The sequence below is a fragment of the Cornus florida genome, unplaced genomic scaffold (genome assembly GCF_030987335.1).
Source record: "Cornus florida cultivar Cherokee Brave unplaced genomic scaffold, ASM3098733v1 CherokeeBrave_3.0.0_Hap2_Chr04, whole genome shotgun sequence".
NCBI lineage: Eukaryota > Viridiplantae > Streptophyta > Magnoliopsida > Cornales > Cornaceae > Cornus > Cornus florida.
Window position 1 is genome coordinate 96,093,628 of NW_026775574.1, and position 118,012 is coordinate 96,211,639.

Below are 118,012 nucleotides of genomic sequence, written 5' to 3' on the forward strand. Positions count from 1 at the left end.
AATTAGTAACCTTTAATTGGGGTATATTAAATGGGAGTTAGCAATTATATGTTTTGGTAGTGAAATTATATCCAAAGTGTATACTTAAATTCCTAATTAATTTAAGTAAACTAGTTTTATATATTATTGAACTTGAACAAACCCCACCCTAGTCGCTTTGGGCTTTAATTGTTGTGCCGAAAGTGAAAACATTTTTTTGTGATATGTGTTAGGGATGTGATGAAGAAGCTTAAGTGTTAACCTAAAAGGTCATTCAAAGTCCATCTAATGATTTTGATGATTACAAATCATTAAAAGTGTTCTCGGACTAATGTTTACACTAAGTATGCAGATTAGAAAGATTATATATGCAGAGTAATTACATATAAACATGCATAGACAAACAAATTAACAGCATCATTTTAGAAGAAATCAAGATTACCTCAAGCTCAAAGAGATCATGATCAAGGCTCGAAGAAAAGGGATAGATAGATTGGTGAGTTGTTAAGATTCTTGTCAAAGTAATTTATGAATCCATTTGAAGCTCGTATCTACATGTTTATGCACTCACTTCTAAAAACATTCTCACAATTATCAAGATCTTGCACTTAAAAGAAAACAAAAATTAAGTTTTCAGATCTTGTAACCGGTTAGGAAGAAATCTCTAACCGAGTAGCTGAATTGACATAATGCACATCCAGAGAAACACACCTTGTAACTGATTGGGAGAATCATTAGATGAATGGACAGAAAGCTTATCCTGAGAAACACACCTTGTAACCGGTTAGGAGAATCATTCTAACTTAGTAGATGAATGGACAGAAAGCTTATCCTGAAAAACACACTTTGTAACTGGTTAGGAGAGTAGATGAATGGGCAGAATGAACCATCCGGAAATATAACTACTTGTAACTGGTTAGGAAACTCTTTATAACCGAGTAGTTCCACTAAGACAGAAAGAAGTCATTTCAAGATACATCTTTTGTAACCAGTTAGGAACTTCTTTGTAACCGAGTAGTTGTATCAAGACAGAATGAGTGCTCACTTCACATATAGCTGATGTAACCGTTTAGGAAAGAACTAGTAACCGAATATTAGCTTAGAGTAAACGGTTAGATCTCTCTAAGTAACCGATCAGTTGATCTAGCTAAAAGAATGTACTTAAATCTCCTCCATTCAAGTAACCGGTTAGAAAGAACCTGGTAACCGGTTAGATGAGATCCAAATCTCATCCTCTCGTGTACTTCAAAGTTTAAGTCAGATCCGTTGCCTTCCTATAATTAGCTCCAACGGTTGTACACACATTAAATGTTGATCAACCAACTCCAACAGTCATATTTGAGCAATTAATGCCTCTTATCTACATTGACACTTTATAAAAGAGCATGCATTGAAGAAGATATGTGTATTATTGAGAGAACATTTGAAATATCATTCAAGAGCATTTTGTAATACCCTAATATTTTAAAGGATTTATTAATTGGAATTAATTATTATTATTTTATTTTTAATTAATTTGTTTGATTTGATTGTGATTGATTGGTTTTTATTATTTTTAAATGAGGTGTTCTATTTAATTAAGTGTATAAATTAATTGTCTTGTTTTAATTAAATTATAGTTCGTAATTATGTTGGTTGAATTGATATGTTATTTGATTTGTGAATTGTTTAGTTGATTTGCGTGCATTGAAGCTTGTGTGTATTATTTGTTAAATTATTTTATTTATTTAAATTAATTGAATTGGGTTTGAGCTTGGGCTTGAATGAAACCTTGTTGGGTCAATTATTAAAGGCCCATGGTTGTGAGGATATTTAATAATTATCTTTGCATAATTATACTTATATAATTACATGTTATAAATTTAATTAATTAAAAATCATTTGGAGGGGTATTATAATACCCCCGAATTTCCGAATGCGGGTTGGCCAGGCCCACGCCCGAATACCCGAGGATATCAAAACAAATTGATAATAAACAAACACAGAGTACAAAAGAATAAAGAAGAATAAATAAAATGCTGACAAAAAACTAAAATGATAATCTAATAATAAACCTCATAATATATTTCCATTAATTAATAAACTCTTCTGATACAACTGATCCTCCAAAAACAACTCGAGAATCCATACTGTGTGGACCCCTAGAAAATCCAAACTAAACAAATGACAGTAATCTAAAACAGGAAACTGAATCATAAAGGAACTCCTATGTAGCATCGGAAGAATGAAGTAGACTGATCCCCGCTCAGCACGAACAACCTCTACTCGTGACGAACACCTGAAAAATAATGGTGGGTCAGGCCCACAAACAAGTTCTACTCTACTACAGTCCAAGCAGAGATCCGATATACGTATACATCCTAGTCAATCCAACAGTAACTAATAGTCCGTATATATATATATACACACTAAAGGAACCTCACTAGACTATAGGGTTGTCTCAACCTGAATAGTAGGCAACATGCAAAACGCACATATAGTGGGCATGAGTACCTAGACCTACCAGGGTACACAACTACACTATATCTAGCTACACATCCCTGGCGATATACGCGCCCTAACCATTGATCCTGAGACTCAAGCTCATATCATGGCACCATATTTATATATATATAATCTAGTAACCATCCTATCCAGCATAAATTAATCCTCCTTAAGTCATTCAACATGTGTTCAGCTGACCTGACTTGAATATAAGTAGGACTTAACATTTTAGTTAATCCATTCCCTTATATAATAAATTAATCCTCCATAAGTCATTCAACTTGTTCAGCTGACCTGACTTAAATATAAGTAGGACTTAACATTTTAGTTAATCCATTCCCTTATATAAAATAGGTAGGACTTAACTGATAAGTTAATCCGTCCCTAGAATGCCACCGTCCCATACCGGTGCATTAAACCACACAATCCAACAATTGATGTAATAATTAAAGAAATACATCAAACATTCCAGAAATAACTATGATAATATGATATCAAGTTATCACAGAATATGAATGACTTATTATTTATTTAAGCTCATATATCATATGTCCTACACAAACTGAATCTTATACATGATGATATTTTATTATATCGTCAAATAAGCATACTCCATATCCAATTCATCCTACACATTTATTCTCAATTGCTAAAGCATTTTAAAAGATTAAATCCATTCGTTTGTGTAAACATTTAAATAGCAAGCATCGTTATGATTGAGTGTATTTAAATTTATTTAAACCCAAACCTAGTCCCTATTTAATGTTCAGGAATCCTAGGCATGTTTCTACGTTCCATCATTCCACATATATGAAAAATACATAATTCAAACATATAAAAATTCACACCAGAAATCAAATCAAAATCATGCATTTTTTAATTTATAACACAAGAACAGATATGACCCAATTTCACAAAAACCTATACTTTAATCCAATTAAACATGCATAATTATTTAATTTTATGTGTTTAGTAAATCCTGGAATTTCCTAGGCATGTACAGAAACACGAATCAAAGGGAAAGAGATAAAAGAAGAACTTGCCTTAAACTTTCGGATTGAAAGTTAAACTTCTTCTTCCTTGATCTTCTCTCTAAAGGGTTTTCTCCTCCTTCCTCCCTCTTTCTCCTTCTCTCTCTAACTCTCTCTCTAGAATATATTACGTGATATATTTTCACTCCTTTTTCAACCTATAGTTGTGTATTTATAGGCTAAATAATAATCCTATTCCTTTTCCCAATCCAAGTCAACTTAATAAAAAAAAATAAAAATGAAAATATTAAAAAGGTAACTTAAAATATGTTACGTATATAATCTATGTATATCCTTATTAATTAAATAAAATATATACATTAGATTATTTAGTAATACTAAAGTTACCATAATATTAAAAGGTAACTTAAAACATGTTAAGTATATAATCTATCTGTATTCTCATTAAATAAATAAAATATATACATCAGATTATTTATTTATACTAAAGTTACCATAATATTAAAAAGGTAACTTAAAACATGTTACGTATAAAATATATGTATATCTTTATTATATAAATATATAAAATATATACATCAGATTATTTATTAATACTAAAGTTACTATAATATTAATAAATTACTTTCCTTTTTATATATATGTATATACATATATATCTATATATATACATATACAACTATCCATGGATAATTATCCATACCCATCCAACCTCCTATCCAAGCAGTCCATGGGATCCAATTGGTTGGCCAATTACCACTAACCATAACCATAAAAGAAAAATAAAATAAAATAATAAAAGAAATGAAAACATTTAATTTACAATTAATTAACATTAATCAAATACATCATTTAAGCACACAATCTAATTAAACAAATAATACAAATAACACCTAGACAAAATACAAATAACACATAGATAAGTAACCAATTAATCAAGTAACACTTAATTCAATTAAACACATAAACAATTAGTCAAATAATCAATTAAACAATTAAAAAAAATATAATAAAAATAAATAAATAAATACCGAGACTATCCTTTTAAAATTAGGGGTATTACAGGTATATATGTCAATATAAATATATATTGATATATATAGGTATATATAATTTATTTAACTAATGGTTATATAGGGAAGGTAATATATATATTTGTATTAAAATATATGTATGTATATATATATTAATTAAAAGATAAATATGATTTCTTTTATATGGTAATCATAATAGGAAAATAATTTAGATTTATAATGGGTATAAATAGACACAGAAGATTGTAGGGTTAGGAGTTTTTTTTCATGTTAGAAAAATAAAAAAGAGCGAGAAAAAGAAGGGCTAACGAAGAGAAGGCCGGATCAGAGAGAGAGGAGATTGGATTTAGAAGAAACAGGCGAGTTTTCTCTACTTCTCCTCTTATGACTCATAAGCCTATCATCTGGATTATCAAAATTATGGCTTTTATTTTATTTTGTTGAATTAAAATAATTTATTGATCGGATAATTGGGATCACATTTATTGGTTGCATATATGTAGATTTAATCATTTATACATATGTATGTGTTCTTAGGATTTTCTAATTTTGATTTATGAAAATTTTAAAGGTTGATTTAATTATGTGTAGCAAGAGTAATTATATTATATGGAGGTTAAATTATTATATATGTTAATGTTGGCCTTAAAATATTAAATATAGTATTTGGGTTCTTCTGAAATTTTCTGGATATTTTTATATATATGATTCGAATTATTTTTAGAATTTTGTTCTATAAATTGTCGGTAAAATATATACCTTGTTTTATAAAATTTTTGGTTATAAATACATATACATATATACTGGGGAAACATATAAATCGGCGCATGCACAAAAGGGGTTCGATTTGGTGCGGCGCAGCACACAGCCCTTCTTGTGTGCCCAAATCAGGACCATTTTATGGTCCTGATAACAATCGAATAATCCAATGTGGACGCATACATGGGAAGTGGTTGCACTCACTAATCTTGGCCGTTGGATGAAGTTGATGGGTGTAGTATGATTCAGTGTGTTGCGGTTCCATGGAATTTATGTGCGCATTAGATCTGGACCATATATGTGGTCCAGACAACGGAAAAAGCATCTGGTGCGAGCAAGTGCACCAGAATACAAAAAAAGCAACCAATAGGAACAAGCCACACACGCGCCGAGAGTGCAACAGGCGCGTGAGGGCGCGTGCAGGCCCGTGGACACTCCTACCAGTGAACCTTGCGCGTGGAGACGCGTGCAACAAGTGGAGGAGTGTGTGGTGGCGCGTGAGGGCGCGTGGGGATGCGTGTGATGCTCCGGAAGGTTCCAGTGGGGTCCAATAATGTTCCAGAATTGTTTTTGAGTTTGTTGGGGTTGAAATCAGTCACTAGAGGAGTTGTTCCTAGGGTTTTAAAGAGCCGTAAAATGTTACTAATATATTTAGTAGCATTTATTTGCACAAAACAATAAAATAATAAATTTATTATGGAAGAGGATATGTGTATATATATCGTTACAGTTGTTTATATATATATATATATATATATATATATATATAGGGATATGATTTAATAAATTTATGATACGTATGGAAAGTGGTATATATATATATAGGGATATGATTTAATAAATTTATGATACGTATGGAAAGTGGTATATATGTATATACGTGATATAAATAATCAACGATTATTAGGGACTGTATTATACGCCTATATATATATATTATTAAATATATGTGTATATATATACCATTTATGATTGTTAAATATTACAAATCCTATTTGGTGTATCTTGGTTTATAGATGTATGGTTGATTTAAAATCGCAATAGGTTAGCTGTTAAGTTAAGGACATGCTTATAATATGCATGTGAAGTCTATGTATGATTAAGCTTATAGTTAAGTTTAAAATAATGGCATGGTTGAATTGAAGGCATGGATGAGTTGCCAAAGGCTGTAATATATTGCCTTATTATTTATGAATAAATTTCATATATGGGAAGTATGGTTGAATTGCTAATAAATGATATAAATAATTATACTTAAGGAGGCATGGTTGAATTGCTAATAAATAAATAAGTATATTTATAATGGCATGGTTGAATTTCCAGCACCTAACTAAATCGCTATGTGTTAGATGATTTAAAATTCATCTATGGATATTGTACGTATAAGTTGGTTAGGATTGGATATTCTTATTAGAATAGTTTGGTACCTAAATGTTAGTTATTATTTTATTATATTAGTAGAATAATAATGGTAAAGACATGGACTAATTGTCAAAGCATAGACATTAGTTATGTGATAAAGATAATTAAAATTATTATTTGTTCTGGATTAAATGCGGTGTTCTCTTATTTTAAAATTGATTGTTTAATTGAGTTATTGTCTAGGGTAGCGTTAAGATTGGAGGAGTTTCTTTTTAAAAGAAATATGTATTGGTGAATTGGTTTTTGGTAGGATTAGTTATTAATCATTGATTAATGATTTACAATTTAATGAATCTATTAATGGATAAGATTATTTTATATATACAAGTATTTATATATATGTGTATCATCGTACATTAAAGTTTAAACTTTATTATGATTGGTTTTTGGTATAGATGATTTGTTTATTGGTTTTTAAAGGCTTGGCAGAGAGAACTTGCTCGTAGGGTTTAACCCGCGATTATTAGAAGTTCAAGTCTAAAGGTTGAGGATCCGCAGCTGGAGGACTTATCCACTCTCTCGGTTTATTTAAAAGTAGGATATTATTATTATTTCATTTAAGATTAGTACTTAATAATGAACTTCTGGATAATGAATTTTATTTAAGGGTCCTTGAGTTACAGGATTCCCGAGTTTTAATTTTTGGTAAATTATTAATGGATTTTTTTTATTTAATAGATTTTCTTTCAGCGAATTATTTATTCTTTTTATTTCATTTTGTACTCTATGCTTGTTAAATACTTTAATTGTTTTGATATCCCCTGATTTTATGCGCGGACTTGATCAACCCGTGTTCCGAAATTTGGGGGTATCACACATTTACTCTTTCATTTGTTTATTCAATCATCATCTTTGACTTGAACTTCATTTGATTCATTTATTACTCTAGTTTTGTGAGCTTATATTTGTACATCTATCTTTGAGAGATCTCTTATACATCACTTCTCTTATTAGAAAATAATTTTAAAGGGTTGATTTGACCCATCGGGTTGGTGTGACCCAATGAAAGACTAAGGGAAGGTTGTTCTCTTAGCAAGTTAAAGTAAGGAGTTGCTTCATGTAAATGTTTGTTCTACACTGGTAAAGAGGAGCCGTAGTGGATTGGGAAGTCTCAAGAAGGGTCTTGAGCCGAAGAGTAGGAGTTTTCAAACCTCGTTAAAATCATTTTGTCAATGTTTGCAATCTCTCTAAACTCTACTCTCTACATTTTAGTTTGCACTTCAGTTTTCTGATATGTCAACGATAGACCTCCCTTGTTCGATGGTAATGACTTTAACTATTGGAAAAATCGAATAAGAGTTTTTCTAAAAAATGTTGACATAGAAGTGTTGGATGTTGTTGAATTTGGAAGCAATGTTCCAACCAAAACAGTAGAATGAGAGGAAGTTCCAAAACCAAAATCTGAATGCGATGCCAAAGACCGTAAGCTTATTAAATGTAATTCCAAGGCTAAAAACAATCTCTATTGTGCATTAAGCAAATATGAGTACAATGAAATTAGTGAGTGTGATACAGCCAAAGAAATTTGGAACAAACTCATAGTCGCTTATGAAGGAACTAGCCAAGTCAAGAATACGAAAATTCATAGACTTGCGCATCAATATGAACTTTTTAGCATTAATGAAAATGAATCAAAGTGAAATGTTTTCTCATTTTACTAACATCATTAACCCCTTGAAGAATCTTGGTAGGGTCTATCCCTCTTCCGATCATGTTAGAAAAATCTTGTGGGCACTTCCAAAGAGCTGGAACTCAAAGGTAACTACTATTCAAGAAGCTAAAGATATTGAGAAATTGCTTCTAGATGAGCTTCTTAGTTCTCTCCTTTCAAATGAGATAACTATGAAGGACCAATCCACTAAGGAAGCTCTTCAATCCAAGACCACTGCTATTTAAGCATCCACAATTGAAGAAGTGCCTAAAGATACCATCGAAAATGACAAAGAAATTGCACTTGCCACTCTCTCATTCAAAAGATATCTTCAAAGGAAGAAATACAACAAAAAGGGCAATTTCAGAAGAAGCTCGTCTTCATCATCTGACTTATCTCAAAAGAAACAGTCCACATGCTTTCATTGTGGAAAACCGGGGCACTTTAAAGCTGACTGCATTCTTTACAAAAGGAAAAGGAAGAAAGATCCAAGAAGAAATCAATGAAAGCCTCATACGAAGATGATGACTCTCTCACCTCCGGAAGTGATGAGGATCTTGATGTGAACAATCTAGCAAACCTTTATCTTATGGCAAATGACGATAAGGTAAGTTCTTCCTCCGACACTTCCATTGGCGAAGATATTTCATTCAATGATTTACTTGATGAATATAATGGTTTAAAAGATGTTTTTCATGAAATCCATAAAGAACTAGGAGAAGTGGTTTTGAAATGTGCATCATTCAGAAGAGAAAATTTCATTCTAAAATCTTGAAAAAGCTAAAACTGAAACTGAGTTTTTGAAAAAGGAAATGGAGCAACTCCCCTTCAAAGAACCTAGCGATCTTATTTCAGAACATGAGTCACTAAAACTGATTATTGAGGATCAATTGGATATCATTGCTAAATTTACTCAAGGTAAAAAAAAATTTGAAGATGATGCTTGGAAAACAGCAAAGTGTATTTTTTTTAAATGGCTTAGGTTACATTCCACACTCCAAATATGCATGCCTGCTAAAAAGAAGAAACCCTTATATAAGCATTTTGTCAAAAGTGATACTCAACCCCCTCCAAACAATCGCCGCGAAAACAACATAGCATCAATAAAGAAATGGAAGTCCTTTAAAACCACATCAATTTGGGTCCCCAAAAGATCTTATGTTTTTCAAACTAACCCACATGGACCCAAGAACATTTGGGTACCAAAGGAAGATTATACCAATCTATTTTGCACGATTACATGAAATCAAAATAAGTTAGGAAGTGCTTTAGGGTTAAGATATTTATCTTCAGCACACCCATATACATACCAAATGTCCATGCTCTCTCTCTTCCAATATAAATGTTGAAAGAGAGAGAATATATATATAAAAACGTATATATTATATAGAGTGAGTCATACACAATAATATAATGGTGTTTATACAAAAAAAAAAAATACAAAAAAAATGAGAATAGGTAAGTGGAGAGCAAATAAATTTCTATTCAATTTAAAGTTTATTTGACTACTATAAAACTCACCAAGAAGACTATTATAAGATATCCAACTAAATTCTTTTTTACTTGTATAAACCATCCACATTACTTTATAGATATTAATTTAATCAATTGTCATTAGTTGAAATAAATTAACTAAATATTTGAAAATATACTAAACCGTCCACATTACTATGTAAATATTAATTCAACCAATTGTCATTACTTGTAATAAATTGACTAAAGATTAAATATAGATTTGAAAATTTCAAATAAGTTTAATTTTCAATACGGGAAAAGGGAAAGGCCAAAATGGTTCATCACATCTGTGAGGAGGATCAGACTACGCAGACCTAAAGGGCTATCCCTCCAGGCTAATCTTTTTGCAGGAAGGTGTGCGTGTACATTTTTGTCTTTGTGAATAGTTATCTGTGTTTATTAAATTTTTTAATTTGGTTTTTATTATCAGTAAAATTAACCTCAAGTCTGAAGAAATTTGGAACTTATAATTTTTACTGCAGTCAAAGTAATTATTTAAGTAAAAATTTATATTTACTACTTCCACTTTCTGGTGTACTTGAACATAGCACATAGCACCAACTTAGCAGTAATGGAACTCTTAACGGGAGCATTTCTACAAACAAGTGTTGTGCAATATCAATGAATAAAATCAAAGGCTCCAGGAGCATTTCTACAAACAAGTGTTGTGCAATATGAATGAACAAAATCAAAGGCTCCATAAACTACTTAAAATAAGACCCCAAATTCAAATTAATACTTAACAAGGCCTTTCTTCATCATATCGACTGGAAGAGTAAGCCAGAGGGCTCCATAACTCAACTCGGCCTTGAACTCATCCACCTCGCACATCTTGCCAATCATTGGGCGGAGTGGAATGACGCTATGGTAGGAGCCTCCCTCATACTCATACTTGGGCTCGCTCTTGATCTTCCCCTCGAACCCTATATCTCTGTTCTCGTCCACCCACAGTTTCAGACCCTCTGAGATCATACTGTTGGGAAACGTGCAAGTTTTAAAAACTTTTCGAGGGATTTTGATTCATAGATCTTGATTCATCACATAGAGACAAGTTTTATGCAAAAATAAAATATGATGTATCATTTAATTAAAAGATTGAATACTTACATCAAGGTTTGAGTAAACCTTAGATCTCTCCTCTAAAGTGAATGTTCTCACTTATTGTAGATCCCTTTTGCTAGACATCTTTTCCATGGATCTCCATCTTCTTGGTAATGGTCTTGCCTTTAGGAATCACTCATAAGCCTCCATAAATGACCTTGGATAACTAGGCTTGTGGGAGTCTCCATTAGATAAGAACATAAACCCTAATTTTCTAGAGAGAGAAAATAAATTCCTTTTTCCTTCTCATTAAAAATCACCCCCTAAAATATACATAGACCATGTATATTTATAGGCAACATAAAAATAAAGAAAATGAAACAACAAATCATTCTCCATCTCTAATTCATATGTCTCAAATCTAATATGATTCCAATATCAAGTTGGGTTATGAGTGAGAATCCATTGGGTCTATTATTTTATTAGCTACAATGAATTAATAATTGGCCCGGTCCATGGACCCAATTCAATTAATTCATAAATTAATTTCTACTCCACTAAAAGAAATTAATTGAACTCCAATTAAATAATAAATAACCTCTAAGTCAATATTGCACTTTGACCCCTCTATGCATAATTAGTTATCGGATAAATAAAGCCATCAATCCGACTACTTAATTAATATATCTATTTTGGTACCTCTGATTATTTCTGGCTCGATCACAATAAAACATTTGTTTGACAAAAATAATAATTTAAATAAATAAATATATAATAAATAATTTTGTCTAAAAACACACGAAGGCCTTCGAATTTACTTTGTGATCAACTATAATCAATACAAAATAAATACAAGGAGCAATGATGCAAATATTGAAAATATAACCCTCTAATTATTAATTACATAACTACCAAAAGTGTCGGTTTAAGGATCCCGAAGAATCCGCCGAACAAATCAAAGTAATTATTAATTAATAAAAGAGTCTATACTTTTCTCATGCTTAAGAGTCAAATGCCATGACGGTGATAGGGAGTAATTGCATACGACGACTCTCGCAATATATCTCAACCTAACGCGGATCCAGTTCAAGTCTTAATTAATTATGAGTCCATCCATAATTACCGACTATGAATAATTTATAATTACTATTTATATATCATGCATTGATTGCCATCACATACATATATATAAATATTTCTTGTAATTACATGGACACTATCAATTTCATAGTGAATCGAAACATAATACATTGAATTCACCAATTATATAAATCATAAATATTTCAGATATGTCAGGAACATATGTCACTATAATCCAGATAGGAATTTGCTATGCCAGGGCATATAAATCCCAACAGCTCCCACTTGCCCTCATAGCCAATTCAAATTGCACCTAACTCCAATGTTATCCAGATGATGATCAAAATTATTGATCAATGACACCTTTGATAATGGATCAACAAAGCTGTGATCCAATGCAATGTTCTAACTATAAGTGCATTTTCTTGCCGGACAATATTATGTTGAACATGATACTTCCTCTCAGTATATCTTGTTCCTCTATGGAACCTTGGGTCATTGGTTTGGACTACTTCTGCACTATTGTCACAACATAGCTCAATAGGCAGGCTAGTATACTCCACAACCTCTAAATCAGTGAGATCAAACTAATAGACTTCCTTTGCCGCCTTTAAGGCTGCAATATATTCCACCTACAGGTTTGAGTCAGCAGTTGAAATCTACTTAACAATCTACCAACTGATCTCCCTTCCATTAAGTGAATATATACTAAGTCATGAACCTCATAGTATCTACTTTTGATTGAAAATCAGAACTAACATACCTGACTAGGACCATATCATCCATCCATAAATGAATATGATATCATTGGTTCTCCTTAGGTACTTAATGATATTTTTTTTCATAATAAACCAGTTGTCAAGTCCAGTATTGGACTGATCTCTACTGACTATCCCTACTATGTAGCGGATGTCCTGTTTGGTATAGACCATGGCATATATGAGACTCTCATATGCCGAAACATATTGTTCCAGTCTCATTTGCTCAATCTCCTTTGATAGTCTTGAAAAACTACTTACTAGAGAGAGCCATCCATATCAATAAAGTAAGAACTCATTCTTTGAGTTATGCATACCAAACCTGGTCAAAACTTTATCAATGTAGGATTATTAAGATAAGTCTATTTTCCTTTTAACCTGATCTTGCAAAAGTTTGATCCTAGGAATCTAGCTTACATCCTGAAAATCCTTTATTTAAAAGTAATTGAACAACTACCTCTTTATTGATGACAAAACTTCCACATCATTCTAAATGAGTAGGATGTCATCAATATATATAGAATTAGAAAAATAATGACATTCCCTTGTACACTCATGATTTATTCACTAAGAAATCTTCTGGTATCTTTTTGTAGATTAACTTGCCTTCCATAGGAATCACCCTACTAGAAAGTTCTACAAGATCCCAGAATTTATTAGAATACATAGATTCCAACTCTGATTTCATAGTAACTCACCAAAACGATCTGTATCCACATCGGTTCACGCTTCCGTGTAGCTTACTGGGTCCAACTCATGTTTAACAGGGATGTCCATAATGGTCTCACCTAAAAACATGATTCTGTCGAATTGGATGATAATCCTCCCACTACATCAATGTACCGATGCAAGAATCTGTATAGTAGATGATGCTAACGCATCAATAGGGAATTCATATATTATTCTCAATCTCTATAATAAGTGTGTTCACATGTGGTACATCTGGTACTCATACCAAATTCTCTAACATTATGCCACTAGGTATGTGATTCATAATATGATTCTCTTATAGATAAACAGTGAGTGAAAACAATCAACTTTTATCTTTGAGATCATAAAATAATCCATCCTAGTGACATTTAGAGTAGCTATCAAATCTAGCATGCCTATGATCTGCTTCCAACTTACTTGTCCATATCAAGCGCACATGTGCAAGACTACCCCATATGTGCATATGATTCAAACTAATATTTAGTAAAAAACACAGCTCAATGGTATCCTTGAGACAGACTAAGATGGAATGCAGTTCATAATGCGCATCGATGTCATTAACGCTAACCTCTTAAATGAAAGAGATAATGTAGCATAGCTGATCATAGATCTAACCATGTTAAGTGGAATTCTGTTATTCCTATTTGACACCTAAATACATTTAGCGTCAATTGCGGAAAACTGGTACATAATATCCTCATTGACCATATAGTCTTTGCACTATCCCAAGAAATACTCATATCCTCGATCAGATCGAAGTGTCTTGACAAGTTTACCTAATATGTGTTCCACATCAGTCTTAACCTTCTCAGAAAATACCAAGAGTTTAAGACTTGTGTTGCATCAGATAAACTTATCCAAAACGTGAGTAATCTTGCTTGGATGTTCATAAGACCACACGTGTCAGTGTGTACCGGCTCCAATTGTCCTTTATGTCTATTTCATCTGGCTGATTAAGCCCTAAGAGTTATCTATCCTTCAAAACAGGGTTCACAAGTTTGGTTTAAGCTTCCCTGCCTCACTAGGTAATTAACCTTCTTTGACCAATCTTTGAATCTTATTTTGATTGATAACAACCCAAAAATAGACATTAAAAATACAATGAGTCAGGAATAACAATTTTTCTCTTAACATTCAATCTAGAAGATGCAACATTAGTTTCTACATCCTACAAATCTTAAGAGTTTGTGATTATAGTATATTAACTATCTTTCAATGCACCAGAAGCAATCGCATATCTATTCAATTTTATAAAACCAGTTTTACAAAATAACAACACAGTTTTTATAAACCAAAAGTGAAATAAGAATGAGATTGCGCTTCACTTCTGTGCATAAAGATAGTTCTCTAATACTAATATCCTCATACTCTCTAATTTTAGATGTAATACTCCCACTGACTTAACTACAACCTTAACATCAGGTCAAAAGATAAATATATATCCATATCATCAAGGCTTCTGGATTCCTGAAATCCTTACAATAAATTGCAAACATGTTTAGTGGCTCCAGAATCTATCCATCAGGAATTAATAGACGCAACCACATAACATGGCTCAATGATTAAATATATATTTTCCTATGCCACGTCATTGCTTAAACAGTTCGTCCTTTAGTGTTTTAGTTAGCGACAAAAGAAACAGTTTTCTTCGCCCTCAACATACACTGTCTTATTCCCTTTAACCTTTTTGAATACCTATGTTTTATGCTAGTCTAGTCCTATTATCATCCTTCTTCTTTGCTTTGCCCGTCCACTTGGGCCTAGAAGAAGATGGTATAGACTAGGTTAGATTGATAGGAACGCCCATACTCTTGATTATCCCTTCATCTGTTACCAATTCTATAAGAATATCAGCGAGTGTGAACTCAAACTGATTCCTTAATTAGTTCACTCTAACAGAGTCGAACGAGTTTGGTAACAAGGCAATAATCATGTCAACTTGAAACTTACCACCCAAATCAGCCCTATTGATCTCCAGCTAATTTTAAATAATAAACAATCATTTTCCAAAATTTGATTTCATACTGGAGTTCCTTAGGCTATCTTAATGCTATTCAAGTCTGTCATCGTACTTTGGCATACTCTCTATCTAATCTCACCAAAACATCTTATTGACATTTAACATGATGCTTGAAGAAAATAAAATAATGTAAATGTTAGCTTTGGAGCGTATTCGAGGTAAACTGTAGAATATTGCACCAATTCATCTCATTTGCCTTATTTCACTTATTCAAAGCATTAATGTTCTCTTGGGTATCTTAAAGTAAAAGGATTAGGTTTTAGGAGTAGTAAATACATTTGTACCACCACGTTGTGAATAAAATATCTAAATTCCTTTTCTAGTCATTATAAATGAAGTCCACATACATTGAAATTAGCAAGCAGATAAAATGGATTAGACATAATTAGTCTGAATATATATGCATTCATACAATATGCAAGGTGAATTATTAATACTGTCATGCATATTTAAAATTAAAATGAATTTGTTTACCACATAATATAATAAATCTCAATCGAACAAGAGATCATTATCATTATTGGTGAACAATCCCTTTTAATTAATGTGGGTCCCTCAACTCTGTAGCATAATAAATCAACCAATCAATATGTCAATAACTTATCTTGTTGGAGGAGTTTATTATTACTATTGTAGAGATTCATTTGCTATTAGGTGAGAACTTCCATTAAAATAATATGTGGGTCCCTTAACCACTGCATGAAAAATCGGATAACCAATACACCAATAACTTATTCGGTTGGCGAAGTTCATTATTATTATTGGCGGGCAAATCCCATCATCTCCATATTTCTTAAGACAATGTCTTGTCTATCTATATGAAATAATTCCCGATTATGTTTAGCCTTTCTAAAATCACCTAATATAGACCACTCCGTTAGGGAGCTAACACTATTGATTTTAGATTGAGTGTATAACGTTATTAAAACTCTAATGAAAAATAAAACATTAAATATCTTGTCATTATAATCTAGACTCTTTAAATCATGCGTAGGGCCTTATTTTTAAAGATCTAATTACAATGAACATTTAATATTTTAATTTTCATGAGACAACCATTCTTGTAATATTAAGACTCTTCAAATCATGCGTGGGGCCTTATTTTTGAAGATCTAATTACAATGGTGTTAATAACGAAGGCCATGGGGCAATGTATAAAAATCCCCGCTCCCACTCAATTTTTTTTTAATCATTCATAATTAGGGTTTTCATTTTATTCAAATACATGATATGATGCATGCTAAACGTCTTGATTTTAATCCTTGATTTTAATCCAATTAAATTTAGAAAATATTTGGACTTTAAATGATTCACTAATATTTAATTTGAAGCACACTTTAAAAATAATTTACAAAAAAAATAATTTTTCGTTTCCCAATAAGTGCTCTCAAATTAATTAGTAATCAAAATCCAATTAATTTTCATAATTTAATTAATATAAATCAAGTCATTTAATTAAATATCATAGATCCAATGCATAAATAATAATAATAAACAATTAATTATTCCATGCATCAGTTAAATAAATAAATAACAGACAGAAACAATTTAAATGACCAATGGATTCAGCTTTTAACATTTAAATACTCTAAGTATTGCGGGAAGATCATCCATCGGCTTGCAAACACCCACATAAGGCTGGAACGCACCGGGAGAAGCAAAACACCGCTTGGAACGCGCCTGGAGGGCCCCACACGCGCTCACACGTGCCTGGGGCATGCTGCAGGTGAAGGCACGCGCCCCCACGCGCTGGCACGCGCCTGGGGCGCTTGGGATGCGCCTGCACGCGCCTGCACGCGCGTGGAGGTCATACACCTTGGATGGCGTGTGCAATGCACGCGCCAGCATATGTCACCCACCACATCTGATTCCAGCCTCCTCCGACGCCTCTTTTCGCCGCCGGCGATGCTCCGGCCACCGGAAAAACGCCGAAAAATTCCAGAAAATCAGAAAGATTCCCAAAAAATTAAATTAAGCCTCAAAAAATTCCAGAAAAATTCCAAAAAATTCAAAAAAATTCCTGAAAATTACTGAAGCATAATTTAACCCTTTTGGACCTTCTTGAAGCTTCATAGCATCCTTTGATGAATATTACATGGCTTTAAAAATATTTACAACTTGAAATACAATGGGAAAAATAAATTACATCATTGAACTTTCAAACGGCTAAATCAAAGCCTTAATTACATTCATCCAAAGATAAAATTACATTAATTTAACCTATAAGCTTCATCCATGGCCCAACCATACATCATCATTCATTCACAATTATTCATACATCATCATATATCAATATATATCAACATATTAAATCATACATCAACATACATCAATAAATAAATATATATGCATATTAAAATTGGATCCATGAATGATGAATTTTGATAAAAACATGATCTCTAGTAATGAATCAAACCATGCTCTGATACCACTGTTGGGAAACGTGCAAGTTTTAAAAACTTTTCGAGGGATTTTGATTCATAGATCTTGATTCATCACATAGAGACAAGTTTTATGCAAAAATAAAATATGATGTATCATTCAATTAAAAGATTGAATACTTACATCAAGGTTTGAGTAAACCTTAGATCTCTCCTCTAAAGTGAATGTTCTCACTTATTGTAGATTCCTTTTGCTAGACATCTTTTCCATGGATCTCCATCTTCTTGGTAATGGTCTTGCCTTTAGGAATCACTCATAAGCCTCCATGAATGACCTTGGATAACTAGGCTTGTGGGAGCCTCCATTAGATGAGAACATAAACCCTAATTTTCTAGAGAGAGAAAATAAATTCCTTTTTCCTTCTCATTAAAAATCACCCCCTAAAATATACATAGACCATGTATATTTATAGGCAACATAAAAATAAAGAAAAGGAAACAACAAATCCTTTTCCATCTCTAATTCATATGTCTCAAATCTAATATGATTCCAATATCAAGTTGGACTATGAGTGAGAATCCATTGGGCCTATTATTTTATTGGTTACAATGAATTAATAATTGGCCCGGTCCATGGATCCAATTCAATTAATTCATAAATTAATTTCTAATCCACTAAAAGAAATTAATTGAACTCCAATTAAATAATAAATAACCTCTAAGTCAATATTGCACTTTGACCCCTCTATGCATAATTAGTTATCGGATAAATAAAGCCATCAATCCGACTACTTAATTAATATATCTATTTTGGTACCTCTGATTATTTCTGGCTCGATCACAATAAAATATTTGTTTGACAAAAATAATAATTTAAATAAATAAATATATAATAAATCATTTTGTCTAAAAACACACGAAGGCCTTCGAATTTACTTTGTGATCAACCATAATCAATACAAAATAAATACAAGTAGCAATGATGCAAATATTGAAAATATAACCCTCTAACTATTAATTACATAACTACCCAAAGTGTCGGTATAAGGATCCCGAAGAATTCGCCGAACAAATCAAAGTAATTATTAATTAATAAAAGAGTCTATACTTTTCTCATGCTTAAGAGTCAAATGCCATGACGGTGATAGGGAGTAATTGCATACGACGACTCTCGCAATATATCTCAACCTAACGCGGATCCAGTTCAAGTCTTAATTAATTATGAGTCCATCCATAATTATCGACTATGAACAATTTATAATTACTATTTATATATCATGCATTGATTGCCATCACATACATATATATAAATATTTCTTGTAATTATATGGACATTATCAATTTCATAGTGAATCGAAACATAATACATTGAATTCATCAATTATATAAATCATAAATATTTCAGATATGTCAGGAACATATGTCACTATAATTCAGATAGAAATTTGCTATACCAACATATATAAATCCCAACACATATCTGGTAGGTCAACGACGCTGTCACCCCCACATTCTAAACCAAAATACCTTTCTCGGCACCCTGGGCCCATCAATATTATCCATAGCCACTCCTATCATCAATTAATCAACACGCCATGCTTCATATATATGTATGTATAAATATAGATATAGATTGTAAAGGAAGCACTAGTATACAAGAAGATGAGTACCGAAGGGGTTTTTGGTGTATCCATCCATGGTGGGACAGTGCCTGGTGCTGAACGACTTAGCGGCGTGGGGAGAAAACCCAGACGGGTGGTACTGCTGGTGGAGGGACGTCGAGAACAACCTTGACGCGGTGGTCAGAGGCCTTGCAGACGCCATTGATAAACGGATACTCATTGCGTGTGACTGTGTGTGAGAGATTGTACAGTGGGTTTCTACCATTTTTCCGTTCTATATAGGCCGGAGGAGACGTTGTGTCACGTGACCACAGATAGAGCCATTTATTAACTGGCAAGAGAAAAATACTTTGATGCATCGCATCGCATCATTATTAAACCAGCGGACCTCCTACCCGTTGGATCTTTTTCTTATGGATGAATATGGGAACAGTGATATCCATTGATTTACATTGTTTTGAGTCTTTTGATCAAACTATGACTCAATGCTTATACAGAAGGTAATATATGTTTTGCCATTTGAGTCACAATCTTGTAACATTATCTTAAATTTAGCATTTATTAATTTTTGTTGATTAAGGGTTGAATTTAAAACATAACACCCCCGTGTGACACAAATTTTCCATAACTAAATAGACTCGAAAATAACACACATAGCACCAAATGTGTGTGACAATTGATGGGCCAACTCTGTTATAGAGGAATACAGGGAGAACAATATCCAATCCACAAGAAAATCTTCAAACCAAACCCACTCGTGATTGGAGCATTTCTACAAACAGCTTGAATACACCCAAAAAGACAGACACATGAACTGATTAGTGGACATAAATTAATTAAAACCCAAATGAAATTAATTAAAACAAACCAACAATGTGCAATGAACCCTAAAAAAAAAAAAACAAAAAACAAAAAACAAAAAAAAACCAAAAAACAAACCAAATCAATACTAATATTTAACAAGGCCTTTCTTCATCAAAAAGAGTTGAATCTGTCTGGCATCCTCGTTGAGCGGAATAGTAATCCAGAGGACACCATGTTTCACCTCAGCCTTGAACTGCTCCACATCGCACATCCCTGGCCTGCCTGACATGAGGCCACGGTAGTCTTCTCCGTCGTCCTCACAGCCGGGTTGGCTTTTGATTTTTCCCTCGAAAACTATTTCTTCACGCTCATTCACCCACACTTTCAGACCCTCTGGGGTTAGACCTGGAAGATCATACCTCGTCACTAAAAAGCCCTCACCCAACACTCTCCGCCAGAATGCCTTTCTCGGCTCACCATTCGCATCATTAGCCACTCCTATATATATATATATATATCAATTAATCAACACAAGACTCAATCACATGATTCATATGTATGTATGAATATAGATATAGAAAAACTTGACTCAGAAAAAGAAGACGAGTACCGAAGGGGTTTTTGGTAAGGTCATCCAAGTTGAGATAGTGGAGGGTACGGAAATACCGTGCGGCGGAGGGAGAAAAACCAGTGAGGCGGTGCTGCTGGTGGAGGCGGCGGAGGGACATGGCAAACAGCCTTGACGCGGAGGTGAGAGATCTTGAAGACGCCATTGTTGGATCTTCTGCGATATTCACTGTGTGACTCTGTGTGAGAGGTTTTGAGGGAAAGGTAATAAGGAGAGAGACTCAAAGACGGGATGCCCGGACTTCAAAATGGTTTTCAATTAAGTTTTGGAATCATAGGTACGTGGTATTGTTATATACTTGGGAGTGTACAGAAACTGTGTGAAACCTTAATAGGGTTAAATTGCTTTCTTTCGTGTAATTTACTTGCGGCTTTTTGGGTTACTTCATGTTAATTAGTAACCTTTAATTGGGGGTATTTTAAGTGGGAGTCAGCGATTATATGTTTTGGGCCTTTTGGCAGTGAAATTATATTCAGAGTGTATGCTTAAATACCTAATTAATTTAAGTAAATTATTCCCACCGTCCTTAATTAGTAGTTCATTTTTCTTTTTTTACATGTTTCAAATTAGTTGTCCTCTTTAAAAAGTCAAAGTATCTTTTTATTATATTTCTATCATTTTTTTTTATCTTTTTAAAAAATTTCAAACTTTGTAACTATATATATTGTCAATTTGATAATTTTAAAAGGAGACAATGCATTAATTACATGTCCCGCTAATACTTTCTAAACATGGACTTCTATATAGTTTTTTATATTATTGAGCACAAACCCACCCTAGTCGCTTTGGGCTTCAATTGTTGTGCCGAAAGTGAAAACATTTGTTCGTGATGTGTGTTAGGGATGTGAGGGAGAAGCTCAAGCACACCTTAGTCTCTTGCCCATTTGATTTGTAGATGCGCAAGGGCTGCTCTATGAAAACTTTCTTCTTTTCGATTAGAGAGGTTCTAATTAAGTCGATTAAGAATCCAAGTTCTTCTTCCTCAAATATCTCTACAGTCGTGGAAGATACTCAGTTATGGAGCAATTATCATCAATTCGGTTTTCTGTTTGTCCCAAGAGCAGGAAAGTGTTGCTCATGAACTGGGCTCAATGGCTTTACGTTGCAGAACTCATAATATGTCTATGGAGAAGTTCTCCAAATAGGTTTATTTCTGTTGTCCATAAGGATGTTCGGAAGAACAGTTTTCTATTCAAACTCTACAAAAAAAACTCTTCTTGATTCAGTTTCTTGAAAAAAGTCTTCCTACTTAAATAACTATTTTCAGAGTTACAAATTAAACAAACCCTAATATTCTATATTTTCTTGCCTTCGTAAAAAATAATAAAAATAATTAATAATTAATTAAATTGGAATAGAAAGTCATGGATTCTTACTAGAAGTTTAAAAGACACAAGCTTTTTTATAGAAAAAAATGTAAGTAGTATTTTGTATATGCCAAAGCATCATCGGTCTCTCTATACGTGGATCATTACATTATATCGGTCAATGAGAGAAAAAATAAAAACACTGACCAACACAAAGTCCATATTCATCAAATATTTTGTGATCTCTCCCATTCACTCCCTTCAAAACTCATGCTTTATCTTGTTATTGGGGTCGCGTAGAAACATATCAGTGAGAACTGGACGGATGGCGTCGATGTCGAAGGAAAGCTGCCAATATAAAACAAGAACAAAAAAACAGTAATTACAATCATATAGTAATACATATATATATACACACACTCAAAATTCACAGATTTACTTATAACCGTGCTAGCAGATTTTCAGAAATAAAAAAATGTATGAATTTTCTCTTTGTAATGGAGATAAGGTGTATCTTCTCCATTAACCCCGAAACGAATAATAGGGTAAAAATGTCACTTATCAATGTGTTAATTATTAATTAAGCACGAACAGTTATTAATGGGTGCATTAAAAATTACACAGGAAAAAGAAAATTAATAATAATAATATTAAATCAAGAGCACCATCAAATTAACCTTTCTGATTGCAAGATCAGTTTAAACATTTATGCATTCAATATAGTGTATATATATATATATATGAACCAATTAAATCAAAGAATGAATGGATCAAACCTCCTTTTTCACCAACAAATCGCGTTGCCACTTGAAGGCCCTCCTGGCATCTTCAGTGAGTGGAAGAGTAATCCAGAGGACACCATCTATCATCTCCGTCTCCAACTGGTCCATTTTGCAGAGCAATGGACAGCCTGGGATTCTGCCATTGTAGACGCTTCCCCCATACCCATACTTGGCTTCACTCTTGCACTTACCCTCCAACACTATGTCTTTCTTCTCGTCCACCATAATTTTCAGATCATCTGAGGTCACACCGGGCAGGTTAAGCCTGATCAGGTAGAACCTGTCATGCACCAGTTTCTTCTCAAATGCTTTGCTACACCCTTTCCGATCACCCACTCCTATATATACAACAATTACCACAATCAATCATATATATATATATATATATACACTAATCCAACACAAATCATATATACATATTTGGAGAGAGAAATTATATGATAAGAGCATTATGCAACCTATGAGAATAAAGCCCTGATTGGAGCTCAAGTTGAAACAAGTAAGAGAATTAACAAATTCAACACAAATCATACAGATTCGAAGAGAAATCATATGAGAATATTTATGCTACCTTCGAGATCAATAGAGCCGAGGTCGGCGTCGGACTCCGAATCGACGATTTTCCGAACAGGGACGGTGCAAAGTGAGCGAGCGGCGAAGGGAGTGACCGTCGGAGGTGAGCGGAGGAGCTTCGTGAGGCCAATGGTGGTGGGGAGAGAGTCGGATTTCGCTCTTCCGACGGTGTGAAATGAACGAGCGGCGAAACGAGTGACGGACATCTGAGGAGAGAGACGTGAGCGGAGGGGATTCGTGGGATCAACGGCGGCGGTGAGACCGGAGTTGGCTTCTGAACCGGCGCTTGTCGGAAGAGCGACGCTGAAAAGTGAACGGGTAGGTAAGGGACTGGCCGTCTGAGGTGAGAGCTGTGAGGGGAGGATTTTCATGAGAGCAGTGGCGGTGTTGAGAGATCGTGAGGAGGCCATTGATATTTACTGTGTGACTGTGTGTGAGAGAGACGAGTAAAAGGGGTTTCTATAGGGGTAGTGGGATGGATGCAGATGATGGACACGTGTCACTGTACTGTTGGAAAGTATGTTGCCAGCTGGCTAAAAGAAAATATTTGATGTATAGTATTCAAACCAGACCTCTCTTCTTAGCGGTTGGATTTTTTTCTTGATTGATGAAAATATGGGAAAATGCTGGTTTAAATTGAAAAGGGCATGACTTTTTGAAGGTAGATGGGTTGTACTGTGAATCGTTTATTTTGAATTCACAAAGTTTAAAAAATATATATATTTGCAAATAATTTTAAAATATTAAGTGATGATTTGATTTGCATATATACTATATTTATAAATAAAAATTCTGAATAAAAAATTAAAAATATAAGGAAACTAAGAAAATTGTTCAAAATCAATCTTTCTCTAACAATTATGTAAAAATAGAATAAGAAATCTAATTGCTAAAAACTACTAAAAAAAAAAGAATTCAAACTTCCTCTTATCAACTATGTAAAAATAGGGTAAAAACCTAACTGTCAAAATTACTAAATACGTCAACTAATTTGAATTAGTTTAGGCTTGTAACAAATATTCTGACATATTCAAAAATGAAAAATCACAATTTTCAAGTCCTAAACAATTGAATTCGATTGAAAATTTTCAAACCCTAAGCAATTGAATTCGATTGAAAGGCTTCCGACCCCATAAACGAAGCCAAATCAGTTTTCGATCCCGTTTGACCTTTTGACGGTCCAAACAAATTCCAAAATTATCAACAAATGTGTCCTACATCACTTACTAAGCTTAATTATCAAAATTTGGCTAAGAAAATGAAACATCTTTATTTGAAAATACCAAATCAATGTATAAAGTTTCAAAATTTAAAGAATATTAGATGTATTGTTTTAATATTGATAAGATATCTTACGATTGTACAAACAAACAAACTGCAAACTTTATTTTCCAGCCCTAATGCGATCCATTTCTTTTTATTTCATCCATTTAGGGATCTAAATTTGGACTTCTATAAACTCACCAAAGACTAATATAAGATAACTAATATATATATATTTTTTTCTAATATAAACCATAAACATTACTTTGTAAATATTAATTAAACTAATTGTCATTACTTGAAACCAATAGACTTAAAGAGTGGTAGTTTTCAACCTTCCAAATAGGTAATGGGAAAGGGCAAAAGTGATATCTTATTAACACATAGGAGGAGGATCGAGATTGTCTCCCATAAAAATGGTTTCTATCACCCACTCTACACAGACCCAAAGGCTGACTCTCTTCAGGCTAATCTTTTTGCAGGTAAGGTGAGTTGACCAAATTATGACATACTGATGTGGCTAACAAAAAATTATACATAGCACGAATCCAACATGTGTAACAACCTTAAGTCCTATAAAACGAGAGTCGGAGCCGGAGCAAATTCAAGAGCGAGAATGTGAGAACCACCAAATTAAGTCATAAGCTGTGAGAATTTGAGCGAGAGCGCGTGAAGCTTGAAAGCGGGAGCGCGTTCTGAGAACAACACCTATTAAAAAGAATTGTGTAACTTAAATAGCAACATAGCACCAAATGTGTGACACAAATTTTACATAACTAACAAAAATGAGTACAACACAAGTTTTTCAGAGTCGATGGAGTAAAGAGACTAGAACATAACACACAGCCCATATCACCAAACGTGTGTAACAACAATTGATGGATCGACTCTGGAATGCAAAAAGAACAATATCCAATTCACACGAAAAAATCTTCAAACTAATGGAACTCAAACTGGATAGGAGCATTTCTACAAACACCTAATGTGCAATGAACCCTAATATTTAACAAGCCCTTTCTTCATCAAATCGAGTTGAACCTTTCTGACGGCCTTGGCTTCTTCGGTGAGTGGGAGACTAACCCAGAGGACTCCGTGAGTCAACTCGAACTTGAACTTCTCCACATGGCACAACAATGGGATGACTGGAATGACGCCATGGTAAGAGCCTCCCTCGTAGTCATACTTTGGCTCGCTCTTTATCTTCCCCTCGAACGCTATATTTCTCTCCTCGTCCACCCACAGTTTCAGGCCTTCTGAGACCATACCGGGCAGGTCAACCTTCAACACTACCAAGCTCTCACCACATATTTTAATCAAATATACCTTTCTGGGCCATCTCGGCCCACCAATATATTCATCAGCCACTCCTATCATCAATTAATCAACACACTAGTACTCAATCAAATGATTGATTCATATATATGTATGAATATAGAGATAGATACAGACCGTGCAGGAAACACTAGTATAAAAGAAGAAGATGAGTACCGAAGGGGTTTTTGGTATACGCATCCATGGAGGGGCAATGCCTGGTACTGTACAGGCGGTGTTGCTGGTGGAGGCGGCGGAAGGACGTCGAGAACAACTTCGACACCATGGTGAGAGGTCTTGCAGACGCCATTGATAGGTGGAGCATTTCTAGTCTCTGGAGTCTGGATGGATGGAAATCACTGTTGTGAGATTGTAAAGCGGGTTTTCTATTCTTTATTGGGGCTAGGAGGAGACGTCCGTCACTTGACTACAGTCAGAGCATTTACTAACCGGCAAAAGAAAAATACTTTGTCTCCTACCCCCATTTACATAATCTTTCTCGATAGATATTGTTTTAATATTTTGAAGGAACTTTCATTTTCATGCTTCGGTATCTTACTTACATTTTTATTATATATGATATAATTTTTCTATTCTCACACTCTCAGTTTATGTAACTTCATTCGCACTAGTAGCCGTTGGATGTTTTTACTCATGGATAAATTTGTAAAGATTAGGTGATCAAGAAAAATTAGTAAATGGTCCGATGCCACAGCGTCATTTGTTATCCCAATTAGGTGACACCTAATAATCCTTTCGTTTTATAATAAGTGTTATATATTGGGAAACGAGTCACTGTTCAATACATGACACTCGTTATTAAATGGAGGGAATAATATACTAATATACTACTAGCATCAATTTGTATCATATGCCAAAATCTAGTTAATTTCTGTGTCAGATTGTATACTGTGTGTTTGTGTGAAATTTGGGGAGGTTTTTTTTTTTTTTTTTTGAAAATTTAAGCAATTGATATAAATATTAAAATAATTACACAGGTGGGCCATTTGGCCCAAACAGCCCGAAAGGGATACAACCCAAAGAGGGAAATAAAGTCCAAAAGCGGCCCAAAGTAGAGGAAAGCCCAGTCATGAAAACAGAAATTTGGGGAGGTTGAAACCAAAGAAAAGAAAGACTGGCCACGGTGGATGAGGCCCTGAGGGTAATTAGAGCATGTCTAAAAACATGCGCCTTGTGCGGAGGATTAATTGCCCCGTAAAAGTTAGGTACATATAAATGAACAGATAAAACTAGTTCACATATTTGCCCCCTTGTAAACTTTTTGTTATACGGTTTTCACATATTAATTTTCATAAATTAATCACAGTCAAAACTAGTTCAATAAATTTGTTAAAATTATTATTGTTGTATGCATAAAAAATGCCAAAACATAATTTAATACGCACATTCAAATCTATGTATGCATATATGATATTGGTAATGTCCGGTATGAATGAACTAGTAGCTCAAGGATTATAATTAATCTGTATTATAAATTACATAATTAAAAATGAATAATCATAAAATAGAAATTTTTTTGCTATGTATCTCAATATAAAAAGCAGATTGCTATATAGTGCATTGTATATATTTATCCTCTATTTTTCATATATACTCAATCTCATTCAGGGTTCAAATCTTCAAATGAACAAAGTGGGTGAATAATTGACGTAGTGTGTCTGAGTTTTTTGTCAATAATAATAAAATAAATAAACTAAAAAAAAAAAAAACCATCCAGATGTGGTACAAGACCATCCAACATCTCACAAAAATTCTCTCTTACGGTTAAATAAACAAAATTTCATTAAATTGGATTAAGCTTTTCACTCTTTCAGTTTAATAAAAACAAAGACAAAAAAAAAAAAAATCATTAAATTAGAATGAGCGTCAATCTCTCGGTTAGATAAAATAAAAAATTTCATTAAATTGAAACAAGAGTGTAAAAAGGGTAAATTGATAATTTGGCACTACGCATATATATATATATATATATATATATATATATAATCGGAATTTCGCACCACATACGAGTGCAATTCCTTAGCATTTTTCAATTGTCTTTTGCTGTTGTCGTGTGGTGGGGAATGTTTAATACACCTCTTTTCGGCGGCAAAATCTCGGATATCCGTACGGACGCAGCATTAACTTTGGACTCTTTATTACGTGCGTGTACATGTGTATATATATATACACACACACACATGTATATCCAAAAGAACAATATAATCGTTGATGTAGAAATATGGCATTGACGTTTTTGGATATTACCTCGTACAAGTCCTCAATTATGATGTGACATACATGCACCTTAGAAGTTACAGAAAACTGTGTGCAACCTTATTTTGTTTTTTAGGTTACTTTTCTTGGAAAATTGTGTCCTGATCAGTCTTTTATTAACTTGGGTAATACCAGTGGAATCATCCATGATGCAGTGAAATATATGCACGTTTTTACCCCGCACAATTTATAGATTTTTTACCTACAATAAATAGTTTTTAAGTTTCGAAAATTTTATATTTTACCTAACTAAAGATTACAAGTTGAAGTTATTTATATATAATAGTTGGATTATTGACGTACCCATAGGACAGTTATATTTATTGCAATGGTAAGAGTAATAAGATTACTTTATTGTCATCTAAACAAGTAAAAAAATGTTACTCTTAACGAAATTAAAATCGTGTACATCTAACTTTATACAGTTATTGTATTACACTTTTAATACCAATTTAAGAAATACGAAACTACTAATGCATTTTACAATCCTTAAAATGAATAGTGAAAGCTATAAAGTCGAAAGATGACCCAAATTTAGACATCTATAAACTCACACCATACAAGAAGACTAGTGTACGATATCTACCTAAATATATATATATATATATTCATTATGTAAACCTTCCACATTCCTTCTATTAATTCTCGCAATGCACAAATGTTGGAACAATTCAAAATGAAATGGAACTTAACAGTTTACACTTCTCTCACCCATGAAATTGGTCTATGCTTTGGAACTGTATTAAGATTTAAAAGCATTAACCTATTTCGAGCATAGCCCGTGCCTTGACATACTAGCACGGATTTCAGCAAACAGAAATCGAAAGGAAACAAATTAAATCAGAGGATAAATTCATAGAAATCGAAAAGGATCCAATTGTTTTTATGACCATGTAAATTATATGAAATTTTTGGGCACTCTATAATTGTAGTAGTACCCTAATCTAATAAACACTTATGCTAAAAATAAAAAAAAAATAAAAAAAAAATACACTTTGTCATTTTCTCTATTAATAAGAAAGGAAAATAGTGGCCCATTTTTAAATGAGATACTACATTATTGAATACCTAGTAATTTTTCCTAATCTCATGGATATTACCTATACTCGATCTATGTTCACTCCCAACTTCATCTTTAGGTCAGACTCTATATCAGAGTTTGATTCCAATTCAGGGAGATTTTTTAATTTTTTTTATTCATTATTTATTTATTTTTTTGTGACTGATGAGTTTGTGAAAATGGAGATTTCAATTGAAAAGAAAATACGAGTAGTTTATGAAAGTAGATGACGACAAAAGTTGAATTATGAAAATTTTGGTAGGAGATTACTAAAATACATTTAATTTGATAATAACAAGTCAATTTATAAAGTTTCTAAATTTAAGGAATATTAAATGAAAACTTTGTATTGAATATTGATAGTATATATAACAATTGAACAAACAAAATGTTATATTGTTAATTTCAATCCCTAATAAGGTTAACTTCTTGTAAAAAAGTAGCAATAAATTTTTTTGTCCAATCTAAATTTGCCTATTATAAACTCACCATATATACAAGAAGACTAATATAAGATATCCAAGTAAATACCATATAAACCTTTCACATTACTTTGTAAATTATTAATTCAACCAATTATCATTACTTGAAATAAATTGGCTAAAGAATTTACTAAAGATTTAAAAATTCAATATAAGAAATCTTTATGCAGGTAAATTTTTTTTTTTTTTTTTTTGGGGAAGGTTTTTTTTTTGCAGGTAAGCTGGGTTGAAACAACGTTCAAGTTCAAAATTCTAAAGCTTACCAATTTTGTCTTTTTGAATGGTTATCCATTTTTGTGAAATTTTTTATTTTGATATTATGTTATAATTAGTCAAATTGACATCAAATTTGAAGAAATTTGAAATTTATTTATTTTTGCTGCTGTCAGAGCAATTATTCAAATCTGCTGCTTTTGAGTGTACAATATGACAACCAGTGTACATTGCTTTGACCAGACCATGACTCTATGCTTATCCTATTTTATTAATTTTTGTTAATCAAGTGTCCAAAAATGTGTGACACAAAATTTTCATAACTAAAGTTTTTTTTTTTTTTTTTTAGAGTTAATTGAATAAAGAGACTTGACATAGCACATGGCACCAAACGTGTGTAAACAATTGATGGATCGACTCTGTTGGGGTTCTCTGACTCTTCAAACTAATGGAACTCGACAGGAGCATTTCTACAAACACCTAATGTGCAATGAACCCCAAATCAAAAGATTGGGACTTAAATAGAGAGACTTGACATAACACATAGTAAAACTCTTGATAGGAGCATTTCTACAAACACCTAATGTGCAATGAACCCTAAATCAAAAGGACATGGCTGAACTAAAATAAAAACCCCCAAATGAAATTAATACTAATATTTAACGAGGCCTTTCTTCATCAAATCAAGTTGAACCTTTCTGACGGCCTTGCCGTCTTCGTTGAGAGGGAGACTAACCCAGAGAGCTCCGTGAGTCAACTCGAACTTGAAATTCTCCACCTCGCAGAACCCGGACATCGTTGAGACGACTGGAATGACGCCATGGTAGGAGCCTCCCTCATACTCATATTTGGGCTCGCTGTTTATCTTCCCCTCGAATGCTATATCTCTCTTCTCATCCACCCACAGTTTCAGACCCTCTGAGATCAGACCTGGCATGTCAACCCTCATCTTTACAAAGCTGTCACCCCATATTCTTCGCCAAAGTACCTTTCTCGGCCATCTCGTTCCATTAATATCTTCTTCAGCCAAACCTATATATATATACGTATAGATCAATTAATCAGCACAGTACTAGTAAAGGAAACAGTAGCATAGAAGAAGATGAGTACCGAAGGCGTTTTTGGTATACGAATCCATGGAGGGACAATGCCTGGTACTGTACAGGCGGTGCTGCTGGTGGAGGCGGCGGAGGGACATCGAGAACACCTTTGACGCCATGGTGATAGGTCTTGCAGACGCCATTGATGGATGGAGCTTTTCCAGTGTCTCTGGAGTCTGGAGTCTGGATATTGTGCGACTGCGTGTGAGAGACTGTGTGACTGTGTGTGAGACACTGCGTGTGAGTACAGAGGTCTCTCTGTATATCTTAGTCGATCAATTCTAACAGCTCGCGAGAGGAAGAGACTTGGTGTATCGCGAGAGTATTAAACCAGACCTTTCCTAGCTGTTCGATTCAGTTTTTGAAATGGTGGACTTCACTCTTATGTTTTGTTTGTTTTTTTTTTTGTTCCTGAGACTTCAGTACACCATAAGTTTAATTATCAATTTTTTTTAGGATTTTAATGAAAGACATTTTGTTTTAAAATATCAAGTCCATATATAAAGAAAGTTTCCAAGTTTAAAGAGAATAATACATGAAAATATTACACATTTAGAATATTTTAAGTTGTTTTTTTATCAATGTAAATTGGATCATATTTTTGCTATCTTTAAGATGAATAGTGGGCGGATACAAACTCAAATAAGATGATCTAAATTATAACTCAAATAAACTCATTATGTAAGTGATGGGTTGTTAATGTATCGGGTTGCTCCCAATTTATATGAGTTTGTATTTAAGTTATTTTTTCCTCTCTTCTAACTACTGACCCTTAATATTCTTATCATGATAAAAATAAAAAAAAAAAAAAAAATCACAATATACAAAAAGACTAGTATAAGATATTTAACCAAGAAAAATATTAGAGATTTGAAATTTTCAACTAAGTATAATTTTCAATAACAGTTTACTAAATAAAATCATGAAAAATGAAAAAGACAAAAGATGAAGTGCTATGGTACAAAAATGGAGTTTAAATAGAAAGTTAATTTCGGCACTCCACAATAATATTCTCGCGCTTCACTTTCGGTCTCTCTCTAAATGAATTTGTAAATTAACACTTACACCGCACAAGGTTGATTATTATTATTTTTAATATCATAATTGCCCTTTCATATTAAGGTGAGACTTTTCCTATTCTTTTTAACTTTTTTTTCAATTCATTCACATTTTTATCTCACTCATTTTTTATCCTTTCTCAGGACTGTCTTATAAATATATCACATAAGAGCATTTCCAACGGTTATGTATATATATATATTTTTTGTAAATCTATTGTGTTAGAGTAGATTTACAAAAAAAAAAAAAAAAAAAAAAAAAAAAAATTCTTAAATACTGGTTGTCAAGTTCATTGTTGTCTTAACATGTTTAATAACTTCTTCTAACTCAAACACTGTATCATTAGTGAGATCTTTCGAGAGAGGATTGCCCCCCGCAGGGGCCCGAGGGGGGGGGGTGGGGTGTTGAGTTGAAGAAATTTACGTGCAAGAATTCTAACTTTTGGCGCCAAGAGTCTAACCTTAAAGGAAAGGGCAATTATGAAATTTAAATTATAAAAATAAATCCGGTGTGATCCGAGGGTTACATTGTAATTTCAATTTAGGGGAAAGAGAAAGTAGAGAGCCTTAAGATCATAATGGAATGCCAATATTTTTCTTTAAATATTGCCCATATTACTTAATAACTAAAGAATACTAAAAAGACGACTTCTCGAATTTGCAACACCTTCGTTATGGTCAAGCCACCCTACCTATCCTGGGTGGTCACCAGACCTCTTCCGGGCAGGGTGCTTGACTTGACACCGGATCAAGAATTGGGTCTGATTTTGATACTTACTGTAACGGGTGGACGCCTGCTCATTTATCTAGAAGTTCAAGCTGTTGTGTAGTACTGCATACCTACTCATTTATACCCAAATACTTTTTTATCCTAATTCGACATGAGACAAATCTCCCTTTATAACACTGAGCCCCACAATTCCTTATACTAACCAATGCGGAAGCAATTGTTCAGATAAGAAGTTGTACTTACTACTTATGTGACTTGTGCGTATGATACATCAGTTCATCTATGCTCTGCTCGGATGTAGAACATAGAACCACATGTGAGACACAAATTTTATATATCCAAGGAAAATAGTAAATAAACCGAATTTTCGAGTAAATTAAATAAACAAACTTGAATTAGCAAATAGATTACGTTTTTATCTATGCAATTTCTTTATCGAATTACTCGTATTTAGTTATAGAACCTTTTCAACACGGCCCAAATTATGGTATAATGAAAAATTAGAAATACATCCAACGGCTAGGAGGTTCAGCAGCTTAATACTGGTGCGATACATCAGAGGAATTACCTGCCAGCTAGTAATAGAAAAGCAGAAATGCTCTAACCGTGGTCACGTGACACACGTCTCCATCCCGGCCTATATAGAATAGAAACCACAGTACTCCACCTTCAGTGTCAGTCGCAATCTCTCTTTCTCACACACACAAGCACACAGTGAATATCCAGAAACCCTAGAAAAGCTCCATCAATGGCGTCCTCAACAACCCTTCTGACCACCCACTTCATCAAACCCTTCCCCTTGGCGACTTCGCTCGCTTGCTTACCCATTCCGAGTGAGGAAGGGTCCTCCCTCATCTTATGAAGGAGAGAGACGACTCCATTCTGGCAAAGTTGGATTTGCCTGGAATCTCCAGTAAGGATCTGAGGGTTTGGGTGGAAAACCACTGTATCACGATCAAGGCAGAAGAAGAAGAAGATGAGGATGAAGCTTTTTCTGATGATGAGGAAGATGACCACAAATACAAAGGTCTGAGGAAATACTCTGGGTACATCCCTCTTCCTGAAGGGCAATATGAGGAAGACGAGATTGAGGCCAAGGTGAGTAACGGTGATCTCAAGCTGGTCATTCCCAAATGGACAGACATCATCACCATTAAAGTCAGCAACTGAGCTTCTATGGCTTCCATCGAAGCTCATCATCGACGGTGATGAGTGTAGTTAATTATTTAGTTACTGTTCTATTATGTTCATCTCCTTTGCTTCTTTTTAGGTTTGTTCTTTGACTGGACTGATCTCTTCTGGCTTTTGAAGCTTAATTTGGAAATTGTTGATGCTCTGAGTAGTTGATGGACCTTTTGATTTAGGACCTTAACTTGTTTTTGGTGGTAATTAATTATAGATTTGGCACATGTAATGAATTCCAAGTGAAGTTTCTATTAATTCCTTTAGCTGCTTTAATTTTTCTGTTGTTTTATGTTTGTGTGTGCGTGTGTTTGTGTGTGAAATTTAGAGAGTTAATTGAAACGATACGCACTGGTGATGGCAGTGATAGGGCGGTGATGACTAACATACGCCTTGTGCGGAGGATTTGTTGACCACTAAAGTTTGATTTGATACAAGGGAAATACAGGAGTTTCTCAAAATAGGGATTATACGGTTTTCACGTATTAAATTGAATAAATTAATCGTAGGCAAAACTAGTTCAATAAATTTGCTAAAACTAATCACAGACAATTAGTTCACTAAATTTGCTAAAATTAATGTTGTTGGTTGTGTGAGAATTTCAAACTTAATTTAATACGGACAATTCAAATCTAAATATATATGCATGAGATAGGTTACTAGTATGAATGAACTGGCTTAGGATTATAATTAATCTGTGTTATGGACCACATAATTAAAAATAAGTAAATATAAAATAGAAATTTTTTTTGCTATATATCTCAATGGAAAAAGCAGATTGCCTGTATCCTATTAATGCACTTCTGTTTGTAATTGACAGATCCAAGTGAAACCTATTGACACGATCAGGGTAGCTTCATTCAAATAAATATTAATGATCATGCATCTTAACGTTGGTTTGAGCGTGAAATAGATAGAAAAGAAATGAAACAGAAAAGAAAATTAATTTTTGAAAATTTGGTTACCAAGGAAAAAATTTTGGGAAAGTGAGATTCCAAACTTTCTCAAAATATTTTCTGCATAAAACACAAGAAAGTTTACTTTCTCGCACAAAACTGTTATTTTATTTTCAAATTTCCTATTATGCCCAGTTTTTTCTCCATTTTTTTTTTTTTTTTTTTTTTTTTTTTTTTTTTTTCACATACTAGCGTAGTTATTAAATTCAGACTTAGAAAATATTCCAAAAACTATCACATATTGTGACACATAATTTGATTATATCCAATAGGTTGTTACTTAAAATTTTTGGAAATAAATTTAGAGTTGAATGATAGAATATTAAATAATATAATTTTTAATTTTTATCAATATCTCAATAGAAATATGAGAAGGGATTAATTTGAATTATCATATTATTTATATGACATAACAATTTCACATGAATGAAAATCAATATAATATATATATTTTTTGTTATTTATACAGCTTTGAACTGAATAGAGTTTTATACTGTGTGATTTTTGCAAAGAAAAATTTGCATCGAAGCGGTTTATATTTATAAAAAATATGAAAGGGGACTGATAAATTATGCATGAACCATAAAATTATTATACATGAATTATAAAATGTTACTTTTGCATGACAATTTTTATCCTAGAGTTGCCATTTAATGTTTCCTTGAGGGGGCTTAAAAAATGATATATTTAATAATTCAATAAAATATGAGTATGTTATCATCAATGAACTATATTCTACATATAAATATAAATAATTATTATTGAAAACACAAAATAAAAAAATCTGGCAACTAAAATACAGTTCTCCTTAGTTTTTCTAATTTAAATATGAATATAAATAATAATAATTATTATTATTAATAATCCATTATTTTATAATATGATAAATGAATTATATTCTACATATAAATATAAATAATTATTATTGAAAACAAAAAATAAAAAGAATCTGACAACTAAAATGCAGTCCTCCTTAGTTTGTCTAATTTAAATAATAATAATAATTATTATTATTATTATTATTTTACTATTTAATTGCTAAAAATTAATATAAATTATTGGGTATAAAGATGATTCATCCAACACAAAATTAATTTATTTTTAATATTTGAAATCATGAGGGTAGTTTTGGTAAGTAAATCATTTTCTTTTCACTTTCATGCTATCTAAACTAATAAAATAATATTTTTCCCTAACTTTCTTGAAAATTTTTCTTACTAACCAAATGCATGCAGGAAATTTGATTTTCCTTTTATTCACTTCACTTTCTTTCACTTTCACTTTCCATCATAAATTTCTGTCTAACCAAACAGATCCTAAGTGAATTAAGAAGTTACATTCCCAATTTAAAATGTCACAACTCTACTTACTTGGCTTTGACTCAGACATCTTTTGGGTGGGCACGTAACACGAATGATCGAATCAATGACGAAGTAACTTAAAACAAAATTAAGGATCGTTTTTGACTCTAGTATCAATTATAACGACTTGGATAATTCGCCATCTAATCCAAAATAAAATATTAAGATATTGTGTAATGCTAACAGTGAACATTTTTTCGTTCAAATCTGATGCAAAACAACCCTAACATCTGGTGAGATCAAATGTAATGTGGATGCCTCATTCTCTTCGGATTCCTTTCAGGGCGGTGGTGAAGCTGTGTTTCGTGATGAACATGGGTCCATTCTGTATGCAGTTTGTGTTTTGTTATTTCAAAGCTTAGAATGCTTCTTTGGCTGAAGCTGTGTGCCTTCGTAAAGCTCTGCTGTGGGCTCATCATTTTTCGTTTCATCGATGTTGGTTTGAGACAGACTCCTTGATTGTTTGTAAGGCTGTTTTGGATGTTGATATTTGTTCAGTGAAAATGGCGGCTGTTGTTCATGATATTCAGTGTGTTCTTCAAAGAGTTCCCTCGTTTCGGCTTAGCCATGTATGTTGACATGGTAACGAGGTGGCTCATATGATTGCTAAACTCTCTCGAAGTCATCTTAATAAGGACATTCTTCATTCCATTGGATATACTCCATCGTGCTCAGCTTAATTTACAGTGATTTTAGAGACTTTTGGTGTTTGTATTGTTTGCCAGGAAAAGAAAAAAAAAAAAAAAAAAAAAAAAAAAAAAATCCCCTAACATCTAGCCCATTTTTACTTCATTTCAAACAAAAAAAAAAATACTCTCATGGTTAAACAAAACAAAATTTCACTGAATTGGATTAAGCCTCTCACTCTTTCCGTCACTCAAATAAAACAAAATTTCAATAAATTGGATTACGCTTCTCTCTCGCTTGAATAAATGCAATACATATATATGTATTCATTAAATTGGAATAAGCGTGCAAAAGGGTAAATTGGCGATTTGGCACTATCCATTCGTTTAGCATTTTCAACGGTCTATTCCTGCAGGACAGAGTACCGATCAGTTCCGTGAAACGTTTTATCCACTGGCACCTCTTTTCGGAGGCAAGATCTCTGATATCTGTACGGACGCAGCACCAATTTTGGACTCTTTAGTCTTGAGTATGTATACAATTTTGGACAAAATCTCTGATATCTGTCACGTGACCACATACATGGACCTTACTACACAAAATTGTGTACCACCTTATTATATATATATATTTCTCAATTAACCTTATCATATTTGAAATGATTTTTTTCTGGTCAAGTTTGCTTGTTTATTCAAATAATTAGAAATGTATCTCTGTTTCCTCTACTTTGTGAATGCGAGGCCCAATTTTTAAAATACTCAATTATTTTAAAATAAAGAGAATAATTAAGAGTAGTTAGAGACTATTTTGGTTTAGCCTAGATTACTAATTTTAAAAAATTGTTTTTGATCTTTAGCCTTTATCTACCTTAGTACATTTCACTAAATCCTCGGACGATGCAGTGAAATATATAAATTAAAATTTCTTTATTATATTTAGTACATTTTTTCTCGAATAATTTAATACATTCTTTATCAATAATAAATAGTTATTGTGCTTCTAAAATTTGATAGAGTAATGATAGGGGAATCGGAAAGAATCATTGAATTAGTATCGAATTTGACGTGGTTGGTCATTCTAAAATTTTATAGAGTAATGACAGGAGAACCGATAAATATCACCGAATTAGTATCGAATTTGACGTGACTAGTCATTCGTGTTAAACAATTATTTTTAAAAATTATTTAAATAAATAAAGTGAATAAAAACACGTCAAATTAATTCATCGGTCCTATCATTATTCAATTTTATATTTAAGTTCGTATTACCTAACTAAATAATATAAGACAAGTCCATATTTGGATTCCACAACCCCATAAATGACAGTTACATTAAATATTGTAAAAGTAACTCTACTTCGATAACAGAGAGTGCAATGGTAAGAATAGTTAAATTTACTACTTTCTCCATTGTACATTTCTCTAATCACAATGACTCTATATAGTAACAACAATTCTTTTAGGTAATGTTTCATTTGAGCGAATATTGATCCCATAACATTATTTTAAATTATACATATGTTAATATATTATATATGATGATTTTGAGCAATTTTATGATTTTACCATTAATATATTTTATTGTCAATTGCATATTTCTTTTTTAAATAGGGTGATAAAGTTAAATATTCTTCTTTATTTTCTATCAAATGGACAACTAACCACTAGTGGGTAAGATGTAATTCTATTTATAGATGTGGGAGCTTATGTACCACAAAAACAATAATACGAGGAATTAAGTGCAACTAAGCCTTAATTAATAATTAAAATAGAGTAAAGAACAGTAAAATAAATTATGCCAATTCTCCAAAATAGGGCATTACTAGGAATTGGAGCTCCAAGTAGCTCAAAATTGTGTGGGTTTACTATAAATGTATTAAATACGTAAGAACCTCATTTTTATAATTAAAACACAAAAATGTATTAAGGAACATCGGACTGCATGGTAAAGATAATTTATTAATTTTATATTATTTTTGTGCTACTAATAAAAAATAATTGATATTGATGCAACTTATTCTTTCAACTCTGCATTTGTTATATATATATATAAAGCGTAATGCTATTTTATCCAACTTGAAAGCACCGACAAAATACCGACATAACTACATAGTTACCTTGTCCAATTAAACAAAAATATATTAGTCTGGCATGAACGCCAAATACTGCCCGTCCAAACGGAAAAATTATTGTATGGACTAAGTCCATACACCTCAGCACAGCAGGTTGAGTTGGTGGATTATATCAATTAATTCTAAATATATGTAATAAAAAATTATTTTTATATTTAATTTGCCACGTTAATTTTGCAACACCTCTCTCCCCTTTCAGCGTCCCTAATAGGCTGGAGGCTCCTTCTATCTCTGTTATCGTTCTCACTTTGAACTTGCCCATGCTGGAGAAATTATTGCATGATCCACTAATTCAACCTGCTGAGGTGTAGAATTAATCGGTGTTGTCCACCAACTCAACTTGCTGAGGTGTATGGACTTAATTCCATACAATAATTTCTTTAAAAGGAAAGAGAGAGGTGTTGCAAAGCTGACGTGGCAAATTAAATATAAAAATAATTTTTTTATTATACGTGTCTAGAATTAATTAGTGTAGTGCACCCTCAACCTGTGTATGGACTTGGCCCATACAATAATTTCTCCATGTAAAGACCCCCTCCTTCTGTACTCTCTCACAGCAGAGAAAAGCTTGCGGGTGTTCAACAATGCCAATGGCGTTCAAAACGATGCTCGCTACCCGCTTCATAAAACCCTACCCCTCAAGCCGCTCCTCCACAACTCTGTTTGCTCGATTCGCCTCTTATCGTCATCCACCATCTCTCATCGTTGCTCGGTCGATTACATCTTCAGATTCCGATTCCGATTCCGACGATTCTGAAACCCCAATCCCCAAAGGTAATTAACCAGACATATATATATATATATATATATATATATATATATATATAACTTATTGTAGGTATATAATTTTGAATTTAATTGGGTACAGGTTGTCCATTGATGAACCCATTTCTTGCAAGAGGAAGGGTATTCCCTTATGTGATGAAAGACACAGAGCACTCGTTTGTGGCGAAGGTGGATTTGCCTGGTGTTTCCAAAGAAGATTTGAGGGTTTGGGTTGAAAACCACCATCTCCACATTAAAGCAGAGGAAGAGGAAGATGGTGATAACGAAGAAGCTGTTTCTGATGAAGACATCGACGATGAAGACGACGGTCAGAGGAAGTACATTGGGTCCATTCCAATCCCCAAAGGCGGCTATAAGATGGACCGACTCAAGGCTCAGATGAGGAACGGTGTTCTCAAGCTCGTCATTCCCAAGCTCAAGCTCGAGGAAAGGAAAGACATCACCATCGTCCCAGTCAACAACTGAGAGCTTCAATTGGCTTTCAAGTTAGCTCGATCATCAACATCAATGGTGATACTAGTATATTAGTAGTTTCTCTGTTGTGTTAATGTCTTGTGTTCTGTTTTTATTTTTTATTTTTATTTTTTTGAACTTTTGTAAATTGTGGATGGTCTGAGTAAATTGATGGGGCTTGACTTGTTTTTGGTAGTGATGGGTTAAATATTTGGTATATACTATATATTTGTGTGGAATTTGAGAGTAGATTTGAAACAATGGAGAGGTTGGTTAGGGCAAGAAAGTGTGGTCACTGGTGATAGTCATAGAGATCAATAGACAACAATGATGGCTAAAATGTGCCTATTATGTTGTAGAGGTTCTTTAGGGCAAGAAAGTGTGGTCACTGGTGATAGTCATAGAGATCAATAGACAACAATGATGGCTAAACCAATGCAGATGGGATTCGACTTGATAATGCAGACGGAGTTATTCATGAAATTGTCTCACACTTTCAGAATCTGTTTGGTACAAGCCCTCCAACTATCCACACTCAAGCTGAACTCTCAAGAGTCATCACCAAGGCAGTACCCTCACATTTTCACCAGATATTGGATTTTATCCCATTTCCACATGAGATACAATCTTGCATGTTATCTCTAAATAAGGACAAAGCTCCAGGCCCTGATGACTACAATGCCATGTTCTTCCACCAAGCATGGAGCATTGTAGGTAATTTAACAATTAAGGCCATCTCTGAGTTTTTCAGGAATGGTAAGCTGCTAGGTGAAGCTAACTCTACATACATTTCCCTTGTCCCAAAGTGTCAAAACCCCTCCACCATTAATGATTACAGACCTATCTCATGCTGCAACACCATCTACAAATGTATCTCAAAGCTTTTAGCTAATAAGTTACAACTGGTTCTCCCTCACATCATTGATCACACCCAAACAGCCTTTGTTCAAGGCAGGAAGATTACTGACTCAGTATTACTCACTCATGAGCTATTGAGAGGTTATCACAGAGACATTCCCCCCCCCAAGGTGTGCTATTAAGATTGATCTTAAGAAGGCTTTCGACTCAGTTAAATGGGAGTTTACACTGGACTGTCTTTCCCATCTCAACTTCCCTCCAAGATTCATCAAGCTAATCCAAGCATGCATCACATCCCCATCCTTCACTGTTGCTATTAATGGAGAATTCAAGGGGTTTTTCACAGGGAAAAGAGGCTTAAGACAAGGTGATCCTATTTCCCCATTCCTATTCGTCATTATCATGGATATTTTTACTTCAACTGTTAAGAATATTATCTCCAGAACCCCTAGATTCAGATACCATTGGAGGTGCAAAGAGCTGGGTATCACCCATCTCTCATTTGCAGATGATCTTTTTCTCTTTTGCCATGGTGACATTACATCTGTATCCATCCTAAAATCAGCCTTGGACCACTTCTGCACCATGTCAGGACTCTCCATCAACTTGTCCAAAAGCTCAATATTCCTCTCAGGGGTAGACCCCTCTACTGAAGCAACTATTTCAAACCTACTAGGAATTAATAAAGGTTATCTCCCTATTAGACACTTGGGGGTTCCTCTAATCTCAACTTGTTTAAGGGCAGCTGACTGTAGGCCTCTAATTGAAAGGATCACCCACATGATAACTCATTGGACCTCAAGGTCACTATCCTATGCATGTAGGCTACAATTGATTAAATCTGTCCTAGTCTCCACCCAAGTCTACTGGTCAAGTATATTCATCCTTCCTAAAGGGGTTTTTGATGAGATCAATAGAATACTCATGGCATTCCTTTGGTCTGGCATTGAAATGAAGTCCACAAATGCCAAGATTGCTTGGATGGATATTTGTAAACCTAAGGAGGCAGGAGGTTTGGGTATCCCTAACTTGGTTATTTCAAACCAAGCTGCAATTATTAGATATATATGGGATCTAACAGACAATTCAGATAGAGTTTGGATTAAATGGTGTAAGACTTACCTCATCAAAGGCAAGAACTTGTGGGCTTTAGAAATTCCTCAATCCTGTTCCTGGAGTTGGAGGAAACTCCTTCAACAGAGGCACTATGCAAGAAACTTCATTAAACACCAAGTTGGAAATGGCATGTCTACTTGTTTCTGGTACGATAATTGGCTTCTTGCTGGACCATTGAGCACTCGATTCCCTTCCCAAATCCTCACTGCAGCAGGTCTAGACCTTTCAACCACAGTAAGCCACTTCATTTCTGGTGGAACTTGGAATTTCCCTGCATCAATCTCTTCGGCAATCCCAGAACTCCTTGTACTTGGAGCTCCAAATAATTCAGGGAATGACAAATTGATTTGGGCAGCCTCACCATCTGGAAGTTTCAGCCACAAGCATACTGCAGCTCTCTTATCACCTTCTTCTCCATCGGTTTCATGGTTCAACTTGGTTTGGAGATCTCCAGCAATCCCACGAATGAAATTCATTATGTGGCTAGCTATTCAAGGTCGCCTCCCTACTTTGGATAGAAGATCAATGGCCAGATTTGACAATGTATGTGCTCTGTGTAATGTCAACCCAGAATCTCATTCTCATTTGTTCTTCTCATGCGAGTATACTTCCCCAATTTGGACTTTCTTCAAGGCGAAATGCAAGATTTCTATTACAGCTTTGACATGACCGGAAATTGCTTCAGTCTTCAGCATCCAGTGGTCTTCTCCATCACCATGGAACCTACTTAGAAAGCTCTGCCTCGCGGCTTTGGTATATCACATTTGGGAGGAGAGAAATGCCCGTATCTTCCTTGGATCAAAGCTATCACAGAATTCAATTCGGGCAAGGATTTCCCACACCATCACCTCTATCATGAAATTAGGGATCTTCAGGGATTCCATTGCTGCGCATCACATTCTCAAGGACTAGGATCTTTCACCGTTTTGTTGCCGGCCGCCGCCGCGTCCACCTGATTGAAGACTTGAAGCCATTGAGCTTCAATCGCTGCAAAAGCCAGTCACCGGATTTGTATCAGATCCACCATTAACGGCTAATTAGCCGTTATTTGATGGTCTGTTGTTGATTTCTTTGGGCCTAGGCCTTGTATCTGTTGAGCTTTTGGGCTTTGGTTTCCATCATGTATGGGTTGTTTGGGCCAAAGGCCTCACATGTATAGCTCCTTTAATTATTATATATTAGCTTCATTTTCCGAAAAAAAAAAAACAATGATGGCTAAAATGTGCCTATTATGTTGTATGGACGCAAATCACCTGCTGTGTAATTCCCATATTTCTTACAGTGAGTGATAAGTGGTCTTGATTTGGTCACGTTTTACTCCATTTAATAGGTATCAAAACTATGTTTGGCAATTGCACCACTTTTTGTAAGTAACATTTCACCACCATTTATAAGTACCATTTATAAGTAATATCATAAAAGTCTAAAAGTAATATCACATAATCTAAAAAGTAACATCACCACCATTTATAAGTAACATTACAGAAGTCTAAAATTAATTTTTAGACTATGTGATATTAATTTTAGACTTCTGTGATATTATTTATAAATAGTTATAAATGGTGGTGATGTTACTTTTTAGACTATGTGATATTATTTTTAGACTTCTGTGGTGTTACTTATAAATTGTGGTGAAATGTAAAAATATATATATCTAAATATGTAACACCCAATTCAGCAAATTCAAGTTTTGGCCTAAATTTTAGACACCCAATTGAAAAAATCGATCTAATTGTGCAATTTTAACACTGGACATTATTTTGAGCACTCAACTAAGAAAATTCACCTCCATTTATAAGTAACATCACAGAAATTTAAAAGTAATATCACATAGTCTAAAAAGTAATATCACCACATTTTGAGGGTGAAGATACTTATAACTGGTGGTGATGTTACTTTTTAGATTATGTGATATTATTTTTAGATTTTTGTGATGTTACTTATAAATGATGGTGAAATGTTACTTATAAATAGTAGTGTAATTGCCAAACACATTCTTACTGTCTATTAAGTGGAGTAAAATGTGGTCAAACCAAGACCACTTACTGCTCACTGCAAGAAACAATATGGGAATCGCACAGCAGATGATTTGCGCCGTGTATTGTATATGTGTGTGTGATTTGGAGAGTTTGAAACAAAGAAAATGAAAGGTGGTCACTGGTGATGACGGTGACAGACCAACAATGATTGCTAACATGGGCTTTGTGCTAAGGGTTAATTGCCCTATAAAGTCACCCACATATATATATATATATATATATATATATATATATATATATATATATATAAAACACCATACAAAGTTAAGAACCAAACTTAGAACCACCCAAATACAAAGATTGAAAAAAATAAAAAAAAATAAAAAATAAAACCCAATAGCCTCGTAGGTTAGATTTAGAATATATAATCAAACCTGTGACACAAATTCTATATAATTCACTAAGAAAAAGGATAATTAGACTAAGTTTCAAATAATTTATATAAACAATTCTAAAATAGATGTTATAGGGGCAAAGTACACACATAACCTCTTAGGTTTTTAATTTGTACACGTGGATAAAAGATGGCCAAAATATAACAGAGAGACCCAAATTAAGCCAAAATATAACAGAGACCCAAATTAACTGTGGTTAGTGGATTAATATGAATTTACATTTTTGTTCTTAGAGTTAAACTATTTATTTAATGATAAATTTTAATTTTTTTTTGGTATATTATTAAAGTTACGATTTTGCCCTGGGTTGAGTGAATCAGTCGCGTTTAAGGGCAACGACTTCTTCACGGCCGAGTCAACTAAGCTCTCCACTAGCGTCCTCACTACCTCTCTCACCGGCAAGATCGCCGGATCTGTCTCACCGGTGCACAGCCACAGTTCATCCACAACCACCGGTCAAGCTCGCCATCGCTCTCATCTGAGCCGCTGCTAGTCATCCACGGCCAAACCAGCTCATCGCCCAGATCTGATGCCGGACAACCTCCTCGTCGACGACAAAAGCGATTTGAAGGTTGCGAATTTCTGACTCAGTGATGGGGTGGTGGCTGGTTCATTTGGGGGTGATTGTTGACGGTGGTGGTGACTGGTGGGTTGAAATTGGTTGTAGGGGTGGTTGTGGATGGTGGTGGTGGGTTGAATTTGGTTATAGGTGTGATGGGTATGTGTATAAGAAAGGGGATAAAGCCTAATTTGGGGGTGGTTGGGCTCCTGGCAATTAGGGTTTGGTTGGGTGAGGACAACGATGATGGGATTGTAGGCATCGCCGGGAGAGAGGATGAAGACGCCGCCGCTGTTCTTCCTCCAGACGAGAGAGATGAGTTGAGATGGGCAAAAATGAAACTTTTTAATTTACAGTATTTTTTATTTTTTTCATTAAAAAAAAATATTTTAATTTTAAGATCAGAATTGTAAACTTATATTATTTTTTGTCATTAAATGATCAATATAAACCTTCTTATAATATTGCTATAACTTCTGTCATGCGGAATATAAAAATCACGTGGTTAGTTTGTGTAATTTGTCCATGTTATATTTAAATTTTTCTGTGTCAAATGTTTTGACTGGGAAGGCTGGTCACTTATCGAGGTCTATGCATGAAGATGCAAGAAATTCGTTCCCCTCTTTCTCTCTCTAGAATTCTTACACCTCAACCCAAAAAGATCCCCTTCCTTTCCATTCCTTATCCTATTTATAGATATTTACAAGATATTTACAAGATATTTACTGATTGCTGGATCTGGGCCTATTCCTCCATAAGCCCTGGTCACCTTTGATGGGCTTACTCGCGTTCGGCCCATATGGCAGTGTCTTTATATGGGCCGACCCAGCTGTACGAACTGAATGTAGTGTTTGCGAGTCGGATCCGGCCCATGTCGTCCGGGGCCTCCTCAACTGCCCCCATAATTGCCCCTTATTTAATAAGGGGTAATTATTGATGGCGTCTCATCATGATGTTGACGGCTCGAGATAACCACGTGGGGGAGCGGACGGTCAGATCCAGAATCAATGCTCCGGGGCTCGAGGAATTTCTCGCCTTCCCGACGCTTCGGCCCTCGGGCCCCCTCGCCTTTATAATGCTCTAGAATTCCACTTCACTTCCCTTTACCGTCTCCATCATCAGTCAAGTCTCTCTCTTTCTAGAACAGTGCTAAGCTTTTTCTGGTGAAATCCTTCAAGAGTCATTCTTCCAGCGATCTTGCAGTCCTCCGAGGTTAGTTTCGTTCTTTTTTACTTTCGGCAGGCTTCCATTTACCCCCTTTTAGATTCTTCTAGCACTTCCACCATGGTTGTAGATCTGGATGTTCTTCGTATGAGACTTAGACTTCCTGACAACATCGAAGTTAGGGTTTGCCCCCAAGACGTTAACATTATGACCGGCGCCGGCCTCCTGCCCGGCGAAGTCTTATTCACGAACCTTCAATTGAATGTTGTTAGGTTCCCTCTGCACCCTTTCTTTAGTTATGTCTTCAATAGATTGGGGATATCCCCTCTGCAGGTCAACCCCAACTTCTTTAGAATCATATCTGTTATGCTCTTGTTGATGCGTGACAGAAATCTGGACCTCGACCTCATAGACCTCCTTCTGTGCTATAAGGTCAGTAAGATCCGTACTAACGAACCCTTCTACCACCTCTACCCGTTCGAGAAGATGTCCATATGTACGGACACAATAAAATCTGAGAAGGGTTGGAGGGATAGCATCGTGGGCATTAGTGGGGCTTGGTCTTCGCCGGCTGCAGAGGATTACCCAATCCCGAGCGCCTTTGGTGTCTGTTCTGTCTCCTCCTATAAGAAATTCAAATCTCATAAACATGACTGCCCCTGCGAAACATGCGTTCCTCGTTTTTGCACTTTCTTATGCCGTTCCTTGGGAATACCTTGTGATGACTTGAGCTATAGTGTTTGCAGGGATAGGAGTAACTACTTGAAGAAATACGTTCTGAACGATATTCCTTCCTGCTCAGATCTCCTCACTTCAGACAACCTCTTAGCGCTCTCTTCACTCGGCTACAACATGAGCAGACTTCAGATTCCTTCTTTTGGCAGGAAGAAAAATACTCCCCCAGCCACTCCTGCTGCTGGGGCGACCTCCTCTCCAGCGTCAGCTTCTTCCTCAGCCACCATATCTGACACTGTCCCGAGCGCAGTGGCTATTAACCCTATTGCCAGCGCCCCTGCTGCCAACCAGAACGCGTCCCCCCCAGCTACCATAGCTCCTGCTGCTGCGGGGGGCGGTCGGGACAAAGAACGAGGCAAAAGGCCTCATCTTGACAGTGAAGTCGATCCTGAGGAGGAGCCTCTCATTAGAAGGACCCGGGTCTCCGGGCCGGGTGCTCTCTTGCACCGAGCGATCAGAGCTCCTGCTCCCTCTGGGCCTGCTGCAGCTGGTGGCTCTGCTTCTGCTTCAGGCCCCCCTTCTATCCCCACCTTACCGCCATGGGCCCCTCGGTACACCCGAACGGATGGGACGTTCGTGAAACCGAACGAGACCATGCTGAAGGATGGCCAGACCGCTATGGCCTACTACAGGAGCATGTGGACTCCGAAGGACCTTGAGGCGGCAAAGGGCCTTTCCCAGAAGGATGTGTTCAGCCGCTTTCCCCAATCTGCTATGGAGGTGACTTTTTATTTTCTAACTCATGAATTCTCTCATATTATTTGGTCTTGCCTTCGCCCGACCTGACTATTGGCTTAACCGTTTTTAGTGTGCACCTATGCAGACATTGTTCGGAATGATGGCCATGCAGAAGCAGGTGGAGATGGGAACGCCAGGGCCCGTAAGTTTTCTGACAGCCTGGAGGTGGCTAATAAAGAAAACGACCTCCTCGCCATGAAGAATACCGAGGTACTGGTTCGGCTTGACAAAACTGAGCAAGAGAGAGATGTCCTGAAGAAGGAGAATGATTCCCTTCAGGATGAGAAGGACGCCCTCCAGCTTGAGAAGAGCGTCTGGCAGACTGAGCGGGAATCAATTAGAGAAGAGAAGGCAGAACTCCAGCGCCTTCTAGCTGATGAACAGTCTGCTCGGATGGCTTTTGAAAAAAGAGCTCTGGACGAGCGTACCGCTCTGATCGACGCGATCAGCAGAGTGGGTGGTGGGATGCTGGCCCTTCACGCTCGGTTCTCAAGGGTCGGTGCTCTTAGGTATGCTCAAGGATTCCGGGAAGGTTTCGCCGACCGGGTTCCGGATGAGGGACAGACCAGCTCCACTCCGGATGAGGTAGACAAGGATCTGGGGATCGAACCTCTGGGGGTCTATGTCGACCCAGAACCCACCGAAGCGGAGCGCATATTCGATGAGTGCCAGGACATTGCTTCCTCAAGGATCATCACAGCTCCTCCTACCGCTCTGCCACTGACCGCTCCTCAATCGTCAACCGTGGTTCCTTCCATAGCCACTGCTGACGCTGAACCCCAGCCGAACGATTCAGTCATTCACCTTGATTCCCCACCTCATGAAGGTGAGACGGCTGATGGGGCCGAGGAGGCGAGTCGGCACGACCAGGATGCTGTTGGTACTGAGGCGTCTAGCTAGGGCTCCTTTGAATTCTTCCATTCCATATCTTTTTGTAATGATGGACATCTCTCTTTTGTAAACTCAATGCTCAATATTAATGAAACGACAGAACTCTTTTTTCCCTATGTGTTGTGCTCTATTCAACTTATCTTCAATACATACATATCTTTTCTCTCTTTTTCTTTTATATTAGCTTTGCCGTGTGTTTGTTTATGGCAAGTGCCTGGCGCTCGGCTAGAATGCCACTTGCCACTTGGCTTTAAATTTTTAGCAAGTGTCTGGCGTTCGGCTCATGGTGCCAGCTGCCACTTATCTTGCTTAAGTGCCTGGCGCTCGGCTAGAATGCCACTTGCCACTTGGCTTTAAGTTTTTAGCAAGTGTCTGGCGTTCGGCTTATAGTGCCAGCTGCCACTTATCTTGTTTAAGTGCCTGGCGCTCGGCTAGAATGCCACTTGCCACTTGGCTTTAAGTTTTTAGCAAGTGTCTGGCGTTCGGCTTATAGTGCCAGCTGCCACTTATCTTGCTTAAGTGCCTGGCGCTCGGCTAGAATGCCACTTGCCACTTGGCTTTAAATTTTTAGCAAGTGTCTGGCGTTTGGCTTATAGTGTCAGCTGCCACTTATCTTGCTTAAGTGCCTGGCGCTCGGCTAGAATGCCACTTGCCACTTGGCTTTAAGTTTTTAGCAAGTGTCTGACGTTCGGCTTATAGTGCCAGCTGCCACTTATCTTGCTTAAGTGCCTGGCGCTCGGCTAGAATGCCACTTGCCACTTGGCTTTAAATTTTTAGCAAGTGTCTGGCGTTCGGCTTATAGTGCCAGCTGCCACTTATCTTGCTTAAGTGCCTGGCGCTCGGCTAGAATGCCACTTGCCACTTGGCTTTAAGTTTTTATAGTAGACCGTTGGAAAAGAAAGTTCTTTTTTGTAAATTTCAGTAACTTGCTCATTCATACGTATTTGATTGACAACAAACAACATCCAACTAAAGCCGGAACTTAGCTTTTATTGGTAGTACCTCTTCAGAGACGTGGCATTCCAGGGCTTGCTGACCAACCTTCCCGCCATGGTTTCCAACGTATATGCCCCCTTGCCAATGACTTCTGCAATTCTGTATGGGCCTTCCCAGGGTGGCATCATTTTTTTGACCATCCCCACCTTTCTTTTCAGAGCCAGATCGCCAAGGGCAAAATCCCTGTGTTTTACTCTCTTGTTGTGACTATTCGCCAGCACTTGCTGATACGATGCTAGCCTTATAGCCGCTGCGTCCCTCCTTTCGTCTATCATATCGAGGTTCAATCTTAACATCTTGTCGTTCTGATCTCGACTCCATGCTAAGCTTCTGATAGTGGGGACTAAATGCTCAACCGGTATAACTGCCTCGGTACCATACGCCATTACGAACGGGCTCTCCCCAGTCGGCCGCCTTGGGGTGGTTCTGTAAGCCCATAAAACGTTCGGGAGTTCGTCCAACCACTTCCCCTTATGATCTTCCAGCTTCTTCTTAATGCAGGCGAAAATGGTTCTGTTTGTGATTTCTGCTTGTCCGTTGGCCTGAGGATGACTTACTGCAGCCAACTTCTGGTTGATTCCATACTCCTCCAGCAGCTTTCTTACTTGCCTGCTGTCGAGGTTTGTGCCATTGTCCATGACTATTGATCTGGGAACACCGAAACGGCAGATAATATTGTTCCAAATAAATCGTCTCACATGAGTCTGAGTCACGCTAGGATATGGTTCTGCTTCCACCCATTTAGTGAAGTAATCCGTGGCCAGTAACACATACTTGTTCTGAGCTCTTGCAGTTGGCAGAGGACCGACCACATCCATCCCCCATTGCGCGAAAGGCCATGGCGAGGCCATTACGTGCAATTCCTCAGGTGGTTGGTGGATCAATGGTCCATATCGTTGGCATTTATCGCACCTTCGAGAGAACGCCTCCGCATCTCTTGACATGTTTGGCCAGAAATACCCTTGTGTCATTGCTTTATGCGCTAACGATCGCCCCCCAGAATGATTGCCACACACACCCTCATGAATAGCTCGCAATACCTGCAGCGACTCCGCGGGGGTGACACATTTCAAGTATGGGCCAGAGTAGGACCTTCTGTACAGCTGGTTCCGCACGATGGCGTACTTTGCAGCACTCTTTTTGAGTCTCCTAGCTTCATCCCTTTGCATAGGCAAAACGCCATCTCGAATATAGGTAATGATGGGGTCAATCCAACTCGGTTCATACGGTATGACGTTGACTTGCCAAGGGTCAGAGTCCAACGGTTCTTCGAAAATAGATGGCTGGGTCACTATTCCTACTAGAATCACCCTCGCCAATGTTTCACCGCAACTCGAAGCACTGCATGCTAAACGGTCTGCATCTGCATTCTGTTCCCTCGGCAGCTGTATGAATTCAATCTTTGCAAAGTCCTTGGCTTTATGCAGAACGGCAGAACGATATGCCCCCATCGTGTCATCCTTGGTCGCGTACTCACCATTTACCTGCCGAACAATCAGCTGCGAGTCACTATACACTGTCAAACTTTTGATCTGTAGCTCTCTGGCCAACTTTAATCCATTTAGCAACGCCTCGTATTCCGCTTCATTATTGGTGGCTCGGAACTCAAGTCTGAGTGCTTGGCTCAAGGAAGTACCCTCTGGGGTTTGCAGTTTAATCCCAATCCCAGCCCCCATCTGGTTAGAGGAGCCATCCACAAAAAGTTTCCAAGAGCCGCATCTAAGGTCTTCTTCCGTATCTTCGGCGTCACATTCTAGTAGGAAATCGGCTACCGCTTGCCCCTTAACAGCTGTTCTCGGCTCATACGTTATGTCAAATGAACTCAACTCTATGGCCCACTTTGTCATTCTGCCCGAGAGCTCTGGCTTGTGCATAAGCGTTCTGATTGGGAAAGTTGTTAGAACAGCTATGGGGTGGGATTCGAAATAATGCCTCAACTTTCTTTTTACATTTACAAGTGCAAGTACCACCCGTTCGGCCTTTGAGTATCTTTTTTCTACCTCCGTCAGTGTTTTGCTTACATAAAATACCGGGTATTGCACCCCTTCCTTGCAACGAATCAGAACGGCACTCGTCGCGACACCAGATACTCCAAGATATAGAAATAACTTTTCTTCCGAATCTGGGGCTGACAGGACTGGTGGATTCTGCATATATTCCTTCAAATGAGTCAATGCTTGTCATTGCTCATCCCCCCAGACCTGCCTTCCATGGCTCCGAATCGTGTCAAAGAATGGTTTGCAGTGATCTGACAATTTTGAAATAAATCGACTTAATGCAGCTATTCGTCCTGTGAGGGCTTGCACCTCTCTGATCGTCTTTGGCTCGGCATTCTTAATCAAAGCCTCTGCTTGAGCGGGGCTAACTTCGATGCCTCTGCGGTTGACCACGTGTCCCAGGAACTGTCCGGAACTCACACCGAACGAGCACTTGGTTGGATTGAACCTCATCCCATATCGCTTTAGTACATCAAATACATCTTGCAGATGTTTCAGATGATCATCCTTCTTCCTACTCTTTACCACCATATCATCAATATAGGCTTCCACAATCTTACCCATTTGATTCTTAAAAACTTTGCTAACAAGTCTTTGATAAGTTGCTCCCGCATTCTTTAGTCCGAAAGGCATAACTTTGTAGCAGTATGTTCCTCGCTCGGTGACAAAAGAAGTTTTTTCTTCATCTGCGGGGTCCATAGGAATCTGATTATAACCTGAATAAGCGTCCAGAAAGGTTAAACGCTCATACCCAGTGGTGGCATCCACCATTTGATCAATCTTAGGCAACGGGAAGCTGTCCTTCGGACAGGCTTTGTTCAAATTGGTGAAATCAATGCATACTCGCCATTTCCCATTCTTCTTCTGCACAACAACGACGTTGGACAACCACTCAGGGTAGTGCACCTCTCTGATAAATCCCGCATCAAGCAGCCTATCGACTTCTTCCGCTATGATCTGATTACGTTCTGGAGCAAATCTTCGCTGCTTCTGTTTCACTGGTTTGAAATTGGGATTGACATTCAGGGAATGACAGGATACGGAGGGGCTAATTCCAGGCATGTCTAGGTGACTCCATGCAAATACGTCGGCATTGTGGGACAAGAAATCCACTAGCTCTTGCTGCTCTTCTCTGGTCAGTCTTATACCTACTCTGGTAGTTCGTTCTGGCCTGGACTGATCGATCTGCACATCCAGAAGGGGCTCCTCGGTCAAGTCGACTGACTCCTCCACCCTATTCTGCTCGAGCGGAGGTTCCTGTAATTGCTATCTGGGGCTTACCGAACGGACGGGCGCCTTTCCTTTCCCAGCATGCTTTAGTGTGACGGAATAACACTCTTTGGCTGCGACCTGATCCCCCCGAATGTCTATCACTTTATCTCCATCGGGTCCGAGGCACCTCATGACCTGATGCAGAGTTGAGGGTACACCTCGGATTCTGTGAATCCATCCTCTTCCCATCAGGAGATTATACGAGGGGTGAATTTCCACAACTACAAAAGTTTCCATAAGAGCTCGTTATGCAGCTTGAACTTCCACTTCCACCATCCCGACGGGCTCCACCCTCTTCCCATCGAACCCTAACAAGGGATTTCCAGTGGGCTTGAGCCTCTCTGGTTTAATCTCGAGCCTGTCAAATGTGTCCCTCGGCATGACATTCGCACTGCTCCCAGGATCGATCAGAACTCTGCGCACCAAGCAATCTGCCACTGTCAAACTGACTAGCAACGGGTCGTTATGAGGCAGTTGAACACGCTGCAGGTCTGTCCAGTCGAACTTTATCTGCATCGACGGGCTCTGCTGGTGTAGAGTATTCACACTGCCGACCCTTTTCTTCATCTGCGCCTGCCGCAGGCACACTCGGAGCAGCTCATCTGACTCTTCACTAGGCTCGGGTCGACCATGGATAGCATTGATTATACGAACTGGTTGTGAATTGTGGGTGCTTTGTTTATGACTCCTTTTTATTTGTTCCACCGGTCAATTCTGCTCCATCGCCGAACCTTGAACATAACTCGCGAACTCCCCTCTAGCTATCAACATCTCCACTTGCCTCCTCAGGTTCCTGCATTCGTTAGTCTGATGACCGAAATCAGAATGAAAAGCACAATGTTTAGTTTGATCCCTCTGTTCGAGGGGTTGCCTAATTGGCAGTGGTGGATGAAACTTATCTTTGTTCTCCTGATACAGCCTCGCCAGAGTGACCTTCAGCGGAGTAATCAGCTCTTCCTCCCTGGACCTTTTTTCTGCCTTCCAAGAGGTCTGACGTTGCGGCTGAGCCTGCTTCTGCCTGATCTTTGCCTTGGACTTTTCCTCGGTCGACACAAGCGACGTTGTCCGAGCATTAGCTGCCTCCTCTTTTTCTAGGCGCACAAAGCCATCGGCTCTTTCATTGAGTTCATCCATAGTAGTCGGCGTGTTCACTACCAGACTGGTGTGAAACGGAGTTCCGCGTGTCATGGCTAACTTGAAGGCTTGAACTGCCGTAGAACGGTGGCATTCGATCACCATACTCTTAGTGAGATTGAACCTGGTAAGAAAGGCCTGGAGACGTTCATCCTTGTGCTGCCTCATCGTGAATAGGCTCGAGATGTCCTTCGGCGGGCGTTTGTTCCCATAGTACTGGCTTATGAACCGATCGCACAGGTTTCTGAAACTACCAATGGAGCTCCTAGACAAGTTTTTGAACCAGCTGAGCGCCGGTCCGGCTAGGCTTGTAGGGAAACATTTGCACATTAAAGAGTCGTTTTCCGTATTCAGGGCCATTTTCAACTGGATATGATACACATGATCGATCGGATCGGTCGTTCCGTCGAACAGAATAAAGACTGGCATAGCAAACTTCCTTGGATGCGGGGCATTCAAGATCTCGTCGGTGAATGGTGAATCCCCCGTCCGAGCTGCGGATCGGAGAGCTTCATTCTCTCTCTGGAGTCCAGCGGTAGCTCTGTGAGTTACGGTTCTGCCCTCCGAACCGTGATGAGTGATAGTAACCATGGAGGGCCGGTAAGACGGATCGAACGACCGTTCCTCTATGAACTCTCTTTGCCAAGGCGACGCTACTCGACGGCGATCAACCTCCATCACTTCCTCTCGGTCGAACCTTTCCCGCTGCGGATCAACGTGAGTCGATCCTTCGTGATCTTCAACTCGACGAACATTTGGCGGCAAATTGTCCATCATCCTTTCATCACGGTGGTGAGCTGACTGATTGTTCTCGTCCTGTTCGCCTTGATGCGCGATATTAGATTGAACACGTCCTTCTCCGACCGGAAGTGGATGCGAAACCGCAGGTATTTGCCGATGTTGCATTCCAGCTTTCAATTCTGCATTCTCTTTTTTGAGAGCTTCAATCAAGTTCATCAACTCCTCAAGCTTTGTTTGCTGGACAGCCTCCATCGGATTGGAGCTTTCACCTATCATTATTCCCGAACGGAGTAAAGGCATTAATCTCAAGTTCGCGAGTAGATCCGAGCTTCGTGAGTAGGAATTTTTAGATCTGGCTTCTAATTCTCCGAATTATGCTCACTGTTTACGAGATCTGAATTGTCTGAACTCTAAATCCGTCAGATCCTGCCACAATCGAACAACTCGTTGTTGCGTAGATCTGAAGTCACTCCTGCCAAAGCTTCAAGAATTGTAATTCCTCCAGAGTAGGTCACAATCGCTCAGATCTGGATCCAAATCCCAAAGATCGAGTCTCCATCAACCGAATTGGTTTGAATCCATTCGATATTCCTCATTGATCAACCAAACTTCCATGCGTTTCCCACAGACGGCGCCAATTGAAGATGCAAGAAATTCGTTCCCCTCTTTCTCTCTTTAGAATTCTTACACCTCAACCCAAAAAGATCCCTTTCCTTTCCATTCCTTATTCTATTTATAGATATTTACAAGATATTGACAAGATATTTACTGATTGCTGGATCTGGGCCTATTCCTCCATAAGCCCTGGTCACCTTTGATGGGCTTACTCGCGTTCGGCCCATATGGCAGTGTCTTTATATGGGCCGACCCAGCTGTACGAACTGAATGTAGTGTTTGCGAGTCGGATCCGGCCCATGTCGTCCGGGGCCTCCTCAATGCAATTAATGCCATGCAAGTGACCACTGTAGTCCACAATCAAGAAACAACAAGCGGCTGGGAGGTTCAGTGGATTAATACTGGCGCGACACGTAGAAGAATTGTTGATGCTGATATGATTAACTAATAAATTTTTTTTCCTTTTTTTTCCTGTAAATAATACAAAATTTCATTCAATTGGATTAATCTCTCGTTTAAATAAAAGCAAAAAAATTATATATTTATATATTAAATTCAACTGTATGTACTTTTTTTTTTTTTTTTGGGAATTTTAAGCACCTATCATAAATAAAGAAATAATTACAAGTGTGGGCCAAAAGGCCAGACAGCCCTTTTGGGGAAAACAAAGCCCATCAAGGACCCATAAACAAGACCAAAAACAGACCCATTACCATGACGGGGTAAGTGCAAGAAACACCGTAAAGTATACATTTCATAGCACTTTTATCCTTTAATTAAAAAGGTGATCAAAAAACACCCCTATTCTTTTCAATTTGTGCAAAAACATACCTCACTTAATATAATATATTTTACCCTTTTATACTTCCAAAAATGCCCCTTCTCTCATTTTCTCTTTTCTCTTTTAACCCTTTTTCTTTCTCCAAAGAGCTGTGGACAGAGACCGATGAGAACAGAGTATAGTTCAGCGGGTTGACAAGGCGGCCAAGCAAGGAACCGGTGAGAGGTGCAACGAGCTTTGTGCTCGGCTATGAGTTCGGCAGACCTGTGCGACGAGGATGAAGATGATGGCAGCAACGAGGATCTAAGGCGGCGGACAGCGAGGGTAGGGATTCCAGTGAGGTGCTGAACCGGCAAGAAAGAAATGTCCATGAGTTGAGACGATGAGGTTCCACAATGGCGTTGGGCTCTTGGCGAGAACTGAAATTTCCGGCCTAATGCGGGAATAATAAGTGGTGGAGCAAGAACGGAAGCTTGAAGCCGTGCTGAACACAGTGACTATTTTACGATGGCGGCGCTGAAACTTTGGTCCATAACCAGAATAAAATTAACATCTTAGCAAATGCTTAAAAGTGTATACTAAACATTCCTCTGCCAAACTATCTGAAATTTCAAACTGAATCCGTAATTTTACTATAATGATATAAGGCAGCGACGCGAATTTCAGGTATTAATTAACCAACCTTGCAGGTTTAAAAGAGTCAAAATTTTGTTATTCAGTTGGCTTGGTCACTTTTTCCTTTCCATAGATATGCTGAAGTTCACTGGTTGCAGCTTGATACGATTCTGAGAAGAGCAAAAGATGAAAAATTTGTGTAAGAAAAAAATAGAGAAATATGCTTTTATCCTATATGCATTTAGAAAATGGTCACAGCACTGATTTCTCAAGCTTGTTTTAAAGAGGTTACTTCAAATCAATTGAAAAAAAAAAAAAAAATCACGTTTCCAAATACGAAAATTCTTCTCATGGATAGGAGATCCAGTCACATTCCGAATCGCTTCAAACAACATATCTCTAGGTGTGGCCCTCAGCTCTTGGACAACAGCATGGATGGTCTTTCCATTAAAAAAGTATATGTGATCATTTGGATGTTTGGTCTTGTAACCAGCATGATGCTCAAAGTCAAAAGCATTGAGAATCTGAATAAAGCAATTCAAATGATCAATTAGTTTTAAAACTCATACTAAATGTTCCTCGGTGAACTTACTCCAGCATCGCATCAAGCTTTCGGAAATTTCAGCGCCGCCATCGCAAAATGGAGATTGACTTGGGTAGGTAAGGGCATGGGTCCTGAATTGGGTTGTCAACTTCTCTTCCTCCGGTGAACTAAGCGTGGTGTACCCATTTTAGTCATTTCACAAAATATTATATATATATATATATATATATATATAATATATAATTAAATGTGTAGCTAAGGGCATTTTAGTCATAAATGTGTGAGTATGACCTATTTGCACAAATGTCATAGTTTAGGGGTATTTTTGGCACGTGAGGGGTGCAATATGCACTGTAAGTATACTATAGGGGTGTTTTTTGCACATCACCCTTACCATGACTAGTGTACCGTTACATTAATTAAGCAAGCAAATAACCATAATTAACGGAATGAAACTGCTATTAATGCAGGATCTGCCAAACAATCCTGTGAACTGGGGCAAGAAATCCTATGAGTGAGCCGGCGATTTTCAACTGTATGTTGCTACTGTGAGGAGAGTACCGATCAGTCTCCGAGTAGTGGGAGATGTTTAATACACTGCACCTCTCTTCGGAGACAAATCTCTGGCATCTGTATGGACTCTGCCCCCAACATTGGACTCTTCATATATATATATATATATATATATATAAATATATATGTATGTATGTATGTATGTATACTATATATATATAAAGAAAAATTACATATAAATGGAATTAAAGTTTCATATTTACTTAGAGACTGAGTCAAAGTTCCATATTTCTCTAAAATGGATTGCTGAGGTGGCACATGGTTTTTTACTGTTTAGAAAATTGTGGTGCCTAAAATACCCTTCCCTAATAAAAAAGTAGTACCTTCAGTTCAAAAAAGTAGTACCTTCAGTTCAAAAAAGTAATACCTTCAGTTCAAAAAAGTAGTACCTTCGAAGAAAAAGTAGTACCTTCGCGGGTGTTTAAAAAATATGGTACCTGGATACCAAAAAGTAATACCTTCAGTTCAAAAAAGTAGTACCTTCGAAGAAAAAGTAGTACCTTCGCGGAAGGGTATTTTAGGCACCACAATTTCTAAACAGTAAAAAACCATGTGCCACCTCAGCAATCCATTTTAGAGAAATATGGAACTTTGACTCAGCCTCTAAGTAAATATGGAACTTTGACTCCATTTATATGTAATTTTCCCTATATATAATAAGAGTGTTGCTATTCAGCCCGACTACTATTCAACCGACACATACTAACTGTCATACGTGGCAGTCCAACGTGTCAAATTTTTTTTTTTTTGAACCCGATGCCTTTTCTCTCTCCCTCTTCACTTTCTCTCTCTAACCATCGAACCCATCTTTCCGACAGAAAAACAAGCAAGCAAAGAATCAGTTGGGTGCTTCTTGTTGACGAGTTATTCCGGGAACCATCTTTCCGGCTAATCCAAAGAGCTCAATCTGTAATCCAGATCTTCCAGTCTTTATTGCCGTGGTCCACCAATCACAGAGCTACATTAGTAAGCGCCGTTTAGACAGTGCCAAACACGCCACATATCGCTGATGCTACACGCAACCATTCACCGGCAACTGTAACTTACGTTAAGTCCACACGTCTCATGTGACGTCAGTCTCTGACGTCCGGTGCTTGTCGACCGAGCGGCCACCGACCTACCAGTCAACTTCAGTGGTGTGGGTCCAGGTGCCGCAACTCTCCGTCTGCCGTCTTAGATGAAATTAAGGTCATCAAAGACGCTGAACTAGCCGGAAATGGCTCTTTTGGCATTTTCATCGACCGTCCCATGAATCGGATTCTGGTTTCCACCGCTGACGTCCGGGAATATTCACCGATGTCCTCCACCGCGGCTCAGATCCTTGTTTGTCGCCACTTCACCTCCGACCTTGCCCACTATTCTGTTGTCCGTGGTCGCCGTTCAGAGTTCAGTTCTGCTTTGTTAGACAGTGGAGACCATCCGTCGATTCTACGCAGAGAGATGAGAGGATTGAAAGAGATAAATGAGAGAGTAAAGTTGAGACGAAGAAAGGGGAAGAAGATGTGCGCCAGTTGGACCAATCTAGCATTGACACGTAGTGTCGGTTTATTTTTCCGGGTGAATAGTAGTTATCAAAAATATCATTTTTCATACAATAATAAGGTAAGGGTAAAGTGAAAAAAAACCCCTAAATTATGTTTGAATTTGCAAATAACTCTCCTGAACTATATTTTGTGCATAAAATCCTCTAAACTATCACAATTTGGTGGAACATACTCCAATGTCACTTCTTATTTTATTACAATTAATATATTTTTCTTATCTAAATAAATTATGAAAAAAAAATTATACTAATTTGATGACATATTGTCCATTAATTTTGCATAACTTAACCTTTAATTTATTGAATTAATTATTTAAATAAAAAATTTTAGCAAAATTTTTTTTAAAAAAAAATTAATTAATTTTTACATTTTTAATGAATATATTACATGAAAATATGTATTTTTTTAAAAGTATGTAGTTAATTTTTCATCAATATATTGTATGAAAAAGAAAACAAAATTTTACCATAAAGATGTTTAAATTGGTTATAATAAGTTTTATTACAAATAATAAAGTTTTAATAATAAGTTAATCAATTTAAAAACTGGTAGTTACAAATCTATTTATCTTTTTTTTCTTCATATTTATGATAATTGTTAGTATAATAAAATTAAGGTAAATAATATAATTAATATTTACATAAGAGAAAGATAATAAAAATTATTTAATAAGAAATGAAAATTTTAATGAGAAAGGGGAAAATAGTCTTTTGTGATGGGTTTGACCTTAATTGTAACAAATTAATAGTTCATGGGGGCAATTTTTAGTTTAGGGGGTTATTTGCAAAAGGACAATATTTTTTCACTTTACCTTAACAATAAACATATATGTGTGTGTGTGTGTGTGTGTGTGTGTGTGTGTAGGGTAAAATGCAAGAAACCCACTTAACTATATTAAGGTTTTGTAAGAAACCCTCTTGAACTACAAGAAACTTCCCTGAACTATTATTTCGTTGCATTTTACCCCACCAGGTCACCGAAAAAGGTAAAAGACCATTTCGCCCTTAATATAAAACTACGCCAATTTGAAGACTTGTCATCTTTAAGTTGCTGATATGGCAAGAAAATCTCACCAACTAATGGGAGAGCGACAACACATCGAAGAGATAAGGGACTGTTATCTCGTTTCCTACATCACACAGCCAACCCCACCTCATTCGCGCCACATACACAGAGGTGCTCACCTATGGTCTCCCCTTATTTGCAAACCTAATTGAGGTGGCAAATTGTAATTTTTGCCAACAATAGGAAACCGATAAGTATCAAAACCTTATCTTTTGAACTAACACAGATATCATATAGCCCAATAAGATCTTGTTGTCATTATCGAGTCTATCTGGTACTTCAGTGACAATCGCTCCATGCTTGTCAACAACTGAATCTTCTGGGTTGGTCACGCTACCACGATCAACACCAATGACCCGAGTCTATTGGAACTCGTCTACTCGCTCAGAATAAACCAGATTATCGATGACCAGGCGTACCACTACACGTTTTAGGAGGACGACGATAAGGGCAATACTAGAATTTTACTCATGAAGGACCTGATTTGTAATGACCAAAACCCGTGGGTTCAGATAGCTAATAGGGTCCTAACCCGACCCGGGAACATCTAAGGGTAAAATGGTCATCTTGACTAATACAGTGTACTAAAGGTCATAATAATGCTATAATGGTCATTACTAATCAAATTGATTCACTTACGGATGAAAGAATCGATTCCGTCCTCGAATCGGTCCACTTAGGGTTATAAGGGCTAATTGGACCTTTTGGACCATGCAACGCGTTGTGGACCATATAACTGTCATCTAGGTTATATCTAGTCACTTAGATTCATTTTTGAATGGAAGAAAACAACTTGGTTCTAGGTCACCCATTTTAGGGCTAAAAAGGGAAAAAATGTCATTCCGGGCTATTCCGCTCGCATTCTAGTGGGGCCATAGTGATCCACGCCTCCTAAATATCCTGTGGGACCCATACGTTGAAGCTCAGGGCCAACGAAAAACCTTAAAAAAAATAGTACCTAATTCTAATTCGGAGCGCTCCGTCGATGTCCACAGAGTACTCGGAGGGTGCCACAAACATCCCAACGCACGCCCCAAACGTTCCATGGGCATCCTTGGAGCACTCCATAGGCACCCTGAGGGCGCTTGGTGTAATACCCCTAGTTTTCAAAAAGATAAAATGGGAATGGGAATTTAGTTTTCAATTTTGATTTGTATTTCATTTTTTTTTTTAATTTAATAATTGGACTTATTTGTTATTTGTTTAGCTTAATTGTTTTATTTGCCTAATTGATTTATTACTATTTGTGTGTATTTAATTTAATTGTTGAATTGAGATTGTTTTAGTTTAATTATTTGATGATAAATGACGTGCATTTTGTATGACTTATTTTGGTTAGTTGTCTACATTAATTGTTTTTTTTGGTCTTGTATTTAATATAGGATTAGGGTTTTATTTTTATATGGTTTGAACGCCAACTTAGGTTAGGTTTTAATTAAACCTGGGACGGCTATATATATATTCTTATAAGTCTGCTAGGGTTGAGACAAATCCTTTTTCACGTAAAAGTGTATTGAGAGGGAAAATAGAGAGGGTTGGAAGGAAAAACACAGAGTGAAAACTGGGCGAATCAATTAAGCTTTCAACTATGGGCTGAGGGTGTACCACAGAGGAAGGAAGAGGTTGAGGGTGAGATAGAACTGGAACCGTAGGAGAGTTGCAGTTGCAGGTAGCCTACAGTTCATTGAAGAATTTAGCAACGGTGTTGAAAGGCTTCAAACCGAAACCTAAAGGCAAGTTTCAGTCTATCTCTTTCCTGTAAACTTGTGTTCTATGCATTCTAAATAGACTCCAGGATGTTAATTAAACATTAAAAATGGATGTGTTATGCATAATTAAATCAAACTGTAATCCGTTGTTTGTTTTCGTTTAAACTGTAACTGGTTTGGTCTTAAAACTGTTCCGAGTGTGTTAAGTTTTTGATAATCAATTCATAAGGGTTTTAAAGAGTTTCTAGGACTGATTGGATTTAAAGTAGATCCTAAGAAGTTTTAAAACAATTCGGACAGAGACTTGGAATTTTGCCGGTTTTAAATAACTGAAATTGGTTCACGCATAAACTATTTTGGTTATGTATTGAACTTCTGTAATTTAATTCCTAATGGAATGTGAGGAGTTTCTAGGACTGTTTAGATTTAAATTAGACCCTAAGGATGTTAAAAGTGTTGGGACAGGGACTGGAAGCTTCGCCGGAAGCGCAGAAGGCAACCGGACGAAGCAGGGAAGACGCATGGAGTAGAGACGGCTCTCAGGGGGGGAGAGCAGGCTCCCTAAGTGAGGGAGCCGGCTCCCATTAAAGTAGAGTTGGCTCTCCATGAGGGAGAGCCGGCTCTGGAAGATAAAGAGCCGGCTCCCATGGGGGGGGGGGGGGGGGGGAGCCGGCTCCCTTGAACAAATACCCCTTCGGGGGTATTTTCGGTATTTATTTTGACCTTGGGGACTTAAACAGAGTTTCTGGAAAATAAAGGGGGTTCTAAATACTTAAAAATTTACCTATTGGAACCTTTAAACAGTTGGTTTACGCTAGGGTTTAATTCTAAGGGGCATCATGAACATAAACATTAGTAATATGTATGCTGTCCGGAAGAAAGAAAGGGAGACGGAAATGCTAGTTGTTTCCACAAATTCAATGAACTGATATAACAGATATTGTTGGGATTTTATAGCAATGATGTCTAGGATATATATGAGTCTCAAGAGGGTTGGTTGGGTTGTGGTTGTGGTTGACATGTAATTTTAAATATATATAGTTGCATGCTGTAAGGAGTGGAGGAAGTTCTAACTACTGGGTTATTTTCACCAGTTAAATGGGCTAGTATATTGCACCATTGGGGACTTATATGAGGTACAGTTTGACTTCTCTGTGTTATACTATATCAAGCACAGGTTTTAAGTTGGAGGATTAAAAGGACGTCATATGATGCAAACATAAATTTTATGCCGTCAGGGGGTTAAGGAGGTTTGCATTACTAATAATTGTTTTAATGATTTAAATGAACTAGTATGAGGGTATGGTTTGGGTTGAATGGTATATTGTGCTCAGTTCATAAGTCTGATAATCATTATACCCTGCTATGGTTGTTAATTGATGAACTGATTTAGTTTTTGTTTTGTCAATTGGATGGATGTGGATAATTTAAATTGTTTAACAGTACTATAACAATTTAACAGGAGTTTTATGATTATAATCATATACTGGACGCATAATAGGATCTTAATAATACCTGTTTTCTATTATGCTGGTTCATGGATATACTTGATGTTCTAATGAATGTGCATCACTGGTGGATCATTTGCATTATATGTATCGGTATGAGACGATGACATATCAGGGATGGATTAGATCAAAAAGCTAAGTCCTACCCCTTTATACATATGGAATGGATTAACTAAAACAGTTAAATCCTACATGGATGCATGTCCTGTCAACTAAAACAGTTGAACGACATAACAGATGTTTGTTTTATCTTTCTGCATTAGGAAGGAATTTATATATATATTTATGGTACCGTGATACGAGCTTGAGTCTCTTGATCACGGTTAGGGTGCATATATTGCAAAGGTTGGGTAGCTAGATATAGCTAATGTTCCCTGGTCGGTCTAGGTACTTGGCCGTTGAAAAGCGTGTTTTATATGTCACCTTCTACCCAGGCTGAACTATGTTATAGGCTAGTGAGCATCCTATAGTGTGTATATATATATATGGACTATTGTAGATATTGCCGAGCTATCAAGGATGTATCTGCGTATCGGGTTTATGTACGAATTGCAGTAGATTGGAACTTGCATGTGGGCCCGACCCACTTCTATTTTTCAGGTATTCGCCAGTACCAGGCTTAGAGTTTGATCGTGTTGATGCAGATACAGACACTCACTCTTCCGGTTACATAGGATTTCCTTTCTATTTTGATTTTGGATTTTAATTCTGTAAATTTATATAAAGTTTTCGAATTAGGGGTCCACTAGGTGGATTCCCGAGTTGTACGGATTTAAATTATATTAATTTATTATTTAAGGTTCGAGGATTTTCATTTTAGTTTCTTTCAGCGCATTATTATTTTATTCTTAATTCAGTTTTATTCTTGCTTGGTTACATATTAATTGTCTGATATCCCTCGGATCTGTGCTCGGACTTGATCACCCGTGGCTCTAGAATCGAGGGGTATCACACTTGGGGTTTGTCTTGGGCACCACGGCGCATGCGCCGAGAGCTCGCAGCCGAGCAAAGAACCCTCAGATAAGCCCAGTAATGGGCTTTTCTCCCCTTTTTTCCCTCGTTCGTGATCCCGAACACCCTCGTGGTAATTTTTGACCTCCTTGCCCCTGTCCCAACTCATAAGCATGCATAAATGTGAAAAGTGAAATTCTAAAATACATTTTTGAATCACTTTTCATTTACAAATCTTAATGTACATACATACCCCAAATGAATCAAAAGTAGTTCAAAAGATTTTAAATATAGGTTTAGACCCCCACAGTTATAATTACAATGACTTACAACAATTTACATCAACTAGGCATTTATCACAAAAATATCAAACGATGCTCCCGTTAACCCTAACTATGTTTATGAGGGTCTGTCACCAACCATAATTTGTCATAACTTGAAAATATTAAAGAAAGGGGTGAGCACGGAGGCTCAGTAGGGATACCTAAGGCACCAACTTTGGACTCCCTTGAGCCACACATTACATATAAGGGATAAAAGAAAATCGGGATCAAAGTTGGGGTTATCATAGCGTTTAATTCACGAATCAATCTCAACACTAGTATTTAAACATTTCAATGCAAATTTGCATATAATACAACGCAATACCCTATAATTTTCTAACGTTGGTCTCAACCGACCCTTACTTGGCCTCCACCGGCCCTAAACTTGGTCTCTACCGACCCCTAACTCACATTTGAAAACCGCTAACCAACTTTACCGAGGTGAGATTAATAACTATCATTGGTTCCAAATCTAGCTACCATTTGAGGCCTAGTATCAACTTTTTCACGTCTTAAACCGGCATACGCTCCTTCTAGGTTGAATTAGCACCAGACTCATGAAATGCGGTTCCTTTTTATAAAATCTTTTCAAAACCCTTTTTTATGCAACAATGGCATGAATATAACATTTTTTTTTTGAATTCAAATCCATTCATGGAATTCCCATTAATGTGATCATAAGCATAACATTTTCAATTAAATCAAGCACAACATGGCACTTTGTTGTAACCACTTATAAGCATGCTAATCATAGAATCTCATGTCATCACAAATCATACTAGGATTCATACATTAAGCACCTTTGCACCAAAATCATGTAATACATATACTTAGCATGAGATCAAACACATATATGTCCACACATTAGCATGCTTCCACACTTTAACAAATTACTATCATGTCAATTTGCACTTTAACATTCAAGAATGAAGTTAATAGGAAATAATACATGGGTACTCAATAAAAGGCAAAGTTTGATGCATTAGGAATGCACATGAAATGTCTACAATGTCCTCCAATGAAAAAGACAAAACCGGGAGAAGTTCCTGAGCCCGAAAATCGTCCCAACTTCCGAAAAATTCTAAAATGAATCCCGTCGTTACCTCTAATTCATTTGCAATAATTTAAAAATGTATTTCTAAGACCCTCGGTTCAAGAAAATTACCTAAACAACCCCTGAGCCCACGTGGCATGCAAAACGAGGCACACAAAATAAAAAAATCTATAAAAATCCGAGACATTACATGATCAGAGTCGCCGGTGTGAACTTAGGTTGGCGCATCAAGATTCTATCACCACGAGTTTTGCTGTTAAGTCAGCTCGTTCACTTTCTGTACTCGAAGATGGTGCTTATGTAGACTCGGGGTGAGCCAAAGTTGAAGCTAGTGGTTTTAGATTTTACAACGGCGTTTGAGCAGTTCGCTGTTCACATGGGCAGGAAGACTGATTGAGCATCTGAGCCAATTCTGCGACTGGGTGACGAGTTGATCGAGTTGGCTCAGATAAGTCTCCACCAATTCGGGAACATGTCGAATAGAGATGATTCGGGCAGAGCTTTGATTTCTTAAATTTTAAAACAGAGAGACGGTGAATACACCTGACAAACTGAGACCAGGGAGGACCTCGGTGAGGGTCTGGCTATGAACGAAGTTGTCGTTCAGTGATGATGGTGGATTTGTAGGGTTCGATTCGGTTTGAGAGTAGTTTAAGGCTTGATTGGTTGGCGTTATGGCAACGGTGATGGTTGTGGCTTAGGTGGTTCAATATAAATTATTTGAATTTTCAAAAAATTGTGGATTAATTGGTTTGGCTATGCTGGTGGTAACGTTGGGTTTGTAGATTCGATTGGGTTACTATTTAAGAGAAATTGGTTGGATTTGTTCAAGTTATGGTGGCAGTGATTGCAGTAGCTGGGGTGTTTTAGTATGAATTGTTTGAATTGATTCAGTTTGGAAACTGTTTGAGAAATGTTTGTGGCTAGATTGGTTACGTTATTACGGCGGTGATGGCAGTGGCTAGACTGGTTCAATCTTAATTATTTAAATTTTAAAAAATTTATGATTCAATTATTTTGGGGATGATGGTGGTGGCAGTGGATTACTTCGGCGATGATAGTGGTGGTTTGGGTTAAACGGCTTTCGGTATGGAAGATTTTTTTAGAGCTTGTCGGTGAAATTAGATCCACGAACGCAGCTGTTGAAGATGTTAAACAATATCTGTGTGTGTGTGTGTGTTTAGCTTAGCAGGTGTCACATGGTTCGGCAGGTTACTAAATCAAATAAGGGTTAAGTGCAGAAAACCCCCCTGAAATATAGGTTTTGTGCACAAATGGTTCCTATTTTTTAAAAATATGCATTTCAGTTCATAAAATTTTAAAAATGTGCAAATAAATCCATCTCACAACTTTTTGGTCAAAATTGACATAAAATAAATTTTAAGCCCCTAATTTACCCTTCTCTTCCTATTCTTTCATTTTCTAAGGGACTCCTGGCCACATCACTGCCACCATAGACATACTGCACAACTCTACAGCACCTAAACCACCATCACCACCACCCCCACACCCAAAGCCACCACCCCCACCCCCACCCCCACCCCCACACCGAATGCAGTAAAAACAAGTAACAGTGAGCTTCACGCGCGACGAGAGCAGAGCTTGAGAATAAAAGGTGAGGCAAACAAGGCTTATGCCTGGTTGATTAAAATCATCTATACGGTGCGGGTCACCATGGACGAAGAAGATACTAACAAAGTGTTGATAATCGCGCCAAGATAGTTGTCCAAGTGGTGCCACCACTGAAAATGGGCACACCTGGTTGTTGATAATGGCGCCACGGCATCTATCCAAGTGGCGCCACCACTGAAAATGGGCACACCTGGCCAATACTTATTTGGCACGCCTTCCCCCCCGAGGGGACTAAGTATCCTCGAGCTACTTGTCCCGTGACTGGACTTGTTGAACGAGGAGGGGGTCGCTACCTTTCTTCTCCTGAAGATGCGCCTCGCTCCAGTCGGATGGGCCCATCATTTCTGCTTGTTTGTGGTCGCTTCCTGCTGGAGCCTTTTTCTTCTCGAGCCCCCCTCCTTTGGATAGAAGGACCTTGAAATGAGAGTCAGAATGCGGCCTCGAGAGGTCGAGAAGGCAGAACCTCAGATGAGGCCCATTCTTATGCTAGGATCGAGAATCTGAGGACATGTGGATAGGTGGCTAAGATCCAAGGTATTGCCTCAATTCGAGGCCAATACAAAGGGAAAAGGACAGTCGGTATCTGAGCTCGAGCCAGGAGTAATAAATAATGCATTAATTACGAAAGACATTTGACAAGATCTGTATTAATTAAGGAGTGCCATTATCTCTTTGGACTGGGGGGCAAAGTGTCGCGATCCATCTGTCAACGTCCCATCTGTTTGGAAAAGAGACCCCCAAACTCTTGGGTAAAGTCAGGTTCACTCAAAAGACTAAGAGATGTTGACCGAGAGAGTAAGTACTATAAATAGGAGCATTAATCAGCCTTAAGGAAGATAACTACTACATTAACAACTTCACATAGTCGAGCTCGAGTCCACTGGGTACCAAGGTCAGCCTTCCCTTTCTTAATCTTTGCTGTTGAAGAGTCCCTTATATTGCTTGGATCTCCACTTGAATACTGGTCTCAGATTTCTTGGTTTACGTGAAACGATCTCCTCATCCTACTAAGACCTATCTTCAACACCAAGATGTTGCTAATGATGGAGATGTTGACGTTGATGGAAGGATTTGAAGATCACAGAAAATGGGTTTGTAGGTTGGGTTTGTCTGAAACTCTTCAAAACGGCCTTGAATCAGAGCTCAACGGCTTCAATGGTAGCGCATGCCAGATTGTGATGCTGCTGCTACTCTGGGTTGTAGTTTGTTGCTGCTTGGAGTTTTGCCCGACCGAGAATTCTTGGTTTGGGTCTCGGTTTGGTTTGTACAGTGTCAGAGCTCGCTATAGTGGGTTGGCCATCTGTACTGCTTGCTGGACTGGAATAGAACTTACCAGAGTTGGAACTAATGTACCGGGTTTGTCTTCGCTGAACAAATCGACGATGATAGTGTCGGCGGAGGGGAAGTTTGGGAGGTGGAGGCGCGATCGATGATAATGGTGTCGGCGGAGGGGAAATGGGGGAGGTAGAGCTTGGGGTCGAGTTCTTTAACATCGGTGAAGAACGACAATGGGCTTTTCTCAATGTCAGGGACTTTGTGTCGGTGTCGGCGGAGGCGACGATGATGGTGTCGGTGAAGGGGAAGTAGGGGACATGGAGACGCAATTAACGATGACGGTGTAGGCGGAGGTGCGTTCGATGATGATGGCGTCGGCGGAGGGGAAGTGGGGGAGGTGGAGCTTGGGGTTGAGTTCTTTGACCTCGATGAAGAATAAGGTGGAGGATTCGGCCTTGATTCTGTTGGTTTGGGAAATGGGTTTTAATGGAAGGGGGTGGAGGAGGATGTGGTGGTGATGAAGAAAATTTGGGTTTTGCAGAGGTGGAAGAGGCAACCGTTTTGCAGGGGTGGAAGAGACGTAATGGTAAGGAAAAAGAGTTTGGGAATGGTCTAAAATAGTAATCTTACCTTGCATTGTTTTTAAATATTATTTTATTTTACAGATAAAAGGGTATTATAGTATTTTTATAATAAGTCGTTGCACACAGGAACAGAGGAGGGTTTTTCTTTTGAATCTATAGGTTGAAAAATTACAGAAAAATATGAGTAAAGCTAATCACTTTGTTCTTATGTGTGTTGGCGCGTGTATGATGAGCAAAGATCAGAACCGAAATTGAGATATTTCTGACAATTAACCTAAGCTCTAAATTGTTCGTGGATTATAAAGTAATGCATATTTCAAGAAGTAAAGACGGATCCAAAAAATAAAATCAGTTGGTTTAGTGTTTGGTTGCCAAGAAAATGAGTATGTACGCAACTTTGGTTTATTCTGTTTGTGAATTAGAATGTATTGCATATTTCAAAAAGGACAATACTTAGATCCTCATTAGTGAGGATGTACACCATTCTGACCGATAATGTGGACCAATAATAAATTAACACGTTGTCTTTTAATTACCAATCATATCTGATCTGATAATTGAACATATACCAATCATTTTTAATTTAGTAAGTGCTCATAGAAAGTTGCATATTTGTTTTATTCCGTATGGATGACAAGAAAGTTAAATTGAAAAAAAAAAAAAAAGAAAAAAAAAAAAGGAATGTAATGATAAAGAAAGAAAGAAAAATTTTACTATTTTCTAGCCGCTTTCTTGCAAGATTTTCAGAAACTGCAATAAAGATTTTTGTCCCAATCTTCTTAAAGTAGCAATAAAGAATAATTATCTTTCCTTCTTTTTCTTTTTTTAAAGCTTTTCATGGAAGATAACCTTGTTTTCTTACCGTGAAACCGTAAAAAGAATGATTTTTTTTTTTTTTTAATAAAAATTTTAGAAATTGTAAATTTAAAATCAGTTGTTATTATTTTTATTAGAAATTCAATTCACCAAGACTAGTGTAATTTTTTGTCAAAGAGATTGATAAAAATAGTAATTAAATCAAATAAAGTAAAAGTAAGAAAAACACAAGTATTTGACTTATTATTGAATAAATTGAATTCGTTAAATTGAATATGAATTTTTATATGACGTCATGATACTCACTACCTTACATAAATTGAATTATGTAAAATCACTATTATAATTAAGCAAACCGGTTGAATCAAAACTATTATTATTCACATACAATTCATCCATATTTTAGATTTTTTTTCAAAAAAATGGGTTAAAAAGGACATGTTTTTAGAAGACAATTGTTTGTGGGTTGTAGAAAAATTAGTTTTATATTTTTAAAATTTTGAAAACTATTTAAAAATAACTAAATCAAATAACAAGGTCGTAAAATTTTTAAATTCTAATCAAAGGTAAATTATAATATGAAGTGTAATTACTCTTCCGAAAAAAATTGAGTCACAGACTCACACCCGTGTCAAAACTAATCTTTTCTATACTCTTTTTAGTGAGAGTAGAAAAAAAGTTGGTGGTGAAGTCGACCACCACGCTTCAATCTCCATTTAATTTTTTGCCCCCAATTGTATTAGACTCTTATTTCCAGCCAATCCATATTGAAATTAGGGTTCATATCACCATTCTGTTACAGTGGAAACCCTAGAGTAGAACCACTATATATATATTTGCAATCCATCGTCTTCATGGAAGTTGTGAAGGGTGAATGGCTTCCTTCGGGCGAGACTTTGAATGGTTCAAAGCTGCGGCATCGAAAGCTGATGGGTCAACAACCCTCCATCACCGAAAGAGGGGATTCAGAGTACAACACTGAAAACATCGATCCGCTAGACTCATCATCTGTTCGTAATAATTTCTATGAATGTGTGTTTTTGTGTGTGGATTATTCTTCAGCCATGCTCTACCGTTACATCCTACTTATTTAATCATCATCCATTCGTAATAATTTATATTTGTGGGGATTGTTGTTTACAAATGAGACGAGTTTGTAATTTGAATCTATTGATTTTTTAACCAATTATCATAATATTTTGAATATATATATATATATATATCTTTTCAATTGGTTAAATATAGTGCTCTTTAGGATCAAACATTATGAAATCTTCAACCATATAGGTCCGCCCTAATTTGTTTAGACGTCTTAAAACAGATCATTATGTATAAAGTGGTGGTCTTAGTCATATATGTTGTTGCCCCAATTTGTCTGAACAATTCTCAAATGTTCTGAATTTGAAACTGCTATGATATATAGAACCAAACAACTAAGTTTATTGATCCTAAACTTACATGGTTGTTTCAAACAAATTTATTAACTTTCCCTTTAATTTGCTTTCTCAGTTCCAATCGAACAAGACTTTTGATCGTGGTGAGCTCACAATTCCTCTTTGAGGAAGGAATCACCAGAGCAGCAATAGTAATGATGTTGAAGAAGATGGTACAAATTTGTGGCAGTTTGAACATTCAACCGGGCCTTCAGTCCCTTTACTAATGCTGAATGAAGTAATAGGCAGAGAAAATATTAACTTCTTCAGCCTCTTGGATGGTAGTGTCCATGGAGTAAAGATGCCTCCTGAGTTACGCGGGGCTCTCTGCGTTGGATCTTCCCATGGTTGGCTGCTGATGTCTCTTGCTGTTCCAACTAAGAGTAACAGTTTTTTCACTCATATCCTGTCGTTGCCGAAGGAAGTTCGGATTAAGAATTTTCTCTTCAACCCATTCAATAAAGACGCAATCCATCTTCCATCCCAGACAACTCTGCCATTATATGGTTCTGATGATCAAATATTCATTCGAAAATCCATTTTATCTTGTGCACCCACTTCTGATAACCTTGCAGCTGGGAAGTGCATGGTTGTGATAATATGTTATTATGGGAATTTGGCATTTTGTAAACCAGGAGACACATCATGGTCCATCTTGGATTCGACTAAGAGAGGATTTTCACATGTAGATGCTGTGTTCTATGAGGAAAAGTTATATGCCATCAGGAGAGATGAGAACCTCAGCATCTTTAATGGACTAGGAAGTGGTGAAGTAACAAGAATCAATATGGTTTCTCCTACAGATCGTGAAACTGCTATTCCTATATTCCTTGTGGATGGCCAGAAAGTTCCGCTAGGTGAAAATCAAACTATGTACTTGGTGCCATCTAACGGGGATCTGATTATGGTTTTGAGAATTTGGAATTATGAACCCGAGAATGATAGACAAATATTGTGCCCTATCCGAACTGTTCAGTTCAAGGTGTTCAAGTTAGATTGCAGCATTCCACAATGGGTTGAGATCAAGAGCTTAGGGGATAAAATGTTGTTCTTGGGTACAAGCTGCTCAAAATCTTATTCAGCTGCTAAACATGGGTTCAAAGGGAATTCAATTTTTTTCACAGATGACAATTTTGATGCATATCTTCATGAAGAAGATAGACCCAGTGAGTTACGTGACATGGGACTTTTTCGATTAGACAAGGGAAGCATTGACCCATACTTTCTAAGTAGGATCAATTCATTTTCCTCTAGGTTCATATGGGTTGATGAACTTTCCTGTGTTGACTGAATGTAGATATATTTTTTACAACATGTAAGACCTTCTTTTAAGAGTTAATGCAATCCTTTTGTTTCTAGACCAAGCAATGATGTATGATTGTTTTATATTTATTCTTGTGCTTTTTTAATGCTCTGATAATTTATTATATAAATTCAAACTTGCAGTCATGTAACATTATAGTGCACTGTCACTTCTCATCTCCCGCTGCCTTCCACACTTGTGTGTTTGCCAGAAGGAATCTTATATGTCTTCTCTTGGCAGAAAAAATTTCAGTTCCCTTTGTAATTACTTGGGAGCTTCTACTGAAGCAGCCGGGGAGAGTCCAATTTGGTCAAAGAAGTCCATGAACGTAGGTTTTTCTTGCAATACGTCTACTCATGGTTCAGGATTGTCCAATTCTATAGCTAGTAGCCTCAGAAGACATATTTAACTTTTTGATGTTATATCAGGACGAAGTAAGAAGTGTATATATTTTTGCAGGGTGACAAACATTTTCATGCTCGTACCAAATATTGATACTCTTCTATACTTGCACATTGCGTCCGATAATTCTTAGACATATCTATAATTCTTAGACATATCTATAATTTTAAAATATATATATATTTTTTTTGATAATTCTCATATACTTTGAAATAAATTTTAAACAAGTTTTAAATATTAAGATGTAACTTTTTTTACCATATTATCATGGTATAATTGTTATGAAAAGTTCAAATTTTATTTTAAAAAGAAGTATTGATATATATATATATATATATATATATAATATATATATATATAATAATTTTTTATAGCGTTTTTTTTAATAAAATTGTGAATCTAAATGCAATAATTTTTTATAGCGTTTTTTTTTAATAAAATTGTGAATCTAAATGCAGTCATGAATATATTCTAAATTTTGTACTCTCTCTCTCTATATATATATATATATAATTATTTAAATATATATTTTATTACCTTATCCTACCGGTACCTATATTTTAATTTTTTAAAATTTTCCGTATTGCGGTATCTTATGTCCATAACTCTTATTTATTTACTGTCCCAAAAATAAAATGAAACAACTTAAAAATTAGGATATACGACTGTTTTAAAATTCTTGGTACATTCTAACTAACCCAACAATAAACAATGGACAATATTGCAAGAGCTCGCAATTTCGGCAATTTTAAATTTTTCCAGGCAATCTGAGGGGCAGGCTTCTCTCGTGGGCATATGTAAATCAGGTTTACCATTTCATAGAGGCTGGAGCCTGAGGGCTCCTTCAGTTAAGCTATTTAAAAATAGTTCTCGAAACTCTCAAAAAAACAAAAAATCACATTTCACATAGAATTTCAGATATAAATGTATTTAAAGATTGTTTTATGGAATCATGACTTTTAAAAATATTTTTTGAATTGTCTGCTAATTTTCACCTATCATAGCCATTCTCAGTAAAATGAATTAAATAATACCAAATGACCAATTGGCCCAGCGCGGTATCTCCCCTTCCCTCCAAAAGGGAGGTCCAGGTTTCGAAACTCTGTGGAGATAGGGTATGTGTGTAATTGCTTTAATTTTCAAAAAAAAAAAAAAAAAAATGAGTCAAACAAGTGCTAATCGCTTAATTAAATTAAAACAACATCAACTATGGGTGGTGAAATAACAACTGTTCTTTATACCCTACATTTGATCACTGAAAAAAAAAAATTCATACTGTTGAAAAAGATTTGGGTCTTAGTGTCTCATGAGATTAGGTCTTAACTCTCAGGTTCGATTCCTTCTTGTGCAAACTTTTCTTTAAGGGCCAAGCATGTGGACACAGTCTAAATTTTACCAGATCAAAATTAGTCAGGGTAAAACCCTAAACATCCCAATTATTGAAAGCAATAAAATTTCAATACACTATCACAAGAAATATACGGATGAAACTTTCAAAAAATAGTAAACAGAATTAATTTTTAATTTTAATTTTTTTTTAAAAAAAATATACTCTCAAGAAACTAAGGAAAACAAATGACTTGCTTGGTTTGTAATTCTGAAAACAGTTCTCAAGAATTCAGATAATAGAAAACAGTTTTCAGAGAATAATAAAAAACAGTTATTTGAAAACACGTTTTTTTATAACTGAGTTTTCAGAAAACTGAATTAAGCAGAATTTTTTTTTTTACATAATAGAAAACTGTTCTCAGCACCAAGCAATGCCAAAACTTGCCAATATTCATGAATCATGCAATATTGGTTTACAACTATAAATATATGATTTTAAAAATTTTAGTCCAATATTTTTCGTATATGAGCCCAATTTTATTGTAAATTATTTGTCCCAATTTTATCCTCCATTAATTTAGCTGAATATCTTTTATTAAAAGATGGATGACCCTTTTATTGAAGTTTAACCTAGCCCACATGGCCGCATATAATCAAATCTGCCTTTCGTTGGGTTTAATTTAACTCACACGATCACACGTTTTTATTGCCATCAACTTAGTCTGCATATTTAATATGGCAGACCTATAACTCTATAAAAAGACTAGATAGTTTTGAGGTTTTGGAATCATATTTCTGTTTTACGCCTCTCTTTTTTATTTCATCACCTTTCATTCTATCATCTACATTTTGAAAAATTTTGTAATTTTCTCCTGTATCTTTTGACACTTCAAACTAGTTTATTTTCCATGAGACTATTAACTTTGAAGCATACGTTTAATGTATTGATAGTTACATGAGACTTTACCAATTCTCTAGTATATTGAAGCACATGATTGATCGATGCTAATAGTATTTGTACACCATGTGTATATATTGTAGCATATACAATAATTTATTTGATTTCAAGAATTGTAGAAATATGGAGAAAAAATTACATAATCTAGTAGAATATTTTAGACTAGAATTTCACCTAATGAATGTTTTATATATTAAATTTATTAGCATTGTAGATTTCTTTTTGTTTGATGATTGGGACTATATATATCCCTAGAGTATGGTAACCATAGCATAGCGTTTCATGAAATATCAAGATATAAAGGGTGATAAAATGCTTCTAGCAATTTGTCCAATGATACAATACCTATATTCAGCCCGACCTATATTTTAGCATATACAGCAATTTGTCCAATGATACAATACCTATATTTGTCCAATGATGCAATTTGTCCAAAGACAAACAAGCTTTGGCATTAGAAAATTATATATAATGCATGTAATTTCAAGTTCTTGGTGAAAAACTCAAATGCAGCTTTTGGTGAAAAACTATGTTGGTCTGTAACATGTTACTGTTACTTCACTCTTAACAGTTTTCTCAATGTGGCAATTTTGTTTCTTAAGGTTTTTACTAACTAGCTCTAGTGTGTGAATATTAATCTATGGATTTCAGGAGTCTGAAAAACACACAGAATATGAGCTATCATTGAAATTCTTTATATCTTCATGAACAAGAGTGTTTTTTGCTTCTTATAGAAGAAGATAGAGTGTTTTCGTCATTTTTTTACTATTAAAGGATTTTCACAAATCTAGTATGTATGGATTTCTAATTGTTTGTAAATTAGTTTGTGGAACCATGTATCAAAATACAAAAATTGAATACAAAAATTGAATCATTTTTCTTCTGTGATTTCTAAATGCATAATCCAAGATTCATCCTATATGTCATAGCCATTGGCATTGAATTAGAAAACATTATTTAGTTGTTGTATACATGAACAAGGAGGATTTTACTTTTGAATCTATAGATTGAAAAATTACAGAAAAACACGAATTAAATGCATAATTCAAGATTATTGTACTCTTCAGTTTATTCATCTTTGTACGATTGAACAGGGGATGAAACAAAACAACAAACCTAGGTAAAATAGCAACAACTATAGTGATATCAACAACCCTGATGTAACCTCTTCTGACAATGTACATTCTGAATCCAGTTTGTAAGCACAAATAGTCACGCGTAGGAATTTAGCTTGAGATAGAACTTTGGCGTATTAAAACTCGGAAAAATCCAACTTTTCCTATGGTAGTGTAGTAATGGAAAATTACATGCTCTTCTAGCCCCAAGTTGTACGTCTCCAAAAACTCGTCATCCACTACTATTATACTCCTAAAGCTAGGAAATAAAACTTCTGTCATGCATTAATAAGCTACTAGAAAAGGCTGGGATAGGCCTACTGAAAAGATTGGGATTGGAAAATCTTGGTTGGTTAAGTGTGACTAATGAAGAGTTGTAAATGTGTTCTGAGTTTCTTTGATCATGCTTTCTACTAATTAATAAAGAGCCTCTGGATTGAATGTCTTGATTACTGAAGAGTGGAGATTTATGACTCTAAAAGGAGCCAATTTTGGAATTAGCACTTCCAGCTGAGAATCTGACCACACACACCAAGAGGGGATCACAAGAAAGACTCGATTACTTCATGTGTATAAAGTTTTAATCAGTTGTGTATTGAGGGAGTGATGTCAACTCGTAACATTTGTCCTGAAAATGAGGCAAATAATCCAAAATGGGACCAAAAGCTGATAGGTAGAATAATGAAGCAATTATTTCAATTTTTCTTTCTTTCTTCTTCTTTTTTTACTAACTCTTCAATCAAGAAATGTGCTCTACCTATTCATGATTATTTAAACAAATAATTGCAAGAAAAATGGATTGATAGTGTGTGGGTAATGTTCAATATAATGTGTGCCAATGTGTTTGGCAGTGATGAACAACACTTGCAAAAATAGCAAAATCAGGTATGTTTAACCAAACAAATGGATTATAGCAAAATAAGGCATGTTAGGTTTCCAAGAAAATTGAAAGAAAATTTGGTTGATAAATAGTGTGTGGGTACTATTACATGTATAGCAAAATCAGACATGTTTAATCGAGTATCGCTGTTAGCAGTCAATTATAGCAAAATGAGGCCTGTTTGGTTTCCAAGAAAATTGCAAGAAAAATTTATGGATAAATAGTGTATGAATATTGTATTATGTATGTATGACACTGTTTGATTGTCAAGAAACAAAAAAGTATTGATTATTTAAAGAAAGACGAGAGAGCCATAATTTTTAAAGAAAGAGGAGAGAAGCCAGAATTTACCATTGACATTCTCGCAGCTTCTGGGGAAAGTTATAGTAAGTTTGCTTTTGTGTATACTTAAGAAAACACAAATATAACGGTTCAGAATTAACGGCACAAAAGTGTTCCGTCAATTATTTGTTGAAAATTTTGTAAAGCCAATGTGTATCACTCAAGAAAACACATATAATGGTTCAGAATTAACAGCACATGAATGTTCCGTCAATTAGTTTGTTTCAACTTTTCAAGACATATGGCGCACGTTATCAACCGCAACTATCTTTTCTTGATTGCCAAACACAAAAGACAATTCCTGAGAAAAGGTGATAGAAAATAAAAAGGGTTTAATTCAATTAGACCCCTGTGGTTTGTCAAATTTTCAAAGGCTCCCCACATTTACAAAAATTCAGTCAGACCCCTTACTTTTTTTTGACACATATCAATCTCCTCCCACAATTAACGGTCAAAAATGGTCAGAGATACTTTTTGTTGACATCATAAAAAAGGTAAACTATAATGCCCAAATTACCCTCCAACGATCATGTTTGACTACAGTCAATGGTCATATTTGGTTAAATTATATATATCACATTTTATTCCGATATGGGGTTGCACATAATTTGGAATAGCACTATGTTTATAACCAAATAGGGTTATACTATATATATATATATATACTGTACAGCCAAACAATGCCTTAATGGCCACATGTACTGTTTGTGGTTGAAATTTAAAATTTAAAGCAAAAAAAAGTTTTAAAAAATTCTTTTTTTAAGGAAAAATAAAAAATAAAAAATAAAAAAGGTATTTTAATTTATTTTTGGCCCAAATCAAAATTTTTTTTTTTTGAACAAACATTGCCTAAAAAATATATTTTTCATTTAATGAATTTTATTTTCTTTTTATTGTTTTTAAAAAAGAGAGCTATAAATCACCCATTTTTAGGTTTTTTCCAAAAATACTTACTGCCAAATATGTCCTTATGGCCCGCTAGAGCTGTTGCTCCCAGATGTCAAAAAGAAAACAAGGTTCCTCGGATCAAAACGATGTTGTTTTATCAAAAATAAATAAATAAATAAATAGCGATCGGGCTCGAACTCGCCGTATTCCGTGAGTCAGCCCGAGAGGCCATGTGGACCCGCCAAATTTTCACGAGCCCGCGGATTTGGGAGCCCAAATGGAGAAAAAGACCCTTTGACCAAGGTGTTGCCAGATGCTCTTAGAAAATTGTGTTTGATCTGTAGTCTTTATCCACTTGGGTATATCCACGCGAATCATCTAATGATGCATTGAAATTTAAGAATTAATTTTTTTTTTTTTTTTTTTAATCTTTACTACGTTTTTTTATTGGATATTTAATACATTCTTTATCAATAATAAATATTTATTATGGTTCTAAAATTTTATTTTTAAGTTCATATTACCTGGCTAAAGAATACATGCAAAACAAGTCCAAGTTATTTATATAAGTCGGAATCCACGAGTGGGTAAGATGTAATTCCATTTATATACGAGGGACCTTATGTGTCACTAAAACAAATAGTACGAGGAATTAAGTGTAATTAATTCTTAATTAATAATTAAAATAATAAAAAAGAGTATAAAATAATAAATTTGTGTGGATTAAAAAATTATTTAGAGCATCTCCAACCGTTGTCTATATTATTTTGTGTAAATTAGTTAGAGCATCTCCAACTGTTGTGTATATTATTTGTGCAAATCTGATGTGTCAGAATGAATTTACAGCTCCAACGGATGTTTTATACCTTTTGTGTTAAAATATATCTCCCAATAATAATCAACCATGTGTCATCTCCAGGACTTCCTTAACTTTTACAGACTTACTTAATATATGGTTGATTTTTTAATGAAATGAAAAAGATGGATAAAAAATGAAATATGTTGATTTGGCCATGTAAAAAGTTGTGTAAAATACAAAACTCTTTTATACATTCTTGATGTGGTAATATAGGTTAACATATTGCTGAAGATGCTCTTACTTGTTCCATAAAACTTGCATTTTATCTTGTATTTCTGTAAATTGTACCAGGGTTACCCCTGTCCAGCCTATTTCATTCCAAACCAAAATCAATCTGTGTCAATCTCAAGTGGTTAAATAAAACCAAAATTCATTAATTAAAGCCTCTGTCTCTCTATCACAGTATCACGATTAAATAAAACAAAATTTTCATTAAATTGAAATAAGCATGCATATGATCCAAAACTAAACAAAAACATACATTAACAAATTGATTTGTTGACTAAGCAGCAACAATTAATGGGTAAATTAAAAATTACTCCAAATACGGAGGAGTAAACTTGTCTTTTTAACAGATAGGGGGAAAAGAAAATAGTAGTAAAAAATAAAATAATAGAAAAGCGCAGAATAAAGTTAAAATTTTCTCATTGCTAGCTTCTCTAGAGCATTTAAACGAACACATTAATGGACGATCGATGGATCAGAAACATAGAAATCGAAAAGGAACCAAAATCAAATTAAAGGGTTCGATTTGATAGAAAACCCAAAACCCCCAAATCAAACACGTTTCAGAAGTCCCAATTGGCGTAGCTTCTTGAGGCGCGTCTTGGTCTCTTCATTCAATGGCATAGAAATCCAGATCACGCCATGCTTCAATTCGGCCTTGAGCAGGTCCATGTGGCAGTCCTTCGGAGAACATTCAATGGTGCCTCCGTACCACCTTCCCTCATCCTCATACTCGGCTTCGCTCTTGCACTTTCCTTCATACCTTATGAAGTTGTGCTTGTCCAGCGACATTTTCAGTTCATTTGAGGTCAGACCCGGCACGTCAATCCTCACGCAGATGTAGCTGTCATCCACCATCTTCACCTCATGTGTAGGCGTTCCTATATATAATTAAAACACACACAATTAATCAGTACACTATATGAATCTTATATATGTGTATTTATATATATATAGAGAGAGAGAGAGATCGTAAAGGAAACAGTAATGTAGAAGTGAGAAGATGATGATTACTGAAAGGGTTGTTCGGATGACATGGGTTGGAGGGATAGCCTGTACTGAAGCAGTGGGCGGCGAAAGGAGAAAAGGCAGTGAGCCCGTGATGGCGGTGGAGGCGGTGGACGGACATGGCAAACGCTGTGGCAGCTTTTCTGAACAACGCCATTTTGTGTTCTCTCTCTCTAATTTCTATCTGGTGTGGTTATGGAAAGAGAGAGAGAGAGAGAGAGAGAGAGAGAGAGCTTTTTAATTGGATGGACTTGAAATGAGTTTTCAATTGAGTTTTGTATATGAGTTGACAGGTATGCCCTCGCTGGTACCCTCAACCATGACGTGGCTACATTCTTGGACCGTCGAGTGTACACAAAATGTATACAACCTTGTTATAGTTAAAATCCTTGTTTTCATGTAAAGTTTGACCTTAGCATAAAATTTATTCATCAAGGCATGTCACATGTGGCTAAAGTGTGTTTGGAACAGTAGGATTTCATAGGTACTGAATTTTAATTTCAAAATTATCCTCTTTCAATTTTTTTTTTTTATATTTTTTTTATTCCAAATATCAAGAAGAATTCCAATTTATAATTTTAGTTGTGAATTGTGAATTTTTCTATATATATATATATATATATATATATATATATACTTTTTTTTTTTTTTTTGTAATAATGTGTATTGTGAATTGTGATTGTTATTGCTCCAATGTGTGGCTTAAACCCTCAAACGCTCCAGAGGCTTTGATTTTGACATAGATGATGGTTTAAGTAAAAGATAAGAACTAGAGACTTGACCATCAAGTTGTTACCAATGACAATATGTAGCTCAATAAATTTACTGAATTACTCTAAACTTTAATTAATTGCATGTGCCTAACTCAGGTGAATGTAAACATTGGTATATAGTAGTAGTTTATAGGTGATTTTTTTTTTTTTTTTTAGTTGATACTCATACACACATATCTCCATTGATGTTCGAATTCCTTATCTCTAACATTTATTTAAAAAGTAAGAGAATAATATCCCTAGGCCAATAACCTATTGATAATTTATAAGTGGATTAGTTAGTTTATCATAATTAATTCAGTTAAGTATTAACTATTCTCAGGTAAGAATTAACTATGCTTCCTTGATTGGAAGACGGTAGGGGGTTCTTAATTGGACGGACTTGAAATGAGTTTTCAATTAAGTTTTGGATATGAAATGACAGGTATGCCCTCACGGGCACTCTCAACGATGTGACGACGTGGCCAAATGCTTGGAGCTTTCAGTGTACAAAAACGGTATGCAACCTTGTTGTAACTAATTTATTGCTTATTTTCACGAAAAATTTGACCTTACTATAAAGTTTATTTAAATAATTAAGAAAGCAGAAAGTATCTACTACAATTTCTTAATTTCTACCATAATTATATGCGGTGTGTTTTTTTTTTGTCAATAATAAACAAGTAATAACGCTTCAAAAAAATACAAAAATTGGAATCCTTGCTCGTAAGTAACAAGTCTTTGCATTAGTGGATTAGTTCGATATTTGATGGTGCTCTTACATTATTCCATGGCTATGATTAGGCTAATTGATCGGATATGAGTTATATGAACGCCAATAATTTTTTTTATCATTAAAAAATAACCGATCATTATGACAGCGAGACACTCTCTTAATTATGTCACTCAAACACAAACACCATCCTCATTCCCTTCAAACTAGTAACCCATAACCCTCTTATCTTGCCATAAAAAAAAATAAAAATATAAAAAAATATTCTTGCCACGAATATAAATTTGCGGACAATTTAGACGGTTTGGTTCACTTTTTGTCCCATTGCTCCTCACCTCATAAGTATTATATATATATATATAAACGTATATACTCCGTATATAAATTATATGTATGTATGTATATTCAAGAGGAGACAACTGCAACAGAAGTTAAATATGAAATCAAGAGCACAACATATAAAATTAACCACAAGTTAACATTTCTAGAAATTAATCAACTTAAATCACCCCCAAAACGAAACATTCATGGTCATTCAACAATATCCAAAAACAAACCCATAAAAGCAGACAAGAACCAAAAGCCAGCATCGATCAATTGATAGAAACCCTAAACCCCAAATCGAAGACGAATCAAACTTTTCTCGGGGGAAAAAAAAAAAAAAAAAAAAATTTCTAGGGTTTGATCGCTACCAAGTATAGAATACCTTCCCGGCGGAGGCCGAGAGGAATTGGCGTGGGCTGCTCATTGTCTTCTCCTTGGCCTCTTGATTGAGCGGGACAGTCACCCAGAGAACGCCATGCTTCAACTTAGCCTTGAGCTGATCCACATCGCAGTCCATCTTTGATTTGGCTTCAATGATGCCTTTGTAGATCCTTCCTTCATAACCAAATTTGGGTTGGGTCTTGCACTTTCCCTCGAAAATTATATCTCTGTTCTCGTCCACCCATATTTTCAGATCTTCTGAGGTTAGACCTTGCAATTCCACCTTGAAGCAGTACAAGCTGTCTTTCACCAGTTTCGGATAAATCTCTTCCATTGCTGTGTATAAACAACACACTCCTCAATCAACATATATATATGTATATAGATATAGATCGTAAAGGAAACAGTACTGTAGAAACTAATTTAGTGAGATGATGATGATTACTACCCACGGGGTCTTCCGTGTGCTCGTCATTGAAGGGGTGGCCTGTACTGAACCAGTGAGCGGCGGAGGGAGAAAAAGTAGCGAGGCGGTGGTGGAAGTGGAGGCGGCGGAGGGAGATGGCAAGGGAGCTTGAAACGGTTGCAGCTTTTCTGCACAATGCCATTGTGTGTTTTCTCTCTCTAGTCCTGGTTAGAGAGTGAGAGAGAGATTTTTAATTGGATGGACTTCAAAAGGTTTTCAACTAAGTTTTGTGTACAAATTTACACAGTACTCTCAACCATGACGTGGCCATGTAATTGGACTGTAGAGTCCACATAAACTGTATGCAACCTTATTGTAAAGTTAAATTCGACCATGAGTATAAAATTTATTCACATAATTAGGTATGAATGTACTAATAGGAGTTAGAGATGGTTCTAGACTTCTGGTCTAGATCCAGCAATTTTTTTTATTTTTATTTTTTTTTTTTTTCTAAGTTGGTTTGCTTATGTTAGTAGCCTTGGATGAAATTGTGTTTGATCTTTGACTGAAGCACATGATTTTAATTTTTTTTTTTTAGATTTTGTACATTCTTTGTCAATAATAAATAGATATAAAGCTACATATATACAAATGTGTTTATTGTTTATTATAATCATTGTTTGCAATCGCGGTATCGGTTGCGTTATTGCTTGCGAGCGTGATGTAACAGATTCGGGTGAATATCGGTGTAAAACGATCGATTCATGGATGTCTATAACGGTATCGGACCTTACGAACTGAACGCAACATCATGTATCGGCGATACGGGGAACTATGATATATTCAAAGGTCGATACCATTATACATCTTTATGAACAGGTTAGTTAAGCCAGTTTATAACGATATTCGCCCGAGTTTGTTACATAGTGAACCATGATATATATATATATATATATATATATATTAGAGGTAATTAATTGCTCTTAATTATTTCAAAGGGTCCCGAGTATTTGACACCATTGCAGTATGCATTTAAGTTCATATAACCCTCTATAGGTTTTGAAAATCCCCTCCCCTCCCCTCATTCGGCCATTGATGGAGCCATAAAATAACTAAAATGTCCTTCATACGATTAAAATAAAAAAAGAACATGATATTTTTTACGACAATTTCATACCGATTGAAAAACCTACTTTAACGTGGCAATACACTATTAGCAGTACCAAGTCTTCATGACATATTAAATGCATTATATTTTGTTAGACAAAAATTTCCTTTTTAATCCCTCCTTTTTCTTTATAATTCCTCGTTTTCTGTCACCATTTTTCACTGTGAGATGTATCTCGGTGATTTCTTCACCTCTTTCTCTATTTGTAGACTGTAAATTTCCTCTGTTTTTTGCTATAAATTATTCTCTTTACAAAATTATTTTTTCACTAAAAGACTCAAATGGAACTGTTTTTTTTTTTTTTCTTGGATTATAAACCATTGTTGAAGGAGAACAGAGAAAATTTTCACTCCAAAAAAAAAAAAAAAAAAATTGAGAATAGTTTGAAGGTCTGTGTTAACCTTGTTATGGCTATAGGTTGTTAAAGAGGGGAAAAAAAGATGTTTTTCTGAGAGAAAAATGTGACTTCTACGGATAAGTTTCTGCACTTCTTTTTAATTTATTTTTTTGAGATTTTGTATTCAAATTTCGGATAGGAGAATGTTGATTGTGACCTTTTATATGGGATTTGTTGATGTGGATCAGATTTTGGATTGGAGGCTATTTAATGTTCTTATTTTTCTCATAAACCAAACCCAGGTAAGGTTTATTCATTCATAATTATTCAAAGTTTACTATTTTTCCCCTTTCAAAAGAGAAATCCTGTCCTTTGTGGAATTATTCTATATTCAATACAATAATTTTTATCGAACTTTTATTTTTTTTGAAAGGTTAATTTCAAATTTTATAAATATAAAGTAGTATACAGCCCAAAAAGAAAATTGGCCCACTAGGCCCAAACAAAATATACATTTGCAGTCCAAAGAACTGCCTAAAGCTCTCCAAACTATGGGCAGACGATTTTATGAATTTAAAATGGGTCCCACTCTACACCAGTAGACAGCCACATGGAGCCATTATATGACTAGGGTTTTTCAGTCCGGTAAATAGCACTACTTTTTCAAGACATATGTATCAACCACCACTATCTTTTTTTGATTGTAAAATACAAAAGAAAATTCCTCAACAAAAGGTGATAGAAAATAAAAATTACAATGATTAACTTCAAACCAAAGAGTACTACTTCATTCATCCAAATATTATATATGAAACATAGCTGTCATTTTCAGACAGATTTCCCAGTAGCACCTTGACAGCTTCACAAATTAAAAAACAGAAATGAACAAAATCAACCAAGAACCCATATCCGAAAACTCAAAAAAAAACCTAAAATTCCAAATCAAAGATGGATCAAATCTCACTTTTCTGCAACATTTGGAACATTCTTGGCTCCTTGGCATGTTCGGTAAGTGGGATGGTAATCCAGAGAACACCATGCTTCAACTCAGCCTTGACTTGGTCCATTTGTAAGACCATCGGACATGGTGGAATGGTGGCTCCGTAGAACCTTCCCTCCTCCTCATACTTGGGCTCACTCTGGCACTTTCCCTCGACCCTTATACCGCCAGAATCGTCCATCCACACACTCAGATCCTTTGTGGTTAGACCCGGTACGTCAAATCTGATGCAGCAGAAGCCTCCGTTCACCAGCTTCAACTCACGATATGGCTCCCCTGCCACTATATCACATATATAACAGCAGTGATATATCATATATATATATATATATGTAGAATTGTAGATATATATAGATTGCAGAGGAAATTAACAGTACGGTAGAAATTAATTAACTTGAGTGAGAAGAAGATGGGTACCGGAGGTCTTTTGGGTATGATCTCCTTTGAAGGGGTAGCCCGTACAGAACGAGCGAGAGGCGGCGGGAGAAAAAGCAGTGTGGCGGTGGTGGTGGAGGCGGCGGAGGGACATGGAAAACAACCTTGACGCGGTGGTGAGAGGTCTTAAAGACGCCATTGATGGAGCTTTTCTTTTATGAGGTTTCGTGTGACTGTGTGTGAGAGAGATTGTGAGTGAACGTGAAAGAGACGAGTACAGCTACATAGAGAGAAACAAAAAAGAAAGAGAAAGGGTGAGGTTTAATTGGACGGACCTGAAATGGTTTTCAATTAAGTTTTGGAATTACCACTCTGCTCTCAACCACGACGTGGCCACATACGTAGAGTGTACAGAAACGGTATGCAACCTTTATATTTGAGACAATTTTTTTTTAAAAAAAATTCCAATTATTACATTTAGTACAATTTATTAAAAGCATGCAACCTTTATATTTTAGACAATTCCAATTATTACATTTAGTACCATTTATATCAGTAATAAATTCATAGTAAGCTCCACAAAGCAAGTATTTAGGGTATGTTTGGTAAAGTGGGTTTGAAGGAGAAAGATAACATTAGTTATGAGGGAAATGAAAGGAAATTGAAGGGAATGATAATTTTAATTTGGTATTATGTTTGGTTGATTAATGAAAGAAAAGAAACGGAAAGAGAAAAAAAAGGGAAGGATAGGAAGGAGAATTATTTTAATAAATTTACTATTATGCTCTTTTATTTTTTAAAATATAAGTTTATATATATATATATGTATATCTATTTGTCTCCTATATAAAGGCAAAATTTTTTTAGGGCAAATCATTTCAGCCTCTATTCTCGTTCTCGACTCCATCTCTCTATTCTCGTTCTCAACGCTGAACTTCTCCCTCTCTCTCTCTCTATCTCTCTGTGCAACTGCAAACTACTACAAGAATCAGAAGTTCAAAACCCATATATTTCAGTTAACTACTACAAGAATCAGAAGTTCAAAACCCATATATTTCAGTTTATATATTTGTTTGCAAGAATCAAAACTTCAAAACCCATATCGGCATCATTTCAGATTGTTCAAAAAATCAAAACCCATATCAATTTCCATCGCCCGCTGTTTCGATTCGGGTCCGTCGTTCGCAAGCTTCAGCCGCTGGCCTTCTTTCTCTCAACTCTCAAGCTTGCCCCCCTCTCTCTCTACAACTGCTAAATCAACTAATCAAGGTCTGTAATTCTTGTTTTGCAAACTAAATTTACATGTAGTCAAGGGCAAAATTGGCATCTGAAATCACACACCAAGCCTCTCCTCCCTTTCCCTTCATTTCCTCCCTTTTTTGGGAGGTTAAGAAATTTACTGTTGAAGGCTTGTGTTAACCCTCAAAACCCTTCCCTTCCCTTCCCTCCCTTTCCTTCCAATAATTTTTGCCAAACACAAATTTTTAATCCCCCTCCATCACCTTCCCTTCCATTTCCTCCCTTTGCCAGTGCACCAAACACCCTTAGATAAAATGTTATATTTAATACTTTCTTAATGTACATTATACTTTTGGAGAGTGACTTAATTGATAAAGTGACCACCACTCTTAACAAGTTTGTCCGTGTTCAAGTTCTCTTTCTTTTTAATCTATTACCAAAAAAAAAAAAAAAAATTTATATTACTTTGATCTCAATATGATTTAGTACTGTACGCTAATAAAAGAGCGTTAACGTAATATATCTTTTGTCATTTGAATCGCACATATGTATCATATATCTTAAATTATGCAATATGTTAATCTTTGTTGGTTAAGGGTAGAATGTCGAACGTAGCACAAATGTGATACAAATTTTACTTGACTAAGAAAAATGATAAAAGTAGACCTAGTTTTGCATAAAGAGACTTAGAATTAGAAGAAAAAAGAAAGATCGAAAAAAATAAAAAAACTATAAGCTACTACGTATATATTCAGATTTCTATTTTGATTTATTTTATTTTATTTATTTTGTACATTATTTTTTACTTATTTTTTATGTTTTTTTCCAAAGCAAGGACTAACACATTGCATGTGCAGGAAAAGAGAAAAGCCAAAATGGTATAACCTACTGTCTCCCACTGCATAGAGTCACAGACCTGGCTCTGTCCTGCTGCCGGATTTTTTTGCAGGTAAGCTGGCTTCAAAGATGAAACCCCATTTCTTTCTTGGTTGACCAGCAAAACAAATTGACATTTCTACCCTTGTGGATGGTGTTCAATTTTTATGAATTTTTGTTTTTGGCGGGGTATTAATCACTACAATATTGGACCTGATCAAAACTGAAGAGAGGACGGAACAACCAGTCAAAAAGTGTTTTTGAGGTTAATTAATACTACGTATATAGCTGAAAGAGGAGAAAAGCCCTCCAAATAAGGATTTATAGATAGCTACATTAATGTTATATTATAGTCAGCACATAAATTAAAACATCATTAGTCTCATCTAAACATACTGAATATGGATTATATTCAATATTTGAATAGGGTTTTTATTTGTAATATAGCAAGTATAAATTGTCATTTAATAAAAAAAAATTCAACTTATTAGATGTTGGAGGTAGTTAAATTGATGTAGTAATAAATAAAATTGGGTGTGTTTATTACTTTATTGGCTGGTACACAATAATTTCAGATTACCCATATCCGATCAATTCCCTCTCTTTCTATTTCATGTCCTAATCATACACTCATTCAAGAAATATGGCGCACTTTAGCAACCTCCAGTATCTTTTTATTGATTGCCAAACAAAAGAGTATTCCCGAGAAAGTGAGAGAAAACAAAATTTGAAAACAGGAAAAGCAATGCTTTACTTCAAACCAGAAAGTACTTCTTCATTCATCCAATATTATATATGAAATATTGTCATTTTCAGCCACATTTCCCAGCTTAATTCACAAAACCCAGAGATGAACAAAATCAACCAAGAGCCACACACACGTACACACACAAAAACCCAAAACCCCAAATCAAAGATGGATCAAATCTCCCCTTTTGTCCAACGATTGAAACATTCTTAGCTTCTTGGCATCTTCATTGAGTGGGAGAGTAATCCAGAGGACACCATGCTTCAACTCAACCTTCATGGAAAACACCCTTGACGCGGTGGTGAGAGGCCTTGAAGACGCCATTGATGGAGCTTTGCTTTTAAAGGGTGTCTGGATATTCACTGTGTGACTGTGTGTGAGACATTGTGAGTGAGAGAGAAGGTGATAAGAGATGAGTGCAGAGGTATGTACCTGGCTCATCCAATTGGACGGACTTGAAATGGTTTTCAATTAAGTTTTGGATCATACTGTACTCTCAACCATGACGTGGCCATACAGAATGTATAGAAATTATATTCAACCTTATTATAGTAGTAGTTAAATTGCTTATTTTCATTTCAAGTAAAGTTTGCGTACAGTAACAGATCCACTCTCATATATTAAAGTGATGGATAATTGGTTTCCTTATTGAAATGCTTAATTGCACTATGGCAATATGAATACTAGTTACTTACCCAAAAAAAAAAAATTCTTTTTAAAGTCCACTGATCGATCATGGTAATTTCAATCAATTACAATTTGAATATATCAATTTAATTTATAAACTGTATCAAAATTTAGTAATTTAGGGCAGTTTGACATGCGTTTTTTTTTTGCCTTTTGTTGGTTAAAACATTGTTTTTAGGTGTTTTATTTTTGGTTAAAACAGAAACAATGTTTTTGTTATAGGAGTGTTTTGGAAAAAAATTGAAAGTCCATTTGGGAACGATGTTGTGCTGTGAAAATATCGAAAAGAGAAACATAAAGAGTTATAATTTTGGGTTATGAACAATTGTCAAAATAAGAAAAAATAATTTTTTTGTGTTCTGGTTTTGGGCCTTTGATCACCAAGTGTTTTAGCACAGTATAAAATAAAATAAGACTACACCATATATGTTTTTATTGTCAAAATTGATACTATAATAGTCCTAAAATAAAAACAGTAGCGCATGCTAAACGGGAGAATTCAAAATTCTCTCTCTAATTTATGAACTTTAGGCACAATGTAGTGGAGAGTTCCTCAATGATCATGGTAAAAGAAATTTGTTGTGCACACGCCTGCAGTTTGAAAATTGTTTGATGAGCTTTATTAATGACATCTAATTTTCATATAGTAATACATACATTTTAAGAATTAACGTAATAAATCAGAGACGTTTGTGTAGGACTACAAATGAACCGAGTTGCTTACGAGTTTAGGATCGTTCGTTAAGCAAACGAGCTGAACTCGATCTCAATTTTTAGGCGCGTTTACTAAACGAGCCAATCTCGATCTCGATTAGAATCGGCTCGTGTAAATTCTTTTATGTTCGGGAACATATATTCTTATAAGACTTGTATGTGTTCATGAACAATAAACTCGTTAATGTCTCGTTTACACCGGTTTTTTTATTTTTTTGTTGAAATTATTAAATTTTTGGAAGCACCAAAAAAAAAAAATAATGATTTTCTGAACAAGCTTGGTGAGCTTGCAAATGAATCTGAACAGATTTTGAACATGAGTTTTATTTAATTTATTTGACGAACCGAGTTTAAAACCGAACTGAACCCAAACTCAAACCCGAATCTGAACATCCTGAAGCTCAGCTCGATTATGTTCATTTGCAGCCCTGGGTCTGTGTACTGCAAGTGAATTACATCTTTTAATAAATTAGTCAGTATCCATGTTTATCAATAATAAACTGATTCGCTTTTAATTGAATTCACCATTAAAAACATCCAACGGCCGGTCTAGAGCGTTAAGACTGGTGCGATACAGCAAAGTAATTTGCTCTCGCCAGCCAGCTAATAGAAAACAGAAATGCTCTAACCGTGGTCACGTGACACATCCGGTCCATGTATAGAATAGAAACCTCTCTACCCAGCCAGTCTCTACCATCTTCACTCTCTCACACACAGTCACACAGTGAATATCCAGAAAACCTAGAAAGCTGCGTCAATGGCGTCCTCAGCAACCCATCTCAACACCCACTTCATCAGACCTTTCCCCTCAACGACTTCGTTCGCTCGCTTCCCTACTCGCAGTGTAGCTCCATTGATCAAAGCTTCAGCCTCCGACTGTGCCGATTCGGGGACCCCAATTCCCAAAGGTAACCACAAAACACCCTTAAATGGCTTCTAACGTATACATATACATATATATATATGTAGTGTTTATATATATTTGAATTTGAGTGCACAGTGTGTCCTTTAAAGAATCGATTCCTAGAAAGATGAAGGGTCCTCCCTCGTCTTTTTAAAGAGAGAGACGACTCGGTTCTGGCAGAGTTCAATTTCCATGGAATTTCGTTCAAGATCAATGCAGAAGAAGAAGATTCTGATGCAGAAGAAGAAGATTCTGATGATGATGATGATGCTGATGAAGATGAAGATGAAGATGAAGATGATGATGATGAGGAGGAGGAGGACCAGAAATACGATGGTCGGAGGAAGTTCTCTGGGTCAATCAATATTTGTGAAGGTGGAAATGAGAAGGACCGGATCGAGGTGAAGATGAGAAACGGTGTACAGAAGATGGTCATTTCCAAATGGAAAGGCATCACCACCATTAAAATCAACAACTGAGCTTCCATCGCTGTCCTTCCGAGCTCATCTATGTTCATCCTGTTTGCTTAATTCTTTTTTAGGTTTTTTTCATTGATCGATTGATCTCTTTTGATATCACTATGTTCTGGTTTTTGAAGCTTTGAAAAATGTCGATGCTCTGTGTAGTTGATGGATCTTTTGTTTGAGGGTTCCCAAATCCCAACTGAACTTTATTTTTTTGTTGTTTTATGTGTGTGTGTGTGTGTGTGTGAGAGAGAGAGAGAGAGAGAGAGAAATTTGGGAAGTTTGAAACAAAGATGAGGCTGGTTAGGTTAAGCAGAGGTTGTCAATGGCGGTGATACAACAACAGAGATGGCTAACATGCGCCTTGTGCGGAGGATATGGGTAAAAGTCACGCACGTGTAAATGAACAGACAAAAGCTAGTTTACATATCAGCCCTCTAAAGCTTTGATTTGATAAAAGTGAAATAGGGTTTTTCCAAAATAAGGATTATAATAAGGTTTTCAGGTATTAATTTGTATAAATTAATCATAGCCAACACTCATAAGTTCACTAAATTTGGTAAGATTAATATTGTTGGATGTGTGAGAATGTCAAACTTAATTTAATATTTTACACATTCAAATCTATGTATGCACATGCGGGATCGATTTCAGTATGAATGAACTAATTAATCTGTGTTATGGACCCACATAATAATAAATAAATATAAAATACGAAAAGAAAATAAATTGCCATATATCTCAAATTCGCAATATAGAAAGCAGATTGTTATATTGTTATATATTTATCGCATATATTTTGTAAAATATAAGGTGTGAAAGTGAAACCTACTCAAGAAATTGACTTTTCTTAGACAATTTATTTATTTATTATTATTATTTTTTTTATTTTTTTTACAAATCAGTGATCAACAGACTAACTCACTGATTTTAATCAATCGTGATTTGTAATATTTTTGTAATACCTACATAAATTAATTAATTCGGTTAATTTACACCAAGTTGTTACAATATGAACCATGATTTAGAGGTGTTTAATTATTTTTAATTAATTCAAATAAATATTGATCATTCATTCATAATTGGAATATCTGTTTATATAATCACTTATTATGTATAGGAACTAAAAAGTTATCTCCTGTTTGTGATTGTAATGAGTGTTTTCTCCTCAATTATCAACAATTATATCGGAAGGGTGTCCTCTTTCAAGTTCCATTAGAGGTGCAGAGAACACAAAATCACTCACTTTTCCTATTCAGATGATTTGTTACTATTTTGCCATGGAAATATTGCCTCAGTCTCAGTCCTCAAATCAGCTCTTGATTCATTCTGCTCTATGTTAGGCCTAGACATCAACCTATCAAAGAGTGAGGTTTACTTTTCTGGTGTAAATGACCACACACAGCATCAAATTATTACATTGCTAGGAATTCAATCAGGCACACTGCTAGTGAGATACCTTGGAGTGCCATTGATCTCTACAAACTTGAAGTCTCAGCATTGCAGTCTATTAGTAAGCATAATTACTCACAAAATCAGAAATTGGACTTCCAGATCTCTCTCATATGCAAGTAGACTCCAATTGATAAATTCAGTATTGGTGTCAACTCAAAACTACTGGTACAACATTTTCATTTTGCCAAAGGGAGTAATTGATGAACTCAACAAGATTTTTGGGAGATTTCTGTGGTCAGGGCCAGAAATGAAGTCTTCTGGTTCTAAGGTAGCTTGGAGTAGGGTGTGTAGTCCTAAATCTGCAGGTGGTTTGGGGATCCCCAATTTGGAGATTGCGAACAAGGTTGGAATAATCAGATTTATTTGGGACATTCTCAAAGAAGACACAAACAGATTGTGGGTAAGGTGGTGCAACTCTCATCTACTGAAGTCCAGAAACCTATGGTTATTGAACTACCCACAGCCATGCTCTTGGAGTTGGAGGTTTCCTCCAACTAAGGCATCCTGCTAGACTACTCATAAAACACTCTATAGGCAATGGTGCTAACACTTCTTTCTGGTGGGACAATTGGGCTCCAGGAGGTCCTTTATGTTCAAGATTTCCACTTCATCTACTCACTGCAGCTAGCTTCAATGGTACAACAACTGTGGATACATTCATTGTTGACAGCAACTGGTCATTTCCTCCCTCTTTTACTTGTGCAATCCCGGAATTGCTTGCACTACCACCTCCATGCCCTTCTAGAAGTGGACAGTTTCACCTAATGGCAACTACTCATTCAAACACATTGTGGCACACATGGTTGGTGACCTTCCTATTGTCCCTTGGCACAGCCTTGTTTGGCATTCTCCAATCATACCAAGAATGAAATTCAATCTTTGGCTGACTGTTCAATACAAACTACCAACACTCGACATTAAATCTATGGCTAAACACCACAACATTTGCTCCCTCTGCAACATATCAAGTGAGTCCCATGATTATCTATTTTTTAATTGCACCTTCACCTCCCCTCTATGGCGTTTTATCAAATACAGGAGCAACATTCACACAGCAATCACAAATTGGGAGAATCTTGTAATGTGGATTAGTATTGAATGGAAAACAAACACTCCTATTAACTTACATAGGAAATTATGTTTATCGGCTTTGGTATACCATACCTAGGAAGAGAGAAATGCTCGAATTTTTAGAGGACACAAATCATCCCAGAGAGTTGTCTGTGCAAAAGTATGCTCCACAATAACAAGTATTTTGAAGCTTAGCTATATGAGAGAATGCAATACGGCGAAATTGATCCTTATGAATTGGGATTTATCTTCTTCATGTTGTAGGCCTCCTCCTCAGTTGCCAGACTGAGACATCAAGGCATTACCCCTTCTTTGTTTTCACCGGAGTGTATTGATGCTCACCATTAACGGTAGTTAGTGGTGTCTATCTTGCTTGTATGTTTGTCCTAGTTTGGACCTGTTTTGTAGCCTTGGGTTTGCTTTTCTTATGGCCAAGCCCTACTTTTGTACAGTTCTTTACTTAATGAAAATTGCTTAAATTTTTGAAAAATAAAAAATAAAAAATTATCTTATTCCTTAAAAAAGTGTAACTAGATTGCCCAACCAAATCTCTCTCTCATGGTTAAATGAGTCTCCCTGTATATTTTACCCAAAAAAAAAAAAAAAAAAAAAAAAAAAAAAAAAAAATCTCCCTATATAAATAGAGGACAGCACCCTGTTCGGGGAACAAAATCTCTGATATCCGTACGACTGTATTGGTGTGTATATATATATCGTGTATATATCGTGCATCGATCAGTATATAAATATGGCAGGCTAAGAAATTTTTTGTCCAGATGTAGACGGAACTTTAATTGGATAGGACTTAGACATAGAGTTTCAACTTTTGGATGTGCACTGATGTCCCTCTCAACTATACAAATAGATGTATTTTCACACCATGAATTTATTCTCTTTGTATTAAGCTTGTATTAGGAGTGTATGGGCAGAGAAATTTTGATGCAACTAAATGACTTTTTTTGGTATTAAATAATTGACCAGAATTTTAATTGCCTTCAATGATTTGAAACTTTTAATAATAGTATAAATAGAGACAGATATAGATTTAATTTTTTTGTTTGGGTGGTTTGATTTGGAGGGACAGGGAGAGAAAAGAAAAAAAAAAGATATGATGTGAGCACGGACGAATTTAGGAAATCATATGAGGGGGGTAAATTTATATAGATGGGTTTTTTCATAATTTTAGTGTGAAGAATTTTAAAATTTTATGGATATAAATGCAAAAAAGTATAAATTTAGAGATATAAAATGTACTAATAAAAAATTTCAATGGGGGCGCATGTCCCCACTGAGCCTTTCATAGATCTGTGCATGCGTGTGAGTGTGTTTGAATGGGTTAAGTGTAGAGAAGAGAGATGATAGGAAGAGATAGAGAGGGATAGGGAGGGATAGCTATCCCTCCCCACATCTCATTTGGTTTCTCTCCCATTTTGAGAAATGAAGATAGGGAGAGATAGCACAGTGGAGTAAGTGATATTTTAATAATACCCAAACTAGCCTCCACAATTCAATATACAAAAAAAAGTTATTCCATTTAAGTCCTAATTATTATGAGAGGGTAAGACAGTAATTTGATTACTATTTTTTTTTTTTTCCTTCTTCTCTCTTCTATCTTGTCCGAACAAGAATAATTACTATTTCTTTTCTTTTTTTCCCTATCTATCCAAATATGAATATAAATTATTACTATCATTTATTTTCTTTTATTTTCTTTCTTCAGTAATATTATCCTTCTTTTTTTTTTCTCTCCTATGTATCCAAACGCACTTAGGTAAATACAAGCTTTCACAACTTCAACACCAATTGAATGGGGCTTCCAAATTCTATGTAGATTGGAAAAAAAAAATTATATGGTCCAATTAAAACTCAACATGTAAGAAAAAAATATATATCTTAATAAAGCTGATACATTTACTTCCATCTAAGTTGTGATTAACTGAGATAATGTAATTCTAGACTACTCATGTTGATTGCTTGATTAAGAAAGGACAATGAGTTTTTTTTTTTTTTGTACAAAAATTGAAGCAATTTATAAATATAGAATATGTGCAACAAAATGAGTTCTTTGGCCCAAGACAACCCAATCTGGATTCAAGAATGGACCATTGAAACAATCACAAGTAACAAGAAGACTAAGCCCAAAAGCAAAGGTACCAAAAGAATCAAAATTTAAAATTTTAGTTTGAGAGAGAACAAAATTAAAAATGACTTACCTGAGTCTTAAAATTTCACTTTCGTTTATCGCCGATCCAAACAACAGAAAAAAAAAAAAAAAAAAAGCTACTCCTATTGGCCTTGACATTCGTCTTGGGAATAGATTACAGTGAAAAGGGATGAATAAAAAAGTGGCAAGATGTATCACGGAAAAATATCTAAAATAAAAGGAGTCCTATTGGCCTGGACATTGATAATGTTTTTTCTCTTTGGAATCTTGACATTGAGCACACCATTCTTGAGATCCGCTAGAATCTCTTCCACCTTGTAGCAGCCGTGAGGGATGTCCATGTTGCCGGAGTACTTCCTCCGATCTAAGGCTGATAAACTCTTTCCCCCCTCCTCCTCCTTTTCCTTTTCCTCTCCATTTACGTGCAGAGTGTTGTTTTCAATCCACATCTTCAGCCCTTCTATTCCTATTCCCGGCATGCCCCACCTTGCATACATCGCTTTCTCGTCTTTCACCACCTTGGAGGGGATCGATGAGAGTCCAATTTGGTCAAAGAAATCCATGAACATAGGTTTTTCTTGCAATATGTGTACTCATGGTTCAGGATTGTCTAATTCTATAGCTAGCAGCTTCAGAAGGCTGCTGATACTGGTAAGCTGCTTCAAATTCGTGAGAGTAAGGGATCCTGTTGCTGTGCCTTCCTTGTGTCGAGAAAATGATCATCCAGTGTGCTTGAACTCTCTCTCTCTCTGCTCTGTTAACTTTATGGCCCTTTCTCTTTTCCGTTCTTGGAAAAATACTCCATTTCATGGCACCAGCACCTCATGCCAATATTAATCAGCAGTAGTAGAAGAGAAAGATGGAGGCATTCCATCTCTTGGCTTCATATATTTTGTGATGGACATCACTAGCCGAGGTCTTTTTCTTGCCACCATCTGGGGTTTACAGTGAGAAAGAAACAAGCATTCTTTTTTCATTTTATTCCCTGGCAAATAAGCAGAAAAGGAGACATCTTTGACAAATTTTTTGAGCAGTAGAATAATTTACTTATTTTCTCCCCTATTAAAAACAATGCATCATCCTCCATAGGTATTCAAAGGTAGTCAAAAACAGTCAAATCACAATATGAACCAAAAGTCAACCACAATATCATTCAAAAACAGTCAGTCAAATCGCAATATGAAGCAAAATAGTCAACCACAATATCATCCAAAAACAGTCGACCACAATATCATCCAAAATCAGTCACCTCAATATAATCTGTGGTGGAAGCAGCTAATTGTTGAAATCAATGAGGGTAAACACAACAACAGCGATGCATATGACAATGTGCAAGACTATGAGCACGCAAGTCACCTGTCCGCCCATTTATCCATTAGAGATTGGATCCTCCTCAGCTTCGCCACCTCCTCTTTGAGTAAATCATGTTCATGGCCGAACTGCAGATGTTTCACTAGTGGTCGCTCTAGGAAGTGTGAACTGTGACTTGAGCGGCTGAAAGTACAATCCTTCATCGGACAGTAGACCCTCTTCCTGGTCACATCCACCCGACCTGTATAAGCAAGCTCAATAGCCATTTGATGGTTAGTTAGCTTCTTCTCGCAGCTGCCACACAAACATCAAAATTATATAATTGGTTAGTTAGCTTCTTCTTGCAGAAGCCACACGAACATCACACATATATAAATGGTTGGTTAGCTTCTTCTCGCAGCTGCCACACGAACATTACACACATATCTAGTTGTATAGGTCATTGTACCAAATGTAACTAACCGTCAAATGGCTATTGAGCTTGCTTATACAGGTCGGGTGGATGTGACCAGGAAGAGAGTCTACTGTCCGATGAAGGATTGTAATTTCAGCCGCCCAAGTCACAGTGTGAACTTCTCAGAGCGACCACTAGTGAAACATCTGCAGTTCGGCCATTAACATGATTTACTCAAAGAGGAGGTGGCGAAGCTGAGGAGGATCCAATCTAATTGACGGTTAGTTAGCTTCTTCTCGCACCTGCCACACGCACCCTGAAAATGAAAGAGAAAATATCACATATATATAGTTGTATAGGTCATGTACCAAATGTAAATTCTTCATAGAAACACTTCACATTTACATTAAAAAAACAAAAGGGAGTTACAAGAAAGTTTACGATCCAAATCAAACACACAAACAAGTGTTGATTGGGAATATTCATGTGTAGAAATTTAGCTTAAGATAAGTATTAACACTAGTAGAAAAACTCCATATTAGAAGGTAAGTTGCAAAGGCAAATCTGCACAAAAGGCTAATAAAGATGCTTCATGTGAATGCTTCATCGTATTTCCTTACAGTTATATATACAAAAATAATAATTAAATGAAAACCACATGTTCTAATTGATTTCAACAAAAAAACAAACAAGGTAATCCCAGATGTTGAAATTAAATTTCTGTCGTATCACAATATAATATTAGGATAACAAAAGCAACAAATTGAGAGTTAAAATACTAACCAACAGACCAATAGTCTAGCGGTACCAAGCCCTACTTCTCAAAGAGAGGTCAGGAGTTAGAGCCTCAGTGGAAGCGCGTGTGTGACTACCAATTAAAAAAAAAAAAAAAAGTGTTAAAATACTAAAACTAGTCAAATTCCAAATAAAAAATTAAGATATTAAAACATATTGGATATCAAATGCAGCTTTTGGTGAAAAACTATGTTGGCCTATAACCTGTTACTGTTCCCTATAACCTGTTACTGTTACTACACTCTTAACAGTTTTCTCAATGTGGTAATTTTGTTCCTTAGGGCTTTTACTAACTAGCTCTAGAGTGTGAAGTAATCTATGGCTTTCTAGACTGAAAAACACACGAATTTGAGCTATTCATTGAAATTCTTTCTATCTTCATGAACGAGAGTGTTTTCTACTTCCTATAGAAGAAGATAAAGAGTGTTTTCGTCATTTTTGGCAATTAAAGGATTTTCACAAATATGATATTTATAGATTTCTAATTGTTTGTAAATCAGTTTGTAGAACCATGTATCAAAATACAAAAATTAAATCATTTTTCTTCTCTGTGATTTCATGCTCATAATTAAATGCATAATCCAATATTCATCCTATATGTCATAGCCATTGGCATTGAATTAGAAAACATTATTTAGTTGTTGCATACATGAACAGAGGAGGATTTTCCTTTTGAATCTACAGGTTGAAAAATTACAGAAAAACACGAATTAAATGCATAATTCAATATTAATGTACTCTTTCAGTTTATTACAATTGAACATGGGATGAAACTAAAACAAAAGAACTGGATAAAATAAAAAGGTAGTGATTATTTAAAGAAAGAGGAGAGAAACCAGAATTTTTAAAGAAAGAGGAGAGAAGCCATAATTTACCATTGACATTCTAGCAGCTTAAGGGGAAAGTTATAGTAAGTTTGCTTTTTGAGAGGAGAGAGATGGTTGAATAACAGTGAATAAGAGAGTATTTATAACCAAATTAGTAGGGCAAATGTGTATCAGGCAAGAAAACACAGATATAACCGTCAATTAGTTTGTTTGAAGACCTATGGCGCACGTTATCAACCGCCACTATATTTTCTCGATTGCCAAACACAAAAGAGAATTCCCGAGAAAAGGTGATAGAAAATAAAAAATGCAATGATTTACTTCAAACCCAAGAGTTCTTCAGTCATCCAAATATTATATAATTAAAAACAGAGATGAACAAAATCAACCAAGAACCCATATATCCGAAAACTCAAAAAAAAAAAAACCAAAATCCCAAATCAAAGATGGATCAAATCTTACTTTTCTGCAACATTTGGAACATTCTTGGCTCCTTGGCAAGTTGGGTAAGTGGGAGAGTAACCCAGAGAACACCATGTTTCAACTCAGCCTTGACTTGGTCCATTTGTAAGACCATAGGACATGGTGGAATGGTGGCTCCATAGAACCTTCCCTCCTCCTCATACTTGGGCTCATTCTGGCACTTTCCCCCAAACCTTATACCGCCAAAATCGTCCATCCACACACTCAGATCCTTTGTGGTTAGACCGGTACGTCAAATCTGATGCAGCAGAAGCCTCCGTTCACCAGCTTCATCTCACGATATGGCTCCCCTGCCACTATATCACATATATAACAGTATCATATATACATATATATATATATATAGGATTGTAGGTATAGATTGCAAAGGAAATTAACAGTACGGTAGAAATTAATTAACTTGAGTGAGAAGAAGATGAGTACCGGAGGGGTTTTGGGTATGATCTCCTTTGAAGGGGTAGCCCGTAAACATATTGGATACCACTGTACTCTCAACCATGACGTGGCCACATACATAGAGTGTACAGAAACCGTATGCAACATTTATATTTCAGACAATTTTTTGTTTTTTAATTGCAATGATTACATTTAGTACAATTTATTAACGGTATGCAACCTTTATATTTCAGACATTTTTTTTTATATTTCAATGGTTACATTTAGTACAATTCATATCAATAATAAATTCATAATAAGCTCCGCAAACCATATGGTCCCTGTCCCTAACAGAGCAAGTACTTAGATAAAATGTTAGATTTTATACGTTTTTTAATGTACATTATATTTTTAGAGAGTAACTTAATTAATAAAGCGTCCATTTCTGTGTGCACGTATTAAAGTTCTCTTGCTTTTTAATAAAAAGCATATTACTTTGTTAGTTTAGGATAAAATGTATAACATAGTACAAATGGGTACAAATTTTACTTGACTAAGAAAAATGATAAAAGCAGACCTAGTTTTTCAAGGTTAATTGAATAAAGAGACTTAGAATTAGAAGAAAAAAGAAAGATGAAAAAAAAAAAAAAAAATCGATATGCTATATATTCAGATTTCTATTTTGATGTTTTTTATTTTATTTATTTTGTACATTATTTTTATTTTTATTTTTTTTTTCAAAGCAAGAGGCACTAACACATGCATGTACAGGAAAAGAGTAAGGCCAAAATGGTATAACCTACTATCTCCCACCGCATAGAGTCACAGACCTGGCTCTGTCCTGCTGCCTGATTTTTTTGCAGGAAAGCTGGCTTCAAAGGTGAAACCCTATTTCTTTCTTGGTTGACCAGCAAACAAATTGACATTTCTACCCTTGTGGATGGTGTTCAATTTTTATGAATTTTTTGTTTTTGGCAGGGTATTAATCATTACAATATTGGACCTGATCAAAACCAGTTCAAGAGTGTTTTTGAGGTTAATCAATATATAACTGAAAGAGGAAAAAAGCCCTCGAAATAAGGATTTATAGATAGCTACATTAATGTTATATATAGTTATAGTCAGCACATAAATTAAAACATCATTAGTCTCATCTAAGCATATTGAATATGGATTATATTCAATATTGAATAGGGTTTGTATTTGTAATATAGCAAGTATAAATTGTCATTTAACAAAAAAAAAATTCAAATTATTAGATGTTGGACGTAGTTAAATTAATGTAAGAAATAAAATTATGAGTGTTTATTGGCTGGTTGGTACCTAATATCACAACCTCCAGTATCTTTTTATTGATTGCCAAACAAAGAGAATTCCCGAGAAATTGAGAGAAAACAAAAATTGAAAACAGGAAAATCAATGCTTTACTTCAAACCAGAAAGTACTTCATTCATCCAATATTACAGACTTTATGATGTTCACTTAAAGTCCACTGATCATGGTAATTTCAATCAATTATAATTTGAATATATCAGTTTTATTTATCAGCTTGTATCAAAATTTAGTTAACACATCTGCTTACATATCGAGTTGTGATTGATGAAAATTACAGACTTTCTGATGTTCTCTTGACTAATGGACCGGACCAAAATTTCTTAGATTTAAGAAATGACAAGGAAGCTATTTTTTTAGTGATTAATTTCACATTAAACACTCATCCTTCTAGATGAATATTCATTTTAAAAAAAAAAAAAACTTGCCCAAAACCTTCCTGAAACTGTTGTTCATATTGTTCCAAGCGAAAACAGTAGAAGAGGACCGTAGTTGTCTCATAAGAGTGAAAAGTGTGGGGGTGTGGTTATACAAAGCCTCTCAAAGTTCAAAAGGAACACATAAAATTCCCCAATTTGTATAATAAGATAATATTCTATTTCAAGATTTTATGGGGAAAGAAAAGCTACCGACCATGATATATAGCTTGGTTCGCTGCGCTTGTCGTAATATGATATATACATTGAAAATTTGTCTGAATTGTCAATAAATCCCACAGCATATTCTTAATTCTCAGTAACACTGGCAGCCTATGTAACACATAAGGTAAGATGAATAAGATTGACAAGTCCGGTGTGATTATCTGATAATAGCAACAAATTTGGATGAAACATAAAAACTTTACTGCACCAAACCAGTGCCCCAGTATTCAAGCATTTCCAGGATCTCTTGTATTGAAATACCAGAAGAAAACATGTTGACAAAGCAATAATTTGCAGTTTTTACCATCACCAAAACAATAATTTGCAGTTTTTACCAACCACAAAACCCATTATCCCACCTAAACTGTTTTTGTAATGCATGCCCCAAAGTTAAATTAAAACACTACCCTCTACTACTGAATCTCTTTTTTTTTTAAATTTTTTTTTGGTGGGGCAGAGAGAAATTGCAAGGAAAAATATATGGCAAAAGATGAATACCGGATGAATGGTTCTTTTCTGCACGAGATACCTCAAAATGATGCCGAGCAACCCGACAATGATAACAAACATGAACGAAACTGGACGAATGGTTATGTTTTCTTCATGAGCTACCCCAAAATGATACCAAGCAACCAGATAATGATGACAAACATGAAGGAGGCATTACAAGAACTTTTGTTACTGTCACGCCTCAAGAGTTGCTACACATTGTAATCTCATAGAGATGAACCACTTCCATGGTTCAAAGGAAACGGTACTATATAACAAACAATTAAATTATATATCAACAGCACATCTTTGAAGCAAGAAAAAATTTTATCCTATCCTTAAACCTTGTTTCCCCCTTTTTTTCCCCTTCTTTACCAATCCGAAACTCAGGGAAATTCAAGAAAAGATGTCAAACATCCGAAATTGTCTACTGTCTAGAAACTCATGCCCTCAAATCTAAGAGCATTTTCTAATAAGAAATGAACTATTTTAAGAGAAGAAACATACACTACGGAGAAGGTAACTTCAAGTGAATTTTAAAGATATAGACAACGTAACCTGTGCTCCATCAATGTCAAAGAGTAATTAGAAATCTATCCTAACTTGGTGAGCACATTCCACTGAATAACCTTGGAACACAACGTTCAATCTTTATTCTTAATCTCTACCAATACAATGAAAATAATTAGTTGATCTTGGGTCAACTTCTATCACTTTCAAACTTAAAATTAAAGAAACAAAAGAAGAAGGAATCCAGAAGAACGTCAACACCCTCAAATCATATCAACTTGGATGCATGCCATATAATTGCTGAGCAGATATGCTACCCAACACTACAATTGAAGGGAGCGGAAGTTCTTTATGGTAAGGGTTATAAAGAAAACGAACTACACACCCAATTCTGAACAGACTGAACTCACTCTTAGATCTTGCAAACTAGATAGCCTTACGAAGTTTTGAGTCAAGAGTAATCCATGAAAATCCATGATTTCACCAATTGACCATGTGCATCATTTCAAAATATGTTTCCATTCGAAAATGTTTCTAACACAACAATACATTGTTATGCACCGAAACACTCTTACACCAACACTTACCCGTCCACCTGATCTGAAAAACCATAGCCAAAAGGCCAAAACCAAATCAACCCGCTCCACCAGAACATTAGCAATTTCAACTGTTTACTTTTATACAACATTATGACATTATTTTGTACATAATTGCATTTGTAAGGACCATAGCTATGAAACATAAGTTATACTGAACAAGGCTCAGATAATAATTGTTATATTCAGCATTGCACAGAGACAACTAAATATCCATTTAGTTTACTTAATGATCAAGACCCCATGTAAGCTTATTCTCATTGTTGAAACACCAAAGGGATAAAGTCATTAATTAGCATAGCAATCGGCACAAATCTCTTATAAATTACACCAGTTGTTTTTCTGATTGTTAACTATCTCTAAGTGTTCATGCATCAACAATTTGTTCAATTACCCATACAATGATTCTTTATAGAATGTAACTTCCATATTTCTAGCCTCATGACACCAAAAATACATAAATCTATATATTCATATAAAAATATACATGATGACCAAAGACACTGAAAAAGATAATTTGGACATGAGATGGGGGAGACAAAGATACCATATTGAAAGGACTTTAGAAGTATTCCAGCTTAATATAGAAGAATATAAAATATTATAGAATGAAGTCGTAAACGAATCCCTCACCAGTTCCTGAAGAAACCTGTTATTTTGTTGAATTGCAGTAGCTTTTCCCCTTTGTCAACTTTGAAATAAGAGCTCTTGCCTGAAATTAAACCAAAAGTTCTATTTTACGCAGGTTAACACAAGCTAATAAAAGTTCATACATAAGCTACGGATCGCAATTGCAGTGGAACTTCAACTCTCCAAGCATATGGACCCTGACACAAATCCAACTGCAGTAGAACTGCAAGCACTCAACAGAGGCGTCTAGTCTTAGCTGCAAGTTGGATGGAGCAAAATACTGGCTGAATGTGGAGAGAACATAGAAAAAAATAGCTGCACCTTGACAGTACAAACAAACATGAATGACCAATCTTGATTTTGATAAACTCGTATAAATTTTATTTCAACTGTGGAGTGCTGATGTAAATCCATAAACCAAAATTCACAAAATTAACTAACAAAAATGGCTGAAGACAACGAATTGCTTTGAATTTCAAGCTCATGTTTAACCCTAGTAATGAGGCTACATGGGAGTATGGGACCCTTTAAAAACTAAGAATTTCAAATTCAATCTACTGAAAATGCTACTTTCGTATGCTAAAAGGTAACAAAGAGGTAACTATTTACTAAAAATGCTATATGATGGTACCACACTTGAGAACCAAAGGATTATTCAAAGTAACCATTTTCAATATTTAGAATCAATAACACAGAAAAAAAAAAATGGAAAGACAGATGGTCATATAACTAGTAGAATCGGAGTAATTTGGACAAGACAGAGACAGGCTACTGGCGTTTTATGCAATACAACAATAACAAAGAAAAACTGAAAGAGAAATTTTAATAGTACAATTATAAGCCAACTATTGTACATGGTGCAAAGTGCAGGCATTAAAAAAGAAATAGGAATGATGAATTCATATAGCTTAAATGAAGGCGTTAAAATGAATAATAGAAGTGACTAAAAAAGATATGGTTCCTAACCAAAATGTGATGGAGAAATTAGGAGTGGCACTTCTCAAGGATAAAATAAAATAAAATAAAAAGTGGACTTGGGTGGTATGGATATATATATATACACAAAGAAGCCCTGTAGGTGCACCAATAAGAAGAGGGCAACTAATTTACATAGAAGGTAGGAGACAAAGAGGGATTGCTGTGAAGAATAACCATATAATATTTGTTAAATTGTCATGTGTTTGAATCTTTCTATATTTCTTTCTCTGTTTTTCCTTCAAACTAAGGAAACCTGAATGAATAAAATTGTTTTTTATTGAGAGATTGCTGTGAAGTTATTCCGAGAATTTTAGAGAAGATGCAAAGTGTGTTACTTAGCAAAGATTTTATAAAACATAATGCAAGCCTACATGGTCTAACACGACTTCGTACTTTGTGGGAATCTTTTTTTTTTTTTTTTTTTTTTTTTTTTTTTTTGACAATATGAAAAAATGAATGCTTTCATTCAATGCTATAGAATCTAAAATCTCTTCATTCATTTTTGCATTCAGTGTTATATTATAATATTAGCAGTAAAGTACTACTATTGATTTGGGAAGACCTTTAATAGTATCTTATTTACATTATTCTTTTTCTTCTTCTATTTTTTTTTTAAAGAGATTCTTGAAATTTCAAAACTGTAGTTCAGATCACAAAACTGAACCAGTCTTTTACTTTTTGGGTTCTAAAGTGCAACGGTTCTGATTCCGGTTCTAATTCTTAAAAATCTGTTGGGATCAATTTGATTCAAATTTAATCTAGAATCATGCCAAACTGAATCATGTGCACCTCCACATATGCCTACAACTTTTAAACACATCTGTTTGCTATCAACACTTCTTCACTCGAAAAGACAAACAAGGGGAGAAAACTAATATGAATTAACCTCAAATATGCTATATTTCTTGACCTATCTGGTGTTAATAAACTCGGATTGAGATATATGGTGCCCACCCATTAAATATTGCAGGGAAATATGGCAATTAAGAAATATTTTCATATATAACTCTTATTTCACTTGAAGCATGGAAAACATATAACTCTTCAAACATTTTACAAAACTTGAAGCATGGAAAACATATAATCCTTCAAACATTATACAAAACATTGATTCCCTGAATATCATCCCCATTCAAACTTTTGGTGGTGCCACTAGAAATGGATGGCTACATGATAGCATTCTCATCGGAGCTGTGTCCAAGCCCTAGAAGGTGTCCAATTTCATGCAAAGCAATTGTCTCCAAGTCAACTGCTGCACCTCTATATGCCCCAACTGACCCTGACTCGTTGGCGTCTAAGTGAAACCTTCCATTAGTTGGTGCCCAAGCATGAGCCAGCACTCCACCAGGCCAATCAAATGGCTGTCCATCTCCGTGATCACCTCTTTGAAAACTAATTGTCAAGTCATCATTTCCATAGTCACTGCGTAAAAAAAGGTAACCACAAAAAACCCTCTCAAATGGCTTCTACTAATATATACATAAACATATACATATAAATTGTGTTTATATATTTTTGAATTTGAATGAACAGTTTGTCCTATGAGGAACCGATTCCTAGAAAGAGACGACTCCACTCTGGCGAAGTTCGATTTGCCTGGAATTCGAACAAAGATCTGAGGGTTTGGGTGGAAGACCACTGTATCAATATCAAAGCAGAAGAAGAAGATGATTCCGATGATGAAGATGAAGCTGTTCTGATGATGATGATGGTGATAAGGACCAGAAATACAAAGGTCCGAGGAAATTATCTGGGTACATCACTCTTCCTGAAGGAGTACGAGGAAGACGAGATCGAGGCTAAAATGAGGAACGGTGTTTTGAAGCTGGTCATGCCCAAAAGGAAAGACATCGTCACCATCAAAGTCAAAAACTGAGCTTCTATGGCTTCCTTCGAAGCTTATCATCGACGGTGATCGACGAGTTCAGTTATTTGTTTATGTTCATCATTTGATCGTTTGCTTCCTTTTAGGGTTTGTTCTTTTGACTGACTGGTCTCTTCTGGTTTTTGTTCTTATTTCGTGAAGCTTAATTTGAGAATATATTGTTGTTGCTGATCTGAGTAGTAGATGGAACTTTTGATTTAGGGCTTTAACTTGTTTTTGGTGGTAATGAATTAAAGATTTGGCATATGTATTGAATTCCAAGTGAAGCGTCTATTAATTCCTTTAGCTGCTTTAATTCTTCTGTTGTTTTATATATGTGTGTGTTTGTGTGTGACTGTGTGTTTGTGAGTGAATTTTGGAGGAAAGGCTGGTTACTTAAGCAAAAAGGTAGTCACTGGTCTTGGCGGTGATAGAACACCAGTAGGGGCAAACATGCGCCTTGTGTGGAGGATTAGTTGTCCTGTAAAAATCACACATATAAAATTATATGACAAAACTAGTTCACATATTTGCCCCTCTATAGAGTTTTGATTTGATGAAACAAGTGAAATATGTTTTTTTTTTTTTTTTTTTTTTTCAAAATAAGGTTTGTGAGGTATTCACATATTAATTTGCTTAAATTAAACACAGCCAAAACTAGTTTACTAAATTTGCTAAAATTAATCACATACCAAAGCAGTCCACTAAATTTGCTAAAATTAGTATTGCTGGATGTGTGAGAATGTCAAAAGAAAATATACACACTCAAATCTACGTATGATTAAATAATACAATTTTTTTTTTTCTTAGTCGGTAAATAATACAAAATTTCATTCAATTGGATTAAGCTTTTCTCTCGTTTAAATAAAAGCAAAAAATATATATTTATATATTAAATTGGAATAAGCTTTATTCTCTTGTTTAGATAAAATTAAATGAAATACAGCCATGTTTAATACAGTGAACCTTTCTTAAGAGGCAAAATCTTCGGTATCCGTGCGAAATCAGCCCCAACATTGGACTCTTCATATATATATATATATATATATATATATATATATATAGGGTAAATTGCAAAAAAAAACTCCTGAATTATTGACTTTTTGCAACTAACCTCCTAATTAAAGATTGTCCCCTAAACTATTAATTTGTTGTAATTAAGGACAAACCCATCTCAAAAGACTATATTATCCTTTGTTATTAAATTTGTGATTTCTTATTAAATTGTTTTTTATTATATTTTCTCTTATTTAAATATTAATTGTACCATTTACCTTAATTTTATAATTAGTATCAATTGATTATAAAAATGGAAATAAATTGGTAGTTATCATTTTCTAAAATGATTAACTTATTATAATAAAACTTATTATACTCACTTTAAAAAAAATTAGTATAAAAAAATATCTTCTTTTTCAAACAATATTCATGAAAAATTAATAAATTATGTAAATAAAAAATATCTTCTTTTTAATGCAATATATTCATGAAAATTAAGAAATTACTTAAATTGTTTCAAAGTTTTCTATTTAAGATTTTTATTTAAATAATTAATTTAAAAAATTAAGGCAAACTTATGCAAATTTAATGAAGAATATTTCATCAAATTAGTATGATTTTTTTTCATAATTTATTTTAACAAAAAAATATATCAAGTGTATTTCAATAAGAAAGGGTATTATGGTCATTTAATGAAAATTGGTAATACAATTGGGCATTTTGCAACTAAATGTGATAGATTAGGAGGTTTTATGCACAAAATATAATTCAGGGGAGTTATTTGAAATTTAGACATAGTTGAGGGAGGTTTTTTACACTTTACCTGTATAGGGTAAAATGCATATATATATATATATGCAAGAAACTCTCTAAACTATTAGGGTTTTGCAATAAATCCCCTTGAACTATTATTTTGTTGCATTTTACCCCACCAGGTCACTGGAAAAAGTAAAAGACCATTTCACCCTTAATATAAAACTACGCCAGTTTGAAGACTTGTCATCGATCTTTAAGTTGTTGATATGGCAAGAAAATCTCACCAACTAATGGAAGAGTGACAACACATCGAAAAGATAATGGACTGTTATCTCGTTTCCTCCATCACACAGCCAACCTCACTTCATTCGCGCCACACATACAGAGGTGCTCGTCTATGGTCTCCCCTTCTTTGCAAACCTAATTGATGTGGCAAATTGTAATCTCCTCCAATAATAGGAAACCGATAAGTATGGAAACCTTATCTTTTGAACTAACATAAATATCACATAGCCCAATAAGCCCTCGTCATCATCATCGAGTCCACCAGGTCCTTCGGTGACAACCGTTCCATGCTCGTCACCAACTAAATCTTCTGGGCCTGTTACGCCACCACGATCAACACCAATGACCCGAGTCGCCAAACTGGAACTCGCTTACTCGCTCAAAACTAACCAGATCATCGACAACCAGGTGTATCGCTACACATTTCAGGAAGAGGACGACAAGGGTAATACCAGGATCTTACTCATAAAGGACCTAATCTGTAACGACCAAAACCCGGGGGTTCAGATCGCTAATCGGGTCCTGACCCAACCCAGAACACCCAAGGGTAAAATGGTCATCTTGACCAATATAGTGTACTAAAGGTCATAATAATGCTATAATGGTCATTACTAATCAAATTGGTTCATTTACAGATGAAAGAATTAACTCCGTCCTCAAATCGATCCATTTGGGGTTATAAGGGCAAATTAACACTAACCCTAACCTTAATACAGAATACAACATATAAAATCCTACTTCATTAACCCTAATTAATTAAAAACACTAATTTAATCAATGGGAACCACAACCCTAATATAAAATTACATTAGCCCTAATATAAAATTACAATAACCCTAATTTAATCAATGGTCCCAACCGGTTGAAATCATACCCAACACTACAAAAACCTGCAGATAAAAAGTTATCCAACTAAAAGTCATAAAATATCAAACAAAGACATATATGTCGACATATTGTTGAACAAAGTTGAAGGCAACTGCCTTGAATAGACCACTCTTTAGCTTCTTCACTGACCTACGGATGAGACCCACAGATGAAAAGCACAACACAGAATCTTCTGCAATGCACCCAAGAGTTTGAACAATGAAATACCTCAACAGAGATCGTAGCCGTCTGAGTGTATTCAGTGTTTTAGGGTTCTAAGTAAAAAGATTCTTCTGCAACGCACCCAAGAGTTTGAACAATGAAATGCCTCAACAAAGATCCTAGCCATCTGAGTCTATTCAATGTTTTAGGGTTTTAAGAAAACATATATAAGTATAAGAATATATAAATATACGACAGATGCAATGAATCAAACAATAGCGTTTTAAGTCCAATACAACTACTGCTTTGAATAAAACGATGGGGTTTTGACGTCCAACAATGTTCGCACTAAAAGCGGTCGTTTTGTGCTAGAGGATAATATTGTAATTTTAAAAATAATATTTTTAGTTTTTTAAATAAAAGGAATATAATAAGGGTAATTTAGTCATTTCACATACCCTTAATGGTCCATTGACATATTGGGATAAAATGATAACGTAGTAATAATGTTGGGATTTTTTTAAACTGGTGGGGGTTTAATGATCATTTTTTGAAAATAGTTTGCGATTTTTAAATTTATATATATATTTTTTAAAGTAATGGATTGACAGTGCATTCGTAATGTGTGCGAGTGTGTTTGGTTGAAAAATATAAAAATTAAACACCCCTTCTTTCTTTATCATTACATTTTCTTTTTGTTCAGGGTGCCAGAAAGTGCGTGCGTAATGTGTGCGAGTGTGTTTGGTTGAAAAAAATAAAAATTAAACACCACTTCTTTGTTTATCATTACATTTCCTTTTTGTTCAGGGGTGCCTGATTTTACCTCCATTGATTTATTTCGTTTAGATGTCAAGAAAGTTAAATTGATAATAATAAAATAAATTAAATTAAAAAATAAAAAAAGAAGAAGAAGAAAATGTAATGATAAAGAAAGAAGGAAATTTTTTTACCATTTTCTCACTGCTTTCTCGCAAGATTCTCGCGAAACTGCAATAAAGATTCTCGGGAAACTGCAATAAATATTTCTATCGCTATCCTCTTAAAGTAGCTATAAAGAATAATTATTTATTTTTGTTACTTTATGTAGACCTTTGCTTGGAGGATAAGTCGCTGATGTCTACATACTCGTTTTCTTACAGTGAAACCGTAAAAGGAATGAAATATATATATATATATATATATATATATATATATATAATAAACTATAAGAGCATCTTTAATTATCAATCTCATCACCTGTTCATGCCTTTCGTAGTGTAAGTCACGATTCAATTGCATTCTCATTTATTGATATTATACATATCACTGACTTATTATGTGGTTTCTAAATTTTGTTGTTCTCAATTATCATTCTCAGCAATTAGTGAGATGGAATTTCTATGAATTAGTGTTTTTGTGTGTAGGTTTTTCTTCATTCAGGACATGCTCTAGGATTACATCCTTGTTATTTAATCATCATTCATTCATAATAATTTATATTTTTGGGGATTGTTGTTTATAAGTGAGACAAGTTTGTAACTTGAATTTATTGATTTTTCAACCAATTATCATAATATTTTGATTTTTTTTTTCTTTTTTCAATTGGTTAAATATAGTGCTCTTTAGGATCAAATATTATGAAATCTTCAACCATATAATTCCGCCCTAATTTGTTTAGAAATATGTTCTGCCTATTCATAATAATTTAAACAAATAATTGCAAGAAAATGGATTAATAGTGCGTGCGTAATGTGTGCGAGTGTGTTTGGTTGTAATGGACAACACTAGCAAAATAGCAAAATCAGGCATGTATAATTGAATAGCACTGTTAGGAGCAAAACAAATCGATTATAGCAAAATGAGGCATGTATGGTTTTCAATAAAATTGTAAGAAAAATTGATTAATAAATAGTGTGTGGGTAGTATTACATATATAGCAAAATCAGGGATGTTTAATCGAGTAGCGCTATTAGCAGCCACACAAATCAATTACACCAAAATGAGGCATATTTGGTTTCCAAGAAAATTTCAAGAAAAATTGATTGATAAATAATGTGTGGATACTTATTGCTCAAGAGAAGAAAAAATTTGGAGCTTCAAGAAACCTTATGCCATTGTCATAGAAAAGATGCTATAAGTGTGGAAGAAATAGGCATATTCAGTGGTATTGTCCAGAAATAAAGGAGGGTGCATCCGCTGCTGTTATTGTGTCTAAAGATACGAAAGAAGAGAGCGATAATTATGAAGCATTATCAATCATTGATAATAAGGGAGAAGCTAAGGAATAGATACTTGATTCTGATTGTTCCTTTCATGTGTGTCCTCATAAAGAATGGTTCGTTACCTACAAACCTATAAGTGGTAAGGTATTTATGGGAAATAATACCTCTTACGATATTATAGGAATTGGAACAATTAAAAACAAGACAACGAATGGTTTGGTAAGAACTCTTCAATCACGAAATGTGCTATGCCTATTCATGATAATTTAAACAAATAATTACAATAAAATGGATTGCGTGCGTAATGTGTGCAATTGTGTTTGGTTGTAATGAATAATACTAGCAAAATAGTAAAATCAGACATGTTTAATCGAGTAGCACTATTAGGAACAAAACAAATTGATTATAGCAAAATGAGGCATGTTTGGTTTCCAAGAAAATTTGACTGATAAATAGTGTGTGGGTACTGTTACATATATAGCACAAACAATTGTTGATTTGGAATATTCCTGTGCAGAAATTTAGCTTGAGATAAGTATTAACACTAGTAGAAAAATTCCATACTTAGAAGGTAAATTGCAATGGCAAATCGGTACAAAAGGCTAATAAAGATGTTTCTTATGAATGCTTCATTCTATTTCCTTTCAGCTATATATATACAAAAATAACAATGAAATGAAAACCATATGTTCTAATTGATTTCAACAAAAAAAACAAACAGGGTAATCCTATATGTTGAAATTAAATTTTTCGATATCACAATATTATGATAACAAAAGCAACAAATTGAGAGTTAAATACTAAAATTAGTCAAATTCCATATAAAAAATTAAGATATTAAAACATAAAATTACATAACAAGAAGTAAAAATATCCATGACTAACCATAATAATAGCATATTATTTAGGAACAGAATGTATAAACAAATTGAATGAACAAACAAGTAAAGTAAGACAAACAAGCTTTGGAATTAAAAAATTATATATAATGCATATAATTTCAAGTTCTTGGTGAAAATCTCAAATGTAGCTTTTGGTGAAAAACTATGTTAGCCTGTCACCTATTACTACACTCTTAACAGTTTTCTCAATGTGGCAATTTTGTTCCTTAGGCTTTTTAGTAACTAGCTCTAGAGTGTGAATTAATTTATGGCTCTCTGGAGTATGAAAGACACACGAATTTGAGCTATTCATTAAAATTATGTATATCTTCATGAATGAGAGTATTTTCTGCTTCCTATAGAAGAAGATAGAGTGTATTCCTCATTTTTGGCCATTAAATGATTTTTACAAATTTGATATGTACAAATTTCTAATTATTTGTAAATTAGTTTGTAGAACTGTGTATCAAAATACAAAAATTAAATTATTTTTCTTCTCTGTGATTTCATGCTCATAATTAAATGCATAATCCAAGATTCATCCTATATGTCATAGCCATTGGCATTGAATTAGAAAACATTATTTAGTTGTTGCATACGTGAACAGAAGATGATTTTCCTTTTGAATCTACAGGTTGAAAAATTACAGAAAAACATGAATTATATGCATAATTCAAGATTACTGTACTCTTCAGTTTATTCATCTCCTGGATAAAATAACAATAACTATAGTGATATCAACAGCCCTGATGTAACCTCTTCTAATGAAGATACAAGAAATTCCTTCTCCCCCTCTCTCTCTAGAATTCCTATATCTCAACCCAAAAAGATCCCCTTTTATTTTCCTTACTCCTCCTATTTATAGAGATTTACAAATGTCGATGGACTGCTGGATCTAGGCCCGTTCCTCCATGAGTCCCGGTCCTCTTTGATGGGCCTATGCGCGTTCGGCCCACATGGTAGTGCCTTTTTATGGCCCTGACCCACCTGTACAGACTAAATGCCACGTTTGCAAGTCATATCCGGCCCATGTCCTATCGGGCCTCCTCAACTGCCCCCATAATTACCCCTTGTTTAATAAGGGGGTAATTATTGAAGGCGTCTCATCATGACGTTGACGGCTCAAGAAACCCACATGGGGGAACGGACGGTCAGATCCAGAATCAATGTTCCGGGGCTCGATGAATTTCTCACCTTCCTGACGCTTCGGCCCTCGGGTCCCCCTCGCCTTTATAAGGCTCTAGAATACCACTCCATGCCTTTTTACCGTCTCCATCATCAGTCAAATCTCTCTCTTTTTAGAACAGCGCTAAGCTTTTTCCGGTGAAATCCTTCAAGAGTCGTTCTTCCAGCGGTCTTGCAGTACTCTTTGTTGCTTTCTACCTCAGAGGTTAGTTTTGTTCCTTTTTACTTTCGGCAGGTATCTTTTTACCCCTTTTAGATCCTTCAAACACTTCCACCATGGTTGTAGATTTAGATGTTCTTCGTATGAGACTTAGACTTCCTGACAACATCGAAGTTAGGGTTTACCCTAAGGATGTTAATATTATGACCTGTGCCGGCCTCCTGCCCGGCGAAGTTTTATTTACGAACCTTCAACTGAACGTCGTTAGGTTCCCTCTGCACCCCTTCTTTAGTTATGTCTTCAATAGACTGGGGATATCCCCCCTGCAGGTAAATCCCAATTTCTTTAGAATCATATCCGTTATGCTTCTGTTGATTCGTGACAGAAGTCTGGACCTTGACCTCATAGATCTTCTTCTGTGTTATAAGGTCAGTAAGATCCGAACTAACGAGCCCTTCTACCACCTCTACCCGTTCGAGAAAATGTCCATATGTACGGACACAATAAAATCTGAAAAGGGTTGAAGGGATAACATCGTGGGCATTGGTGGGGCTTGGTCTTCGCCGGCTGCAGAGGGTTACCCAATCCCGAGCGCCTTTGGCGTCTGTTCTGTTTCCTCATATAAGAAATTCAAATCTCACAAACATGATTGCCCCTGCGAAACATGCGTTCCCCGCTTTTGTACTTTCTTATGCCGCTCCTTAGGAATACCTTGTGATGACTTGAGCTACAGTGTTTGCAGGGATAGGAGTAATTACTTGAAGAAATACGTTCTGAACGATATTCCTTCCTGCTCAGACCTCCTCACTTCAGACAACCTCCAAGCGCTCTCATCCCTCGGCTACAACATGAGCAGGCTTCAGATTCCTTCTTTTGGCAGGAAGAAAAATACTCCCCCAGCCACTCCTGCTGCTGGGGCAACCTCCTCTCCTGCATTAGCCTCTTCCTCAGCCACCATCTCTGACACTATCCCGAGCACGGTGGCTATCGACTCTGTTGTCAGCACCTCTGCTGCCAACCCGAGCGCGTCTCCCCAAATTACCACAGCCCCTGCTGCCGCGGGGGGCGCTCGGGACAAAGAACGAGGCAAAATGCCTCATCCTGACAGTGGAGTCGATCCTGAGGAGGAACCTCTCAAAAGACCCGGGCCGGGTGCTCTCTTGCATCGCCCGGTCAGAGCTCCTGCCCCCTCCGGGCCTATTGCAGCTGGTGCCTCTGCTTCTGCTTCAGGCTCCCCTTCTCTTCCCACTTTACCACCATAGGCCCCTCGGTACACCCGAACGGATGGGACGTTCGTGAAACCGAACGAGACCATGCTGAAGGATGGCCAGACCGCCATGGCGTACTATAGGAGCATGTGGACTCCGAAAGACCTTGAGGCGGCGAAAGGCTTATCCCAGAAGGATGTGTTCAGCCGCTTTCCCCAATCTGCCATGGAGGTGACTTTTATTTCCAACTCATGAATTCTCTCATATTATTTGATCTTGCCTTCGCCCGACCTGACTATTGGCTTAACCGTTATTAATGTACATCTATGCAGACTTTATTCGGAATGATGGCTATGCAGAAGCAGGTAGAGATGGGGAACGCCAAGGCTCGTAAGTTTTCTGATAGCCTGGAGGTGGCCAATAAAGAAAACGACCTTCTCGCCAGCAAGAATACCGAGGTACTGGCTCGGCTTGAAAAAACTGAACAAGAAATAGATGTCCTGAAGAAGGAGAACGACTCTCTTTAGGATGAGAAGGATGCCCTCCAGCTTGAAAAGAGCATCTGGCAGACTGAGCGTGATTCAATCAGAGACGAAAAGGCAGAGCTCCAGCGCCTTCTAGCTGATGAACAGTCTGCTCGGATGGCTTTTGAGAAGAGAGCTCTGGACGAGCGTACCGCTCTGATTGATACAATCAGCAGAGTGAACGGTGGGATGCTGGCTCTTCATGCTCGGTTCTCAAGGGTCGGCACTCTTAGATATGCTCAAGGATTCCGAGAAGGTTTCT

The 118,012-nt window shown here is 35.8% G+C and overlaps 12 protein-coding genes and 1 long non-coding RNA gene across 13 annotated transcripts; 4 read left to right on the forward strand and 9 right to left on the reverse strand.

The window, feature by feature from the left end:
• Nucleotides 1-20,058: 20,058 nt before the first annotated feature.
• On the reverse strand, nucleotides 20,059-21,138 carry LOC132302351 (small heat shock protein, chloroplastic-like). Its single transcript, XM_059799189.1, has 2 exons — nucleotides 20,864-21,138; nucleotides 20,059-20,751 (listed from the first exon to the last, which is right to left on the reverse strand). Exons 1-2 carry the CDS (start codon nucleotides 21,024-21,026, stop codon nucleotides 20,399-20,401), a joined length of 516 nt encoding a protein of 171 aa, XP_059655172.1. The 5' UTR covers nucleotides 21,027-21,138; the 3' UTR covers nucleotides 20,059-20,398.
• A 1,110-nt stretch (nucleotides 21,139-22,248) lies between these two features.
• On the reverse strand, nucleotides 22,249-24,008 carry LOC132302353 (uncharacterized). The gene is made up of 3 exons (XM_059799190.1): nucleotides 23,542-24,008; nucleotides 22,965-23,308; nucleotides 22,249-22,536 (listed from the first exon to the last, which is right to left on the reverse strand). Exons 1-3 carry the CDS (start codon nucleotides 23,951-23,953, stop codon nucleotides 22,450-22,452), a joined length of 843 nt encoding a protein of 280 aa, XP_059655173.1. The 5' UTR covers nucleotides 23,954-24,008; the 3' UTR covers nucleotides 22,249-22,449.
• Nucleotides 24,009-25,561: 1,553 nt separating this feature from the next.
• On the reverse strand, nucleotides 25,562-26,626 carry LOC132304052 (uncharacterized). Its single transcript, XM_059801557.1, has 2 exons — nucleotides 26,295-26,626; nucleotides 25,562-26,173 (listed from the first exon to the last, which is right to left on the reverse strand). The coding sequence occupies exons 1-2, from the start codon at nucleotides 26,440-26,442 to the stop codon at nucleotides 25,803-25,805; spliced, it is 519 nt and encodes a 172-aa protein (XP_059657540.1). The 5' UTR covers nucleotides 26,443-26,626; the 3' UTR covers nucleotides 25,562-25,802.
• Nucleotides 26,627-30,108: 3,482 nt separating this feature from the next.
• On the reverse strand, nucleotides 30,109-31,762 carry LOC132304053 (uncharacterized). The gene is made up of 2 exons (XM_059801558.1): nucleotides 31,260-31,762; nucleotides 30,109-31,181 (listed from the first exon to the last, which is right to left on the reverse strand). Exons 1-2 carry the CDS (start codon nucleotides 31,390-31,392, stop codon nucleotides 30,802-30,804), a joined length of 513 nt encoding a protein of 170 aa, XP_059657541.1. The 5' UTR covers nucleotides 31,393-31,762; the 3' UTR covers nucleotides 30,109-30,801.
• An 8,035-nt stretch (nucleotides 31,763-39,797) lies between these two features.
• LOC132302354 (26.2 kDa heat shock protein, mitochondrial-like) lies at nucleotides 39,798-40,719 on the forward strand. Its single transcript, XM_059799191.1, has 2 exons — nucleotides 39,798-40,068; nucleotides 40,163-40,719. Exons 1-2 carry the CDS (start codon nucleotides 39,879-39,881, stop codon nucleotides 40,543-40,545), a joined length of 573 nt encoding a protein of 190 aa, XP_059655174.1. The 5' UTR covers nucleotides 39,798-39,878; the 3' UTR covers nucleotides 40,546-40,719.
• Nucleotides 40,720-41,165: 446 nt separating this feature from the next.
• LOC132305432 (uncharacterized) lies at nucleotides 41,166-66,847 on the forward strand. The gene is made up of 7 exons (XM_059803074.1): nucleotides 41,166-41,532; nucleotides 41,603-43,050; nucleotides 45,231-45,378; nucleotides 45,609-45,855; nucleotides 57,313-57,378; nucleotides 59,445-59,766; nucleotides 66,755-66,847. Exons 1-7 carry the CDS (start codon nucleotides 41,166-41,168, stop codon nucleotides 66,845-66,847), a joined length of 2,691 nt encoding a protein of 896 aa, XP_059659057.1.
• Nucleotides 66,848-71,611: 4,764 nt separating this feature from the next.
• Nucleotides 71,612-73,481, forward strand: LOC132305434 (probable F-box protein At1g44080). Its single transcript, XM_059803075.1, has 2 exons — nucleotides 71,612-71,767; nucleotides 72,381-73,481. The coding sequence occupies exons 1-2, from the start codon at nucleotides 71,612-71,614 to the stop codon at nucleotides 73,479-73,481; spliced, it is 1,257 nt and encodes a 418-aa protein (XP_059659058.1).
• A 7,413-nt stretch (nucleotides 73,482-80,894) lies between these two features.
• LOC132302355 (uncharacterized) lies at nucleotides 80,895-81,689 on the reverse strand. The gene is made up of 2 exons (XM_059799192.1): nucleotides 81,506-81,689; nucleotides 80,895-81,372 (listed from the first exon to the last, which is right to left on the reverse strand). Exons 1-2 carry the CDS (start codon nucleotides 81,654-81,656, stop codon nucleotides 81,044-81,046), a joined length of 480 nt encoding a protein of 159 aa, XP_059655175.1. The 5' UTR covers nucleotides 81,657-81,689; the 3' UTR covers nucleotides 80,895-81,043.
• Nucleotides 81,690-83,443: 1,754 nt separating this feature from the next.
• Nucleotides 83,444-84,367, reverse strand: LOC132302356 (heat shock 22 kDa protein, mitochondrial-like). Its single transcript, XM_059799194.1, has 2 exons — nucleotides 84,138-84,367; nucleotides 83,444-84,025 (listed from the first exon to the last, which is right to left on the reverse strand). Exons 1-2 carry the CDS (start codon nucleotides 84,295-84,297, stop codon nucleotides 83,673-83,675), a joined length of 513 nt encoding a protein of 170 aa, XP_059655177.1. The 5' UTR covers nucleotides 84,298-84,367; the 3' UTR covers nucleotides 83,444-83,672.
• A 2,013-nt stretch (nucleotides 84,368-86,380) lies between these two features.
• On the reverse strand, nucleotides 86,381-87,245 carry LOC132302357 (24.1 kDa heat shock protein, mitochondrial-like). Its single transcript, XM_059799195.1, has 2 exons — nucleotides 87,018-87,245; nucleotides 86,381-86,882 (listed from the first exon to the last, which is right to left on the reverse strand). Exons 1-2 carry the CDS (start codon nucleotides 87,172-87,174, stop codon nucleotides 86,554-86,556), a joined length of 486 nt encoding a protein of 161 aa, XP_059655178.1. The 5' UTR covers nucleotides 87,175-87,245; the 3' UTR covers nucleotides 86,381-86,553.
• A 4,751-nt stretch (nucleotides 87,246-91,996) lies between these two features.
• Nucleotides 91,997-94,931, forward strand: LOC132305435 (uncharacterized). The gene is made up of 3 exons (XM_059803076.1): nucleotides 91,997-92,147; nucleotides 93,906-94,458; nucleotides 94,526-94,931. Exons 1-3 carry the CDS (start codon nucleotides 91,997-91,999, stop codon nucleotides 94,929-94,931), a joined length of 1,110 nt encoding a protein of 369 aa, XP_059659059.1.
• Nucleotides 94,932-97,491: 2,560 nt separating this feature from the next.
• LOC132305436 (heat shock 22 kDa protein, mitochondrial-like) lies at nucleotides 97,492-97,860 on the reverse strand. Its single transcript, XM_059803077.1, has one exon. It carries the CDS (start codon nucleotides 97,858-97,860, stop codon nucleotides 97,492-97,494), a length of 369 nt encoding a protein of 122 aa, XP_059659060.1.
• A 1,240-nt stretch (nucleotides 97,861-99,100) lies between these two features.
• LOC132304054 (uncharacterized) lies at nucleotides 99,101-101,574 on the reverse strand. Its single transcript, XR_009481498.1, has 3 exons — nucleotides 101,531-101,574; nucleotides 101,087-101,403; nucleotides 99,101-99,318 (listed from the first exon to the last, which is right to left on the reverse strand). It is a non-coding gene; the product is annotated as an uncharacterized LOC132304054 (long non-coding RNA).
• Nucleotides 101,575-118,012: the final 16,438 nt, after the last annotated feature.

What these genes read in the sequence shown, in the direction of transcription:
- LOC132305436 (XM_059803077.1), bottom strand. Translation starts at nt 97,860, where the DNA reads ATGGATTTCTTTGACCAAATTGGACTCTCATCGATCCCCTCCAAGGTG.
- LOC132302357 (XM_059799195.1), bottom strand. Translation starts at nt 87,174, where the DNA reads ATGGCGTCTTTAAGACCTCTCACCACCGCGTCAAGGTTGTTTTCCATG. An exon ending in TCATACCCAAAAGACCTCCG is followed by an intron (nt 86,883 to 87,017) that starts GTACCCATCTTC and finishes TATGTGATATAG; the next exon opens with TGGCAGGGGAGCCATATCGT.
- LOC132305435 (XM_059803076.1), top strand. Translation starts at nt 91,997, where the DNA reads ATGGCGTCCTCAGCAACCCATCTCAACACCCACTTCATCAGACCTTTC. An exon ending in GGGGACCCCAATTCCCAAAG is followed by an intron (nt 92,148 to 93,905) that starts GTAACCACAAAA and finishes ATATTGCCTCAG; the next exon opens with TCTCAGTCCTCAAATCAGCT. An exon ending in AAAGAAGACACAAACAGATT is followed by an intron (nt 94,459 to 94,525) that starts GTGGGTAAGGTG and finishes AACTACCCACAG; the next exon opens with CCATGCTCTTGGAGTTGGAG.
- LOC132305434 (XM_059803075.1), top strand. Translation starts at nt 71,612, where the DNA reads ATGGAAGTTGTGAAGGGTGAATGGCTTCCTTCGGGCGAGACTTTGAAT. An exon ending in ATCCGCTAGACTCATCATCT is followed by an intron (nt 71,768 to 72,380) that starts GTTCGTAATAAT and finishes AATTTGTGGCAG; the next exon opens with TTTGAACATTCAACCGGGCC.
- LOC132302351 (XM_059799189.1), bottom strand. Translation starts at nt 21,026, where the DNA reads ATGGCGTCTTCAAGATCTCTCACCTCCGCGTCAAGGCTGTTTGCCATG. An exon ending in CCTTACCAAAAACCCCTTCG is followed by an intron (nt 20,752 to 20,863) that starts GTACTCGTCTTC and finishes ATATATATATAG; the next exon opens with GAGTGGCTAATGATGCGAAT.
- LOC132304052 (XM_059801557.1), bottom strand. Translation starts at nt 26,442, where the DNA reads ATGCTCCACCTATCAATGGCGTCTGCAAGACCTCTCACCATGGTGTCG. An exon ending in GTATACCAAAAACCCCTTCG is followed by an intron (nt 26,174 to 26,294) that starts GTACTCATCTTC and finishes AATTGATGATAG; the next exon opens with GAGTGGCTGATGAATATATT.
- LOC132302353 (XM_059799190.1), bottom strand. Translation starts at nt 23,953, where the DNA reads ATGGCCTCCTCACGATCTCTCAACACCGCCACTGCTCTCATGAAAATC. An exon ending in CGGCTCTATTGATCTCGAAG is followed by an intron (nt 23,309 to 23,541) that starts GTAGCATAAATA and finishes TTGTATATATAG; the next exon opens with GAGTGGGTGATCGGAAAGGG. An exon ending in ATTTGTTGGTGAAAAAGGAG is followed by an intron (nt 22,537 to 22,964) that starts GTTTGATCCATT and finishes TTATATTGGCAG; the next exon opens with CTTTCCTTCGACATCGACGC.
- LOC132302354 (XM_059799191.1), top strand. Translation starts at nt 39,879, where the DNA reads ATGCCAATGGCGTTCAAAACGATGCTCGCTACCCGCTTCATAAAACCC. An exon ending in TGAAACCCCAATCCCCAAAG is followed by an intron (nt 40,069 to 40,162) that starts GTAATTAACCAG and finishes AATTGGGTACAG; the next exon opens with GTTGTCCATTGATGAACCCA.
- LOC132305432 (XM_059803074.1), top strand. Translation starts at nt 41,166, where the DNA reads ATGTTATCTCTAAATAAGGACAAAGCTCCAGGCCCTGATGACTACAAT. An exon ending in CAATGGCCAGATTTGACAAT is followed by an intron (nt 43,051 to 45,230) that starts GTATGTGCTCTG and finishes ATATTATTAAAG; the next exon opens with TTACGATTTTGCCCTGGGTT. An exon ending in CTCACCGGTGCACAGCCACA is followed by an intron (nt 45,379 to 45,608) that starts GTTCATCCACAA and finishes AATTGGTTGTAG; the next exon opens with GGGTGGTTGTGGATGGTGGT.
- LOC132302356 (XM_059799194.1), bottom strand. Translation starts at nt 84,297, where the DNA reads ATGGCATTGTGCAGAAAAGCTGCAACCGTTTCAAGCTCCCTTGCCATC. An exon ending in GCACACGGAAGACCCCGTGG is followed by an intron (nt 84,026 to 84,137) that starts GTAGTAATCATC and finishes GTTTATACACAG; the next exon opens with CAATGGAAGAGATTTATCCG.
- LOC132304053 (XM_059801558.1), bottom strand. Translation starts at nt 31,392, where the DNA reads ATGGCGTCTGCAAGACCTATCACCATGGCGTCAAAGGTGTTCTCGATG. An exon ending in GTATACCAAAAACGCCTTCG is followed by an intron (nt 31,182 to 31,259) that starts GTACTCATCTTC and finishes ATATATATATAG; the next exon opens with GTTTGGCTGAAGAAGATATT.
- LOC132302355 (XM_059799192.1), bottom strand. Translation starts at nt 81,656, where the DNA reads ATGGCGTTGTTCAGAAAAGCTGCCACAGCGTTTGCCATGTCCGTCCAC. An exon ending in TCATCCGAACAACCCTTTCA is followed by an intron (nt 81,373 to 81,505) that starts GTAATCATCATC and finishes AATTATATATAG; the next exon opens with GAACGCCTACACATGAGGTG.